Here is a 144,179-nt window from a genome sequence, read left to right on the forward strand (position 1 = left end):
TTCCACGGGTCCTCCTCAGGATTTTTTTATAACGAGATGCAGGTAGATCTTTATATCCACTAGTAATTCCTCAAATAAAAGAGAATTCCCCCATGGTGTAGTATTTTTGATTATACTTGGGGAAGGGGGGAAAAAGCAATCTAATATTCTTCTTAAAAGGCAGGTATCTTTAATTATGTGGGAACAGTAGGAGGCTAGTATCCACTTAAAAAATTCCTTTATTACCAAAAAAACTTTATACAACACTGTATGCAAAACAAGGGTTTTTTTTAAATATTATGCAAGATGCAGTTTAACAAACCTTGCATCAGCATACGCCGTATGTGAATGATTATATACGGCTAATAAAAATGTACCAACCCTTTTCCAGCAAAAAAGAAAAAAACACTATATCTTTAAAATATAAAAATATATAAAAAAACTAAAAAAATATAAACCAAAAAAGTAAATAAATATAAAGCACTAGTTCCGGAGTGCAGAAAAAAATATAAGTATGCCAAAAAAATCCACAAATTGTAAAAATAGGAAAATATACCGATAAAATCCAAAAACACCTACAGCCCTTACAGCAATAACTGTACTTAGTCCCAAAAGAGCCCTATTTCCCCAAAGCGTTTCGTCAGAGACGTCCTCAGCAGCGAGGTCGCTGCTGAGGACGTCTCTGACGAAACGCGTACAGCGTCATTACGCACACACGTCACTTCCGGTGCGCCAGACCCGCTGGAACGCAGCCTGGAGCGCACGCTGAGCGCTCAGGTGAATTGTATAGCGGCGGACCGGATAGTTTGAATATTGGGGCTGAAGAAAGCAAGCCCAAAAACGATTTTTTTCAAAATCTTTTTAACATTTAAGGTTTTTTAGCCTATGCTTACTGTCTTTGCTTACTTAGCCCTATTCTTAAACCACCTAAGCCTGGCTAACGGTCCCCTGGGGAGACCACTACCTAACCCCATTGTAGTAAGGGGACTCTAGCATTGGGGAAATAGGGCTCTTTTGGGACTAAGTACAGTTATTGCTGTAAGGGCTGTAGGTGTTTTTGGATTTTATCGGTATATTTTCCTATTTTTACAATTTGTGGATTTTTTTGGCATACTTATATTTTTTTCTGCACTCCGGAACTAGTGCTTTATATTTATTTACTTTTTTGGTTTATATTTTTTTAGTTTTTTTATATATTTTTATATTTTAAAGATATAGTGTTTTTTTCTTTTTTGCTGGAAAAGGGTTGGTACATTTTTATTAGCCGTATATAATCATTCACATACGGCGTATGCTGATGCAAGGTTTGTTAAACTGCATCTTGCATAATATTTAAAAAAAACCCTCGTTTTGCATACAGTGTTGTATAAAGTTTTTTTGGTAATAAAGGAATTTTTTAAGTGGATACTAGCCTCCTACTGTTCCCACATAATTAAAGATACCTGCCTTTTAAGAAGAATATTAGATTGCTTTTTCCCCCCTTCCCCAAGTATAATCAAAAATACTACACCATGGGGGAATTCTCTTTTATTTGAGGAATTACTAGTGGATATAAAGATCTACCTGCATCTCGTTATAAAAAAATCCTGAGGAGGACCCGTGGAATATACAGCTGGTCGGTGGAATCTCCGGATAAACGGGATACAGATTATGGGCGTATAACCCCTTAGGGGGTGAATGGATCTGGTGAGTGGGGATCCTTGAGGGGGACCAAGCACGAAAGTCACTAATATAAGCGCAGGCACTCTCACGAAAGTCACCTTTCCTGTATTTTGAAGAGCTGTAATGGCACATTGATACGGCTATAGAAGCCTCACTGTGGACTGAATTTTCTGATATATACACTGGTTATTCTGTATACATATTTGTTTTATTGATTTTTACACAATTGTACATGGCTGTGGATCGGTGCATATATCACTGGACTTAATTGGACTTTTCATATTTTTGTGTATACATCACTGGATTTAATTTGGATTTTTTTATATTTTTGTTCACATTTATTTTTGGTCACATTTTTCACATTTACCAGTGCAGGAGGATTTGGGATATTTAGCACAAATCTTTGTATAAAAATTGAAGGTAGCTTTACTTCCCATTAAGGAAGTGACTTTTGCACTATATAACACTTGGAAGCTTATTCTTCCCCCCATTTTTTTGGGTTTTTTTCTAGTGTTTTGCCCTCTTTTCTTGGGCCTTTTGTGAGGTTTGCCCCTGTGTTTTTTTGTTTGGGTTTTTTATAAATATTTTTTATTTTTTTTGTTCTGGGTGCGGTAGAGGTTTTATTAACCATTTATCACTTTTTTTCCCCTTTTTTCACTTCTTACTCACATTTTATTTAAAGCATATAAGTAATAAAACTATATGTAGAATAAGTGGTATCAGCACACCTAGTAGAGGAGATATAAAGTGGTTATAACCACTTGTGACTTGAGTTTGAGGTATTGGATAAGTGGGGTGGTGCTGAGTTAGAATACGGAACACGGGTTCAATTTACGTAGCCCCTGGGGTCAGTTTGAGGTAATAGACATAAAAGTTTGAGGAAATAAGTAGTGATATTGGAAGTTGTTGGTTGGAGGTAGCGCCAGTAACCCATAATTAAGAACCTTCCCGAGTATGGCAATACCACATGTATGGGACTTTTACACAGGCTGGCCACACAGAGAGGCCCAACATGCGGGGAGCACCATAAGGGGTTCTAGGAGCATAAATGACACCTCTAATTTCCTAACGACCTATTACATTTGTGAAGGCCCTGGAGCACCAGGACAGTAGAATTACCCACAAAATGACCCCATTTTGGAAAGCAAACTCCCCAACGTGTGAGGCACAATGAGTCTTTTTAACAGTTAATTTTTTTCCACAAGTCTTCGGAAAACGTGGAAAGAAAATGAAAACATTTTTTTTAAACAAAGTGGTCAGTTTATGAGCTATTTCTAACTCAAAGCATGTACATAGCAAAAATTACACCCCAAAATAGATACTGCTACTCATCCTGAGTATGACGATACCACATGTGTGTGACTTTTACACAGCGTGTCCACATACAGAGGCCCAACATGCAGGGAGCGCCGTCAGGTGTTCTAGGAGCATAAATGACATCTCTACTTTCCTAACGACATTTGTGAAGGCCCTGGAGCACCAGGACAATGGAATTACCCACGAAATGACCCCATTTTGGAAAACAAACATCCCAAAGTATATTCTATGAAGCATTATGAGTCTTTTGAACGGTTAATTTTTTTACACAAGTCTTCAGAAAATGTGGAAAGAAAATTAAAATCTTTTTTTTTTTTTTTACACAAAGTTGTCCATTTATAAGATATTTCTAACACATAGCGTGTACACCCCAAAACACATTCTGCTACTCCTCCTGAGTATTGCAATATCACATGTGTGAGACTTATACACAGCCTGACCATATACAGAGGTCCAACATGGAAGTGGTACCTTCAGGCGTTCTAGGAGCATAAATGACACATCTCATTTCGTTCCTACCTATCACACTTTTGAAGGTCCTGGAGCACCAGGACAATGGAATTACCCACAAAATTACCCCATTTTGGAAAGCAAACCCCCAATGTGTATTCTATGAGGCATGGGCTGCAAATAGGTACTCGGGTACTCTGACGGGCTGATGACAGGTACTCTGTTACACCGACGGGCTGGTGACACCTACTCGGGTACTTCGATGGGCTGGTGACAGGTACTCGGGTACTCCGGGCTGGTGACAGGTACTCGGGTACTCATACAGGCTGGTGACCGGTACTCGGGTACTCCGACGGGCTGGTGACAGGTACTCCGTTACTCCGACGGGCTGGTGACAGGTGCTCGGGTACTCCAACGGGCTGGTGACAAGTACTCGGGTACTCCGACGGGCTGGTGACAGGTACTTGGGTACTCCGACGGGCTGGTGACAGGTACTCGGGTACTCCGACGGGCTGGTGACAGGCATTCGGGTACTCAGATGAACTGTGACAGGTACTCAGATGGGCTGTGACAGGTACTCGGGTACTCAGATGGACTGTGACAGGTACTCGGGTACTCAGATGGACTGTGACAGGTACTCGGGTACTCAGATGGTCTGTGACAGGTACTCAGGTACTTGGGTACTCAGACGGGCTGTGACAGGTACTCAGATGGGCTGTGACAGGTACTCAGGTACTTGGGTACTCAGATGGGCTGTGACAGGTGGGCTGGGACAGGTACTCAGATGGACTGTGACAGGTACTCAGATGGGCTGTGACGGGTACTCAGATGGGTTGTGACAGGTACTTGGGTACTCAGATGGGCTGTGACAGGTACTCAGGTACTCGGGTACTTAGATGGGCTGTGACAGGTACTCGGGTACGCAGATGGGCTGGGACAGGTACTCAGGTACTCAGATGGGCTGGGACAGGTACTTAGGTACTCAGATGGGCTGGGACAGGTACTCGGGTACTCAGATGGGCTGACAGGTGCTCAGAAACTCGGATGGGCTGACAGGTGCTCAGGTACTCGGATACTCAGATGGACTGTGACAGGTACTCAGATGGGCTGTGACAGGTACTCGGTACTCAGATGGGTTGACAAGTACTCAGGTACTCGGATGGGTTGACAGGTACTCAGGTAATCGGGTACTCAGATGGGCTGGGACAGGTACTCGGGTACTCAGATGGGCTGACAGGTACTCGGGTACTCAGATGGGCTGTGATGGGTGATGACAGGTACTTTGATGGGTGGTGACAGGTACTTTGATGGGTGGTGACAGGTCCTCTTTATTGGGGGGGTGATCAGTGTGTGATTTGTGTACACTAGGCGGTAACGAGATGTTACCGCAATCTCCTCCTCCGGAGGAGAACCCGGTAACATCTCGTTACCGCGGTTTGTTTACATTCTGTGACCGGCTGTGATTGGACACAGCTGGTCACGTGGTAAAGAGCCAATTTCATTGGCTCTTTACTGCGATCGGGGTTGGGCTGTGTCAGGATGACAAGCCACATACCCGATCACCGCTCTTCATGCGCCCGAGCGCTGTAACGGCGCAGTACATGTGACTGGCTGTGATTGGACACAGCCGATCACATGTATCGGGGGGTGTGGATGGGGATGGAAACCACACAGATCGGGGATAGGCTGTGTCCAAGGGACACACCTCATCCACAATCGCCACGCTGCGGGCCCCCGGGGGCTTGGAGGAATGGCGAAATACCAATGAAATACTAGTCCACCCAGGATAGGAGATCCCATCTGTGGCCGTCTTATGACTATGGCCGGGGATTGAAGTGGTTAAGGTCACCCATGCAATATAAAAAGATATACATTCTCTAGGCTATATTTATATAGGTGTGGTATGCCTGGCCTGAGTAATTTCCAATACAAAGTGATGCTGAATTATCTCTCATATAACACATATATCTTTCCAGCGGAAAGATATGTTATATGAGAGATAATTCAGCTTCACATTGTATTGGAATTTACTCAGGCCAGGCATACCCACAGTCCATGCCCATATACATATAGCCTGGAGAATGTACATCTTTTTATATAGCAATGTATTGCACTACATCTGTTGTGGCCATATTTTGATCTTGATGAAAACAGCCTATACCAGTGATGGCGAACCTTGGCACCCCAGATGTTTTGGAACTACATTTCCCATGATGCTCTTGCACGCTGAAGTGTAGTGGAGCATCATGGGAAATGTAGTTTCAAAACATCTGGAGTGCCAAGGTTCGCCATCACTGGCCTATACAAATTGAAGAAGATGAATTCCTAACATACACAGATATGTCTTTCCAGTAATAGCTGTCCAACTTTTCAGCAATATATAAATCAAAATGCTCCTCCTAACTGCTGTTACCTGTGGGTCTTCTTTTTTTTATTCTTTATTTATAAAAGTTAAAGAAGCAAATACAACATTATGATTGTACAATAATATTTGTGGAACTGGTTTAAACAGTGTGTACTACGGCAATTATCGTCCTACATGTTGGTAACATGGATACAGGTACTACTCTAAGGTCCTCCCCAAGATAAGAGGACTGGTGAAGGAAACGGCAAACCTGTGGTTCTTCTTGTGTTGCTTGCAACTGTATATGCCACTCACTTCAGGTTAGGATTTCCTGTGATGTGATGATGAGTAGGCACTGGCAGCGTATCGCTCAGCCACTGACTGCACCGAGTGGACGGTGCCGCCCGGATCTACACGACACGTACACAGGCAGGCAGCCAATCGCTGAAGAGGAGCAGCGGAATGGCCGAGCTGCTGAGCCATCTCATCCAATGATGGGGCCGGGGGTGAGGGAGGGACATCAGATGTGTCAGAACAGAGAGCAGCCGGGTGACTCTGAAAAAGTCAGCGGAGGCCACTGCAGCTGGTAACTACAACGCCTTCTTGACGATTCCAGGGGAGGGCAATTTGTTGGTAACCTGGGGAAATTGGTTTGCAAGCATCAGTAAGTGCAGAGTGGAAACACGCAGTGTATCTGCATGCCCACCAGTTCAAACATTTTATCAGTCTGTTTAAGAAAACCTGTCCAAGGAGAAATATGGAGGTTGCCATTGCTGACCACTCCTTCTTAAAAATGCCATACTTTCAAAGTGACTTATCTGAATCGAGTATACTTTTCTTCAGCTCATAAGGACATATAGTAAGGGTCCATGTCTTACAGGTTTTTTATTTCCTCGTACCAGGCAATGTGTAAGCGCTGAACAAACTGTTGGCGCTATATAAATCATGTATAATAATTTGTTTTTTGCTTTTTTAAGTTCAGCATTTCAGTATCTGGTTCTGCGCATTATGAATGCGGTTTTATTGAGCTGTATTTGTAGGTCAGATTCACATGAGTGAATCACTCTGTCAAAAGGAATTTCTGTATGTTAATTTAGTGACCCAACCCCACAATGTAAATGGCAAGAATGTCATAGACTAATTTAATACAAATAAAGTAAGCCAACTAGAGATCAGGCTATTTTTTGTATAACACATTTAATTCACTATGTTCATTAATGTTAACATATTTGAAAATGTAGGATGTATTTACTGTGATTGTAATTATCGGGCTCTTTATGGCCTCTGTGCCAAATGTGCAAGTAGTTCAAAAAGAGCAGGGGTCTACAAACTTTTTAAGCAAAGGTAAATAAGGAAATACTGCGCTAACACACATCAACCTCTAAAAATAAGGCCCCTTTCACACTGGGGCATTGTTCAGGCGCTACAGTGCTAAAAATAGCGCCTGTATAGTGCCTGAAAAAATCTGGCCCCTTTCACTCCAGTCTGAAAGCTGGAGGGCTTTCACACTGGAGCGTTGCGCTGGCAGGACGCTAGATGCATCTTTGGAGCGGTGAAGGAGGTGAAATCAATGGGGCAGCGCGGCCGCTGTAGCGGCGCTTTGTGGGCGGTTTTAACCCTTTTTCGTCCGCTAGCGGGGATTAAAACGTCGGTAAAGCGGCATTAAAAATAGCGCCGCTTTACCGCCGACGCCGCTCCCGCCCCAGTGTGAAAGGGGCCTAAGCTGCAGCTAACAAGTGAGATACACACCAACAAGAAATAAAAATAAATAAAGCTGAGCTATAACAATAACATGAAACTCATATACAGTGATTATATGAGTGGAAGATAAAAATTATAAACAAGTTCATAAGTGAAAATGATTGTATGAATAAGAATGATTGTATGAAAAACACCAAATGAGTAGGATTGCTATAACATTAGCATGAAAATCATATACAGTGATTATGTGAGTGAGAAATAAAAAATAAATAAAAATAAAAATAGAAATTGTAAAAAAGTCCGTGGGTGAGAACAATCGAATGAAAAAACACCATATGAATAGAGTCAGTCCGTAAATCACCAGAAGGTGAACCAGGGCAGTCTAGTATACACCAAGAACTAGTGCACCTCCACCACACAGATTGTAAGCTTATCAGAAAGCAAGCTTTAAAAAGCCTGCGACTATAACCCAGCCAAAGTCCTTTATCCAACGACAGCACCTCCAGGTAGCTCAAATATACATACCACAACAAGCTTCAAGGTGAGCAATCACGAATGCCCAGGCCACAGATGTGACAGTCAGTTACCCAAAATGAAGAGGAACTCACATAGTGTAAAATCGTAACAGTATTCAGTTTAATATAATTTTAATAGATATAGATTGCACTTACAACATTTTAAAAGCATTGAGGTAAAAAAGCCGGCCAGCAAAACAAGTGAACACCCGTCCACTGCAAGGATAGCGCAATGACGTCAGCACATCCAATCTCCCGACGTGTGTTTGGCCATAAGATGATGTTGTCATGGGGCACGGCGACGCGCTGACGCATTGCGTTATATAAGCAAGTAGGGGAACCAAACCTCGATCTGCGTCGTGGGAAACACCACTTCCACAAAGAGGTCCGAAAAATCCGGATCCACCATGTTGGATCCACTGGTAAGAGTTAAAACCCAGTAAAAATAATTGTAATACCTAAATAATTAACTAAGAGGACGAGAACTACCTATAATTGAATGTGCCAACCTAATAGCAAACAAATTCATGGAGAGATGGAGTTCATTTGATTGGATCAACTATAAATATACTCGCAGCCAGGAGGTAACAGATAGACCTCAACAAATTAAATATATTAGGAGGGCTGTCAAGTTCTGTGGATAACCTAGTGATGACAACCCGTTTAAAAGTGTCAGTCAGCTTCCAATAATAGGAAGCAAAGATCAAACTAATAAAAGGAAATTCAAAAAAAAAGAAGAAAGGATTATACAGGATTGTCCAATAGGTCAATAGGGATTGCTCCCAAAAGGCATGCTACATATCTATGTACTAGCGCTAGATACACAGAGATAATACCAAGTCTAAACGACATAGGGAAAAAAAAGGGAGAATATTAAATAATATAAATTGTAATTAACAACTAATTGGAGGGTGAATATGAACACCAAGCAATTAAGGTTAACCTCATATGTGGTAGAATAAACTAACAATCCAATATTGGCCACTGAGAATTGAAGAATCCACAACATTATGGGCAACCTGGATCCAGACTGGACTTTCAAGTCTGAGAAGAGGGGAAATAATCCATATGCCACATGATTTGACTACACCTTTGGTCCCCAAACTTCAGTGGGGAACCAAAAAACATCTAGGAGGAAAAAATATTTAGTTGTTTCACTATTCCTAACCCAATATGGGATGAGAGAAACCCCTCTGGCCCCAACGTGGGGAACCAAAAAGTCCCCATATTAGAAGCATCTCCACCACCGACTCACAACAAGTTCACACCAGTAAATGTAAAACAAATAGATCATAAGGTCAAATAACCAATATTAGAAAGGAAAATTTACTTAGGAGTTATCTATGAATGCATTTACGTCCACGTCCACGTCCACATTCAAACCGAATGGGACGTAGCATTTAATCCTATGTATCTTGAAATACTTCTGATCAGGGGACTACCTCTCCATTGTGGGTGATGTTTATCTATTCCCATAAAAATAATCTTGGAAGGGTATTTATTACGGAGAGGGTGCCTTTTGTCCTACCCACATACTGGAGCCCACAGGGGCACTGGATCAAATAGATGACCCCCAATGTGGAACATGTAATGAACAGTTCTATTTCATGCTCTCTTAAGGTACTGGTTGAAGAGAACCTATGAGTACGTCTCTGTGTGCACCCGTTAAGGGAGCACACACGACACCTCCTACACTGGTAAAATCCAGTGAGGTTCTCAAAAAAGCCTATTTTAATGGCCGGAGGGTTCAGAACATTCTGTGCCACTCTATCACGAAGAGAAGAGGCTCCTTTGTAGACAATTTGTGTTTTTTCAGGAAGAGCTGTTTGCAATATTTAGTCATTATTTATAATGTGCCAATTCTTGATACTCTTGTGTTGAACAGAGTAAGTGGTGACAAATGGAACCTGAGAAACTTTATTTTCACGTGGTGTTTTAACCCTCAAAAGATCCTCTCTGCCTAAAAGTTTAATCTCTTCCAAGGCATTCCTCAAATCTTCCTGTTAATGCAGCTGTCTGTGCTAAAAATTCCTCATTGTTCGTAAAATTGCGCTTCAAGCGCATGCACTGGCTTTTCGGGATGGACCTAAGCCATGGCTCATGATGGCAGCTATCCATGGGGATGTAAGAATTCCTGTCTGTATTTTCGAAATACAGTGCCTTGCAAAAGTATTCACCCCTGTTGGAATGTTTCGTGTTTTGTTGCCTCACAACCTGGAATTAATATGGATTGTTTGAGAATTTGCATCATTTAATTTACAGAACATGCCCACAACTTTGAAGATTTTTTTTTTTTTGTGAAGCAATACATGCCAGTACAGAACCAGTACATGCTCTTGAAGTACAATTGTATGTACAAAGAGGAATTTTTAGCACAGGTAGATTTAAAGAGAAGGGGTTTTCATGCTAATGTTATAGCGATCCTACTCATATGGTGTTTTTCATACTTATCATTCTTACTCATACGATCATTTTTACTTATGAACTTGTTTATAATTTTTATCTTCCACTCATGTAATCAGTGTATATGAGTTTCATGTTATGTTATTGTTATAGTGCAGCTTTATTTATTTTTAAGCAAAGGGCCAGTGTACTGTTCTTTAGGTCTTTGGGGGGGGGGGGGGGTGCCCTGTCATTGGAGGAATAGTGTCCCATTTTGGTGTCCATAGGGGGATGATGCTCCATCAGTGTCAGTGGGTGGTATAGTGCACCAAGGACCAGATAAGGGCAAGCAAAGGGCCAGATCTGCGTTAACTTGTCTTTTATAACATTATGTGATCCACATTGTGGACAGAGAGTTGGCCTTTTCTCAAATATCGCCATGTGTTTATTGTCTGTTATGGCCACCATTGTACTATACCCTCTCTGTACCCCTTTTTAAACATCAATAACTTCAATTGAAAAAAAAAAAAAAAAAGACAAGCTGAAGCCCGCGTGAAACAGGCCTTATTCAACAGAAAGGTTAATTGCCACTCCCAAAATAAGATGCATAAAAATATGATTTTTGTTCATCAATCAATACTCTGACATGTATACACTACAGGTATAGATATTGGCAGAAAAAAGAACATTAAGGCATCCCCCATATGACCGCTGCCTCCAACCATCAAGCTTTAAGCTAGTTTTTTGGGATGTTGGGACATCTTTTCCTCAGCTCTGCTGTGGAAGCCCCTGATTTTTTTTATTTTTATTTTTTTTAGCAATTTTTCTTTTCAGTCAGGATCTATTGATATTTACTAAAACTAGAGCAAACTTAATCTGGTGCAGCTGTGCTTAGTAACCAATTAGCTTGTTCAGTTAAGCTTTGAAAACCAAAGATGAAAACCCAACAGCTGGTAGCAAGAGAGGATCAGATGGCTGGAGGTGACCACTTTTACTACAGGTGGAATGGAAGTATCTGAGTTCCATGTGGTTCTTTGCAATCTAGGAGCAGCAGTGGGGGAGATGCATCTTCAGCACTAAAGGGGGCTTGGGGGGTGATAGGCATGTGACACTTCACTCAGTGGAGTGGTATCAGCACTCCAGCATTAACCACAGTGGCAACGGTCACCCAGCAATCCTAGCAATGAGTTCTCTCCATTCCCAGCCTTATCGGCACATTCACACAGGGTATCTTCAGAGACAGGGCTAGCTCTGAGACAATCACAGAAGCACTGGACCTCAAAAGCATTCCATTGCCAACTTTCTGCCAGAAATGGATCTGAAAAGTACCTTGCGCAGAACTTGGTGCCTAAAGGCCACGTCCTAGTTAGCGGAGGTACAAACGCAGCACTCTTAAAAGCTATGGTGAGGTATGGCTGTGCCAGATAGCTGCATCGAAGAGATCAGCACTAGCAGTGAAGAACTTATAGTGATAAAGCTAGCGAAAAATTTGGTCACTTTTTCTCCCAGCATGCTTGTGCTAGGAGGGGTTAATTCTGGGCTGGCCTACAGTTTGTTTGCCGGTGTCCAATCCTCCTGTAAGCAGCAGTATAGCCCAAAAGGTAAAGACTTCCTGTGTCCCTCAGTGGTTGAGAAACAAAACCATTGCTAGCAGCAGTCACATTCAGCTAGATTTGTTTGGTAATGTTTCAGATGTTTTACAGCTACTCCATGCACTTTCTTTATCTTGACTAAGCAGTAAAAGGTCAACATTATAAATCAAGTGCAGCTGAATGTGACCAACTACTGTTAGCAATGCCATGACCTAAATAAAGGACATTTACAGACATCATCCAACAATTGTGGGATTGTCACTGTAATGTCTCAGCCATGTAAACCCAACGTTTTATATTCCTGATATGTGCCTGCTGTACCATGTACTTGTATGAAAAGGTATCCTGTTCCCTTTCTATTGCTTCCATTGTGTGACATCACTGGTGTTCCTGTAAGACCCTGTGCTTTCTTACTAAGAAACCAACCACGATAAGCAGGAGAGCACACCATGGTCAGTTCTCTAGGTGTGCTGGGAACTCCGTGTGATCTCTGACTTGTCCCCTCCCCCGCACCACCATTCCTTGGGAAGATCAATGTGCTGTTGCTTCTCCTCCTTCCCCCCAGCTCTTATGTAGCTGAGAACAGAGGGAATGTGGTCACTTTAAAAAGAAAAAGGGGAAAAAAAAAGTATTTAGAATGTTTTATTTATCTATATATTTATACACAAATGTTTTTCCTTTCAATTCAATTTTAAACTGAATGGGTTGTTTCACAAGCTAATTGTTTACAATCACTTTAACCCTTTCATGACTAAGCCTATTTTTGGAATTTGGTGTTTACAAGTTAAAATCCATATTTTTTGCTAGAAAATTACTTGGAACCCCCAAACATTATATATATTTTTTTAGCAGAGACTCTAGAGAATAAAACGGCGATTGTTGCAATATTTTATGTCACACGGTATTTGCGCAGCGGTGTTTTAAACGCAACTTTTTGGGAAAAGGGACACTTTCATGAATTAAAAAAAAAAAAAACAGTAAAATTAGCCCAATTTTTTTGCTTAATGTGAAAGATAATGTTACGCCGAGTAAATAGATACCAAACATGTCACACTTTATAATTGCGCGCACTTGTGGATTGACGACAAAGTACGGTACCTAAAAATCTCAATAGGCGACGCTTTAAATTTACCTCACATGTGTGATTTGAACACCGTTTACATACGCGGGCGCGACTTCCGTATGCGTTTCCTTTGCTTCGTGAGCTCGCGGGGATGGTGGGAGCTTTAAAAAAAAAAAATTATTTTTTTATTTATTTTAAAATGACTAAATTGTTTATAAAAAAAAAAATTGATCACTTTTATTGCTGTCACAAGGAATGTAAACATCCCTTGTGACAGTAATAGGTGGTGACAGGTACTCTTTATGGAGGGATCGGGGGTCTAAAAGACCCCCCACCCCTCCTTTACACTTCAATGTATTCAGATCGCCGAAAACGGCGATTCTGAATACCGGATATTTTTTTAAAACCGGCGCCATTGGCAGCCGAGTAAACGGGAAGTGACGTCATGACGTCGCTTCCGTGTTTACGATGAGGAGACTGGAACGAAGCCGATTACGGCTTTGTTCCAGTTCCTCCCCAGCAGCCAGAGGCAGAGGAATTTGAATCGGTGCTCCCGATCGAGCGGGAGCACCGGTAACAGCGGCGGGAGGGGGGGATGTCCCCTCCCGCTCCTCCGGCATAACAGCCGAGCGGCTTTTAGCCGCATCGTTTGTTTTGCCTGGATAGCCAATCGCCTGATGAAAAAAACGGTACCGGGATGGTGCCTGCAGGTGCGGGCATCATCCCGGTATACCCCCCGGAAGCCGAGTACGCATATCTGCGTACGCTCGGCGGGAAGGGGTTAACAACTCTATACTGGCCAATACTGACACTCCTGTTCTGAGATCTGGTTTAAAAAAATAAAATGTGCAGCTCCACCTTTGCTTACACACAGCCTTTTCCTATGGATCACAGAAGTGCAGTTCATTCTGCACTCCTGTGAGCCATTTCAGCCAATAGGCTAAAAAACAAAAAAAAACAAAAACAAAAAAACCTCGGCTGACGTCACTCAGTTACATAGTAGGTGAGGTTGAAAAAAAAGACAATTCCAACCTATGTGTGTGATTATATGTCAGTATTACATTGTATATCCAGGGGTCAAGTCCTGGGGAAAAAAAGTGTGGGAACTCCCACCCAAGATCCACTCCCCCACCATAAAAATAAAAAATAGGACATCAGGGCATATTATGGGGCACATAGCACATAAGGGCACATCAAGGGATCTTACTAGCCAGCATGCAGAGTAGCGCAGGAAGCGTTTGTCTGTAGTAAGTTTTCTCTCATGTCACGCAGCGCTGCTCGCTCCCCCTCCTCTCTTCTCATTTATCCCCATTGGCTTGTGACATCATCTGGGTTAGACGAGAATAGAGGGGCTGCCAGGAGCGAGCAGCGCTGTGTGACATGAGAGAAAACTTACTACAGATGAACGCTTCCTGCGCTACTCTGCATGCATCTCGACGTTTGGCTCAGGTGGCTATAGTCCTGGAAAGGGAACGGCGTTCCTGCTGTGAAAAAAGTGCAGGGACTGTATGTTGCGGTCAGTCAGATGCTTATCTAATAGTTTTTTGAAACCATCGATGCTCCCCACTGATACCACTGCCTGTGGAAGGGAATTTCACATCCTAGCCGCTCTTACAGTAAAGAACCCTCTACGTAGTTTAAGGTTAAACCTCTTTTCTTCTCATTTTAATGAGTGGCCACATGTCTTGTTAAACTCCCTTCCGCAAAAAAACTTTATCCCTATTGTAGGGTCACCAGCACGGTATTTCTAAATTCAAATCATATCCCCTCTCAAGCGTCTCTTCTCCAGAGAAAATAAATTCAGTGCTCGCAACCTTTCCTCATAACTAATATCCTCCAGACCCCTTTATTAGCTTTGTTGCCCTTCTTTGTACTTGTGCCATTTCCAGTACATCCCTCCTGAGGACCGGTGCCCAGAACTGGGCAGCATACTCTAGGTGCGGCTGGACCAGATTCTTGTAGAGCGGGAGAATTGTCGTTTTATCTCTGGAGTTGATCCCCTTTTTAATGCATGCCAAAAAATTTTACTTTGCTTTGTTAGCAGCAGCATGCCATTGCTGAGCCTATCATCTACTAGGACCCCTGGATCCTTTTGCATTCTAGATTCCCCCAGAGGTTCTCCCCCAGTGTATAGATTGCATTCATATTTTTGCCACCCAAATGCATTATTTACATTTTTTCTATGTTAAACCTCATTTGTCATGTAGTTGCCACCCCAATATTTTGTTCAGATCTTTTTGTAAGGTTTTCACATCCTGCCAAGAGGTTATTGCCCTGCTTAGCTTAGTATCATCCGCAAGTACAGAGATTGAACTGTTTACCGCATCTTCCAGGTCGTTTATGAACAAATTAAATATTGATTGGTGCCAGCACAGAACCCTGGGGACCTCACTACCCACACCTGACCATTCCGAGTACTCCCCATTTATCACCACCCTCTGAACTTGTCCTTGCAGCCAGGTTCAATCCATGTACTCACCCTATGGTCCATGCCAACGGACCTTATTTTGTACAGTAAACATTTATGGAGAACTGTGTCAAAGGCTTTTGCAAAAATCCAGTTACACCACGCCTACGGGCCTTCCTTTATCTAGATGGAAACTCACCTCCTCATAGAGGGTTAATAGATTGGTTTGGTAGGAGCGATTCTTCATGAATCCATGCCGATTACAGCCAATCATACCATTCTCATTGCTAAAATCTTGCATATAACCCCTTATGCTCCCCTCCAAGAGCTTGCATGTTATTGACTTTAGACTAATTGGTCTAATTCCCAGGGATGTATTTTGGGCCCTTTTTAAATATTGGTGCTACATTGGCATTTGTATAGCGCTGTCAAATTACACAGCGCTTTACATATATACATTTTACATTCACATCAGTCCCTGCCCTCAAGGAGCATACAACCGAAGGTCCTAAACACACATTCATAAATACTAGAGCCAATTTAGACAGGATCTGATTAACCTACCCAGCATGCCTTTAGAGTACCATTCCAGTCAGTAGACTGTCAGGGAACTCAGTCAAGTAATTGCCAGACCATTGTTCCTAATTTGTACTAAGTACCCTTGGGTGCAAGCCATCTAGATGGTCCTGGTGATTTATTAATTTTAAGTTTCCCAAGTCCAATTTTAATTCTGTCCTCTGTTAACCATGGAGGTGCTTCCTGGGATGTTCCATGAGAATAGACACTGCCGTTTTGGTTACTGACGCGCCGCACCGCCCCACGCCCCCCCCCCCCCCCTGATTCCCTCATGAAGACTGAATGAAGAATAAATTCCATACCTTTGCCATTTCCCCATCCTTTGTAACCAGATGTCCTTCCTCATTCTTCATGGGGCCAATATGGTCTGTCTTCCCTTTTTTAATGTTTACATACTAGACTCCATAAAGAATTTCTTGGGATTTTTTTTTTTTTCCTTCTTTCCTCCACTATGTGTCTTTCATGTTCTAGCTTAATCACCCTAACTGCACTTCCATTTCTTGTTGCATGCTTTATAAAGTCTGAATGGTGATGATGATCCCTCAACATATTATATATATATATATATGTATATATATATTTTTTTTTTTGGAGGCCTTCTCTTTTGCTTTTATATTCATTTTTACATGGAGTTAAGCTGTTCAGTATTTTTACTCACTCTTTTAAAATTTATTACCCAATGGGATGCATTGGCTAATGCCCTTATTTAATATGCTCTTAAAGCAAACCCATCTCTCCTTCATGTTCTTTGTTCCTAAGATTGTATCCCAATTTATGCCTTCTAGCAAGGTTCATAGTTTAGGGAAGCTGGCTCTTTTGAAATTCAGTGTCTGTTTTCCCCGTATGATTCCTATTTGTGCGATTTATACTGAAACCAATTGACTTGCGATCGCTGTTTCCTAAATTGACCTGTATTTCCACATCCGTTACCAGGTTTGTATTGTTGGTAATCAGTAGATCCAGTAACGCTTTATTTGTAGTTTGTGTCTACCATCTGAACCATGAAATTGTCCTGCTAGACATTTAGGAACTGGCGAACCTTAGACAAATGCGTAGTTCCCTCCCTCTAGTTTATGGATAATTAAAAGCCCCCATTATGAGAACACTTCCCATTCTTGCTGCTAATCTAAATTGCTATAGGAGAGCTATCTCCCCCTCCTCTCTCAGGAGAAGGGGCCTATAGCATACTCCCAGTATTTTCCCTTTAGAGCTCTACCCATAAGGATTCCACCTCCTCCCTTAGTGAAGTCATCTTAAATGCACTTGTACATTATTCTTGATCCATAAGCATACCCCCCCCCCTTTTTTTTTACCCTCTCTATCCCTGCGATAAAAGGGTATACCCTTGAATGGTTGCCAGCCAATCATGAGAGCTGTTGAACCAGGTCTCTCAAATTCCAAACTCTCTTTGTACAACAGTATCTCTAGTTCACCCATCAGGCTCCTGGCATTGGTGAACATGCCACGTAGTTTAGACCAGACGCATACTATCCTCTGATTGGGTGTTGCGAGATTGCAACTAGGACTTGTTACTATACTTACCTTGGGTTTATGTGCTTTAGTCAACCTACCACTAATGCCCCCAATACTACCCTCTGGAATATGTTCCACGCTGTCTCTCTCTTCCCCACCCCAATTGCCCAATTTAAAAACCCCTCTAACTTTTTGGCCATCATTACTCCCAGCTGATCTGCACCCTCCTCATTTAGGTATAGTCCATCCCTTCTATAGTACTGGTGACCAACTGAGAAGTCGGCCCAGTCCTCCAAGAACTCAAACTGCTCCTTACTACATCAGCTCCTTGTTTACTTCCCCAATTACCCTCTGCCTTTCTGGTGTGGCTTGATGTACCAGTAGTATTTCTGAGAACGCTACCTTTGGCAGTCCTTTTCCTCAATTTAGCTCCCAAGTCCCTAAAAAAAAAAAAAATCATGCTTTAGGACACTCCATCTGCCTCTGTCATTGGTGCCAACGTGGACCATGACAGCTTGGTCTTCCTCAGCACCTCCCAGTAATCTGTCCACCAGATCCATATGCCGAATCTGAGCACCCGGTAGACAACATACAGTTTGGAGCTTCAGGTCTTTGTTACAGATTGCCCCCTCTGTCCTAAGAATCGAGTCCCCTACCACTAGAATCCATCTCTCCTTTCCCTTCAGCACCCCCTGGAGAGTTCTTCAGCTAGAGGAGCCCCCAGGTCCAGCAGTGCTGAACCCTGACTGGTTTCACTCAATGGAGCGTACTTATTGGGATGCTCCAGCCCTGGATCAGCCTCCCTCACACTTCCCCCCTCTCCTCTTTTCTAGTGCCTTCACCTCTGTCGCCAACCGCCTCAGTGCTGGCCCCTGCCGGGTATGTTCCAGGCTCTCCTTTAGTATGGAGGGTCTTCTCAGTGTTGACAGTTGCTTCCCCAGATTCCGAACCTGGGCTTCCAGGGAAACAATGTGCTTGCATTTTGCACAGCAGTATAAGCCCTCGATCAGATGATCGAGGAACACACACACATGCCAAAAGATGTACACCGAGTTGCATCTCCACACCCGCCGGGCATTGTACCTACTAAGTTAATGAGGATTGGCGACTATACCCTGGCCAAAAATTACCTAACAACTAGCTTCCCAACACGAATACTCAAGACAATACACAGGTACTCTGACTCACATGCACTCCATGCAGATCCACGTGATCCAAGCTTGGGAAAGATCCACTGCTCATAATTATCCCCATCTCCAATTACTGCTACCTTGATGACCATACAGATTTCTGAGAGATTTTTATCTCATGCTTCCTAATAGAAGCGTAATATTGGAACCGCTGAATATATGGAACTTTCAGTCACAGTATCATAGGAAAGCCTGACATGTGTGACAAATAGTGCACTTTAAATACAACTGGATTTGAATATATTCAATTCACTGCCATGGATTGTTACATTTTCAGTATTGTCTGTCATTTATGCCACTGCTTACAAAAGGCTGAAAGTGAAGGCTTCAGGTTTGCTACACTTTGCTATAAGTGATTAAGTAGAAGGAGACTCCGAGTTATAATAAATTGACTGAACTAACTGAGAGATCTTCATGAGACTGTTATAATCACGAACCTGAGATATTCCTATTTTCAACCGAAGAGAATTGCTATGGAGGTACTAATGAGAAATTAGGACCGTTGTCTGGTCATAATTATCCCCATTTCCAATTACTGCTACTTTGATGACCATACATGTGCAGATTTCCGAGAGATTTTTATCTCATGCTTCCAAATAGAAGCGTATCATTGGTACAATTTGATCATACTCGGTATATCCCCCACATGTATGGCCATAGGAGGCGCCTCTATCTGTTTTATTGTTGTATGTATGAGTATGTCTGGTTTTGTTTGTTGAAAGTCAGGGTGTATGAACTGTGCAGATAAGGATGATCTTTGGTTAATGTTGTGTAAACATCTAGGATCGATTGATGCAATTCAATCAAGGTTTATTGTTTTATGTATAGAAAGAAATAAAAAAAAAAAATATTTTTGATATTAATCAAATGTCCTATGTGTTCACCGAAACCTAAGGTAGCTACTTTTCTTTTCTCCTGGTGTTGGTACACAAGTTAAAAGCGGGACACAACAGCAGGGGAAAAGTTTTTTTTCTTTTTTTTTTCTGACTATATGTTAGCTACGGCTTCGGCCTTGTAGACTCTGAGGAGTGACATAAGGACTTATTTCTTTAAGAGGGGTCCACTGCCACTATTTGGATTTATTCGGTAGTGACAGTGGATATGGTCATGTAATGGTATAAATAGTTGGGAAAGATCCAGACTTTAAAGTCAGGATCCATCCAGATGCCTTGACCAGCCTCTCAGCAAGCCACAGAGAGCATAAGCAAGATGAAGGCAGGACAACAAGAGAATTACATGCAAGAACACATAACTAATATCAAAAACAAGTTCAATAAACATAGCATCTCAAGACATTTCAGGGATTATAACAAAGATGCCACATGTATGAAACAAGAAAATTGAAGTTTCCCAGAATGAAACCAAATTGATTTTCCAATTAGATACTCTCCAGCCCACAGTGATAAATAGTTATGGATTTGAACTAACTTTTTTTACTATTCTTTAGTACCATATTTGCCGGCGTATAAGGCGACTGGGCGTATAAGACGACCCCCTATTTTTCAAGTGAAAACATAGATTTTGGGCAATACTCATGGTATAAGACTACCCCCTTCTGAGACAACACCATTTAAAAAAAAACATTAGAACCATTAAAAAACACAAAGCAAGAATGCCAACTACTCACCCACCATGCTGTGATATGTCATAAAGTAAATCAAACAATAACACAAAAGAGATCTATTGAATGCCACAACTCTGGAAAGTAGAATTTTCACTAACCAAACCTATACCACTTTTGGGTTACATTCTACGGGAATTGTCCACCAAAATGCATTTAATAAACCCCCTGTCATATGTCCCAGATTTACCTGTCCCTCTTGGGTGCCTGGGACCTCAAAGGCAAACAGCAGGATGTATAGTAGTAGGAGATCAGTGAATGGATTTACCCAGGGAAGTATGGTGAGCGGTGTATTATTATAATGAATACAACGCCTGCTTGGATTGGCAGAGGCTGTAGCATCATCAGCCCTTTCCTCTCTCTCTCTCTCTCAAAGCCAATCCGAGCAGGCTACTCTAGGTAGCCTGCTCGGATTGACAGAGTTTGTTACTCCAATCCAAGCAGGCTCTGTATTCATTAATAGAATACATCGCTCGCCGGGATTGGCTCAACGGCGTATGCTGTTTGTAGCTGAAGCCACATACAGTATTAGCAGACATTTGGGAGCTGGCATCCATTGGGCAGTATTGTATACCTGGCGTATAAGACGACCCCTGATTTTTGGGCATTTTTTTTAAGTGTAAAAGGTAGTCTTATACGCCAGAAAATACAGTATATATGCATCTTCCGAGTTAATTTCAGATAGTCACTTCTATTGAATTATACTATGAATTCTCATATTTTATCAACAAAGAACACACCCGCGTTCCTCTCTCCCCCTACATCTCTTTATATGCAAGCACATATAAATATTTCCATTCCAGTTAAATTAAAGTTTAAGATATACCAACCTGCCTGATTTAGTGTAACATATGTCCATGCATAGACCTACATTTGTAAATGCCCCATCAAGTGGATTCTATTTTTAGTTAGAATTTGTATATCTAATTTATTTGTACTTTCCACTAGTAATCTATTGAATATGAATTTTTTTTTTTAGGTCTGATATCAGTATAAATGTAATTAAGGGTCAGAATGAATATAATAATGGAGTGGCATTTTTAAATCTGATCATCAAGAATATACACACACACAGCACTATATACCCAATGAAGATATAGTATGTGTGGCCATTGAATGCTAAAGATTTTTTTTTTTGGGTTACATCAGGAACAGTGGATTGACAGTTTTATATATAAATTAATTTATGTCTTAAGTGGTATTTAACCCCTGATTTTTATGAGTTAAACAGGCAATATAAAAAGGGTTAACTTTGGTCTTCAAAATCCTACCAACTATGGCGCTATTAAATACATAGGACAGTATGGACCTTGGTCTAAATCCTACTGAAAATGGCTGCCGTAGTTCTATACAGCTAAGCCACTATGGTCTTCGGTCTGCAAAATCTCATCAAAAATGGTCCCTGTAATCATGTAGGTCACGGTGCACTATAAAATGGAGCTGAAGCAAGCACTGATGTACTCTCGCGATGACATCTTGACAAAACATGTAGGGCAGAGTCAGCACACATTCTTGCATCACTTCCGGTTGTTAGTGTCAGCAATACATGCTTTACTGTGTATGCTAAAATGTGAGTACATTTCCACATCTTTTTAACTGTAATAATAAAAAAATAAAAAAAGTTTTGAATAGTATTATTGGGGTCCTTCTCTCTCTCCTTTATATGGGTAATGAGAGAAATACCAACAAAACATCTGACTGGCCAGCTTTCAGGGTGCTACACCGTGGCAAATACTGTGAATGCCTCATACCCCAGGCGAGGGAAGAAATTTCTTGTGAGTGTAGCTGCAACAGGAGCATGGATAAGTCACGCATGCTGTGAGCACCTTGGGAAGAGGAAATTAGAACAGTGCTGTTATATATTAGATATATTTTTTCACCAGCACCAAGCTAGATTAGGGAGCATGGCTACAAGCCTCACAAGGATGTGCACATCTGCAATGGCAGAGCCAGATTCAGCATCTGACGGGGCAGGGAGGCATTTTGCTACCTCACCACCCAAAGGCCACCTCAGAAAACAAAGGGATCCAGGACCAGTGTCAGGTGCACGTTTCCCCACCTGATCCTCTTAGTGCATCAATGTCAGGCTAGGCCCTTGCGACAAAAAAAAAAAAAAAAAAACACCACCACCAAAAGCGCTGCACTTGTATCACCACAGGGGCAGCTGAAAACAGAGCACCCCACTGGTCTGCACCAGAGATGGACTGTATCCTCGTGTGACATCCAGGGGAAAAACCCAGAAGATAGGACCAGGGGAAAGGAACTCCCCCCACAACAAATAGTCGCCACCCAGGGGCTCCACTGTCATGGCCGCCACTCCTAATACATGCTGGACCAACCAAAACTGGCCACTGGCCATAAAGAAACAGGCCCCAAATCAAGGGTGCCTACCACAGCAAAATTGCTGCCACACAGCATCCATGAGGCTGCCAGACATCCAGAAGGGACCCCAGGCCACATCCACAAGGGGAGGGGGGAACCCAGGCACAGGACCACCATAACAGCCAGTACCCACCCCAGCAGGGAAGATTGTTCCACCAGCAAAAAACTGAAGGCCTATATACCAGCCAGGACTGCCCATAGTGTCCTACTCCTGGGGGGGGGTTCTGAATAAGGAGTGCTGTGGCCGTCAACAAAAAGAAAAAACCCAGCAAGACAGAAATTGGAACTTGCATGTCTGCCCTTTTTACAGAAATCATAACCATTCTACCTTGTTCAGAGTTACAAACTCGTCTAATGCCAGAAAAATTTCCCCACTACTATATGTAAAATTATAAATAAAAACCATGACCACCAGCTGCATGTTCCAGGGCCCAAAACAAACATTACAGGTCAGGCCTGCCACTGCAGTGTACAGTTTTGGTTTCCAAGGTCACATCCAGAAACTAACCTAGAAGGCAGTAAGATGTTGATAGAATTTTCAGTTGGAGGTAAAACTCCCTTGAAATGGAGAAGCAAGCTGTCACTCAAAATGATAATTGGGGGGGGGGGGGACCAGCAGAAGCAGCAATGGTTTTACCAGTCCAATCACCTAAAAAGGTGGCAATTTACAACTCATGGTCTGTGTTTTGTCAAGCAGGACAATGAATCTGTTCCCTGTCAGCACCAAAATCTATATTTCTCAAAAGATTCCCTTGCAGAGTAAAACACTTCTTGAAAGAAAGGGACAGCTTCTCTTGAAAAGGGCATTCATTTGCACTCCCGACAACCCTCCCAAGCACCCCCCCCCCCCCAGCTGTGGGGTTCCGAGAAATGCTATGCATTACAGGGGTAGGGGGAACATCTGACTATTGCCCATTCTTCCCAGGATGCACTGCAAAATCACCAGACTGCAGCTCAGTCACTTGCAGGGCAGTAGAAACCCTTTGCAAACACACAGACGGTTGGAACGAACTTAGAAGACTGAAATATGACCTGGTATTGAAGAGGCTTATCTGACCTTAACCAGTCTTTGTAAATACCACCAAAAAGCTGTTGTCTCAGTGTAATCCATACATAGAGGAAGGATGGCGATGAAGGGATTCATGTACAGAACAGCAGGGCGCCAAGGTCAGTATATATATATATATATATATATATATATATATATATATATATATATATATATATATATATATATATATATAAAAAAGAGTGAAGTCCATGGAAATGTGTCACACCCCCTCCCTTGACATCTAGGCATTTTGACAGCCGTTATCCTTGTGTGCACAACTGAGAAAGCTGCTGCTAATATCCATATCTCGAGCTGGCTCCTTGGTCTGTTTGCCAAGTGATATCTATAGCCCTACACCGATCACAGCTGCTTGGTCTCAGGTGTTCCCTATCCATGCCAACTTGTAACAATGCAAGTGTGCTGCTTATTTTAGCGATTTTTATTTGATACTGACCTCAGTGGCCTGCCGTTTCTTCTACATGTGATCCTACCCAGATCTTCTGCAGGAGCTGCAGGTTTCAACTCTCACTTTTGCCCCAGCCATCCAGTTGCCTAATCCCTTCCTCCACCCTGTTGGTCTACAGATCTAGATGAAAGTTCAGATAGTCCAAGTGACTTTGCATTTCTAGGGGCACTGTACACTCTTTGGAAGGGTTGAATATATACTACAGAGACAGGGTGGAGCTGAGACATTTGAGGAAGGGCAGAATATGGTAAACTATGCAACCACCTAGGTGCACCTCTGCACAAAAAAAATAAAAATAGATAGTGGTTGTGAGAACTGTAGTAGTGAGTAACTGGGAAGTACCTAGAGTACTCACAGCTTTGTCCAGGGCACAAGTAGATTTAAAACACCTGGAATCACAACAATCCATACAACATCTTTATTTCCATTGTACAACTAAAACATTAAACGTGTTTTTTTGTTTTTTAAGTGAATATACAGAAGTCTTACACTTTTAGCAATTACAAGTGATTAAAATTTTGTAGCCTCTACTTTAAATTTAATGGAAAGTTGTTTTCTGGTTGCAAAAATGTGCTATATATCTGGAAAGACAAAAAAAAAGGGTGATTTTCATCAAGTCTTCAAGATATTGCCCCTTCCCTAAAAAGAGTCCCAAGGCAGACCTAGTTAAAGTCAGACAGCTATACAAAAACCCTTGTCAAACAAAACAGTCAACACTGGAGGGTAGGCATAATATAAAACAGGAACCTGCAATAAGGCAAGGTGTTTTGACCCTTAAGGGTAACAAGAACTTGGGCATATTCAGCCTCTTTTGCGAAAAACACATTTTAATAGACAGGTGCCCTTGAGAAGACCATGGTGGAGTCGGCCATTGTGACATCTCTAGATTTCCCAGGATGGATATGCTGTGCTCTCGGCAGTTCGGCACAAAAATGGTCATCTTTGCTGTGCAGGCAATACTACAGGATAGAAATAGGCTGAAAACATGCCACTTAGTTCAACATGTAAAAAAGGAAAAACAGAACAAAAACATAGATAATGAACAGTCAATGCTTTAAGCAAACAAAAAAGGCAGATTAAATGTTACAAAAAAAAAAAAGAAAGGCCAGACTGGTTCTTGTTACCCATGACGGAATCTTTGTAAGCCGATTCAGTATTATAGATTGCTCATCAAGTGCAACAAGTGAATAGAGGGCAAGAGAGTGATTTGATATGCATCACAAGCACTGGAGTATTCAGGAAAATAAACAAATCTCTGCATATATGCAGGTGGGTCATCTTTTCTGGAGAGGTAACATGTTTTCAGAAAAACTGCATGTGCATCTTCACACCCGTTCATCTTCTGAATCATCTGAAGCTGAAAAGAATTAACATTAAAAGCCAAGTTAGTTTCACTATGGAGAAGAAAGCCCAAGACTTAGGAGAGATTCTGCCTCCGAACCACCATTTCTTACTCATTCACTCCCCCCTGTAGTATCCAATCTGGTCTTCCTCAACCCTATACCACCCTCCATGCAAATCCATATCCTGCCTGACACAGCAAATCACAAGGACACCCATCAAGCCATATACCATGCTCCAAAACCCATCTCCCTGCATTCTACCTAGCCAGATCATCCCCAAATACAGAATAATGGGATGGAGAATGTTATAAGAGGTGAGAGTAGAATGACAGACAGCTCCCTGCAGCCTAACAAGCTTGGCTCATCAATGGACTCCCAGCTCTTATACCTGTTGGCCACAGCCCTCTTCCTGCAAACTCATACCTCCTCTCCCCAGCTTTGACCCCCTCTACCAGCCAGCCTTGCCGCAACTGCAGCTTACCAACCAAGCAGCTGACCCAGAACAAGTATATTAAGCCAGATCAGGAGTGGTCAACAATCACATCCAGTAGGTTTTCTACAAATACTGGATTTCTTTTTAAAGGTACCTGTGATGCAGATTGTCACCCTTGGTGGGTAGGGAAAATTAGGACTCTTGCACACTGAATTTTTTTTTTAACCAATCTAAAATGCAGCCCATTGTTTACAATGTGCTTGTAGACACAGGCACATGAGCAAGCGCTGCATATTGAACATACATAGTGTTCCCAGTCAGCATTTTGCGGCAGAACACATATTTATGTATTGCGAATGTGCATAATTACGTACAACGCCTGAAACTACAGCCAAGAAAGCAGATGCTATATCAGTACAGTAATACCTCGGATTGCGGGTAACAGTTAACGAGTGTTTCACAATACAAGCTATTTTTTAAATCCTGACTCGGTTTGCTAGTGTCTCGCAAAACAAACAGGATTCAAGCCTCTGTGGTGTGCAGTACCACATTTGGCCAGAGGTGCTGGGGCCCCAGTGGCATTCAGAGCCACTCGGATGCAGTGTTCTAGTGCACCCGTGCCCCCACACCTCTTGCTACATGCGATACCATAGAAGTGACTGGAACAGATTATCCAAGTTTCCATTAACTTCTATGGAAAATCTTGCTTTGATATACGACTCTTCTGGAACAAATTATGCTCATAATCAAAGGTTCCACTGTCCTGTGTGCAAGAAGCCCAAGTGTTAAAGTGGAAGTAAACCCATCGATTTAACCAGTTAAAAAAAAAAAAAAAAAAAAAAAAAAAGGCATGCCGGGAATGCTAACTGCACATTGGCTGTGCTCTCAGCCAAACTATCAAACCATCCAATGGCTGGTGTCATAACGAATCACATGTGCAGCACCATACCAGTTGAAGATTAAACAGAGGCAAAGATGGCATCTTCCCTGGTTGAAAACGATAGGGGAGTTTACTTCCACTTTAAATGTCACACAAAGTACTGCCAAGGGCTGGTTCACACCAGATGCAGCCTAATGCTTTAACCACTTCAGCCCCGAAAGGATTTAGCCCCTTAATGACCAGACCATTTTTTACAACATCACTGTGTCGCACAGTCATGCAACGCTGTACACAACTTTTCCCCCTACAAATAGAGCTCTCGTGGCATGATCACCCCTGGATTTTTTGCACTATTTAAAAAAAAAAAAAAAAAAAAAAAAAAAAAAACACAAACACCCCACACCCATTAGTTTAGGCCATATGTATTCTACATTTTTCTCAAAAAATATATTGCAATAAGCGTATATTGATTAGTTTGCATAAAAGTTCGTCTACGAAATAGGGGATTTATGGCATTTTTGCCATTAATGGCAGTGATCAGTGATTTTTTGCGGGACTGCAACAGATTGGACACTGGACACTTTTGGGACCAGTGACATTTATGCAGCGAACAGTGTTAAAAATAGCCACCGATTACTGAATGACACTGGCAGGGAAGGGGTTAAGTATCCCCTAGGGAGGCATTTCTAACTGTGGGGGAAGTGTACTGAGGGAGAGGGAGATGTTCCTGATCACTAGGAAAAAAATGATCTCTGTACTCCCCTAACAGAATTGGGGGGGGGGTCTGTTTACATTGACAAACCCCCATTCTGTTTTTGTAGAGCCATTGTGGATGGTGGGCAGACATCACAGCCGGGCACCTACAACTGCTCCTAAAGCAGGCAATGTACACATACAGAGATTGCCGCAGCTGTGCCAACCTGCTGCAGTATGACAGCAGCTGGTCAGCAAGTAGTTAACATGCATCAGAAACTACATGCAGGGTCGTTGCCCACCTCCCCCCCACCCCACACACTATACTCTGTATGGAACACATCTAGACAGAGGCAAATAAAATAAAGCACCGGAATGCATATCCCTTATGCTTTGACAGTCTCAAAATGTACAAGTCAGGGAAAAGCTGCCACTTCCATTGAAATGGCAACCTCCATAGGCTGCATGGTACCAGGACTGGATTACTGTAGTGTACAAATTTCATACACATGGTCCGTATACTTACTGTCAAGATCTTCCATGTGTGCTTGAAGGGTCCGGGCAAGATTGATAAACTAATAGAGGGGAATAAATAAAAAAAATTGTAGAAAACAAAAACAAGCATATGACCCAAAAAAGGACAGACATTTATACAGTTGTAAATAAAATATAGAATAGAATAGTGAATGACGCAAACACACACGACCACCCCCCCTTTTCTGGGTCATAAACCAAAGAATTATAGAGACAAGTATGTCATATTTCATGACAAAATAAAAGTTGACAAAAATTCAGCTATAAAATTGGTCGATGGGATGAAGAAACATAAAAAAAAAAAAAAATAAAAATAAAAAAGAAGACACACCCCACACACACTGTTGCTCAGCTGCTAGCACTCTTATAAAAAAACAGATATACCCTGGGCTTCACATAAACACCCAAAATATACCTCAAACTTTTTTTTTTTAAACAGTTTGAGGTATATTTTGGGCGTTTATGTGAAGCCCAGGGTATATCTGTTTTTATAAGGGTGCTAGCAGCTGATGAGCAACTTTTTTTTTTTTTTTTAAAAGGCATGCTTGAGGACAGACAATTTACGCTTTGCTGTATAGTTTGTTCGCCATAGGTTTTTCCAATATGCTTAACACTGAATGCAAAGCTTGCATGTACACAGGCGCATCTGAGGTCTAGTCTAAACAAAGTATATTAGCTACTAATTTTTGTACATGCTAAAATCTGCATTTGCTATAAATTACAGTATTGCCTCACCCCTTTGCTTTAATATTTACACTTTTTGTATGTAGGTCTTTTGTAAGACCCTGGAGAATAAAATGGTGGCTACTAGTATTGAATTTACCAAATGGAAAACAAGATGGGGTTATGTAAACGTGTAACTAATCATCAAAAAGTTTTACATGCCTGTGGAATTTAGGAATGCAAATAAGCTATGGTACCCAAACGTCTGCATCGGGAGCGCTGTAAGTCATCAGTAAATTATGGTCCTAGAACCACTGCTCACTCCAACATCCATGATAACTTACGTGTTGCACACATGAACTTACATACATGTGCTCACTATGTGTGGGGATGCTTTAAACGTTTTCTTTTTAACTTCTACAATACATCTTGTACTAGTATAGCTGCATCCTTGGCTACACTAACCAATGAATGACAGTTATGACCACAGAAGAATCATGCATGTCATTCATTGCAGGAGGGATTGGGAAATGGATGTTTCCTCATGTTTCTACTGCTTTAACTGTAGAAATGGGAGAGCCCAGGTACCGATGGTGCCAGCAAATTAGATGCATGTTTCCTCCACATCCAATTCAAATGGCAGGCGAGTGACTGTCTGGCTCTCAACGGAGCCAGTTCACACAGCTCTGAGATGGCCATGGTCTGCATTGAAAAAGGGTCCGTTGAGTCTTCTGGTTCGATTCAGGTAAAAATTCAGACCCGATTCGCACCTGAATTAGTGAACAGGGATGCACCGATCCCCCTGCTATGAAACAGTGGCAGAAGACGTGAACGGAGCCTCAAGCTCAAAGCAGTTGAGAGCTTAATTTAATCACTTGTTAACAAAGACCATCACCTTGGGAAGAGGGCATGGTATTAAAACTAGGCCCTGGTTTAACCACTTTTCCCCGAAGGATAAAATATATTTAATCTCACACAACAATACAAGAAAATGCCAAGCAATTGACTCCTGTGGCATAGATTGATAATCCTAGTCGCTTGGATATACCTGGTGTGAAGTGTAACACATTGGTTTGATCGGATTCTTTACAAGTCAGTAACGCTTGTAAACAACTGAACCCAGATCTATTTTATAAGATGCTTTTGAGGGTAGAGGAAAGACCGGGAATCTAATAGACCTCAGATCTCTCAGTAAAGATTACCAGTCATGTTTGGTATCCATTTAGTCTGAATGTAATGAATTTTAGTACACAATATACACATTTTTGATAAATGTTAAAGTAAACTGATATCGGCATAGAAGCAGCTTCTCCAAATTTGAGAACGTGTGGGGTGGCTGACTGCCTGTTTTAGCTCTAGTGGATTTAGTACTGGACAGATTCATTGAAATATGGCATTTTATTTCTGGGAACAGCCACATCAGATGACACAGATATGCAAGGGGCCTGTATGCTTTGCCTTCTGTTCTAGTGCCCCTAGTATGAAGGGAACTTGTTATGGTCCAACAGTTGGCAATACCTTTCATGCAATTTTATAGTCAGTACAGCTATACAGCTGTTCTCGCATTAATATACAACTTAAATGTTTGTTAGATTGTACGATTAAAAAAAAAAAAAAAAAAAAAAAAAAAAAAAAAAGAAAAGTGTATTAGTGCATGAACTCACTCTAACCCGAGTGTTTGCTTCATTAGCTGCCCCCAGCATGTCAGAGAAGCGCTGCTCACACAAGTGCAGTAAGACGACCAGATACAGTCCAGAGCTTATAAATTCATATTCAGCCTGCAAAATTAGAGGGAGAAGCAAAACAGTCAATCTGAATAGCTTTACAGAGACTAAAACGCATTTTTATGCCACTTCAAGCCATTTAGGGCCATGCCACTAGTGATAATGTCACCATTAGAAGCTTCTCAGGTGATCAGATTTCCAAGAGCAGAGGACACCAATCTGCTACTATAGGGCCATGTCCTCTACTGGCTAAACCAGTGTGGCATTGCCCTGTCATGACTTGCTGGCTAGAGAGATTGTTTCAGCCTGGGGAGGTAGAGACTCGCTAGGAGCAGCTGAGTGCTATCTAGCCAATTTGTTTCGTGGAGAGTTCTTGCCAGTGATTGTGTCAAAAGCATTTGATTAGCAGAGGGGAGGTCTACCTTTGAGGACTACAAGACCCCTTTCACACCACACCGCCAATAGCGCGGGTGGTAAAATGCCGCTATTTTTAGCGGCGTTTTACCGCCGGATTTGCAGCGCATTACGGCCGCTAGCGGGGCGCTTTTACCCCCCGCTAGCGGCCGCAAAAGGGTTAAAACCGCCGGCAATAGCAGCGTTTTGCCAGCGGTATATTACAGCACTTGCCCCATTGATTTCAATGGGGAGCAGCGGTGGAGGAGCGGTAAACACACCGCTCCTAAGAAGCTGCTGGCAGGACTTTTTTTCTGACGTCCTGCCAGCGTACCGCTGTAGTGTGAAAGCTCTCGGGGCTTTCACACTACACACAATGGTGCAGCTTCTTTAAGGCGTTTTGCAGGCGCTATTTCTAACGCTATAGCGCCTGCAAAACGCCCTGTGTGAAAGGGGTCTAAAGGAATTTGAGCGTTTGCTCTGGGCACAACTTTAAACTTTTGTAAAGGCCTTCTTCCATCTAAAATGTCCAATTTGGCGATCTCCATGGGCAGCTGTGTGACAAATAGAGTTGGTGTTCATTCTACCACAGCTTGTAGTGGTTCTAAAGGCATTAGATGCATCAAGAAAACACTTCTGCAACAATGTTTATTTGGCAACATTAAGGACAATTTAATTTTATTAGTGATAATTTAACGGCCACAGTGGCTCAAAAGGAAAGTTGTTAACTTTAGGTTTCTTTGTAAATGGCCATGTGCTACTGTGTTGTCTGCATTTGGCTTTTTTATCTACAATTCAGCCATTGAATACCTTAATTTAAGACGCACTGGTTCCAGGCTGCACTGGACAAGAAAAATCAGTAGATCTGAGCCTTAGGTGTTGAGTGGAAGTATGCTTACCCTATCATTTGCATGTGCCTGGTAAAGTTCTTGAATGTCAAAATCTTCCAAGTTCAGATCCAGCTTCTCTTTACACAACTCACATGTAGTTATGGTTTCCAAACTAGAACCTGAAAGCCACAATACACCACAAAAGCCATAAATGACCACTCAAAGCGTGTATCTGTTTAAAACAGACAATTTGCATAGCAACATGGAGAGACAAAGCCGCAAGCTGTACGTACCAGAGTTGATCTTGGCATGCAGCCATTTTTTCATACAGTCCTGGTGAATATACTGCAAGCTACCAGAACACTTGCATGGCTCAATAAAGGGATTACTTGGACTGGATGCTCCAGTCTGACATATTCTGCACAAGTCACCGTCTTCTTCCTCAGAGTCCTCTAGTAGAAGGCTGGAGGGAAAACAAAAAACAAAAACATTTTATACAAATATATCAATGATCTTAAGCACAGTAACAGACAGGAATTCCAATTCTGTTCTATGATCCAAAACTAAATACTGCATCCTTGCTCCTTCCTGGCCCCTCTCTCCTGTTTAGTGCCCCCACAGCAAGAAGCTGGCTATGGGGGCACCCAAGCTGAGCTGCAGCTCCATGTGTGCATTCAGACAAGGAGCTGCGGTTTGGGCCAGCCCCCTCTCCTGATTGGCTCATGCTGCTGTCAGCCAGCCAATCAGGAGGGATAGTGCCAAACAGCCAAGATACATGGACAAATCGAAAAAGACACAGGTGGTACAGCTAGGCATTGGGGGGGGGGGGAAGGGGCCTGCTGCTCACAATGTTTATCTTGATGCATCAAAAAAAAAAAAAAAAATAAATAAATAAAAAACCCCTTCTGCCTTTACAATAACTTTAAAGAGGCAGACTGCAGATTTAGGTTTGTGTTAAGACTACAAAGGAATACTTTTAGGTTATGCACACAGTGCTAAATGAGCCACAGCCCCATCAGACTGTATACCAGGCAGATGTAGGGCAGCCAAGCATGTTAGAGAAGCACACAAAGCATTGCTTTTACTCTGAACACTGCCTCATTTCCGCTATACCCTTCTGCGCAACAAGTCATGCAAGGGTTTCTAAAACACACACTAAAGCAAAAACCATTTACCTCTCTTTAATTTTCTTCAGCTTCTCAGGATCCCTTGAGGAGTCTTGAGTCTTTTCACTTTCTTGTCCATCACTTGTCCTACCTGAGGGAACAATATCTACAGTTATCATGACATTGTCCGATAGGGAACTCCCTAGTGCAGCCGGCACCGAGAAGTGTAGGAGAGAGCTAGGAAGCATGCCTGAAATTCCTGAATTTCTCCTGCTGAAGAGAGTCTCCGCTATAGTGGCAGCAGCTGAACTGCTGCTAGGAGAGTCTGATGATCGGGGAGAACTCCTAGCTGCAGCAGCCCCAGGAGCATTGATTTGTACTTCATCTAATGAAGAATCTTCTTGTGATGCCCTTCTAAAAGGATTGTGTATTCTGCTAGTGTCAGAGGTAGAGGTAGAGGACGCTCTCGCAGTCTCATCTCTTCCTTCCCGTCTCCTTCTAGAGAACAGTGGTGTGCATCTATTCCTGAAAGAAGAAGGCAGCCATGATCCTGAAGTCCTAGTTTCAGAATCTTCTGACCTGTAGCTTTCAGCATCAGAATCTGAACTCTGATTTGGAGACAATGTTGAGATGCCCCATCTTCTCCTCCTAAGAAATGCAAATCCCTGAGATTGTTCAGAAGGCCTATTTTCTAGTGCTTCACTGTTGGCAGGGATGGTAGGACTGGGTTCAGGAGCAACACTATGTAAACTTGAATGTGCTTCTTCTGCATCTTGTGACCTTCCACTTGAAGAATCCTGGCTGGACCTCCTAGAAAAGAAGGTGGAAGACATACTAGATGCCAGGCGAGACAGGAGGTGCCTTGTTGTACGCCTGCCATCACCATCTGTAGTTTGGTCACTTCTTGGTATCTGTGATGAAGGCGAGATTCTTCCTGAGGTACTCCGTGATGTAGCCTCTTTTCGGCTTGCGGAGTGATGAACCTCAGAGGAAACGTCCCTCTGTGGAGAGCGTAGGTCTCTGTAAGTTGTTGTCCTTGAACTCCTGCTTGAATCTCTAGTAAATGAAGGGCTCTGTGAAGGCAACTGGCGGCTGACTGATGTGTTGAGTCGGACTGTGCTTAGAGAGTTGTCTTTTGGTCTAGCGCCTTGTGCATATGAAGAAACTCTGTCCTGCAGATCTGCAAAGATACCAAAAGTTAATTTTCAGTCAGGTTCATATATTATGGAATTTTTTAAGCTCTATACATTCCTTTAATACATGTTCAGTCCCCTTGGTCTAGATAAGGCATCTCCAAACTACGGCCCTCCAGCTGTTGAGGAACTACACATCCCACAAGGCATTGTAAAAACAGACATTCACAGATATGACTAGGCATGATAGGAATTGTAGTTCCTAAACAACTGGAGGGCCGTAGTTTGGAGATCTCTAGTCTAGATGTTGGGTGATCTAAACCAAAGTTTATATCCTGTACAGATATACATTTCCCAGGTAAATTTTCAGCAATTACAGAAAATACCCATTGATCTTGCTAAAGATAGTGTCCTTATTACTTCCGTTAGCTGAACAAAAAATAAAAAATCTATGCAAATTCAGTACTGACAATTATCTTTGCAAGTGCATTAGTGAGTACAAGCCAATACACTCACATGATGAAGTGATATCACCATTTCTATGCCCATAATCACTGAGCTCATGTATAGAGGTGTCTGTTCTTCTGTCACGATCACGCTCCCTTGATAATTCAGTATGAAACATTGATGTCCTAGGAAAGCGTCCATACCTGCTTGAGGATTCTGGACAAGATGAGAGTTTGTCAGTCATGGAGGCACCAAGCAACACATTACAAAATATGCAGTTTAATAGGAGACATGATGTAGGATTTAAAGAGCCAATAACTGTACTAACCACCACAAGATCCTCCGAAATGCCAAAATACACAGCCTTTGAAAAGACCACTTGGTGAAGCATGCACATTTGCAGTTAGTGTTTGGTACAAGTATTCCATCTTATTTAAGTGCATCCAAACCTGTCACCTGGTATGGACTTAAAGGGGAACCCCAACGCCGAAAAAAAAAAAAAGTCCATACCAGGTGACGGGGCCAGCGACGCCTCCTTCGCTGGCCCAGTCTACCTGGAGATGCGCTCAAAATGAGCGGACTTTCCTCCGCGTGTGTGGGAGAATCCGTTCATTTCAAAAGTACGGCGGACTTAGTACGCAGTATTAGTCCGCTGAAAAAAGTGCCGTGTATGGGCAAGTAGCCTGTTCGGAAAGTCCGGTGGGAAGTCCGCCGGATAGTCGGCTATGTGTGTACGCGGCATTAGACTTACCCGTAACTTTTCAGGAGTCTTCCAGGACAGATGAAGCTCCTCCTGCTGGAACAGGAAACCCATTTCTACTAGCTCTTTAAAAAGGTGGTCCCTCAGGCATTGTCAGTTTTATCCAACAGAAGTACGGAGCAGAAAAAAAAAAAAAAAAAAATTAAATACACCACTCTCATAAATGCAAAGGGCGTGAAAATGCAGTCCTGGAAGACTCTTGGAAACAGTGTTACCGGTAAGTTAAACTATGGTTTTAACCCCCCCCCCTTCACTCACAAGGGCTGTCCTTGAAGACAAGAACTCACCCAATTTAAGGTGGGGGGGTTGCTCTCGACCACAGCTTGGAGAACCTTCCTCCCAAAAGCCTGATCTTGGCTACACAAAAAAGTCCAGTAAAACAGTGCCAAATGAATGGATGTAGAGATGCTTGACCACGTAGCGGCCCTACATATTTGCTCCTGGGTAGCAATGGCTCAGCTCAAGTAGCGAATGCTCTTGTGGAACATGCATCTTTCAGAGGTGGCCGCTTTTATCCACCTATCTATAGTCCCTTTAGAGCCTGGGTTTGTCATTTTTGAATTCCTGAGAAAAAAAAAAAAGAAAAAAAAAAAGGATAAACAGGGCTTCTGATGCCTCTTAAGCCATTTAGAAGCCGCAAAAAACTTTGGGGTATCTTCTGGTATCAAGAAAATGTACCTGTTCTTATTAGATTACTACAAGGAAGCATGGCCAAGGCAGAGGCAACCTTGGGGAGTACAAATTGTAATACACAATTATGTACATTTTTATTAGACTCAAAGATATCTATATCACAGCTGCAGCACAGTGGTAGTCTAGAAATATAATTATTGCACATTATCCCGACATGTTTCACAGAAATGCTTCCTCAGGGGATGTGTGAATATTCAAACAGTAAACGCTCTAGATTTGAAAGAAATGTACAAAAATTACAATCACTATAAACATAAGAAAAAGGGGGGGAACATTTACGGGGTAAGCAATGTTCGCCATCTAAATGGTGTACATACATACATACACACACCATTTAGATAGCGAACATTGCTTACCCCGTAAATGTTCCCCCCCTTTTTCTTATGTTTATAGTGATTGTAATTTTTGTACATTTCTTTCAAATCTAGAGTTAACTGTTTGAATATTCGCACATCGCCCGAGGAAGCATAAGGATTCCCTAGCTACTGCTCTCATGATAGACCAATCCCATGTCGGAAACTTGCAACAGGGGACAGGTCTCAACCTTGAGACTGCTTTACAGAATCTGCTCATGAGGGGATGCTGCTGTAAAAAGAAACCGATAAGCACAAATCGCAGCCTTAAAAAGGGAGTTGCTGGCTGAGGAGCACTCAAAAAAAAAGGAGGGAGGGGCCAAGAGCAGCCAAGAGGGACCCGAGAAGAGGATCCAGGCTGCTCTGCAAAACCAACTGCACAGAGAAAGTATAACATAAAACTTTAAAAAAACAAAAAAACAAAACAAAAACAAACACAATCTCACTTTAAAGAGAAGAAATAGCTTAAAGATATATATGGTAGTAGTTGTATAACTATAGATGTGCACCCTCATCCCGCAAGTTTAGATTAGGAGGGAGTGTGGATATCTCCTATCTCCCAATGGAGACATCAGCAAAGGAAGGTGAGCATAGGGACTATTACGGGGCACATAGAGTATTTTTGTACATAGGAAATTAATATCAAAACAATAAGTCATATAAAAAACAATTTATTCAAAAAAAAAAAAAAAAAAAAAAAAAAAAAAAAAACATAAAAATAGATTAAAAAAAACTCGAAATACAGTGGCACCAGCACGCATGAGTGACGTCACTGCTCTGGGAAGTCACAGCGATACCCGGAAGACACGCAGAGTCAACATGTCAGTGACGAAGGTGGTGAACGAGGGTCGCTTCGATCTCAGGTAATATGCATACTAGCTCATATTGCCTTTGTCCTGCAGTGTTTTTTTAAAAGAGTGTTTACTTCCTCTAAGGCATTCGCTCCAGCACCCCTTAAAGAAAAGCAAAAAAAAAAAAAAAAAAAAAAAAAAAAGAAAAAAAAAATAAAAACAACCACACACAAACAAACCAGTCCCTGAGACACCTGAGGGACAGCCTTTTAAAGAGCTAGTAGCAATGAGTTTGCCACTTCAGCGGTTAGAGAAGCTACATCTCTTAACCACTTAAGGACCGCCGTATTGCCATTGAAGGTCATCACAATGGCACAGGCAGGCACAAGCACGTAGATGTACGTGCCTGCCTTCCAGCAGGTGGGGGGGGTCCGATCGGACCCCCTCCCGCTGGATACGGAAGTCCGGTTCGCTCCAGGAGCGATCTGTGATGAGGGGGGATGGCCGTTGGTTTCTGGCCACCCCCTCTGGATCGCTCCTGGCCAATGACAAGCTTCCTCCCACTGTGTATTGTTTACACAGGAAGGAGGAAGTGATGTCATTCTCCTCGGGGCGGTCTTTTTGACCGGACTACGAGGAGAAGACTAAAAGTAAGTGCACCAAAACACTACACTGACACATAGGTACACAAACCCCCCCCCCCCCCCCCAGTCACAGTGTCACTGATTGCATTGATCATTTCTTTACTGATCACTGCATTCAGTGTCAGTTGTAACAGTTAAAACTGTCAGGGCAGTTAGTGTTAGGTCCAGGGTAGCCCCCTATCACCCCCCAACAAAGATTTAACCCCCTGATTGCCCCTAGTTAACCCTTTCACCCCCTTTTGCCACTGTCACTAAGCGATCATTTTTCTGATCGCTGCATTAGTGTCGCTAGGTAGCTAGTTTTTTTTAGGTTCACCGCCAGGTTTTTATAGCGCTAGGTACCCCCATATACTACCCAATAATGGTTTTAACCCCCTGATTGCCCCTAGTTAACCCTTTCACCAGCGATCACAGTATAAGTGTCACTGGTGACGCTGGTTAGCCAGTTAGTTATTTAGGTTCCCCGTCAGGTTTTTATATAGCGCCAGGGACCCCCATATACTACCCAATAAAAATTTGAACCCCCTGATTGCCCCTAGTTAACCCTTTCACCACTGATCACCGTATAAGTGTTACGGGTGACTCTGGTTAGTTTGCCTTTTATAGCAACGGGGCACCCACCATTTATTACCCAATAAAGGTTTAACCCCCTGATCACCCGGCGGGTGATATCAATTAGGTTTTAGGGTCAGGGTCTGCGTCGCCCCAGGCAGCGCTAGGTTAGTGCCAGTACCGCTAACACCCACACGCAAAGCATAAACCACCTGTAGTGGTATAGAATCTGAACAGATCAATATCTGATCTGATCAGATCTATACTAGCGTCCCCAGCAGTTCAGGGTTCCAAAAAAACGCATTGTTAGCGGGATCAGCCCAGATACCTGCTAGCACCTGCATTTTGCCCCTCTGCCCAGCCCACCCAAGTGCAGATTAGATCGATCACTGTCACTTACAAAACACTAAACACATAACTGCAGCGATTGCAGAGTCAGGCCTGATCCCTGCGATCGCTAACAGTTTTTTTGGTAGCATTTTATATTTAAATCCGGAAGGCAGTGCTTGGTTTTCGGGGTCCCATACGTGGCTAGGCTCCCAAAAAGTCCCCCACATGCGGTATCCCCGTACTCGGGAGAAGCAGTAGAATTTATTTTAGGGTGTAATTTGACTTATGCCCATAGCATGTGTGAGCAATATATCATTTAGTGACAACTTTGTGCAAAAAAAAAAAAAAAAAAGTTTGTAATATTCCCGCAACTTGTGGCAAAATATAAAATATTCCATGGACTCAACATGCCTCTCAGTAAATAGCTTGGGGTGTCTACTTTCCAAAATGGGGTCATTTTGGAGGGTTTTGTGCTATTTTGGCATTTTATGGCCTTCGAAACTGTGATAGGTAGTGAGGAGTGAAATCAAAAATTTGCACCCTTAGAAATCCTGAAGGTGGCGATTGGTTTTCAGGGTGCCGTGCGCGACTAGACTCCCAAAAAGTCCCACACATGTGGTATCCCCATACTCGGGAGAAGTAGCGGAATATATTTTGGGGTGCAATTCCACATATAACCATGGCATGTGTGAGCAATATATCATTTAGTGACAAATTTTTGTAAATTTTTTATTTTTTTTTTGTCATTATTCAATCCCTTAGGACAAAAAAAAATAAATAAAAATATTCAATGGGCTCAACATACCCATCAGCAATTTCCTTGGGGTGTCTACTTTCCAAAATGGGGTCATTTGGGGGGGGGGGTTTGTACTGCCCTGCCATTTTAGCACCTCAAGAAATGAGATAGGCAGTCATAAATTAAAAGCTGTGTAAATTCCAGAAAATGTACTCTAGTTTGTAGACGCTATAACTTTTGCGCAAACCAAAAAATATACGCATTGACATTTTTTTTTTTACTAAAGACATGTGGCTGAATACATTTTGCCCTCAATGTATGACTAAAATTTAGTTTATTCGATTTTTCTTATAACAAAAAGATTTTTTTTTTTTTTCAAAAATTTTCGCTCTTTCCATTTATATCGCAAAAAATAAAAATTGCAGAGGCAATCAAATACCATCAAAAGAAAGCTCTATTTGTGGGAAGAAAAGGACGCAAATTTTGTTTGGGTGCAATATTGCATGACCGCGCAATTACCAGTTAAAGCAGCGCAGTGCGAAATTGGAAAAAGACCTCTGGTCCTTAAGGTGTTTATTGGTCCGGGGCTGTAGTGGTTAAGGGCTGTCCTAGAAGACTGGGGGAATTATTTTTTTTAAATACATACTATAGCAAAATGGATTCTGCCACTGCAAGATTCTACCTCACCCAAGTCCCAATACACCATCTTGTGGGCAGGACAAGCTTATTTGTAGTTGTAAAACAGCTAGATATTTTCACTGCAACCATCAAGGGTTAATGTCCATAATATTTTTATTTGCACTAAAACATTTTCAGGACAAGCTTTCAGCCTGTAACTCCTTTGAGGGGGAAATATAATAAAAGTGAATGTACTTAATTGTCCTTTTTGCAATTGCACCAATATGGCTACAATCACCTGAAGCGCTGCAACCAATGCGAGACTGTTCAAAAACACTGAACAAGTTGTTCTCCTGTGACCCATTATAAAGATCCGGTGTGTAACTATAACCCATATCACGTCTCTACCCATCTGTAGGGATGAGTACATAAATCCTGTCCTGAACACTCCAGAAGAGTAAATTTATGTAGAATTCAGGAGCTTAGGGTAGTCTCATACCTGAAGAAGTGGAGGTATAGTTTGAATTAGTAGTCCTTCCACCATTAAGAGGGGTACATCCAGAATAGGATAGTTTGGGTCTCTTAGAATCCCAGTCTTGTTGGCTGCCCAGTCCAGTGCAAGTGCTCTGCGAACGCTCTAAAGGATCATACCAAGATGGCTGTGATGACGCTGTTGACTGAAGAGAACAAAATTAAGAAACATAAGCACCTGAATCTCAGAACATTTTTAAAGCAGGAAAGAAATAGATTATAAAAAAAAAAAAAAAAAAAAAAAAAAAAAAAACTCACCAATAACCAGGTAGTTTAGTCCTTCGCCGAATCAGTACCGTGTCCCATGATCTGTACCACTAAGTTAGCAGCTACAATTACTGTATCTGCTGACTAACACCAGTACAGGGATCCAGCGATATCTTCACCAAGGCCGGTTTGTCAAAGATCTTCAGCACCACCATCTTGTCTGTTGGAAGGTGGTTCCCCAGAAGGCTTTCTGAACAGGCCTGCCGCCTCCTAGGATGCGTACATCCCAAGAGGTTGCAGGCGGGGAAAGGGGGGTCCTGAATTCTAAGCCAAGCAGAAATGGGTACCCAATAGGCGGGGTTTTACATGTCCCAAAAAAGGTGAATTTTAAAGCAGACTATAATCCTACAAAAACCCACACTTTGCAAGTATAATAGACGCTGGTTGGAAGCCAAAAGGATAGTCACACCAAATACCGATTTGATTTCTCTTCCGTTTAAGCACTTTTTTTTTATCATCAAATTACAAAATGCAAAGATTAAAACAGAACACATATACACCACTTATTCGGTACACCTTGCTATTACCAGGTTTGACCCCCTTTTGCCTTCATTCTTCATGGCAAGGTGTTGAAAACATTGAGATTTTGGTCCATAGTGACACGATAGCATCACGCAGTTGCTGCAGATTTGTTGGCTGCACATCCATGATGTGAATCTGTTCCACCACATCCCAAAGGTGCTCTATTGGTTTGAGATCTGGTGACTGGAGGCCATTGGAGTACAGGGACCTCATCGTCATGGCCAAATCATCTCAAAATGGTTTGAGCTTTGTGACATGGTGCATTATCCTGCTGGAAGGAGCCATCAGAAGATGGGTACACTGTAGTCATAAAGGGATGGACATGGTCAACAATAATACTCAGGTAGGCCGTGGTGTTTAAAATGATGCTCAATTGGTACTAAGAAAATATCCCACACCATTACACCACCACCAGCCTGAACTATTATACAAGATAGGATGGATCCATGCTTTCATGTCCATGCCAAATTCTGACCCTACCATCTGAAATAGAGAATCAGACCAGGCAATGTTTCTCCACCCCCCCCCCCCCCCCCAATCTTGATAAGCCTGTGATTTGTAACCTCAGTTCCCTGTTGATAGGAGTGGCACCCATTGTGGTCTCCTGCTGCTGTAGCCCATCTGCTTCAAGGCTTGAAGTGTTGTGCATACCTTGGTTGTAATGAGTGGTTCTCGGAGTTACCATTGCCTTTTTATCATATCAAACCTGTCCTCACATTCTCCTCTGGGATCAAAGCATTTTTAGCCACAAAACTGCTGCTCACTGGATAGTCTTCCAGGCCATCCTCCCTAAATTCTAGAGATAGTGTGAAAAACCCAGTAGATCAGCAGTTTTTGAAATACTCAGGCTAGCCAATCTGGCACCAACAACCATGTCGCGTTCAAAGTCACTTAAATACCCTCTTCCCCAGTCTGATGCTCTGAACTTCAGCAAGTAGTTTTCACCACATCTAGATGAGTTGCTGCCATCTGACTGGCTGATTAGCACTTGAACAGGTGTACCCATATAGAATGTACACTCTAGTCTAGACTAACAGAAATGCATTTTTTTTTTTTTTAACATTAGTTACTTACAACTCTGCTTCTGTTTCCCAAGAAGCTCCCAGATACTGGGCGATCATATGTCCCTGAGCAACGCTGATAGCTGGATGAAGGTGTCTTCCAAGATGGTTCAATGGTCTCCCTCTCTCTGGAAACCCAGTCTCTGCTGGAACGCAATGGGCTAGAGTCCTAAGCAACACAAAAACTACAAGTTAGTTACAGTAATGTGATGGAGAACACTATACATGCGTTTCCTCCACTGCCACAACAACAAGAGGGAACATTCAAGCTGCCCAGCAATGACATGACCTGCCAGGTTTCTTGACAATCATGAAACCAAACCTGATCTACAAAACTATTCATAGCACACAATTTGTAGATCTGACAAATAAAAAATGTTCAAGAAAGGAATTGGAAGTATGAGAGTCAGATCTTGTACCTACATGCACGCTTCAGTTTCATTATGTTACAAGACCTCTTCATTTTTAGTTAAAGCACTATTAAAACTGGAAAAGATATAGATATAGATAGATAATAAAATATACATAATTTCCTAGATGTGATGGCTACATTAGGCTCAGTCTTCCATTGTCATCTGGTGATCCAGGCAGTAAGCGCATGTGACTGAACAGCATCTGGTGTGTACTGGCCCTTATACCAAAAAAGGAAAAGCCAAAAAACGGTTTGCTGTAACTGCCTATAGAGCAGTGATGGCGAACCTTGGCACTCCAGATGTTTTGGCACTACATTTCCCCATGATGCTCAACTACACTGCAGAGTGCATGAGCATCATGGGAAATGTAGTGCCAAAACATCTGGGGTGCCAAGGTTCACCATCACTGCTATAGAGTATTGGCTGGAGTTAATTGTACTGTTCTGCACATGCTCTGTTTGGTGTGTAGTGCTTTTCTTGGTAGGGTACATGTGATCAGCACTAACCAGACAGACAGTCAGGGGTCCTGCAGCCTCATGGGACAGTCAGGCAGTAGAACTAAAAAAACTTCCTCCTACAAGCTTTAACCAGTGCTGGGTCAGACACTGATAGAGGTCACAAGACTGCTATATACTGCTGATGAGAAAAGTTACTTAGCAGTTTAGATTTCCTAAAATAGCATTTCCATGTACTGTGGGAGATCAGATATAGTGAACGGGTCCTGGGTTTAGCAACCATTATTGTATTAGTCCATTTAACACTCACCTGCCCTCAGACACGTTGCTGCTGTCCAAAGATTGCCCCTGTACTACTTTCAGAATGGAGGCACAATTAACCCCTTTTTTGCTTCCAGGTCCATATGGCTCTAAAACACTGCCCACAGGTGGTGGCCAAGTCCATTAAGAACCTCATTTCTCCTTATGCTACAAGTTCATGGTCACTGAAGTGACCATGAGCTTATAGCAAATTGTTCAGCGATAGCTCTTGCTATGCTGGCAGCTAATGTGCCCTTCACACCGACTTATGCTTCCTGCTCCAATTTCTCTTCCCTACTTTCTCTCCTTGCCGCCACCCCCATTGACTCCATACAATGTAAGCTTATATTTAGCTGTGTTTATCTGCCAATAATGGTTTTAGTGTATTTTTAGCAAAAAATATTGTTTTGATAAACATTTGCACAAATATCATGGGACCTTAAAAATCAGTAGCACCTTTTTATTTTACTGGTCATGAAAATATATATGGGAGGTGTGTGCGGTCTTTTACAAACTCTGAAAGCTATAAAGTGAAAAAAATAAAAAATAAAGCAAAGGGAAAAAGCAAAAATGGAGTACAGGGCCTGGCAGCAAATGGGTTAAAAAAAATGAAGTGCATTACTGGCCAGATCACCATGAAGAGCAGAGAAATTTATATATATATATATATATATATATATATATATATATATATATATATATATATAATCTCTCTCCCCACCACATCTAATGATTGGCCAGCTGCAGTAAACTTTTTTGGTATTATTTGGGTTTAATTTTCCTTTTAAAGAGAAGTATGGGTTTCCTTTAGCGTCATCCTATTCCATATGAGCCGCTAATACATAAAAATCTTCAGAGCCCTCCAAGATGTGCACCCTTTGGCAAAGAGGGAAATACCTGTGGGAGGGGCTAGCCTTCCCTGGATTCTTTTGCCGACAATCTTGTCGGGATCCAAGTCTCTTTGACTGAAGTATGCTCTGGGCTGTATTCTTCCTCACTCAATTCAGAACAATTCTTTTATCTGCCCGCTATGCTGCAATCTTAACTTGCGAAGTTCCCAGATACACACCTGTGCAGCATAGCAGTATGCAAATAGAGCCAGTTTGTAAGAATCTATGAGCTGGGGTGGAGAGAAAGGAGCTGTGCTGCCTGTGCTCATAATGCAATGTGGGGGAGGCAAGAAGGAGCCCAACAGGCATGGCATCCATGCACAGGAAAAGCACAGTGCCTGAACTGGTTTACTGTTCACGCGTGTGCCCGTTTAGTAAGTGTGGCCACATCTCCTAGTGGATTTAGATAAAGTTGTAATCACCCCCTCTAAACATTCTAACAGCAAATTGATTGTTACAGGGAGGACCTACACCAGGTCAAGTAAACCCAATGGGCCAGGTTTTCCTTTACACAGCTGCTTTAAAGCCTCAATGATATGGCATTTGTAAGAGCCAATTTCATCTAAGGGAAAACATGGCCTGTTGGGGTATTTGAGGACTGAGATTGAGAACCACTGACCGACACAAGAGGGGATATAAAAAGATATCACCAAAGCCATCATAATTTGGCAAAAAAAAAATTAAAAAAAAAAATCCGGCTTGTGTCAGAAATCAGCCTATTCTGCATTTTTAGGGGAGATTTCTGCAGTCCTGTACTTGGGTGACAACATGGCTTAATATAGTATACAGAGTAAGCACGGTCACCCTAGCACAGGATGTGTTTTACAAGGTGAAAAGAAAACAAATGTAGCTCTCACATCAAAGGACTATTAAGCTGCAATATATATATATATATATATATATATATATATATATATATATATATTACATTTAGTCTGCATGAGTATACAAGCACTGAGCAAACGGAAACTTGGCAAGAGAATGCTTAAACAAAAAAAGGACTTACCTTTAAAAAAGTCTGAAGACATGACGTAGCTCTGGATATTCCCTATATGACATGAATTGGTATCTTTCAGTACAGCAGCGGTTGATATTTTATGATCCACACTGATGGAGAAACCAATTCATCCTCTGGAGCCTGTGAAGGGCCACAAACTTAGCACCAAATTCCTGCACAAAGCTACCAAGCAGTTCCCTGAACCTGCTATTCAAGATTTAAGAAAAGAGCAATACGCGTCATGTTACCCGATTGTCCATAGGACGAGTTTTCAATACAGTAACCAAGCTCCATGGTCACAAGGGGGGGGGGGGGGGGGGGGGGAGCTAAAGACTTTGCATAAGAGTAGGTGCGAGGAAAGTTTTGTTAAGGGAATTTTAGGACCAGTCATTTATTTTGTCGGTATGCAGTCTGAAAATTTCCCTAAACTGCCTGCCCCAAATACAGAAGGAGTAGTGTCACTCAGGATTGATGCACAGATCTGAACCAGCCGCACACCCCTTCTACAGTCAAGCGATCGGAGCATCAGACTGTCGCTGCAGTCAGACTCAAGTTCCATCCCTCCAAACTTCAACACCTTCCTGCAGCATCCTTCTAAAAGGTTCTGCAACCAAGTGTAACAAAATAATTCACTAATCATGTGACCACCAGTGGTCAATGTTAATTTTGATGTCAATTTAATCTTAGACTAAAATGCCATTTTTAGTCAACTGAATTAATTTAGTAAACTTAAATCTAATGGGTGCATTACCACTAGTAAAGCTTTATTCAATAAAAACAAAAATCCCCTATTCTGATCATTGACAAGCCAGGACGTCGAGTGGATCAAACGATACCTCAAGATGGTTGATGCGTTTCAGGGGAGAACCCCTGATTTGCCCATTTAGGCTCTTAAAGTGGTTGTAAACCCTTACAAACCACTTTGACCTACAGGTAAGCCTAGATTAAGGCTTACCTGTAGGTCCAAGCAATATCTCCTAAACCTATATGGTTTAGGAGATATTTGCCCGAAAACAGGCACTGCTGTCTACGGGGCATGCGCCGTAGACAGCGGCACGCAGGCGCACTGAGCGCGGCATTCTCAGCGACGGAGCTGCCGCGCGCATACGCGGGAGTGACGTCATCGCGGCTTCGCCGAATGACAGCGGCGGAGCTGCGAGACCCCACCAACAAGATGGATGCGGCGGACTACAGGGGAGGGACAGCGGCGACTTCGCTGGCTCCTGTGTCAGGTAAGTGACACATAATGGGCTACTATGCGATGCATAGTAGTCCATTATGCTTTGCAGGGAATGAAAGAGGAAGTAAACTCATCAGGGTTTACTTCCTCTTTAAAGAAGGCATTCTCCCCTGAAACGTGCCAGCCACCTTGAGGTATCGTTTGATCCACTCGACGTCAGGTCCTGGCTTGTTGATGTTCAGAATAGTGGATTTTGCTTTATCGATTATGCCTTCTATCAATACTTGTTTATGAGTATATACTTTGCTGTGTTTTATTGAATAAAGCTTTACTAGTGGTCATGCACTAGGTTGGTGAGCCCTCTTGTTTCCATTAGGCCCCTTTCACACATGCCTTTAGTTTGTTTTATCAGTTCAGCCTCCCCCCCCCCATTGCAAAAAAGTTAGTTTACATCCACTCAGGTAAATTTTTGGCTTTACATTAGATCTGCACGATCCTGGATAAAATCAGAATCTAAATTTTTTTGCTTAGAATAAAGATTACGATTCTTGCATTCGAAAGACAGCTGCAAAAATACTGTGCAACATAAAATATTGCAACAACCGCCATTTTATGCGCTAGGGTCTCTGCTTAAAAAAAAAAAAAATATATATTATATAGAATATAAAAGTTTGGGGATTCCAAGTAATTTTCTAGCAAAAAAAATAAAGTTTTAACCTGTAACCAACAAGTGTCAGAAAAGGGTCGTCTTTAAGTGGTTAGACTGCCCTCATCTTCAGACCGAAATTCATTCCTTTGAGCCAAGAGATGCATTGCATCACTTAATTCTGTGCTGAGGAATGCCTGACCGCTGTGGCTCTGCACTTTAAAGAATAAAAAAAAAAACAACACGACGACAACAAAAAGCTGACAGTCAACATCAGCAACTGAGGGAGCCCATCTGTGTGACTGCCGCTGTACATCTCTCCCTCTTTGCACTCACTAAGGCTGCTTTCACACTGGGGCGGTATTCAGGCGTTACAGCGCTAAAAATAGCACTTGTGTAGCGCCTGAAAAAACCGGCCCCTTTCACTCCAGTGTGAAAGCTGGAGGGCTTTCACACTGGAGCGGTGCGCTGGCAGGACAGTGAAAAAAGTCCTGCTAGCCGCATCTTTGGAGCGGTGTATTCACCGCTCCTACCCATTGAAATCAATGGGACAGCGCGGCCACTAGCGGGGGTTAAAACCACCCCGCTAGCGCCCGCAGACCGCCGCTAAAACGACGGTAAAGCGCCGCTAAAAATAGCGGCGCTTTACAGCCGACGCCCGCACCGCCCCAGTGTGAAAGGGGCCTTACACTAGTGGTCACATGATCAGGAGCCAGCTGCCTGTCAGGCATATGGGTGTATCTAATATTAAAGTCGGAACCCTTGCAAAGCCTGGACTAGCGCCGATAGTCAACAGAAGGCTTTTGGATGAATTTAAGTTACAGACTTATGGGATATATAGTTTTAAGTTAGGCTAAGGAAATTCAGTAGAGCAATCAAGTCTCATCAGGAGTAAGAGGCAGCCTACATTAACAGCTTTCAATCATAGGCACAAAAGTCTAAACCCAACTCTCCCCCACACTGCATGTAGCATTCGAGAACTCCCCCAATGTCGTGGTCAAACGATAGTCGATTTAGCCTTCTACAAGCCAAGTACAGATCACAAGGCATGATGGCACCATTAGACAAAGCTGGTGAAAAAGGTGAAACCAGCATGCATCAGCACAACCCACTGCGCATCCTGCAACAAACCTAGAGTCTGCTAGCCACGCACGTTTCAGCTGCAGATCATACATGTCAGTGTGTTTGAACATATAAATGCAATGGTTAAAAAGCTTACACATCCTCACCTGAAAGTCCAAGTCAGGTCTCAAAGAACTATCACTTGTGCGATAGCCGTCACTTTGACCTCCTAACCTGTTCGATCTAAACATCCTGGTTGTTAAAGGTGAAGTATGGGAAGGCTGGACTGTTATCCGTCGGGGCAATCTTGATGGCTTAGGTTCCATGTCAACCTGAAAGAAAAAAATAAATAAAAAGTTCTCTATAAGGACCATCCATTACAGAGGTTAACATTCCATAAGCAGCATACAGGCACCAGTGCTTTATCAAATTACCATAGTCACTATATGCCTGGAATCTTTGTATTCAGCTCTTTCACTGACTAACAGGTCACCACCCATGGAATCACTGGCTTTGCACCGGGTTTTTTTTTTTTATATAAAGGTTTTTAAACTGAGATAGATATGGCAGAGACAGCCATCCTCCCATTGCTCACTTGAATCCTGTACGTAAAAGGAGCTGCTAGATCAGGTGTGTCAAACTCCATTTCACTGTGGGACACAGCAGTATGGTTCCCCTCAAAAGGGCCGGTTGTACCCACAAGACTAGGCATCTACTCTTATTTTTTAGGAGTATGCCATGTACAGAGCACAGGGGTAGAGGTGCACCATGCAGAGCAAAACCAACCACCCCAAAGCTTCCTTGCATCTCTACTCCCATCCCATGTAGGTGGCTCTAGTACCACCTGGTTAGGCAGCTGCTACCTGCGATATTTGATTCTGCAATACCGCCCAGTTTAAAAATGGCACAGCCTCGCAAGGAGAGAATCCTCACTCAGATTCTGGAGAGCCATCCCTGTCATGAGGGATCCGTTACATCCAGAAACTGCTGAAAGCAAAGCCCTCTTGTAAACAGTTACAAGTGACAGCAGGGAGCAGGAGCCAGAGGTGGTGGAATGACAAGGCCTAGCATGCCAGATGCAGCCCATGAGCCTTGTGTGAGACATGTGCTAGATGAAGACCTATATACATTAAACATTTACCCCACTGTCCTATGACGAAAAGTGAGGGAGGATTTAACATTTTAGCGCCATCTTCCAGGGGTGGGATATATATGTATTAAAAACATTGACTTTTTAAATTTTCTTTACCTGTCAAAGCCTCCCTTATGTACACATCCAAAAAACCTGCAGCTGGGCGCCACCATCTTGGGTGTTAGATCATCAGCCCAAGCAGGCTCAGCCGTTCCATCAAGTGACACTATAGTAGTCACTACTCCTCCCTGCCAGCTACAGAAAAAGGTTATGTAGGGAGGAGAGGAGAAGATGCAAGAGAAGGGAGAGGGCTGTGTTAGGGGTCCTGGAATAGTCACATTTTCAAAGAAAGTTTAAAAAAATAAAAATAAATAAAAAAAAGGGGGGGGGGGGGGGAGGAGAAGAGGAGGAGGAGGAGAAGGGAAAAAAAAAAAAAAAAAAAAAAAAAAAAAAAAAAAACGCCCCACACCCCCCAAAACAAACATTTTTTTACAGAAGGTAAAATGACAAGAATTTACTTTCATCTGAATTTCAGGCTGTTGACCGTGTTTAAGACGTTGCCTAGTCCACAGACAATTTTATAAAGGGTCATCCTGTATGAAGAAAGCCCCACTCACTGCAGACACCATCCCTGGTGTAAACAGGTTTTCCAGTGTATCTTCTTCACATCATAATGTTGCATTGCCCTAAAATTCTAAATGGCCATCAATGAACGCCAACACATGTTAAAGAGGAAGTAACCCCTGATGAGTTTACTTCCTCTGATTCCCTGCAAAGGTAAAGCATAATGGACTACTATGCATTGCATAGTAACCCATTATGTGTCACTTACCTGACACCGGAGCCAGCGAAGTCACCGCTGTCCCCTGTAGTTTCCGAGTGTCCATCTTCTTGGTGGGTCTCGCTGCTCCGGTGCTGTGATTCGCCACGATCTGTGGCTTACCCAGTGTGCCGCTTTCTACGGTGCATGCGCCGTAGACAGCGGCGGCTGTCTTCAGGTAAATATCTCCTAAACCGTATAGGTTTAGGAGATATTTCTTGGACCTACAGGCAAGCCTTCCCTGTAGGTAAAAGTGGTTTGTAAGGGTTTATAACCACTTTAACACGACTAAAAACGAATGGTAGTGTACATGCAATTTAGCGCAAGTCTGAATTTTCCCTCAAATTTGGTGCAATACATAAAAAGGGATAAACACCACAAGAGTGGCTCAGTAGCTTTACTGAATTCCCCAAATAGGTGTAAGGCCTGGGGGTATTAAACATGTTCGCAAAACTGCAGGTCTGACATACTTGTGGCACATTTTTTTATTTTTTTTATTTATTTATTTTTATTTAAAAAGTGAAATGTATACACGCGCTATACTTGGACAGATTATATAGGACACCAGTTCAAAAAGGAAGTTAGTGAGAAGGCCTGTGTGAGTTTCAGGTTGCTCTGCAGAGACATTGCATCAGTCTTTTGTAGACTCATGTGAGCCTGACACCAAACAGCACACCTCAAAACTCATTATAAAGTTAATAATAATAATAATATTCTGGCATTTTAGGGATATTTGCTTTTATAGCCAAACAATGGTCCATACTGTGAGCCCGCAACATTTTTCCACTTAAAGAGGAACTGCAGTCTGCTCACACAATTTGTAATAAAAAACATCTTTGCCATTCTGAAGCTTCCCTCCAACATCCAAAAATGTGCTGCAGAAATCTCCCTCCACAAAGTCTGGCTACAACCATTTTATCCATTTGCAGCTGAAGCTGCTGCCTGTTCCCTTCCTGGATTTACACAGACACAGCTGCAGCTCTCATGGGCCCTCTTAGGACTCATCCCCTCTCCTGGCAAACTCACAAGAGAGCTGTGCATTATGTCATAAGTCTAGGCCAGTGAAGGCGAACCTTGGCACCCCAGATGTTCCAACACATCTGGGGTGCCGAGGTTTGCCAATGAGAAGAAACAGGAGGTGGGCTGTATAAGGCATTTACTGGCAAAAAAAAATAAATCAGCCGATTCTACACATGCTATGGGCCTTGTTTACAGTCACCATTACTGGCCTGCTTTGAGCCAATTACCCAACATGCCACCATCCCCGTTCTACAACCTCAGTATGCCCATCACATCTTGTAGAACCTCTAGCCACTGCAAGGGCAACTACAGTGCCCCCCCCCTCCCCATTTACCCTTCCGGCATAAAATAGAAGGCATGTCATTCTGAAGTGGAAATCACCCGTGGTGTTAGACTATTGGAGATCCTTCATAAAGAAAAGAATCATCCCGATATACAAAATCTCAGAGCTGCTGTAAGAAATTCAATAAAGTGTCAGACCCCTGGGTTGATTCAACACTAATGACTCCTATCATAATGTAGTGTTTTTTCCTAGGTTTCCATTTTAGGTCTCGGGTCATAGCATTGTCCAACTGCTGTCTGGACCCGTTGGGATGACCCCGACTTAAGCCATGCCTTTGAGCAATTCCTTGCCATGCAGGGCTTTCTAATATACCCACCTGGTGTACTTTGCCATGCCTACCATGAGTGAGAAGTTGTTTGCTGTTCTTTGAGCAAAAGTTGATTTTACTGTAATGCTTCTGTTACGTGCCCTTTAGCCTGGGAATGGGCCCCGATTTGCGAGTACCTACTTTTTCAGATCTTGAAGGGGGGGGTTCACTGCTCAGTGTACATTTTTCAACACAGTCCCAACATTTCCTAGCACCATAAGCAGTCCTTACACTAGTTTCTTCAAATATCCACAAGTGAAAGAATGTTCCCTGGTGTAAAATATGAACAAAATGTCAGTCCAAGACGCGGTTATTCCTCCTTGTTCCAAGAACAGAGATGTGATCTGCATCAAATGCAGTCGCCCTTCCTGTAACATGCATGTGCCACTGCTGTCTGCACAAGTCAGACAAGGGGAGTGGTTAGAGATGGAGATAAGGGCATAAGTGATTTACATATCACAAAAAGTTTAAAAGTGTAAATTTCAGTAACATGGTCATTTAGCACACCGGACCACCACATTTTGAAAAGTGCATTTAAAGCCCAATAATGTAGCTCATAATGGTAAAAGATTTAGTTAAATCAAAACCCCAAAACACATTCTTCCACTCACTATACACCACTGCAGCCATTGTATTTTGACAGCGGACCCGGTTGACTGTCAAAATATTCAAACCGTAGCTGAATCAGATTTGATGCAATTGCTATTCAACCGACACCAATTTTTAAGAATGAAGGATGTGGGGAAGGAGCCAACAAATAGGGCCACCATCTAAGAAAAGTTCCATCTGGTTCATCAGGGGCTGGCTGAAATTACACAGGATTTATATAGTGCCAACCGTTAATGCAGCTCTTTACAACTTGAGGGTAGACAGTACAAGATACAATACACTAGGAATCAGAGGGCCCTGCTCCTTTAGAGCTTATAATCTAAGGGGTCAGGTCAAGAGATACAAGAGGTAAATAGCTGTGGGGGATGTGCTGGTGAAGATACATGTACAGTTAGGTGGGGGCCAGAGATGAATTTTCAGGGATAGTCTGAAAGTGGACGAAGTAGGAAGTTGAACAGATCGGGGTAGAGCATTCCAGAGGATGGGCGTGGCTCTGGAGAAGTCCTGAAGGCGAGCATGGGGGGAGGTTGCAAGGGAGTTAGAGAGCAGTGAAAATGATTAGGTTGGCATTTTGAGACCATGTTATTGATGTAGGTGGGAGGCCAGGTTGTGTGGCTTTGCAAGTTGCTGATATCTTGAATTGAATTTGTTGGTTGAGCATCAGCGAATGGAGGGATTGGCAAAGGGGTATAGCAGACACTGAGCTGTTTGCAAGGTGGACGAGCCTGGCAGCAGCGTTCATGATTGACTGGAATGGGATAGCCCATTTTAGAGGCAAGCCAGTAAGGGAGTGGCAGTAGTCAAGGCGAGAGAAGACCAGGGTGTGGATTAGAAGCTTTGCGGTGACATTGGTCAAGAAGGAGCTTATCTTGGAGAGGTTGAAGGTTGAGGCAGCAAATTTTGGGTGGCGATAGGATGTGGGGCCAAAAGGTTAGTTCAGAATTACACCTAGGACCTTGGCATGGGGGGAAAGTTGATAGTTGAGGTGTTAATATTGACAGAAATCAGGGAGGTGGCACAAGAGAGGAAATATGAGCTCCGTTTTGGATAGTTTGAGTGAACTTGAGAGATGAGTCAGGAGTGAGCATGCACAAGTGCCCCCATAGAAAGCAGCTTGCCATGAGGACCCCCCCCCCCCCAGAAGGAGAGCATCGGGGCTGCTCTGCTAAACCATTGCACAGAGCAGGCAAGCATAATAATAGGTTTTAGTAAAAAGAAAGCCTCCCACGGGTCTCAAACTGGCAGCCCTCCAGCTGTTCCAAAACTACAAGTCCCATCATGCTTGTAACACTCAACCTTGCAATGCCTCACAAAACTTGTAGTTCTGCAACAGCTTGAAACCCCTGCTTCAAAAACACACTTTAACAAGGATCTCTAAACGACGGCCCTCCAGCTGTTGCAGAACTACACATCCCATGAGGCACTGTGAAACTGACAGACATGATGGGAATTGTATTTCCTGAACTGGAGGGCCATAGTTTGGAATCCCCTGCTTTAAGGACTGGTAAGCTGCACTACGTTTGTTCTGTTTAGTTATATACTTTGAGATGGCGGTGCAGTTGGGTTGCATGAAATAGGGAAGTGAAGGGTTAACGCCCGAGTGACAGGTACCTGCGATGGTCATTATTCATGGAGGATTATCCATAATCAAGAACACTACATATGCTGTTCAAAATCAGCAACAGCTGACACCCCAGGTGCTGACCAAGATGGAAGATTGTGGCAGAGCCAGGCACGCAGTGATCAGAAGAAAACCCTCCCAACTACCATCATCAGTAAGAAACGGAGAAAAAGCAGACCTGACCGGTTGCTGTGGACAAATGCGCTGTCATTTCATTGCCATGGGATACCAGCAGAAGCATATTACTCTTGAAGGCAAGGCTAGTCAGCCAATAAGTGCACTGAAATCAGCAAGTCAGACATACATTAGCAGAACAATTTCTATAAATGGCAGCAGTAAGACACGACTGCTTCTGCTTAAATGCAGAATTTCCTGTTCAGGCACTAAGTGACGAGCAGCCTTTTACACAGCCACGTAACATCGCAACATTAATGTGACAGTTTACTAACCAGTCACTTCGCAATTAGGTCATGAAGCATGAGCAGTACAGCTAGGCAGAGAAAACCACCCTAAAAACTCAAAGGTGATTTAGTTCTTGAAATGCAAATCCTAAAAAAAAAAAAAAAAAAAAAAAAAAACATTCCACCCCATCAGAGGCAGAAAAGTTTAGGAATTACCAGTAGAGAGTCCTAGATCGGCCGTCTTCTGCCGGAGAAGGGTGCAGGATTCCCAGGAATGGGGCGGCGAGTTAAATATAAACAGCCTGACAGAGCGAGCAAGCGCACAGCTTTCCTCTCCAGGCTAGGGAACGGCTTTCTCCCCTTTGGACATTTGATCCCTCGCACCAGAAGGAAAAACAAACAGCTCTCTCTCTAAGCAAGCAGACACAGGCCCGGCAGAGCAGGGGACCCAAATCCTGCTAAGCCCGGAGTGCATTCACAATGCTCAGGAAGCCTCTTCTCACATAATATTAAAGTTTATTAGAAGGGGGAAGGGCAGATATATAGATTTACATACACAAGTTTTTCTACAGAGAAATATGCAATTCTAGGTCTAAACTACAGAAGGATTCAAGAGCACAAAATTAACTCCCATTTGCCAAAATTAGGAATTAAAAAAAAAAAAAAAAAAAAAAAAAAAAAGTCAGCATGAAGTTTAACCACTTCAATACCTTCCCGCCCAAGCCAATTTTCAGCGCGGTCACAGTCTGAATGACAATTGCGCCATCATGCTACACCATACCCAATTTTTTTTGTAATTTTCTTCCCACAAATAGAGCTTTTTGGTATTTGATCACCTCTGTGGTTTGTATTTTTTGCACAACAAATAAAAGACCGAAAATTTTGGAAAAAAATAAATAAAAACACACACACAAAATTGTAAATAAGGTTTTCTTCTTCAATGACAGGCAATAATATGGCTGCACTGATGGGCACCGATAGGTACTGATGGTTATAGTGTTCTATAAAATGGTGCCAGTCAGTGCCCATTTGTGAGCACAGATTGGGCATTATTTGGATGGCCATGGGTTATATACCTGGCTATCCACATGCTGCCCCCTCCCCTGGTGGTCCTGGCAGCTCTCCTGGTGGTCTAGTGTGGGCATCAGGGGGGGGCTGTGTGCCTGTCAGGAGAGCCGGGATCGGCTCGGCTCTCACATCTGTCAGGTGCAAGTGAGGAATAGCCCATCAACGGCTTTTCCTGTTGACATTGTGATCACTCGTGATTGAACACAGCTGATCACATGGTAAAGAACCTCCGTTGGAGGCTCTTTTCCATGATCGATGTGTCAGTCTGACACCGATCGCCACGATGCGCACCCCCCACAGCGCCCAGTCAGGATAACAACCACTGCCTGGCCGTCATTTTGCTATAGGCTGGGCAGGAAGTGGTTAAAGTGTTCCAGCCTGGAAAGAAAACTTTTAATATAAGGACAACTACCTGTCCAGTGAGCCTGCAATGCTGGCACCCCAAGCCGTTCCATCCATTGGCTCTGGGGGCGTCTTCACTAAGGGAAACAGGTCGTTTCCTACTGCTCATGCGCCAGTCATGCTGCGCTTTCTGAATGTTCTCGCTGTCTTCTAGGGGCCCCCCCCGTGTTGCCCAGAAGGTGGGGGGGGGGGGGGTCACAGGTTAGAGGGAGACATACGAATGCTGCAATCTTACCCAGAAGTAGGAGTGGGTACCTAGTTTTAATGGGGGGGGGGGGGAGCAAATAAGCAGAGCTTCCCTTTTGGGAAAAGCTGGTCATATGACTTTTCATTCAGCCCAGTATCCACCAGGATATAGTATTCCGATAGCGGTGGGTCCCACGGTCATGGTACACTGATCAAGAAAAATCCTCCTAGGTTCCAGCGACAGAAGTCAAATGATTGACCACCACACTGATCAAAGTTTGCCTGTCTCTGCTGAACAGCGATCTGTACACTGCCAGCTTTGAGCAATTTATACCAGTACAACATTAAAGTGAACCTGTGGCCAGAATCATTCATTGCCCTCTATAGAGCAGCAAACGTCAGTGGACGTGTCCGTTTACACCCAACATCTGTTTCGATACCCATCTGATGGGGGGGGGGGGGGGCTATAAGATACCCGACAGGTATCCCGTTTCCACTTCAGAGCTGCGACCCCCCCGACATCACCACAGGGCTCCCTCCTCCTGTCACAGGAGAGAGCGGAGTGGGTCCTCGTGCAGTAGGGTTCCCAGCATAAAGCCACACGGCTACACTTCCAGGTTCCCTTACCTGCAATGGTGGCAGCAGCACCTGACAGATGAGGGAAAACATTAGTTGTGGTGCAGACATCGCTGGACTCCAGGACAGCCAAGTGTTCTATTAAAAGCCAGCAGGTACATTATATGCAGCTGCTGGCTTTAAATTTTTTTGGGCGGACCTCCACTTTAAGAGAATAGAAAAGAAGTTCCAGGTGCCGATAACTAGATTGCCCCAATGGTGTGGTGTAACCACAGCTAAACCGTGCTGCTGTCCAGGGGAATGGGATCAAAATGCTAAAGAACGTGAGATAAAAGTAGCCGACAGCGCTCAGAAGATGGGCTGAACAGTGAATGGTGGTTGCAATAAACTAGGATGTACTGTAAAAATTAGCTTGCTGGCAATTTATTCAAAATGAAGGTTGAAAACTACACGATTCATAGATTGTAAGGTTGCAACATTACCATGCTGGCTTGGACACTGATGGCTTGCTGTGACAGACTAAAAATGCTGTGAAGGAAGCGGCCATAGTTGCCGCAATAAGAAGCAGTGGGATCAGTGTCAGACCTGCCGGCATTTATGGAGGAGTCACCAGAGCTGGACACAGAACCACAATGCTCAAAAGAGTGCAGCCGCAGGACTTGACAGTACATGTGTGTGAAACCAGTAGTCACGGCAACAGGGAAGCATGTGTCCAACACCGGCTGCTTCCTAGACACTAGTCCTGCCTTCCTCCACTTTTCCCTTTGGGCACTGTGCACCATCCATGCTGGCACAGATCCCCCTGGAGTCGGTTTTATATTGTGCAAACTATGGTCAGCATCCTTCCTGGGATTTTTACAGTCCATCACAGCAATCCATTAGTGCCCAAGCCAGTGTGGTAATGTTGCAACCTTAAAGTCTATAAATCATGTACCTTTTTAAACCATTTTGATTAAATTGCCAGCAAGCTAATTTTAGAGTATCTGGTTTATTGCAATCACCATTCACGGTTTCTCAGTCCAGCTTCTGAGCACCGTCAGCTACTTTTAACATTTTTCTACTTTCCTACTCTCTGCAATGGTGTTGGTGTGGTCCAGAATCTCTTCTGGGGTCCCTCACTTGCATTCTTGGATCTTCTTCTGTGTGCTATGGGGGGCACACTCCCAAGCTGAGCCCTCTAGTCCATAGATTAACACAGCTTGACTTGGCCCCATCCCCTCACAGGATTTAAAGTGGTTGTAAACCCTACCCCACAACTTTGTCCCACGTAAATCAGCATAAAAAACCCTAATGAGCACTGCTTGTAGATATCTCCTTACAAGCTTAGTATTGTTGTAATCCTTGTTCTGTAGAATGAAGTCACTGAGCATGCCCAGATCTCCTCTGATTTAAGGCACACTATGTCTTATCGATCTGTTATTAGGACTTCCTACGGCACAACACTGAACTCTGCTAATCACTCAGAGCTTCCTCCTACACACCATGTGACCTCACATACAGTCTAAACTTGGCCATTACTGCAGACAAAGGCAAACATTAGACATGGGCACAAGTAAATACTATGAAACAAACAAGTAAGCTACGAACAGGGAAGCAGGGTTGCCATAGAAACATTGGAGAAGGAGGCTTGATTAACAGTAAAGGAAGTGCTCAATGTAAGGGCAGAAATACACTCCAATGTGAACTCAGAAAACAATACTCAAGATGGCGCTGCCTAACCCCTGGAAACAAGTTTTTAAAGTTTCTTTAAACAGTAAGTAATATGCCATTTGGGCTGGATTAGTGGCTATAGTCTGATAATTACTTATTATAATGGACTAAATGAAAAGCATCAAAGCGGGAGAGTGTACTTCCTCTTTAAACCGACAATAACTGAAGCCAATGGCTCCCACCACTGCCTGTATGGGGAGAACACAGATCAGCACTGGGGGTAGGTATATAGAGAGGTGGGGGTGGTGTAGACAGTCAACTAACATTTTCTCACCTTAAGTGGTTGTAAAGGCAGATTTTTTCTAATCTTAATGCATCAAGATTAAAAGCCTTCTGTGTGCAGCAGCCCCCCTAATACTTACCTGAGGGCCATCTAGATCCAGCAATGGTGCACAAGAGACTGAATGGACATGGAAAGCTGCGGCTCAGGTGCCCCATAGCAATCTGTGGGAGCGATGAACAGAGAGGGAGCAGAGAAGAGGATCAAGACTGCCCTGTGCAAATCCACTGCAACAGAGCAGGCAAGTATAACAGGTTTGTTATTTAAACAGGGGAAGAAAAAAAAAAAAAAAATAAAAAATAAAACACTGAGATTTTAAAACAAATGTTCATAACAAAGGCACGTTGCTTCTTTACTTTTGGGCCAAGCAGAAAATTAAAGAGCAAACAGCAGGTGCTTGAAAGTTGCGAGTAACTGGCCAAGGACTTCACACCATATGTGGGGCTGGATTTTTTTCAATGCAGGCCCCAGTTTCAGCTGGATTTTTAAAAAGGAGTCCTATGCGTATTGTTCAGTAGTTCAGGTGTGATTTCAAGTAAAAAATTCACACCTGAACAGAACTAAAAAAAAAAAACAAAAAAAACACACCACCATGGTTGGCATGCAGATATTTGCACCAGCTCCATAGAGAAGGCCAATGTTCTTGTATCGAGTGAATTGGATGGGGTTCAACACTCATCCAATTCACATATGTGAACACAGCCTTAGAGTCACTGTTGTGATACTTGGAAAGCAGCATATTAGCAGCCACCAAATAGGCAGAATCTGCACAAAACCTAAAGTATTTGGAAACCCTCACCTTGTAAAACAACCCAAGGCAAAATAGAAAAAAAGAGGCAAAACATGCTGTTCTCAGCTACATAAAGGAGGTTAAGAGCTAGAGAAGCAGCACACTGGTCTTCCCAGTGAATAGCTCTGCAGAGGGGGCATGTTAGCACCAGCCTGATCATTGGGAGCTAGAAAACTGACCAAGCTGTGCCTAGTGTTGTCAGTTTTTAATAGGAAAGCAGAGCGACTGGTAGAACGTTAGGAATGTCATGCAGAGGAAGCAACAAACATGATACTTTTTCATACAAGGTACAGCAGGCACGTGAGGAATATGAAATGTTGGGTTTTCATGTTCTTTACCTTAACACATTTAGGGCCAATGATTGCTTTTGGCTTTTCCAGGAACCGGTTGCTTCACACCACATGCCATGTGAATGCATGTTTGTGTATTATATGGAATACAGTGTGAAAGGGCCCTCAGATGGTATGTACTCTTGTGACATAAGGGTGGGGGGTAGAAAAACCCTTCTTGTTCACCCAGCACTCCCCCAGTGTCAGGTGAACAGAGGACTCCTTGAGATTCTGATCACTGTCAACAGATCAGATACCATGACAGTGTCAGGTCAACTTAACCCATAAGATCCTGATAAAGAAGCCAAGTATTACATACTGACATTAAAGAAGATTTATTTTAACCAACCAGCCCCCACCCTCCCTCCATGCCAAGATAGACCACCACTCACCAACCCCCCCTACTTTTCCTACATTTTTTCAGCTCAAAAACATTGATTATCGATTTTGTGCCAATTAAATGGCTGAAAAGCAAATGGTCCAATAGATGGAATTTCAGCAGCTTCTCCATATAGTGTATGGCCAGCACAAGTCTAATATTTAGCCCGACAGGTAAACAAACACCAGTGGAAGCCATCCTGTCATGGGGCAGCAAGTAGGCAAAGTGGTGGAGGAGTTGTAAGTCAGGTTAGCAGACTAGGGAGGGGGGGTCCAACGTGCATATATATTATACATTTTTTTTTTTTTTTAACAAACCTGAATGTCCCTAAAAAGGAAAGTTCACTTTTACAGGAAATATGTAAGGCAAACTTACACTGGACCCTACCCCCCTATACCAGAGTCTGGAAACTGCCTGCTAGGAGACATCGGGTCACCGATTTAATCTCCAAAAAATAAAAAGCGTACAGGAGGCATTCTAATTGGATGGCACCAGACAAAACCCACCTAGCCCATCCTGTCAGTGCTGGTGAAGATAGAACATTGCAACCCGTTGCCTCCTGGCAGGTCAGTGCCAGCTTACAGTGCAGTGGGACCGGAGGGGTTCCAGTGGTTGTAAACCCTCCCATATACCCAGTGAAGTGACTGGCCTAGGGCAATAGATAGATGAAAAATCCTTCTACATAAGTTATGCCTGTCCATTTTCAGTCTTTTCTCTACATCTGTTCAAAGTGCTGAATTATAAATCTTGTCCGAGTTCAGAAAGGGGGCAGGGAGCCGACGTTACACTCAGAGAGCTGATTGGAGGGAAGACACAACCCCCATCCCCCTCCACACACCAGAGATGAGAGCTGAGGCTGTCAATCAGCTGAAGATCCCTCTCCTGTCACCATTTTTCTCTTGGAGTCAGGAAAACTTGTCAGGAGCAACTTATGCTGATAGTAAATGGTGTCACTTCTGTCTGCTGCTTCATTCCTCTAAAACTGGTGCACTCAGAATTTGCTGCAGCTGTGCATGGCAGCCAATCAGCTTCTAACGTCAGCTTATTCAATTTTTGCACTCTCCAGTTGGAGTAAATCTCCCCCTTAGTATGAGGGGAGAAGCACCCACAATGCCACATCATTTTCTCCCCCTTAGTACTCACTATAGAGGTATAGGCTTTGTTTATATGTCATGTCTGATGTTTACAGCCATTTTACTACATTGTGACTATTCAGTTTAGGGGGAATAACCCAAAACCAAAAAACAAAGCATCAGCTAAGGGGCAGAACATAAACATAAGATACGAGGGGGAAGGAGTCGGTCAATTTATGAAGCCAGTCAGTCATACATGAGGATTAGGCCATATGACCTGACTCAGTATGAGCAACCTGATCTTTAACACATTTGGTTACAGTCCAGCCATATGCAGCAGGATTGTCAACAGTGATGCAACCAAAACAAGCACTGCTAGAGGTAATCAGGGTGTGAGGCTGACGACTAAAGACAACAGTTATCACTCCCAGTCAGTCATTTTCTAAACACAAAATGGGTCTGAAAAAAAAAAAATAATAAAAAAAAAAAAAGTTGTGCCCATCCATTCCTCCCTTAAAGGGGTTGTAAAGGTAAATGTTCTCACCTTAATGCATTAAGGTGAAAAAAAAAAAAACATCTCACACGGTCGGCGCTCCCCAGTCCCCGTTTTACTTACCTGACCCCTCGAAAATCCCACACTCGCCCCCGCCATCCTCTTCGTTGCTGATTGGCTGGATTGAAAGCAGCGCAGCCATTGGCTGGCGCTGCTGTCAATCACATCCAATGACGCAGCGTGCCGGGGGGCCGTGTGATACAGCCAATCGGCTATATCACGGGAGCGCGCCCGCAGGTGCTTCTCACCAAGTGAGGGAGCTCGCATTAACGTGAGAAGTACCTGCGGGAGGAAGCAGAGACAGCCGCTGAGGGACCCCAGAAGAGCAGGTTCAGGGCCACGCTGCAAAACGAGCTGCACAGGGGAGGCAAGTATAACATGTTTGTTATATAAAAAAAAAAAAAAAAAAAAAAAAAAAAAAAAAAAAAAATTAAAAATAAATTTGCTTTACACACACACACAATTTTTGGTATTTATATCCATATAATATGGAGGCCAAACCTAAACACTATCAATTTGAATGAAATCAGGCCACCCCCTTGCACTACATAGTTGAAGTCAAACAAATCAAACAAAAGTTGTATAGTGTATCCAGCTTTAGTAGATTTTTACTTACCAGGTGAAGTCAATTATACTCAGTTTCCCATACATGTGCCATGCCAATGCTATTGCCTCCTGCAGGGACTGCTAATCCAGGGCCGTTTGTAAACTTTGCCAGCCTCCTTCACCCGCATGGGTCCCACTTCATATCTCTTCAGAATCCTCAGGCCCTTGTCACACAGGCTTGTCAGTGTATGGATTCTGCTTTGCTCAGCAGAGATCGATCCACTGACAGTATTGTGAGAGCCCCACTCTCCTCTATGGAGATCAGAGGAAAAACAGACCACCTGTCAATTTTCAACCGATCCTCCAGGCGGATGGAAAATAGGGTTTCCATCCATCTGGATTTCACAGACAGGCCTGGATACCAGCGGACATGTCACTGCTGACATCCACCACTCCATAGAGGTGCATGGAGTGTCCGATCCGCCTGAAAAACTGACAGGTGGACCTGATCAGAAAGCCCATGTGAAAGGGGCCTTACAGAACTTCTCTGCTGACAGGCTAGTGCAAATTGTCCACATCACAAAGGCAGTGATGTGGACACCTGGAGGGAGGACCCCTTCAGGAAGTAAAGTGAGAAGGACCGGGGGCTGGATGACCAAGGGATCGGGAAAGTTAAAACTAGATTGAGCATTTGCCAACCCAGCAATCAGAGGGGGATGGGCCACATCCATCCTGGAGTTGAGCTTTAAAACAAAGTGTTTGTTATCCCAACATTTCATATTACATGTGCCTGCTGTACTTGTACGAGAACATCTCCTGTTCTTTGTAATGCTTTGTTTGCATGACATCCCTGGTGTTCCTGCCAGTCCCTCTGCTTTCCTATTAAAAATAATCACACCAAGCAGGAGAGCACACCATGGTCAGTTCTTTAGCTCTCCTCCAAATGAGAAGACTCACCCTGACATTCCCCCCCTGCACAGCCAGTCACTGGGAAGCCCAGTGTGCTACTGCTCCTCCCCCAGTTCTTGTGCAGCCAACTGAGGGAAAGCGATCACAAAAAACACCATTAATCCCTTGTTAAGGCCCCTTTCACACATGCTGATGGTATGTCCGTATTTCATCCATCCGTTTGCGGATGAAATACGGACATCCATTCATCCCTATGGGATAGCGGGTGTCTGCGGATGAGCATCTGCAGACACCCGCTATTGTCCGCCTCCGCAAATGTCCGATTCTGCAGACGGAGGAAAATCCTATTTTTATGTCCGTCTGCAGAGCGGATCGGATGAACACGGACACACGGTCCGTGCGCATCCGATCCCCATAGAGGAGAGCGGAGAGCTGACAGGGCGGTCCCCGCACAGTGTGCGGAGACCGCCCTGTCCGCAGCCGGCTCAGCGGGGACAACGGAGCGATCCCCGCTGAGCGAGCGGATCTTCACGGGGCGGATCTTTACTGATCCGCCCCGTGTGAAAGAGGCCTAAAGCATATTACAATATTAGGAGAGAGAGACCCAAAATTAGACCAATACCACCTTTCAATGCAACAGGAAAATTGCCAGCTATACAAGGAGAATACAAAGACACTGAATTTCAAAAAGAGCCAAACTACAAACCTTTTTAGAAGGCATGAATTGGGATAAAATCCAAGGAACAAAAGAACAGAGGAGAGATGAGTTTGCTTTAAGAGCATATTAAATAAGGGCATTAGCCAATGCATCCTATTGGGTAATAAATGTAAAAAAAAAAAAAAAAAAAAAAAAAAAAAAAAGCAAAGTCCTGGATAGCTTAAAGCGGGATTCCACCCTAAAGTGGAACCTCCGTTGATCGGAACCCCCCCCCCCCCCCCCATCCGGTGTCACAATTGGCACCTTTCAGGGGGGAGGGGGGTGGAGATACCTGTCAAAGACCGGTATTTACACCCACTTCCGGGCATAGACTCCCGTGGGAGTCTACGCCATTTCCTGCCCTGCCGCGCTGTCTGCTGGGACACACACGGGTCCCAGTGACAGCGCAGAGATTTCCTATTGCGCGGCTCGCGCATGCGCAGTAGGGAACCGGGAAGTGAAGCCGATTCGCTTCACTTCCTGATTCCCTCACCTAGAATGGCGGCGGCAGCAGCCGAGGCCCGAGCGGTCGTTCGGCCTCGGCATCGCTGGAACCCGGGACAGGTGAGTGTCCATTTATTAAAAGTCAGCAGCTGTAGTATTTATAGCTGCTGGCTTTTAATTTTTTTTTTTTTGCCGGAATCCCTCTAACTCCAATGTATAAATGCATATAAAAGCAAAGAAGTCCTTCAAAAAAAATACAAGGTTGAGGGATCATCATCAGCATTCAGACATTATAAAGAATGCAACAAGAAATGTAAGGGTGCAATTAGGATGGCTAAGATTGCACAGGGAAGACACATAGCAGAGGCATATGTAAACAGAAAAAATAAAATAAACAGAGGACAGACCATATTAGCCCCACAAAGAATGAGGAAGGACACCTGGTTACAAAGGATGGTGAGATGGCAAAGATATTGAATTTATTCTTAGTCTTCACAAGGGAATGGGGGGGGGGGGGGGGCTTCAGTAACCAAAACTGCAGTGTTTACCCTCATGACACATCACAGGTAACACTTCCATGGTTAAAAGAGGACAGAATTAAAATTAGACTTGGGAAACTTAACATTAATAAATCACCAGGACCAGATGGCTTGTACCCAAGTGTACTTTGGGAACTCAAGCCAAGTAATTGCCAGACCATTGTTCCTAATTTTTACTGACAGTCTACTGATTGGAATGGTACCAGCCAATTGGAGAAAAGCCAATGTAGCACCAATATTTAAAAAAAAAAAAAAAAAAAGCCTAAAATACATCCCTGAGAATTATTTACCAGTTAGCCTAACATCAATAGTATGCAAGCTCTTGGCAGGGATAAGGGCCTATACGCAATATTTTAGTAACAAGACTGGTATCATTAGCATTAATCAGCATGGATTTGTGAAGAATTGTTCTTGCCAAACCAATCTCTTAACATTCTATGAGGCGAATTGCCATCTAGATAAAGGAAGGCCCATATATGTGGTTATCTGGATTTTGCAAAAACATTTGACACAGTTCCCCATAAAAGTGTACTGTACAAAATAAGGTCTGTTGGCATGGACCATAGGGCGAGTACATGGATTGAAAAGTTCATGAGTTCAGAGGGTGGTGTTAAAGGGGGAGTACTTAGAATGGTCAGGAGTGGGCAGTGGGGTCCCCCAGGGTTCTGTGCCACAAAAGGCAAAGAACCCTGTTCTGTGGAAACCTTGCAAAAAGATCTGGACAAATGAATGGGGTGGGCAACTACATGGCAAATGAGGTTGAATGTAGAAAACGTTAAAATAATGCATTTGGGTGGCAAAAATATGAATGAAATCTAGGATGGAAAAGGACCTGGTGGCCCTAGTAGATAGGCTAAGCAATGGCATGCAATGCAAGGGGGAAAGGGGGATCAACTCCAGAGATAAAACGATAATTCTCCCGCTCTACAAAACTCTGCTCCGGTCACACCTGGAACATGGTGTCCAGTTCTGGGCACCGGTCCTCAGGAAGGATGTACTGGAAATGGAGCGAGTACAAAGGGCAACTAAGCCAATAAAGGTTCTGGAGGATACTCGTTGTGAGGAAAGGTTGCGAGCACTGAACTTCTTCCCTCTGGAGAAGAGACGCTCAAGAGGGGATACAATATCAATTTATACATTTTTGCACTCATTAAAATAAGAAGAGGTTTAACTTTAAACTACGTAGAGGGTTCTTTACTGTAAGAGTGGCAAAGATGTGGAATCAACTCCAGAGATAAAACGATAATTCTCCCACTCTACAAAACTCCGGTCACACCTGGAACATGGTGGATTCCACATCTTTGCCACTTCCATTTTTCCCTTCCACAGGTGGTGGTCCCAGTGGGGAGCATCGATCGTTTTTTTTTTTTGTTTTGTTTTTTAACACATTAGATAAGCACCTGAACGACCACAACATACAGGGATATACAATGCAATACCGACATAATCACACACATAGGTTGGACTTGTCTTCTTTTCAACCTCACCTACTATTAGGAGCCACGGCCAGCACCCTGCAAAGACCAACTTGTCAATATGCAGCCATTCACAGGAGGAGACAGCCAGTCATAGCAAACAGCGGTGACATGAGCTGCCACCAGTCCTATCACAATGACTCATTCTTTAGGAATTTCAGGGCTTCATTCTTTATACCACACTGTGTAGAAAAGTCAATTTCAATACAAACATCTGATGAATCCTTATAAAAAGGACAGAAATGAAGGCCTTTAACCACTGGTGAATTCAGCAATATACCCTCTCCATCAAGTCAGAGCATGCTGGATCTCTGAAGAGAGACCACTGCTTCCACACACAGAAAAGGGGTCCTCCTATGAAGCATGCCGACAAGGAACCCACTTCGGTTGCTGCCGATGGATACAGAAATATGAAATAAGAACTTTGCATCCTTTTGTTTTGACCCACATAGTTTTTAGCAGATTTAAACTATCTAGTGTATCGCATCAGTATAACTACAGTGTAGTGGATCAGTCTAAATCCTAAAAAAAGGGGAAGGCCAAGAGACCGTAGCAGGCGTTGCCATCATTTGACTGCCAGCTCTAGTCAAGTAGTGCCCATCCACCACACAAAGCCATTATTATCTGGACAATAACAGCCCATCAACGCACTAGGAGCAGCGGCACCAACATGGCAAACACCAAAGCAACACAAAACTAGTCAGCTGCATCCCATGAAAGCCAAGAACCTGCCGTTTACATGCGGATGCCGTGTATGTACTTGTTTACAGTAGTGTTGTCTGAACGCGATTAAAAATGGACATTCAGGCTGGGTTCACACTAGTGAAGTGACAGACATTGCAATTGATTCGCACTGCTTGCAGATCACATGAGACGTCTGTGCGATAGGAAATCAGCCATACAAAATCTAAGGCTGAAATCGCATTCACACCAACATGGTGCGGGACCTTTTTGGTTCTCACTGGAAGTGGATTGCATGTGTTCACACCCAAGCAAAGAGGAGTAGATCTCCCCTCTAGCCCCCCCTCCCGCCCCCCCCCCCAAAGCTGGTGGGGGGGGGGGGAAGAGAGGAGCGGATCCCCCTCCCCCCCAAACTGATGGGGGAAAGAGAGGAGCGGATCCCCCTCCCCCCCAAACTGATGGGGGGGGGGGTGAAGAGAGGAGCAGATCCACCCCCCCCTCCCCCCAAACTGATGGGGGGGGGGAAGGAGCGGATCCACCTCCCCCCAAACTGATGGGGGGGGGGAAGGAGCGGATCCACTTCCCCCCAAACTGATGGGGGGGGGGGGGGGGGAAGGAGCGGATCCACTTCCCCCCAAACTGATGGGGGGGGGGGGGAAGGAGCGGATCCACTTCCCCCCCAAACTGATGGGGGGGGGGGGGGGAAGGAGCGGATCCACTTCCCCCCCAAACTGATGGGGGGGGGGAAAGAGGAGCAGATCCACCTCCCCCCAAACTGATGGGGGGCAAAGAGAGGTGCAGATCCACCTCCCCCTCCCCCCAAACTGATGGGGGGGGGGGAAGAGGAGCAGATCCACCTCCCCCAAAACTGATGGGGGAAAGAAGAGGAGCAGATCCACCTCCCCCAAAACTGATGGGGGAAAGAAGAGGAGCAGATCCACCTCCCCCAAAACTGATGGGGGAAAGAAGAGGAGCAGATCCACCTCCCCCAAAACTGATGGGGGAAAGAAGAGGAGCAGATCCACCTCCCCCAAAACTGATGGGGGAAAGAAGAGGAGCAGATCCACCTCCCCCAAAACTGATGGGGGAAAGAAGAGGAGCAGATCCACCTCCCCCAAAACTGATGGGGGAAAGAAGAGGAGCAGATCCACCTCCCCCAAAACTGATGGGGGAAAGAAGAGGAGCAGATCCACCTCCCCCAAAACTGATGGGGGAAAGAAGAGGAGCAGATCCACCTCCCCCAAAACTGATGGGGGAAAGAAGAGGAGCAGATCCACCTCCCCCAAAACTGATGGGGGAAAGAAGAGGAGCAGATCCACCTCCCCCAAAACTGATGGGGGAAAGAAGAGGAGCAGATCCACCTCCCCCAAAACTGATGGGGGAAAGAAGAGGAGCAGATCCACCTCCCCCAAAACTGATGGGGGAAAGAAGAGGAGCAGATCCACCTCCCCCAAAACTGATGGGGGAAAGAAGAGGAGCAGATCCACCTCCCCCAAAACTGATGGGGGAAAGAAGAGGAGCAGATCCACCTCCCCCAAAACTGATGGGGGAAAGAAGAGGAGCAGATCCACCTCCCCCAAAACTGATGGGGGAAAGAAGAGGAGCAGATCCACCTCCCCCAAAACTGATGGGGGAAAGAAGAGGAGCAGATCCACCTCCCCCAAAACTGATGGGGGAAAGAAGAGGAGCAGATCCACCTCCCCCAAAACTGATGGGGGAAAGAAGAGGAGCAGATCCACCTCCCCCAAAACTGATGGGGGAAAGAAGAGGAGCAGATCCACCTCCCCCAAAACTGATGGGGGAAAGAGAGGAGCAGATCCACCTCCCCCTCCCCCAAAACTGATGGGGGAAAGAGAGGAGCAGGAGCAGATCCACCTCCACCTCCCCCCAAACTGATGGGGGAAAGAGAGGAGCAGGAGCAGATCCACCTCCACCTCCCCCCAAACTGATGGGGGAAAGAGAGGAGCAGGAGCAGATCCACCCCCCCCCACCCCCGCTGGTGGGGGAAGAGAGGAGCAGATCCACCCTCGCCAATCAATAGAAGATGGCACTGCCAGCTCTGTGCCAACCCAACCTCCTAGATCCCATTGCTGAACGGGGTATAAGGTGTCAGTCCAAGCAAAAATAAAGTTAATAAAGACTGGGTCATCCTCTACCAATAAAACATTTTATGGAACATGCAATTATTATTGAGAGCAAATTATTGTCATCATTGGGAGTAGGGGCTGTCCACACTAATATATATCTCTCTATCTCAGAGCAGATAGGGTCACAATCCCCCCCCCCCCATAAAGCTGGTGACCACACCCTCCCCCTCCATGTAGACATGGTCTCAGCACTCCAACAAGGACAAAGCAAAGACAAAAGCTTTCCACTGACAGCCAATAGGAGCCCCCCGTCTTCATATAAAGAGGGCCTGTCACCCCCCAGACCCTGTAACACCCGCACAGCGATGGCCGGGGCCCGCACTGTCCCTTAGAACAGCGATCATAGTAAACATGACACAATGGAGGCGGCGGGGAGCCACTCCCTACCATCCCCCGCTCTGCCACCATGACACCCCGCCCAGACCCAGCCGCCGCTTCTCCCCCTCGTCTCACCGTCCGAACTCAGCTTCTCTCGGCCTGCCACAACCCGTAGGAAAAATGGCGTCGTCTTTTTATGTCATACGGGCCCCAGCACGCCGGTCAGCTGACATGGAAACAGCTCCCTCTCTCAACGCCCTTCACACACACCATGTGACCGGGCCTGGACTGGCGGCGTGGCCGCCCGCCGCCATCTTTGTTATGGGCACATGCGGGCTTGGCGTAACAGAGCGCTAAGTGTAGTTCACACCTGCAGTGTCTGATTTTGGAGATTTGTCCCTAAATATGGCTTTGTTTTCCAATACTGATTGGCTTCCCTATACATGTCTTCTGTTTTTAATAAAACATTATCTGCATGTGTTACATTGGCATGTCCGGAGTGCTTGTTTAATTTAAAGTAAAGCTAAAGGCATGTTTTTCCATTTGGGTAGAATAAGAGAGTGTTAAAGAGGAAGAGGCTGACCGGGCCATTTTTTGCAATACGGCACTGCGTCATTTTAACTGACAATTGCGCGGGGTTGTGTGACACTGTACCCAAACAGAATTGACGTCCCTTTTCTCCCCACAATTAGAGCTTTATTTTGGTGGTATTTAATCACCTCTGCAGTTTTTAATTTTTTGCACTATAAACAAAAAAAGCACAACCATTTTGAAAAAAAACAATATTTTTAACTTTGTACTATAATAAATATCCCCAAAAATGTTTTTAAAAAACACATTTCTTCATCAGTTTAGGCCAATATGTATTCATATTTTTGGTAAAAGAAAACGCAATAAGCGTATATTGATTGGTTTGCGCAAAAGTTATACCGTCTACAAACTATGGGAAAGATTTATGGCATTTTTATTATTTTACTAGTAATAGCGATGAGCTTTTTAGCAGTATTGCGGCAGACAGATTGGACACTTTTGACAAATTTTTGGGACCACTGACACTTATACAATGATCAGGGCTATAAATATGCACTGTTTACGGTGTAAATGTCAATGGCAGGGAATGGGGCAACACTAGGGGGCAATCAAGGGGTTAAATGTGTTCCCTCATGTTTCTTACTGGGGATGGGACTGACTGGGGGAGGAGACATATCGCTGTTCCTACTTACTAGTGTAGCGGCGGGCTCCTGAAGAGCACACGCTATGTTTTCAAAATTAAAGCGTTACCCAAACCACAGTTTGGTTTGAGCCTATTTGACTAAATTTGGCTTTGGTGTCAGTCTGACTAGACTGTGAGATGTTCAGCCTGGCCACAGGGGGCACTGTCTCTGGTGGCAGGCGTGGAACTATGGTTTGGTTAGGCGCTTGGATTATTCCCTCTCGGAGTCAGGTCAGTGGGAGTGGCCCTCCCGCTGTGCCCTCTGGGAGAGGGTATTTAAGACACAGACGTCATGTGGGCCATGGGTTTCCGATCCAGTATGCTGTGCTGAGTGTATGGTCCTGGTCCTCCTGACCAGCCCCCAGGAAGGCTATGGCCTGGGGTGCGGTTCCATCTGATTTTGATGCCTCGGGCTGGCTAGCCCAAGACAGAGGAACTAAGGAAGGATTCCGAGGTGGATGGGTGCTGTCTCCGGTCCGGGAAAGACCCAGTGTACTTCGAGCATTCCAGGGGAGGACTCTTTAGAAGAACACCACGTGTGAGGTTGGTTTTTCATAACAAAAGCCTGGAAGGGCTGAAGTAACCGAGAGAATCCGGTCTTGGGGGATATCGCCAAGTGGGCTGAAAGATCCAGGTATCCTACAAGTGTTCTACAGCTTAGTTTTCCTATGTGTTCTGCAACAACAGTAGTGATAAAAGACTTTGTTCCTGAGTAAGCACCTTGTTGGCTGCTAGGCCTTGTGGGAGAGGGACTGTCCAACCTGAGTGATCATCCAGCTGCGAATGGCTATTCTCTGGATGCAGTCAAAGTAAGAAAGTTCTTTAACGTTTATAGACTTTGACATTGAGAGTACCTGAACTTTCCTTTCCAACCCTCTGATCCCAAGTTAAAAGACAGTTCAATGGTTGACATTTGCAAATAAAAATCCATTCGAATGGATCTATTGTCAGTCTCAAGTTACTGGCCCATCTACTACAGGACATCCCCTAGATGTGTCACAAGGAGAACGAAAGGTAACGGTAAGCCTAAAAATAACCAGCGGCTCCTTCGGGGGTTAGTGCTACACTAGGAACAAACAATCTGTCTCCTCTCCCGTGTCAGAATAAGGATTGGTGTGTTTACACACACTAATCCCCATTCTGGCTCTCGTGCCCGCAATCACGCCTGCTATGGCTCTTACTCTTATATACAGGTACGTCGTTTTGCGGTAACGAACCACTTTGCTGAATTAAATGTGCGTGAGCAGGTCAGCAAGTGGTTAAAGGAGAAGTCCAGCCTGAGCTCATTTGGCTGGGCTTCTCCTAAGGGTCATAGGAGTGCAATTTGTTTTGCACTCCTGTGACCCGTTTTCAGCAGAGAGCGGTCTGAAGTCCGCTGCCGTCACCAAGATCAGTCCAGGCACCGCATCATCCCGATTTCGGAAGTCTGGATCCGCCAGATGCCTGAACTGATGGCAGTCTCAGCCTCTCAGCAAGCCACTGAGACAGCCACTCCCTGCCCCTCCACAGCTGAGCGCTCCGGTGAGCGTGGAGGAGCAGAGCAGGAGAGATGCTGACAGACAGTCAGCAGCTCTCCGCTCAGGAAGGTGAGAGAACCGAGCCATCGGCGGTGTTCGGTGGCTCGGTTCTCAGTGCAGACACACCGGAGGACAGATGCAGCATCAGTTTGATACTGCAACCACCTGGGTAAGTATGAATCTACAAAAAAAACAACCCCTACTTCTCTTTTAAGTTTTACCTATAGGTAGTATAAATATCTCCTAAACATGCACCATTTAGGAGATATTTACTGTACATGCAGGCAGTGAAATCACCGACTCATACACTCTGAAGGAACGGTCACCCGCGCTGTTTCTTCAGAGCCCGGTTATGTGATCGACATCATCGCGGCTCCCAGAAGTCACAGAGCTGAAGGGATGATTGGGTGAAGATAGACGCTGTCTCTAGCAATGATATCGCATCGCTGAAAGACTTCGTTTGTTTTTATAAAATTTTTACACATTTAAAAAAAAACTTACATACTTTGCAAAACAATTTGCAAATCATTCATAAAAATATAGAACATAATTACAAAAAAAATACATTAGGTACATGAATGGATCTGTCCTCTAACATGCACTTAAATACATAGAGCTACATCGAGGCATATTCTCGTGATTCTCCTGGACCATCTGAGTTACCACCAATGAGAAAGGAGAAAAAAGAAAGAAGGAGAAACCTGGAAACAGGCCCGTTCTGCTATCTCCACCCCGGGAAAAAGAAGAAAAAAAAAGAGGGGGGAGGGGATTGTAAAAATAAGTATCCCCACATAGCCCGTGTCCATTTATCTTTACTTTCATGGAAAGAGAGAATCCAATCTATCTATCTATCTATCCCAGTATTATCCACCTTAAAATTGTGCAAGAGAGGGAAAAAAAAGGGGGGGGGGATGGATTTACCCCCCCCCCCCGTACCCTACATTACCCCATTATAAACCATACTATTCTCCTCTCACTCGTGTCTATTTTTCCTACTTTCGAGGGGAAGGGAGGAGAAACTCCCCTCCCTCTATCCCCATTACCATCCTCCTTGAATTTGTGCTAGAGGGAAGAGAAAAAAAAAGTTTTGAGGTAAGTTTGACATAATGTTCTAGTATGGTCACTGTGACGGAACCGATCCCACAGTCCTATTGAGTGCTTCCGTCAGTATACCGCTTCCTAAGTCTGAATATAGAGATCAGATATTCCAACCTCTCACAAGCACAAAGCAAGACGACACTCGCTTAGCTGCTCAACATGGACTCCTTTATTAGAACCAAAAAGCCAAGTATTTATAATACAGTAGAAGACTAAAACCTAACCTAATTAGCATGAGCTAATTATCTAAATCAACACTCAGACTAGTTGACTGAGGTATAAGACTTTTTGGCTCCTAGCTCACTAACAATTCAATAAACATTACCATAAACATAAACACAGGGTTAATTAGCACAAACAGCAATGTGTGAATACTCCTACAAGCCAGACTAGACTCATTTACACAACACACAGGTGGCTGGAGTTCATGACATTAGCATCTGAGGCCGCGTACACACGCGGGGACTGTTCGCCCAACTTTGTCCGCTGAACAGTGTTTCGGCGGACAGTCCGCTCGTGTGTGGGCTTTCAGCGGACAGTTTCAGCGAACAGTCCGCTGAACAAGGTTTTTCGGAAATTCCGAAAAACTGTCCGCTGAAACTTTGTTTCAGCGAACAGTCCCCTCGTGTGTAGGCTTGTTCGTCAAACTAAGTTCCGCGCATGCTCAGAAAGGATTTACACACCGAGGTTTGCATTGCAGTGTATAGGACGTCGTTTTCTAGTCCCGTCGTACGTGCCGTTCACGTCATCGCGCACGGTTTCAGCAAACTGTTCGTTCGTCGTGTGTGGCCATGTCCGTCCATGCTAATTTTGAGCGGACTGTTTGCTGAAACTGTTTGACGGACAAAGTTGGGCGAACAGTCCCCGCGTGTGTACGCGGCCTAACAGTTTGTGTCCCAACAGCATGAGGCAACACACATTATATATACATATATACAGCATTGAATCTGACTAGCACAGATTATAGTGGGGTTCTCATTCACCCTGTGCCCCTAAAAATCCAGGGCCCATAATCAGTCGGCAAGAGGCTCGCATTCAGTCCTCTCAAAAAGCCTGTGTCTCGGCTAGGTCTGTCACAGTCACTTTCACACTGGGGCCACGCCGCGCCAGCATCAAAGCGCCGGTAGTTTTAACTGCGCTTTACCGGCGTGTTAGTGGTGCTTTTCGGCCGCTAGCAGGGAGCTTTTAACCCCCGCTAGAGGCCAAAGAAAGGGTTAAAACCACCCATGCTGCAGCGCTTCTGAAGCACTTTTTAGGAACTGCCCATGCATTCCAATGGGCAGGGGCGGTTTAGGAGCTATACAGCGCTCCCAAACCGCCCAAAGGTGCTGTTTGCAGGACTTTTTGTAACATCCCGAAAGCGCACCACCCCAGTGTGAAAGCACTGAAGCTTTCACACATGGGAAGCGGTTTACAGGCGCTATTTCTAGTGCTAAAACACCTTAACAACACTGCCTTCAGTGTGAAAGGGGTCTATGTCTTTGCCTTGCAGGTACAAAAGTGCAGCAGTTTAAAACTGCTTTAAAACCCCTGTCTGTTTTTTTTTTGTGTGTCATCTGTGTCACATTTGGGGGGGGGGATTTCCCTTCATTTCCTGTCCCATTGCCAAAACCAGAAGTGAGAGGAAATCTCTCCAAAGTTAGGGAATCACAGTGCGTTACCAGGGTCACCAGAACTTCTTTCCCCATTGAAAGATTTTCCACTTGCCGGCCACCCACAGTACATCATTGCTTTGATGTTAATCACTTAAGGACCAAGCCTCTTTTTCAGATTTGGTGTTTACAAGTTTAAAACATTTTTTTTTCCTAGAAAATTACTTAGAACCCCCAAACATTATATTTATTTTTAGAATAAAATGGCGGTCATTGTAATACTTTTTTTCACACTGTATTTGCGCAGCGGTCTTACAGGCGCACTTTTTTTTGGAAAAAATTATCATTTTTGAATAAAAAAATAAGACAACAGTAAAATTAGCCCAATTTTTTTTATTTTGTGAAATATAATGTTACGCCGACTAAAATGATACCCAACATGTCATGCTTCAAAATTGGGCCCGCTCCTGGAATAGCGTCAAACTTTTCCCCTCAAAAATCTCCATAAGCGACATTTAAAAAATTCTACAGGTTGCATGTTTTGCATTACAGAGGAGGTCTAGGGCTATAATTATTGCGCTCACTCTACCGATCGCGGCAATACCTCACATGTGTGGTTTGACCACAGTTTTCATATGCGGGCGCTACTCACGTATGCGTTCACTTGCTTCTGTGCGAGAGCTCGTCGGGACAGGGTGTTTTAAAAAAATTTTTTTACTTATTTATTTTACTTTATTTTATATATTTTTACACTTAAAAAAAAAAAAAGGATCACTTTTATTCCTATTACAAGGAATGTAAACATCCCTTGTAATAGAAAAAAAGCATGATAGGTCTTCTTAAATATGAGATCTGGGGTCAAAAAGTCCTCAGATCTCATATTTGGACTTAAATGCAATAAAAAAAAATAAAAAATTTAATTTGGAAAAATTGCATTGAAAAAAAATGTACCTTTAAGAGGTATGGGCGGAAGTGACATTTTTTACGTCGCTTCTGCCCTCCTATGGTATAGAGACGAGTGGGGGCAATCTTAGCCTCACTCGTCTCCATACCCAGCCATCGATAGGACCCGATCGCCTCCGCCGCTACCGACGGCTCCGGTAAGCGGCGGAGGGGGTGGGAGAACGGCGGGAGGGGGGTGGCACCTCTCCCGCCGCCGATAACAGTGAACCCGCCGCGGAGACCACCGTTATCGCACACAAGACCGCCTCCTGTAAAGAGGGATATCTCGGTTGTGGCAGTAGCTGCTGCTGTTACCGAGAGATCCCTCTTCAAAGTACCAACGTATATGTACACGAGGCGGTCCTTAAGTAGTTAAATATCGTGTTCTGTGGGCAATTTGCTACGGCATTGTTTTTAGAGGCGGCGGGTGAGGTGCACCCCTCCTGCTGCTTTATGGTAGTTTCCGGTTTTACCCGCCCCGTCAGTAAACTCTGAAGTGATCCGATCCCTCTGATGGCTAGGCAGGAAGTCAAGTAAGGGCAAGATGGACCCCACTTGGCTCTATGCCCTTGGAGGACCAGAGCGACCTCCAACATCACTTCCGGTTCTCTGTGAAAATGTAATTTATTTGTTGCTTTGCTTTTAAAGGGAAATAAGAGATCTGGGGTCTTTTTGACTCCAGATCTCTCAATAAAGAGGACCTGTCATGCTTTTTTCTGTTACAAGTGATGCTTACATTCCTTGTAATAGGAATAAAAGTGATAAAAAAAAAAAAAAGAAGAAGTAGTTAAAGGGACAGTGCAAAAATAAAAAGTAAAATAAATGAAAAAATAAATAATCACATTTAAAGCCCCCCCGTGCTCCGTGCTCACACGCAGAAGTAAACGTATACATAAGTCGCATAAATGGTGTTCAAACCACACATGTGAGACATCTCTGTGATTGTTAGGCCCCTTTTACACTGGGGCGCTTTGCAGGCACTACAGCACTAAAAAAAAGCGCCTACAAAGCGCCCCGAAACAGCCACTGCTGTGTCTCCAGTGTGAAAGCCCGAGCGTTTTCACACTGGAGCGGTGTACTTGCAGGACGCTCAAAAAAGCCCTGCAAGCAGCATCTTTGGAGCGCTGTAGGAACGGTGTATTTACTGCTACTAAAGCGCCCCTTCCAATTAAAAACATTGGGGCAGCACTGCAAAGCACCGCTATAGCGGCGTTTTGCGGGTGGTTTTAACCCATTTCCGGCCACTAGCGGGGGTTAAAAATCCCCCTGCTAACGGCTGAATAGTGCCGCTAAAATGGCGGTAAAGCGGCGCTAAATAGCGCCACTTTACCGCCAGCGCCCACAATGCTTCAGTGTGAAAGTAGCCTCAAGCCGCGTACACACGGGCGGACTGTATGGCCTACTTAGTCCGTCGAAACACATTTCAGCGGACAGTCCGCTCGTGTGTGGGCTTCAGCGGACTTTTTCAGCGTGCAGTCTGGCGTACTAAGTATTTCGGATTTTTCGAAATACTGTCCGTCATACTTTGGTTTCAGCGGACAATCCGCTCGTCAGTAGGCTAGTTCGACGGACTAAGAATGGCGCATGCTCAGAAAGGATTTACACGGCGAAAGGTTGCATTGCTGTGTATTGGACTTCCTATTTCTAGTCCCGTCGTACGTGCTGTACACGTCATCGCGCAAGCTTTCAACGGACTGTTTGTGCATCCGTGTGTGGTCAAGTCCGTTCATTCGAAAGTAGGACGGACTGTCCGTCGGATTGTATGACGGACTAAGTAGGCCATACAGTCCGCCCGTGTGTACGCGGCTTTAGAGCAAAAGCAATAAGTCTAGCACTAGGCCTCCTCTGTAACTCTAAACAGGTAACCTGTAAACATTTTTAAAGCTTCGTCTTCGGAGATTTTTAAGTACCATAGAAAAACTTTTGATCTTTTTTTAGTTTGTTTAGCAAAAAAATAAAACCCCAGAGGTGATCAAATACCACCAAAAGAAAGTTCTATTTGTGGGAAGAAAATGATAAAAATGTAGTTTGGGTACAGTGTTACATGACCACACAATTGTCATTCAAAAAGTGACGGCACTGAAAGCTGAAAATTTTCTTGGGCGGGAAGGGGTGAAAAAGTATTGAAGTGGTTAAAGTGGTTGTAAACCCTAAAGCCCCATACACACTATCAGATTTTCTGCAGATTTTTTCCTTCAGATTTACCAAAACCATATAATATGAGGTCAAACCTTAGGAGTTTCAATGTGTATGCAATCAGGCAGGCCCTTCCACTACATGGTTTTGGTAAATCTGAAGACAAAAATCAGCAAAAAATCTGATAGTGTGTATGGGGCTTTACACACCGCTTTTCACTACAGGTAAGCCTATAATAAGGCTTGCCTGCAGGTACCGTGAATATCTCCTAAACCTGCACCGTTTAGGAGATATTCACTATATCCACATGTGCCGTCATCGGCATATGCGCACTGAAGAAATGGCTCACTTGTGCCGTTTCTTCATCTACTGTGCCATGACCGGCGGCTCCTGCAAGAGAGATATATGTTCCATACCAGGTGGTCTTGTCCGAAGGTCCAGTAATTCCAGATTAGAATATTCAATCCTGTCTATTCGTGATGGGACAGAATATACCCAAAAACACCAAAACAGCGATGTTCACTGACCTATCAGAGGAAATCCTCAGACACCTCAGAACTTTCATCTTCTTTATTTTTTTTCTTAGTAGCTAAAATAACTGTAGTGCAAGCATGGAACTCACTTGTGGTTAATGTGACGTTGGTTAAACACCAAATATCCTGGATTATGATTCATTAAAAATTGACAAGTGTCATTAAAAATTGACAAGAGACAAACAAGCCAGGTTTGAAAAAGTGTGGAATCCATGGATTAAATACCCTCAGGCTCCTTAGGCACCAGGACACCTTGTGGTTGGAGGCCTGGATAGAGGGGAACAATTCTCTTTCTTCCTTCTTTCTTTCCTTTACTTTCTCTTTTTTGTTTTTTACGATTTGATCATTGTTATATGGATGCCAATGGGGGATCATAGAGCCTCTCTCACCTTACCATATATTTGGGAGCAAGGCAACGTGCCTCGAGGCACTGGGCATAATATCTGACATTAAGGTCCCCACACCTCTCAATGTAACTGAGTTAAAGGGGTTCTAAAGGGAGAAGGTTTTAAACTTAATACATTCTATGCATTAAGATCAAAAACCTTTCTGCTTGCAGCAGCTCCCCTCAGCAATCCTAATACTTACCTGAGCCCCATCTCGAACCAGCGATGTTGAACGAGCGAACCGGCTGTCTGGGACTCTCCCTTCTGATTGGCTGAGACACACAGCGGGTGCCATTAGTTCCCACTGCTGGCAAAATCGGTGAACCAATGAGGGCAGGGTTGAGCCGCAGCTCTGTATCTGAATGGACACACAGAGCATTGGCTCAGCTTGCGTGCCTCCATAGCAAGCTGCTTGCTGTGGGGCCAGGAGGAAGTGGCCATGAGCGCCACCTAGGGACCCGAGAAGAGGAGGATTTGGTCTACTCTGTGCAAAACCACTACACAGAGCAGGCTAGTATAACATGTTTAAGGAGTCTAGACACAAGTGGTTGACCACTTCCTGCCAGCTTGCGTGCATATATTTGGCCTCTCGCTGGGTGGGCTTTAACATTGAGCAGCCGCATATACTCCACTGTACAAATATCTCCCCCTCACCTTACACTCCTTGTCCACCTGCACAATCAATAGTTCCCTCATCTAACCCAGCTACTATAGAGGAAGTCACCAAACTACCTGCCCCCTGGACCCTGTTCCCTTGCAAATACTACCTTCACCCTCTTGCTCTATGCTACACTCTTTAACTCATATCTTCAATCTCTCCCTTTCTTTTGGCAACTTCCCCAACCCACTAAAACATGCACTAGTCACCCCCATACTTAAAAAGGCCTCACTGGACCCCACCAATCTTAACAACCTAAGTCCCAGCTCCTTACTCCCTTTTGCCTCCAAACTTCTTGAATGCCTAGTCTACAACTGGCTGAGTTGCCACGTTATTGAGAATAGCCTTCTTGATTCCCTTCAAATCCCCCTACTCTTACTCTTGGACTTCTCCGCTGCCTTTTATACAGTTGACCACCTCCTCCTCAAAAAAACCCTCGATTTCCTTGGTCTCTGCCACTGTACTTTCTGTCGGTTCTCATCTTACTATCTCACCACACCTTCAGTGTCTCTTACAACTCTACTTCCTCCTCTCCTATTCCTCTTACCATCAGGGTCCCCCAGGGTTCCAAGGTTCCATCCTTGGACCTCTCCTATTCCCGAACTACACCTCTTCCCTGGGTCAGCTTCCCATGGTTTCCAATACCGTTTCTATGCTGATGACACCCAAATCTATCTCTCTACCCCTCAGCTCACTCATCAGTTTGCTCAGGTATCACAGACATATCAGACCGGATGTCACACCACTTCTTCCAACTCAATTTATCCAAAACTGAGCTCATAATATTTCCTTCCCCACATGCCCCTTCCCCTGACTTCTCTGGCACAACTATCGGTCCATCCCCACATGCCAGGGTGCTAGGGGTAACCCTGGACTCTGAACTGTCCTTTCAGGCCCACATCCAATCCCTGTCCAAATCATGCCGCCTGCAACATCTCAAGAATATACCCCTTTTTAACCAATGACATTACAAAGCTACTAATTCACTCACTGGTTAACGCTTCCCTCGACTACTGCAATTCCCTCCTCATTTATTACCTTTACAAAGGTTATCCCCCTTCAGCCCATCATGAATGCTGCTGCCAGACTAACCCACCTTACCAACTGTTCAGTGTCTAGTACCCCTCTCTGCCAATCCCTCCACTGGCTTCTGCTCACCCAACAAATAAAATTCAAAGTACTAACAACAACTTACAAAGCCATCCACAACTCTGCTTCCAGCTACATTACTAACCTGGTCTCAAAATATCAACCAAACCACTCTCTTCTGTCCTCCCAAGATCTCCTGCTCTCTAGTGTTGGGCGAGTGGTTCTGACCAAGCAAAAGTTTGGCCTGAACATTGCCTGAATTTGAGAAGCACTCAGCAGGATGTTCGCCCACCGAGTACCCCAAATTTCACTGCATGCTGCACAGTGCATTCTAAGCCCTGATTGGCTGAAGCAGTGCACCTGACCACTGTTCAGATGCAAGGCTTTGCCCAATCAGGGCACAGTGAATAGCTGGTCGTTAATGAGTGGGCCGGGAAGAAGGCAGCTGCATTCTTAACAATGGATAAGTCATCAGCTGTCAACGGGCTTCCCAGCTGACAGCTGAATGAAAAAAAAAACATTGCAGACAATAGAAAAATGTGAAAAAAATTGCATTGTCCCCCCCCCCCCCCCCCCCAGGCCCTAAATTAGATATACACTTTAAAAAAGGAATCTCAGCTATATCTATAGTATATAGATGTTACTCAAGTGTGTCAAGAAAAATTGTTTTATTTTATTATTGGTAATATTTCTTTATTAATCACCACCCTGTCTTGAACTAGGACTATTATTCAAATTTATTTTTTGGCTGGATGGTAGTTAGCCCAGACTGATTTGCAAAGTTCTTCACTTGGAATTAAGCTCAGTGGGGGTTGCTATTTATCACTGCTGCCAGTAGGTGTCACTGGTACCAGGTGTGGGGCCTAACATGGACTCTACAAGTAAAGTAGTCCTGGAGCTGTCCAGCCTGTCAATGGGGAAGCTGAACCGAAAAGGAGACCCAGAGGAGAACCCTTGTCACAGGGGCCTGGTGACTTACATGGAGAAGGTCACACTGAAGCCTAAGAAGCAGAGCAGAGGGCAATGGAACCAGCAAGAAAGAGAAAAGTCTTTGGACCAGCTAGGATGTTATTTGCAGTGCAGTGTTGCCAGGTCGATTTAAAGGTTCTGACACTGTGAAACTGTACATGGAAGAAGTCTCCTAACCCGCATCTCCTTGTTTTCTGCAGTAAAACTTACAAATAGACTATAAGTGAATGGCACCCAATGTTCTTTCTCAGTCCCATATCTTAGTCATGGACTAGGACTATGGACTGGGTGAAATGCTGGTCCACCCCTTGCTCTGGAGGTGCCGCCATGACTTTGGGGGTTAGGAGGTGCTACATTTTAAAACTTGGGTCAACCTTTGGTAAATGTTATGTTGTCCTGATCCCCCCTCCCCTCACATATGAATATAAATGTATGTTTATTTTTTGCAACATTTATTTGTACTGCAAAGTAACACTTCATTTCTCGCCTAGGCAAGAATGACATTTGTGTGGCTTTCCCCACTGCACATGCATGGATGAGCCACATGGCTTGCTGTTCCAAGCAAAATCTGTGGCACGTCTGCCCAATCACAGATTTCCCTGACCAGCTTCACACGCTTAAAGATGGCAATTATGAAAGTCCTAAACCTTTGCTGTTTTTGTGCATGCGCGTGATATCTCCTGCACCTAAGCAGATGTGCCAAAGGGCTCTGTCAGGACCTTAAAGTGGGAGTCCTCCGGGACTCCGCGTTTTTTTTTTTTTAAAAAAGCCAGCAGCTACAAATACTGCAGCTGCTGACTTTTAAAATAGTGACACTTACCTGTTCAGCGCGCCCGCAATGTCGGCACCCGAAGCCGATCTGTAGATCGTATCTCGGGTGCTTCCGCCGCCATCTTGGGTATGGGAATCAGGAAATGGAGCCTTTCGGCTTCATTTCCCGGTTCCCTACTGTGCATGCGCGAGCCGCGCTGCGCAACAAGGACGGTCCCCGCTGCCTCTGGGATCTGTGTGTTTTCCCAGCAGGCAGCGGGGCACTTGCGGGAAGGGGCGGGCACTTGCGGAAAGGGGCGTAATATACGCCCCTTTCCGCAGAGAGCTATCCCGGAAGTGGGTACAGATACCTGTACTGTACAGGTATCTGCACCCCCCTCCCCCCTGAAAGGTGCCAATTGTGGCGCCGGAGGGGGGGAGGGTTCTGATGAGCGGAGGTCCACTTTAGGGTGGACCTCCGCTTTAAGGCCACTAGAGGTGGGGGCGGAGCCAATACAAAGGGGACTGAAATTCCTCTTTAAACTATAAACTTCTGGCAATGTTTTTCCTTAAAAGGGACATGGCCTTGGCTTTCGCATTTCACCAAATGTATCATTAAATTTCAAAGAATATATAAACCTAACATTTCATATTCCTGATATCTGCTCGCTTTACCATGTACTTGTATGAAATTATCCTGTCCTCTTTGTATTGCTTCCTTTGTGGGAAATCCCTGGTGTTACTGCCTGTCCCTCTGCTTTCCTTAAAAAATTGACCACACTAGGCATGAGAGCACAATGTAGTCAGTTTTCTAGTTGTGCTGTTAACTCAGCCTGCTCTCATCTAACGATCAGACGTTTGCTAACACTGATACTGATCCCTCCCTCCCTCCCCACCCTCTCACTCTGCCATTTACTGAGAAGATCAGCATCCTGCTGTTTCTCCTCCCCCAGCTCTCTGAGCTCCTTATGCAGCTAAGAACAGAGGGAATGTGATCACTGATAAAGAAGGAGGGAAAAAGTATTTATAATGTTTTTATATGAATACACAAATGTTTGGCCTTTCATTTCTTTTTTTAGGCTAGGTTCATACTGCAGCACAGAGCGGCTAACAGCAGGGGTCCGATGCGTCCTTGTTCACCATTTCAGGTCCAATTTCAGTCCGAATTTTTGGCTGAATTCACACCTGAAACTGACCAGAAGACGCACAGGGCCCCTGTGCAAGTCGCACCGGAGCTGCTCCGGAGATGTGTGAACTGGCTCCATAGAGAGCCGGTCACAATCTCCTGACATGCGAATTGGATGTAGGGAAACCCGCATCCAATTTAGTGTGAACCCAGCTTTAAACTGAATGGGTTGATTTATAAGGTGCTTTAATCTTTCTGTCAAATTTACACCCCATTTTTTTTCTTGATAGTGTGAGGTATGCTAGAACCTTTGCTGGGTTTAATTATTGAATATAGTTATCATTATAACAAATGCTCAACCTCAATGATAAATGGCAGATAAATCAATGTAAATCACAGATACATTTATTGCCCATAGAGGTAGATGTCCAACATGTTTCTGAGCAATTGCAATACTTGTTATACAAAATCATTTTAACACTTTATAATGCTACAGGAACAAAAGTTCCAAGAAAAACAGCCCTAATGAAAGAGACACTGTAATAAGACCGAAATGTGTTGCTGTGATCAATATTGATATGCCTGCCATGTGGATATTGACTTTTATATTCAGCTTTGTTTCACTTGTCATTCAGTGTGTATAGATCAGGGTGCAAAGCAAGTTACACAATTCCTTCCTACTATGTAGTGGATCTTTGTTGCTCCTAATTATATATTAACCTTTACTTGTTCTATTGGTTTTACTGCTGTCTGTTAACCTTTTGGGGAGACATCACATGTATAGTCTAAAGCTGGCCATAGATTGTTTTTTAATTTATATTTTTTTGATCAGCCAGATGGCTGATAAAAAAAAGTTATATACCAACTTCCCCATCTACACATTCAAGGTCGAAGAGGGAATACTCCCCAAATTGCATTCTGACAGTGGGTACAATCCCACCATCAGAATACACTGATCAGGGCTGCAGCCATTTGGTGGCAGAGCTGATCAAGCAGACATTTTCCAACATTCTAGTCCAAGAATAATCGGTCATTAGATCAACTGCTCTCAAAAGGAATGGCAATAGATGGAATGAAATGTGGTCAATTGTTGATGAACCAGCCGAGTTTCAATTCATCTAGCGCCAGCTTAAAGCGGGATTCCACCCTAAAGTGGAACCTCCGCTGATCGGAACCCCCCCCCCCCCTCCGGTGTCACAATTGACACCTTTCAGGGGGGAGGGGGGTGGAGATACCTGTCAAAGACAGGTATTTTCACCCACTTCCGGGCATAGACTCCCACGGGAGTCTACGCCATTTCCTGCCCTGCCGCGCTGTCTGCTGGGACACACACGGGTCCCAGTGACAGCGCGGAGATTTCCGATTGCGCGGCTCGCGCATGCGCAGTAGGGAACCGGGAAGTGAAGCCGATTTGCTTTACTTCCTGATTCCCTCACCTCGAATGGCGGCGGCAGCAGCCGAGGCCCGAGCGGTCGATCGGCCTCGGCTGCCGGCATCGCTGGAACCCGGGACAGGTGAGTGTCCATTTATTAAAAGTCAGCAGCTGTAGTATTTATAGCTGCTGGCTTTTAATATTTTTTTTTTGGGCGGAATCCCTCTTTAAGTCAGCCTTTCTCAGCCAGAGGAATTCTTTCTTAGCCAGAGAAATTCTGTACTTCTGTGACCCGTTTTCAGCTGTCAGCTGACATCACAGAGCTGGTTTTAGGTTCTGAAAAGATCCCGATCATATTGCCCGGATCCGCCCAGAAGCCTGGACCAGCAGATGACTCAGGCTCTCAGCAATCTGCTGAGAGCCTGAGCCAGCCTCTCCCCCCCCCATCCACATCTCAGATCTCCAATGAGTGCTCTAGGAGCAAAGCCCACTGACTGACAGTCACCAGCTCTCTGCTCACAGAACACTGAGACCTGACCTATCAGCATTTTTTGATCACTCGGTTCTCAGTCTTAGGGCTGGCAGGGGGACAGATGCAGTATCAGAACGAGGCTGCATCTACCTAGGTGAGTATCATTTTTATTTTGTTAACCCATACTTCTCTTTTAAGTCATCAGGGATCAGCGGGTAGAATGCTCCTACATTGGTGGTCAGTGGGATGATTGTCCCTCTAAGGCTTCATGTACACGGGACATTTTTACTACCTCTACTGAACGATTTAACGTGACAGTAAACCACATTTAGAACGTTCGTTTTGCCATGTTTACATGCTGCGTTTGCGTTTAGAAGCATTTCTAAAAAAAACAAAAACGTGGGTTACCACATTTAGCCACGTTTATACGTGTTTGGCGTCTGAAACTTCGACGTCTGAACTAATTTTTTTGTCTTAAAAAAAAAAGGCCTATAAAACGCAACTGCCTAAAAACAACAGTAAACGAACCAGTGTACATGTAACATTGAATATGGGTTGCCAGATGTAAATGGACTTCACTGTCTGTTTACATCAGGCTACCTCCGATCCATCACGTTTAGGTCTGCAAAAACTGGTGGACCTGATCTGAAACCTGTGTGAAAGGGCCCTTAAACTCATTATGAAGCCCAAACCATTTTTCAATTTGGATAGAGCAGGGAAGTGTTAGAATTCCTGTTAGGTTTGTATTGCTTTGTGTGCCAACTGGGGAGAATGAAGAATCACTTTGTCTTGATGACTAGGAAAGAAAGCAATGGGAAATCCAAAATGTTACAGTCCCATCAGAATGGGAAGAGAGATGAGAGCGTCCAATGAGAAAACGGTTTAAGAAGGGATTTCCTCTCAGTTTAGAGAGAGATTTCTCTGCTTTCTGTTGTATCTCAGGGGCAGAAAGTCAAGGAAAATCTCCTTAAAGTGGAGGTCCGCCCACGGATGCAAAAATTAAAAGCCAGCACAGCTGCCCATACTGCATCTGCTGACTTTTAATAATCGGACACTTACCTGTCCTGGAGTCCAGCGATGTCGGCACCGCAGTTGATGTTTCCATCAGCTGTCGGGAACATGCTGCCCCCATTGCGAGTAAGGGAGCCCAGCAGTGTAGCTTTTCTGCTTCAAACTGGGAACCCAACTGTGCATGCATGAGGCTCTACTCCCTCTCTCCTACTGGCCTGGTGACAGAGGGGAAGAAAAAGAGGGAGCCCCAGTCGTGACATCAATACCCACGGCTGAGGCCCCTGGAAGTGGGGAAAACATACCTGTGAAAGACAGGCATGCTGTCCCCGCCCGAAAGGTGCCAATTGTGCCACCAGAGGGGGGAGGAGTAAAATGAGCAGAAGTTCCACTTTTGCTCCCACTTCTGGCGATAGGTCAGATTCGGGTGAGGACATCGCGGGCGCCCTGGAGAGGTAAGTGTCCATATTTAAAAAGTCAGCAGCGGCAATATTTGTAGCTGCTGAGTTTAAAAGAAAAGATTTTGGCAGAACTCCACTTTAACAATTGGTAATACAGAATAGTTCTCCTCTCTTACTGTAGACTTCTACTCATTGAGCTCCCAGTCTCTCACTAGACGCATGGACCCAATAGCCACTGGATCACCTGAGCTCTTCCTCTTCCATAACTTGGTATCTTCCTCAAGCGTCACCCCCACTTCCCTGCTGGGTCCCTGGCTTGGCACTGATGCTCCTCAAGCATCACCTTTGCTCTCCCGCTGGGTCCCTGGCTTGGCACTTGCTGAAGTTTTCCCACTTCTTCACCGTCCCAAGCTGGTGAGAAGACTGCTCTGGTACTGGCTCCAGCTTACTCACAGTGATCTCCGGTAACAAGGTGGATGTTCCCTTAGTGGCGACAGCTTCCCCTCTACCTCCGACCAGAACTGGTTCCCCATCTGGCTGAAACTTTACTCTCGATTGAACTCCAATCCTGCAGTCCAACCCCTGTGCTGCTTCTCCTACTTCTGGATAGGCCTTCAGACAGCCTAGTAGCCAGATGTCCCTGGGATTGGCCTCAGGATTCCAGCCTAGCAGCCCAGGGCAGCGTAACACACATCCACTCATACAGCCATTCCAGTGGCACAGAACCCCAATCACCTGACTCCACCCAAATAAATATGATCTCCCAGAAGGCCAAGGGGCTTAAAGAAACCACTGGCCATTGGCTGAGACACCCCATCCATTCGTAACCTGACCTTGCTAAGCCCTTGTCTATCTAATGTCACCAGCATAAACGCCACCTATTGAGAGAAGAGAGAAGGTGCAGCAAGTCCAGAACTAGAAAGAAATCAGTGGATCTACTAACAATTATCTAGGGCAACTACTGCCAGGCAAACTAAATTTACTAGCAACCCTGCCTAAACACCAGGGTGCTACATCACCAAAGTGAAGGGCTCAAAGCAGCAGTAATGTTTGCTTTATGATTTTTACCTACCGGTAAGCCTATAACAGGGCTTAAGTGTAGGTAAAATGAATATTTCCTACACACAAGCACCATTTAGGAGATATTCACATTGGAAGTAACCAGTGACGTCATCGGTGCATGCACTATGAAGGTCCGGCATACCATGCCGGACCTTCAGAGCACCGTGCCGAAACCGAGGTCTCCCGCTAGCATGCGCCAAAGTGACTTAATTGTGGCTCCAGCCACTTACACAGCCAGTGTCCACTAACCCAGAAGGAAGACCTCGGAAAGATGGAAGCCCTGTCATTGGTGACAGCGTGCCTCTGAGGGCTTCGTTCTATGGTAAGCATTTTATAATGTGCTAGTATGCATTGCATAAGGGGACTTTTTTTGTGGTTTACAACTGCTTGGACCTTTCTCAGCTCAGGCCTGTAGGCAGGTGCAGTCTGTTTTCTCCACTGCAGGTGGCGCTCGACAACAGCAGCAGGGCAGAGGAAGATGAAGGCAGGAGGAACATGGTTCCTGTATGGTTTCCTGGGTCACTGGGGCAGTAATTCGGTTGAATGCTGACAGCCCATGTGACCCTGGTGGCAATTTTAGGGCAGGCTGAGTCTATTTAAGACCCTGGTTCCTGCTTTTGGTGTGTATTCAGCGTGTGGATATTATAGGGACAGGTCACCCATCTGTCGGGGACAGTAATAGTGGTAGGAAAAGTTTCCAGATGAGTAGGGAAAGCTTAGGGATCCGCCACTCTTCTTGAAAACCTTCCCACTTGGGCTCGGACTGGCCAGGCCACATTATACCCTTCCAGACAGATGCTGTCAGCTCGGCTAAGACCTGCTCCGCTACACACTGTTGTTATCCGTGAGTGTTCCCGGTATGACTTCCTTCTGCCGGGCTTGTTGTGAACTGGTTTTCATTGACTTCAAGACAAGTTCCATTATCTGCATCTGGACTGAGTGCGTGTTATTTTCACTGAACCACACTGTGCCCACCCATAGACTGCATTCAGAGAACTATTTGCATTTTCTCAATGACTACAAATCTCTGACTAGGCAAGGTGGAGAGGCAGGGCAATCTCCTGTGTTGATTAAGCAACAAGGGACCTGCTCAACACGGGACCCAGAAGCTAACTGCGATCATTAAAGTAGCAGTGTCTACTACGTTGATTTCTAGCTTTCATGAGGATCGGCAAGGTATGGCAAATGCATACCTAGATTAGTCTAAGCTGGACCAATGTAACTATGAGTAGTAGGGTCAACCACTGAGTTATGAATATTTATCGGACCTCAGCCAGTCCTTGGAATGGGGCACCTAGAAGGTGGCTGGGGTAAATGATAAATGTTTGAGAGGCTTGTTCAGAGTGTTCTTGTTCTGAGTGGCTGCTGCCACTGGGATGTAGCCTGTGTACTAGAGTTACTGTTTGTGCCTCAGAATGTGCTTGGCTGAGGGCCTGAAAGGGATCCGATTGAGAGACATTTTCCTTGAGGGTTTAACCTGCATTGATTGGTCTGGAGAGGGACCCGTTTCTTCCTGACTTGAGAGAGTGGCATGGAGACTGGGTGGCAGATAGATGTCCTTGGACTTTGTGAGCAAGACTATGATTATAGATCCCAAACGTGCATGTGCTTGGAGGTGTAGGTGCCAGAGGTTGTTGTAAGGACTGGGACTGCTTGCATAGAGTTCCAGAAAAGTTGGCCATTTCCTCTTACCTCAAGCAAAGGTTATTACAAAGGGTTTTGGCCAAAGTTTGTCCTGTAATTTCTCCTGATATTTTGGAGTATCCTGCACTCTATCTCCCTCTCACTGTTGTTTTTCTGCGATAAATTTAAAGACATCCCCTAGACTAAGCCTGTGTTGTCAGTGTGCATGGAGCGGTGTCTGACACTGACAGCCTCTGAACTAGCAAGGAAGACCTGGCCATTCTGGTAGTGCTACATGAGCCATACATGAATTTTAGCTTTAAATAATATCTAAAGATTCTAGAAGGGTGTGAACCTCTATCAGGTTCTGATAAGAAATATGCAAAGAATTACAGGTGATATCGATGTTTGCCTTGTTCCTTATATGTACTTTGTGTAGCTAAAGAGCCTGACCAAGGCCTGGGGCAATACTTGAGAAACTAGCAGATATTACCAAATATTACTAAAAGCTTGTAAAAGGCACTCTGGCTTTGGCAATAAAGTTGACAATGCACCATGAGTCACCAGTGTGCCTTAGCCAATGGCAGGTTGCCAAATACTACTATAAAATGACTGTGTACATATTTCCTGGTATGACTTTGCTGTGGACCTTCTGCTAGAAGGGTCCTTCATCCGTTTGTACTGGTACATCTGTAATAAATCTGTCTTCTAATCAACATGACCGGAGTTGACTGATCAGTAAGAGGATTGAATTTTACTGACATCATGGTCCTTTCGAGCCGGAAGCAAGGATTAGGTGGTGGATCGAACGGTTCCGTCCAAAATATCGGTGAGTATCAGACTCCCTCTCGCCGAGACCTAGGTCCTCCCACTCAAGTTAAGTGGTAAAAAGAGGCTGGTCGGTTCCGGAACCACACCTAAGCTCTGCTACTGGACTTATTTGATCCAGTCCTCCGTCTGTGAAAGGTAAGACAGATCTTTTCTTTTCTCTTCTACTCAAGGTGATTTGGTTTTTTTTTATTTTTATTTATTGAGTATGCCGGCACTGTGGCTAGGTGACACAGTGGCCAAAGACAGAGCCACTTGGGGACGTTGCCTATGGTAAATAGACGTAGCCCGCTGTCCGAGACAGATTACAAAAAATATAAGGTCCCGGAAGATGATTGATAATTGTTGTGAATAGTGACTACAAGTATTCTGGATAGATTACAGAGAGTCACGGTGGCCATTTCAGGTTTTTGATGGTTGGGGCAAAAGAGGAAGTGAATGTGCGAGTAACTTTCTCAGCAACACTCCCCCCCCCCCCCCCCCCCCATAGATCGATTCTTTTTTCTCTTTTTCTCTCGAGAGTAATATTTCTAGCACTGTTCCTTTTGCTGCATTTGTTAACACATGAGACTAACTCTCTTGGTCTTTCTTCCTCATGTTTAACCTTACTGCAGCGATTTTTTTGGGATTCTCTACTGAGTGTGGAGTGTCTTGATATTTTTTCTTTTCTTGTATTCTTATTGTTCATGATCCAAGGGTTGCTAGTCTGGTGGTTTACAAATTGATAAAAGGCCCGCTTAAATGCTAATGGTAGGGAATTTGTTTGCTAAGGCAGAAATATATATTATATATATATATATATAATGGACTCACACCCCCCCCCCCCCCCACGGACTTACAGTGCACTTCCCTTTGTGTGTGTGTGTGTGTGTGTGTGTGTGTGTGTGTGTGTGTGTGTGTGTGTGTGTGTGTGTGTGTGTGTGTGTGTGTGTGTGTGTGTGTGTGTGTGTGTGTGTGTGTGTGTGTGTGTGTGTGTGTGTGTGTGTGTGTGTGTGTGTAAAAAAAAAAAAAAGAGACAGACATGGGGAATAGACTCTGCAAAGGTATTTCTTGCGCTTGTTTGTGTTGTTGCTGTGTACCAAATGTACCATTAGAAGGTTATAAGAAATGTATGCATGGTAAAAGTCCAAAGAATGTTAAATATTGCCGTAAGTGGGAAAAGGACTGTGGGTTTAATGGGAAACTAACAGTGAGGGGTTGTCAAGCTTTAGTAGATAGAATTCAAATGTTTTGACCAAAGGATCAGAAGCGATATGGACTTCAAGTAGCAGAGGAATGGTTGCAACAAGCGCAGAGTAGAGCAGAAAGTAAAGCTAAATCAAACCAAAGGAATAAATCCCAAATGCAGTTGCCTTTGGTTGATGGAGAAGATGATACAATGTGTATAGTGCAACAACCACCGCCCTATCATGCCCCGCCCCTTCCACAGCCAACATATCCCACCCTGCCGCAGGGGGCTGCAACTAACCCCTTCATCCTGCAGTCACACCCTCTTCCCCTTCAAGCCTCCACCCCCAAGAAGGGACCCAACCAGCCCCCACAGGAAGGCTTGGGCGTCTCCCCTATTGCACAAGCAGCCCATGACAGCCCTAGGTTAAACAGATCCATGATAGAGACATTAATGGAAGCCATTGCTAAGGGGTGGGCACAGGGGGGGGGGGGGGAACAGCCCGAAATCAAAGAGCTCCCACAAGATACCCTGGGGAGGACGAGGAGGAGAATATGTGCCCTCTGATTGAGGTCCCTAATCCAATGGCAGGTCAAAACATAAATGGACAAGTCCAGCCTCTTACTATGACCGTATATCGGCCCTGGACTGAAAGTAATGTGCAAAAAGCCACCAAACATATTAAGCACCCCAAATTAGGTCCAGCAGAATTTGTTGAAAATATTCAAGGGCTACGAGATAGCTATAAATTAAATGGGGTGGAGGTAGAGCGGGCAATCAGACATGTATTGGGGCCAGATTGGGCCTCAGTAAAAGGAGACTGGGAACCATGTGCAGTGGACCACCAAGGGAATAGGGGACTCCCTCTTGCTCCAAATCACACAGATTTAAATGCGAGAGTAAATAATCTTCTCCAACAAATAACTAATAGATTCATCCAGCGCACAGATTGGCAAAAGATCAATATGACTGCACAAGAGGATAAGGAAAACGTTAACGATTATTTAAATAGATTAAGGGAAATTTTCAAATCATACTCTGGGTTACCGGAATCAGTGGACGTTAATAGTGCATATCAGCAACAGCTGAAGATTACTTTTGTTAATGGATTAAAACCAGAACACAAAGAGTATATCACAAAAAGTATGGTCACATAGAACGGCTGGAGTGTTAGACACATTACAATGGGCAAAACATAATGAAAGGTGGCTTAAGGAGAAAGGAAAGAAGAATGTGAAAGTGAAAGTTTTCTTGCAAGGTGACAATAATGAGGATGATGGGGAGGAATATACTGTTGACGCATCTGCGCACCGATCTCTTGTCCTGGACACGAATCTCGGCACCTTCTGATTGAGATGGGAGGCCAGAAGATCCACGTCTGGTGTGCCCCACCCCAGGCACAGTAGCCTGAACACCTCCGGACGCAACGCCCATTCTACTGGGTCCAGCATCTGACGACTTAGATAATCCGCAAGCCAGCTCTCCATTCCCAGAATGTAAATGGCCGACAGGGTCGGTACGTGTCACTCTGCCCACCGAAGTATGTGAGCGACCTCCCATGCGGCAGCCGAGCTTATTGTTCCTCCTTGGTGATTGATGTATTCCACAGCCGTGGCATTGTCTGACTGGATCCTGATCAGACGCCCTCGCAGTCTCATCAACCATGTGGAGAGACATAGCCTGATCGCTCTCAGTTCGAGCAGATTGATCAGAAACTTGGATTCCTCTGTCGACCAGAGACCCTGATTCGAGTGAACTCCCATTACTCCACCCCAGATAGGCTGGCGTCCATTGTGATCACCGTCCATTTCAGATGTAGGAACGACTTCCCGGTCTGAAGTACCAGGGACCTCAGCCACCAGTTCGGGGAATCCCAGATTAACTGGCTCACCTGAATCTGTCGATCCAGGGACAACAGAGATTTGTCCCACTTTGTCAAAATCTCCTTCTGTAGAACTCTGGTGTGGAACTTGGCATACGGTACTGCCTTGAAGGAGGCCACCATGAGTCCCAGGACTGGCATGCAGAAGTGCAGCGACGACCACTTGTGGTTCATCAGCAGTTTTACAGTAGCTCTGAGAGTCTGCAGCTTGTCTGAAAACTCTCGCTTCCATGGAGTCCAGCAGCTAGCCTAGGTACTCCAAACATTGAGTTGGTACGATCACCGACTTCTTTAGGTTCAACAGCCACCCAAATTCCTGCAGGGTCTGCATGGTGATCGCCACATCCTCCTCTAACTCTGAAGTGGAAGATGCTTTCAGGAGGAGATTGTCTAGGTAACCCACGATCGTGATCCCACGTTGCCGCAGCAACGCCAAAACAGGAGCCAATACCTTGGTAAAGACTCGGGGGGGGGGGGGGGGGGGCTGATGCCAAACCAAAAGGGAGAGCCACAAACTAGTAGTGGGCCTCCCCGACAGCAAACTGAATAAACTTTTGATGCCGGAGGCATATAGGTATGTGCAGGTACGCATCCTGGGTGTCTAAGGACACCAGGGAGTCCCCTTGATGGAGTGCAGTGACTACTGAGCGAACTGATTCCATTCTGAACCTCTGTACTTTTACAAAGTAATTGAGGGCTTTTAGATCAAAGATTGTAGTCCCCAAGAAGGAAGGGGTACGTCCAAACAGATTTGAGTAGAACCCCTGGAAACGTTCTGATTCCGGAACAGGTACTATCACCCCCCAATTCAGCAGGTCCCTTACCACCCCCAAAAGGGCCTCCCGGAGAGCCGGGAGTACGGGTATGCTGGAGGGGAAGAATCTGTTGTATGACCAAGAGAGGAACTCTATCTTGTAGCCGGAGGAAATCAGATCGCAGACCCATTGGTCAGAAAGCCGAGAGGTCCACCGAGCTGCAAACTCCCGAAGGTGACCCCCCACCCGAGTTGCGGGTGGGGGCAAACATTCATGCGGTAGAACTTTTGCTCACAGGCTTGCGGTACCAGGGGCACTTTTGTCCTTCAGAAGTCCTCCTGTTGGGCTGGGTACGTTTGGCCGAAGCTCCAGGCGGACGAAAAAGCTGTTTGAGCGCAAAATAAGGACCCTTGCCTACGGCGTGGCACCTTAGCCTTCCTGGCCTGTGGAAGTAGCGTACTCTTACCACCTGTGGCATTTCTAATAATGTCATCCAAAGAGGTGGTCGCCAAGGAAGGGTAGATCCGTCAGGGCTTTTTTAGATGCCTGGTCAGCTGACCAGCATTTTAACCAAATCAAGCGCCTCAGCACCACTGCTGACACTGAAGCCCTGGATAACAGAGGGAGGGTATCCAGGGCCATTTCACAAACGTACTTCAGGCCTTGCACTAGTTGCTCGGCTAGTTCCACGTGGAAAGGAGAAGCCTGTTGTTCTCCCAATTCGCGGTGCAACAGTTTTTCCCACTCAGTTAGTGTCTGCGACACAAGTGCGGATGCCAGTACTGGTCGCATGGTTGACCCTACAACCATAAACAAGGAACAAGCCACTGCCTCGGCCTTCCTGTCCATGGGATCCTTAAATGCAGGAGTCTCCTCTACCGGGATTGTGGTTACTTTGTTTAACATGGATACTGGGGAGTCCACGACCGAAGTAGCAGACCACTTCTTGAGAAGGCTCTCCTCAAAGGCGTAACACACCGCCATGTGTTTGGGGACCGAAAAGGTCCGTTGCGGTCGACCCCATTCCTTGTAAATGAATTTGTCAAAATAAGTCAGATACGGGCTGGCTTACGGAACGCAAAAGGGACCACTACATCAGCAGAGGAATCTGCTGGCTCCTGAATCTTCAGGGTATCACGCACAGCTGTGATAAGTGCTCCAACAAATGCTTTATTGCGCACGGACCTGGAAGAGGACTCATCCTCACTGTCCAAACGGTCCTGGTCAGCGTCATCTGAAACTATAGAACAGGGGTCACCAGCCTCAGCAGGGCCTGAGTCTGCGTCAGAGCTCTCCCCAGAGGTCGGGGCAGGGGCGCTTTATAGCACCTTTGCGCCCACGCACCTCCTGCATTTTGGCAACGAACGAATTGAGGGCCGCCGACAAGGTGTCCAGGGGCACTGCGCATTCCTCAGGCGAACCGGTTGCAATTGCCTGGATTTCAGGGGAAGAAACACCAGTTTCTGAAGCCATTCTGACCAACCCTGTCTGCCACCTGAAGGGGACTTAGGACAGTCCCACCCTCCTAACTGCTGCTGGCTGAGGGGCTCTTTCCCGCAGGACTCACCACCCTGACTGGTGCTGCGCTATCCAGCAAGTAGTGCATGTGTTCTCTGTCAGCTCCCAGGTGCAGAGGAATTGCCACTGTGTCATCCAAAGCTGCTGCTTATGGCGCTGAAACGGATCTGCAATGTGCCCAGGCTCAAAGAAAATGGCCGCCAAGCATCCAGCATAAGGACATAAAGCACTGAGAAAATGGCCACCGGACTACAGGAAAGCATGCTGCTCCTAGAGCCTAATGAAAAACGTGCTCAGGCTTCAAGAAAATGGCCGCCGGCGCCCAGTATAAAGTACAAAATCACAGGGAAAATGGCCACCAGATACAGAGAGCAAGCTGTTCCTTGCCCTCACCTAAGATGGCCGCTGAACACTGAAAACCATGAGGATCAGTGACAGAAAATGGCAGTGATCAGCACTGCAGGGATTATAGACACAACCTCAAAAGATAACCCCAGGGAGAAAAAAAACACACCGCAGGGCACAGCCAGCCAGCGCAGCCCCCCCCCCTCCAGGTGAGAGCCCCCCCCCCGGAGAGCCTCTACACATGACACACACACCGCTCAGCAGCCACATGCAGCATCCCCCATAGGAAGGGGGAGTGGGAAGATAGGGACAGGCAGAGAAGAGAGGGAGGTGAGGGACCCTCAAATCGACCTCCCAGGGAATACCCAGCTGCTCAGCCCCACCGAGGCAGGGAGAGCTGTACTTACCAGTCCTGAAGAGCTGGGAGACATTCCATCACAGACCCACTCTCCGATCAGTATGGGGTGGCTGCTGGCTTCGGCACACTGACGCAGACATCAGTAGCCCATCATATGTGCGCCCCGGAGCATAAAAGCTTACCGACCCCTCTGGAGCCAAGGTATGTTGTGGCCAGCCTAGTGTGTAGATCCGACCTGCACACGCTCGCTGGCCAGGCTGGGGAGACTACAAGGATAAGGGTATCCAGCCTGTCACCCAGCCGGCTGTTGATAGCAGATCACAGGATCTTTCATCTTGTGCAAAAAGCAAAGCTTATGCAGAAAAAACACGAACCGATGGGCCCATCAGGGTTCCTAGGTCCTTCTCCTTCACTGGGCAAAATAAAACTGATGGCTGCATGGCAGGCTGGGGGGCTGTTACCTAAGGGACCGCCCCTTGGGTGGAACTAAAAGTTCTGTGTTTTTCATAACATGTAATGCCTAGTCTTCTCCTAAAAGGTGGCGTAACAACCCAATGGCTAAGGGAGGAGCTGTGTCAGTCAGTGAATATAAGAGAAAGCTTTTCTTTTTGTGGCTTGTAGCACTTCTAGCATCTTCCTGCTGGCCCATCACCCATCAGACAGGTTTATAGCCACTTTAGTATCTCCCTGCCTGCCACCTTCACATATTCTAAACCCACTCAGGTGTCATTCTGTCTGCCCACCACCCACAGTAGGTCAAACAGAGGGTGTCTTGCTGATCCAATCTGCTGTCCTGTATTGCACTGCAGACTCTATACATATACAAGTCGCCAGGATTGCCCCCCAGGTGATAGCGTTCTGGACTGGTGACTCTCTCATGATAACAAGCAATACATTGTGGGAAGGCAAGGAAACATGCATCTGTTTCTATCCCTGGAAGCACTGGAGTTTTCATTGGCATGGATATGGGAGGTAGACAGGATCAGGGAAAGTAATTAAAATCACCTTCCGGGATTTTTTTCTGTTATCTAAACTTGGAAAAAGTGTTATTCCTGCCAAACCTTTTTTCTAGTTTTGAATAAAGTGGGAAGTGATTAGGATCTCGGTCTGTGCCCACTGCTGGGGAGATTCTTCCTCCCAGTGTGGTCAGAGGAATAGGAAGCGAGTGTAATCTCTCTAGAGGAGCACCAGAAAATAAAACCACATTATATATAGAAGAAAAGGTGTTAGAAGCCCTGCAAGATTTTTAAAAAATGTTATTGTCCATATAATGGAAAGTTACCCTCCTCACTTCCTATGTGGTTATGAGAACAGGATGTGAAATGTCCTCAACAAATATCAATAGAAACTCAACAGATGTCTTAAAGCGGAACTAAACCCATCTTTTTAATAGTTTTTAAAAACAGTTACATTCCTGGCATGTGATGGGAAAGTGACTGTCACATTGAGAGCACAACCAAACTGTCATGTCATCAAATAGCTGGTGTCATAACTGATCACATGTGCAGCACCATGGATGGCAGTTGAAGATCAAACAAAGGACAAGATGGCCGCTTCCTTGGCTGAAAACAATAGGAGGGTTTAACCAAAAAAGACAATTTGTCCAAGGGACCTTGGAAGCTGATGCCAAGTAAAATAGTACAGCGAACGTATAAAAATACAAAATTGATTTCAGTTTACATTAAAAAAAAAAAAAAAACATATACAGTACATGTTCACAGTAAAAGTAAGGTCACCGTTACACCAATATATGAAGTATAATATATGGAGAACATCCTGAAGAAATGTTTCACTTTCTCAGCAACCTGAAATGATAAGGACAGAGACAACAATGTCATTTGAAGTAGGAAAGGAGGAGGGCTGGAAGGAGCACCGGGTATTTCACACAAAGGAAGCAATGCAACAAGATTGTTTTTAGCACAAATACATGGTTACACAGACACATCAGGAATATGAAATGTTGGGGTAACATACACTCACTAATATGAGGCCGCTGGATGTGCGGTATAAACTGTATATAGCTGAGGCTACATACAGCTCTGTGTTCCGGGATTGGAGCCGAGACCTTCCTATCTCATACCTGTAACACAGCAGAGCCTATCTGATCAGCACTCAACAAGAAAGCAATGTATTCTAGCAATAAATACAAAGATTCCTCTGATTGGCCCGAGTCAGAGGTTGTGACATCATCAGGTTGCCTCTCTTTAGAATACACCACTTTCTATGAATGGCTGTGCACCAATCAGATAGACTCTACAGTGTTACGGGTATGAGACAGGAAGGTCTCTTCTCCAACCCGGAACACAGAGCTGTATGTAGTATGTAGCCTCAGCTATATAGAGCTTTTACTGCACATCCAGTGGCCTCACATGTTGGCCCTAACAAACTATGTAAAGTATATTAAAAGCTGGAATTCTGCTTTAAGGATCAGTCCACCCAAAACTTATATTTTAGTGTTAGAGCACCTGATAGATTCTTTATATTCCATATGGCCAAAAGTCTGTGGACACCTGGTCATCACACCTATATATGTGCTTCTTGGTCATCCCATTCCAAACCCATGACCATAGATTTCACCTACAGCCATTACATCCTACACTCTTCTGGAAAGGTTGTCCAGCGGAGGGATCCTGTGGAAATGTGTGCCCATTCAGCCAACAAACGACAGTTAGTGATGATGACACACAGGAAGGGGGGTTACAGAGAGAAGACACATAGGGGGGGGGGGGGGGGGGGGAAGTACAGGAAGAAGGCACACAGGAGAGGGGATGGGACAGAGATCAGACACACAGGGGGGGAGAGGAGACACACAGGAGAGGGGGGGACAGGGAGGAGACACACAGGAGGGGGAAGAGGCAGAGAGGAGATACATGAGGGAGAGGGGACAGAGAAACACAGGGGTGGATAGGGATCAGACACACGGGGGGGACAGAGATCAGACACACGGGGACGACGACAGAGATCAGACACACGGGGACGACGACAGAGATCAGACACACGGGGGGGGGGGGGGGAACAGAGATCAGACACACGGGAGGGGACAGAGATCAGACACACGGGGGGGGGGGAACAGAGATCAGACACACGGGGGGGGGGGGGGGAACAGAGATCAGACACACGGGGGGGGGGGGAACAGAGATCAGACACACGGGGGGGGAACAGAGATCAGACACACGGGGGGGGAACAGAGATCAGACACACGGGGGGGGGGGACAGAGATCAGACACACGGGGGGGGGAACAGAGATCAGACACACGGGGGGGGGGGGGAACAGAGATCAGACACACGGGGGGGGGGGGAACAGAGATCAGACACACGGGGGGGGGGGGAACAGAGATCAGACACACGGGGGGGGGGGGAACAGAGATCAGACACACGGGGGGGGGAACAGAGATCAGACACACGGGGGGGGAACAGAGATCAGACACACGGGGGGGGAACAGAGATCAGACACACGGGGGGGGAACAGAGATCAGACACACGGGGGGGGGGAACAGAGATCAGACACACGGGGGGGGAACAGAGATCAGACACACGGGGGGGGGAACAGAGATCAGACACACGGGGGGGGGAACAGAGATCAGACACACGGGGGGGGGGAACAGAGATCAGACACACGGGGGGGGAACAGAGATCAGACACACGGGGGGGGGGAACAGAGATCAGACACACGGGGGGGGGGAACAGAGATCAGACACACGGGGGGGGGGAACAGAGATCAGACACACGGGGGGGGGGGAACAGAGATCAGACACACGGGGGGGAACAGAGATCAGACACACGGGGGGGAACAGAGATCAGACACACGGGGGGGGGAACAGAGATCAGACACACGGGGGGGGGGAACAGAGATCAGACACACGGGAGGGGGAACAGAGATCAGACACACGGGGGGGGGAACAGATATCAGACACACGGGGGGGGGGGAACAGATATCAGACACACGGGGGGGGGGGGGGAACAGATATCAGACACACGGGGGGGGGGGAACAGAGATCAGACACACGGGGGGGGGGGGACAGAGATCAGACACACGGGGGGGGGGGGACAGAGATCAGACACACGGGGGGGGACAGAGATCAGACACACGGGGGGGGAACAGAGATCAGACACACGGGGGGGGGGGGAACAGAGATCAGACACACGGGGGGGGACAGAGGAGACACACGGGGGGGCAGAGGAGACACACGGGGGGGACAGAGGAGACACACGGGGGGGACAGAGGAGACACACGGGGGGGACAGAGGAGACACACGGGGGGGACAGAGGAGACACACGGGGGGGGACAGAGGAGACACACGGGGGGGACAGAGGAGACACACGGGGGGGACAGAGGAGACACACGGGGGGGACAGAGGAGACACACGGGGGGGACAGAGGAGACACACGGGGGGGACAGAGGAGACACACGGGGGGGACAGAGGAGACACACGGGGGGGACAGAGGAGACACACGGGGGGGACAGAGGAGACACACGGGGGGGACAGAGGAGACACACGGGGGGGACAGAGGAGACACACAGGGGGGACAGAGGAGACACAGGAGAGGGGGGGGGGACAGAGATCATCAGACACACGGAGGGGCACAGAGATGAGACTTTTTCGTTATGACCCCAGTGGCAGCTGGTAAAGTTTTAGGATGAGGGGGTGCCTTCCTTTTTGCCCCCACCCACTTGGCAAAAACGGGCGTGGTTTCAGCGAAATAGTGGGCGTAGTTTAAAGGGTGTAAATCAAAAGGAGGTGTAGTTAGTGTCTGAGATGAACAAGGGATGGAGGGACAGCAGGCCCAGATCCTGCACAATATAAATATGTGTATTCTAGAAGGTTTAACAATCAGCAGATAAAGATACTCCAAACACCTGGTGTTAGCACTTCAATCATCCCGGCACCATGGTTGTTATGGGTTGTCAGGATGATTGAAGCGCATTATTTATATTATTACATTGTAATATAAAATTAAATCATTCAACTCACCATAATACAGAATCAGTGGGAGCCCTGAGCGTGTCACCTGCCACCAGATGCCATCAGGTGCCCCCATCGGAGTCAGTCCTTACATAAGGTGCACCCAGCGGAGTCCCTGCTTACATCAGGTGCCCCCAGCGGAACCCCTGCTTACATCAGTGTCCCCACCAGCGGAGCCCCTCCTTACATCAGTGTCCCCACCAGCGGAGCCCCTCCTTACATCAGTGTACATTCTCAAACATAATTCTGGTGGGGCCAGCTTGGAGCTGCTGTGACATTTAGCGGTTTGGGATGCGGTGTGAAATCGCACTGTGTTTTTTTTTGAAAACTGACAATTTTATTAATTGCAAAAAGAAAAACGAGAGGGGAACAGAAACAAGAGGGGATCAACAAAAAGATGGGGGAAAAAAGAATAAAAAAAGAGAACAAAGCATTTCCAATAAAGAGCACAGGATGATGCATAGTACAATAATAATCACAACATCAGATTGTCAGTTAATCCAGCTCGCACTGTGTTTTTGTGCCGCACACAAAGGGGACGCACTCTTCAGTGACAGAAATGTGACAAAGCCGCTCATACGCCTCTCTGAGAATGGAGCTTTGTGTGAATGACGCGGAGTTGGTCGCCATCAAACTGGCAAAACGCACCAAAGAACTACTTTAAGGCATTTGTCGCCTGTAGGGCAGCCCATGGAAATGAGTGAATGGATAGTGAGGAGTCACTGGCCTGGAACCAGCACACAGCCAGTGAAGTGTACACATCCTACCTTACTCCCCCGGATCAGAGAGGTAAGTACACAGCCCTGGCTGACCTTCTACAGAGGAACACAGTGGAGCCGTCACCACTCACCGCCTGCTTGTCTCCCATTCACTGCCCTGGAACCAGCATGTCCATAACAAGGTGACATATGTGACCCTCCCCCACTACTTCCATATGACTATCACAGATCTGCCTGCTACACACAGCCCAGCGACCAATCACCGGGGCTCAACACTCCTCAGGGGAGGGGCTTAGCTGGGGGCATTGAAACCAACATGACATGTTTAGAGCATAGCACAGAACAGATCAGATGGGTATATATACACACACATGACAGGTATACAGGATAGCACAGATCAGAGGGGTATATATACACACACATGACAGGTATACAGCATAGCACAGATCAGAGGGGTATATATACACACACACACACGACAGGTATACAGGATAGCACAAATCAGAGGTGTATATACACACACACACGACAGGTATACAGGATAGCACAGATCAGAGGGGTATATATACACACACACATGACAGGTATACAGGATAGCACAGATCAGAGGGGGTATATATACACACACACGACAGGTATACAGGATAGCACAAATCAGAGGGGTATATATACACACACACGACAGGTATACAGGATAGCACAGATCAGAGGGGTATATATACACACACACATGACAGGTATACAGGATAGCACAGATCAGAGGGGGTATATATACACACACACGACAGGTATACAGGATAGCACAAATCAGAGGGGTATATACACACACACATGACAGGTATACAGGATAGCACAAATCAGAGGGGTATATACACACACACACGACAGGTATACAGGATAGCACAGATCAGAGGGGTATATATACACACACACGACAGGTATACAGGATAGCACAGATCAGAGGGGTATATATACACACACACACGACAGGTATACAGGATAGCACAGATCAGAGGGGTATATATACACACACACACGACAGGTATACAGGATAGCACAGATCAGAGGGGTATATATACACACACACACGACAGGTATACAGGATAGCACAGATCAGAGGGGTATATATACACACACACACGACAGGTATACAGGATAGCACAGATCAGAGGGGTATATATACACACACACACGACAGGTATACAGGATAGCACAGATCAGAGGGGTATATATACACACACACACGACAGGTATACAGGATAGCACAAATCAGAGGGGTATATACACACACACACGACAGGTATACAGGATAGCACAGATCAGAGGGGTATATATACACACACACGACAGGTATACAGGATAGCACAGATCAGAGGGGTATATATACACACACACACGACAGGTATACAGGATAGCACAGATCAGAGGGGTATATATACACACACACACGACAGGTATACAGGATAGCACAGATCAGAGGGGTATATATACACACACACACGACAGGTATACAGGATAGCACAAATCAGAGGGGTATATATACACACACACGACAGGTATACAGGATAGCACAGATCAGAGGGGTATATATACACACACACACGACAGGTATACAGGATAGCACAGATCAGAGGGGTATATATACACACACACATGACAGGTATACAGGATAGCACAGATCAGAGGGGGTATATATACACACACACGACAGGTATACAGGATAGCACAAATCAGAGGGGTATATACACACACACATGACAGGTATACAGGATAGCACAGATCAGAGGGGTATATATACACACATGACAGGTATACAGGATAGCACAGGGCAGAGGGGTATATATACACACATGACAGGTATACAGGATAGCACAAATCAGAGGTGTATATACACACACACACACGACAGGTATACAGGATAGCACAGATCAGAGGGGTATATATACACACACATGACAGGTATACAGGATAGCACAGATCAGAGGGGTATATATACACACACACACGACAGGTATACAGGATAGCACAGATCAGAGGGGTATATATACACACACACACATGACAGGTATACAGGATAGCACAGATCAGAGGGGTATATATACACACACACGACAGGTATACAGGATAGCACAGATCAGAGGGGTATATATACACACATGACAGGTATACAGGATAGCACAGGGCAGAGGGGTATATATACACACATGACAGGTATACAGGATAGCACAGAGCAGATCAGAGGGGTATATATACATGTATTAGAGTGTAAGCTCTTTTGATCAGTACCCTCTTAACTCTCCCTTTATAGTGTAAAGTCACACACACTGCTGGAGAGATATGAATGGTGTATGATAGTAATAATGACACACACAAAGGAGGGGAGGGGGAGGGGAATTTCTCACACACACAGACACTCCCCTGCCTCTACACTGCACCACCTACCGGTAAGACTTGGTACTACTCTGTTCCTCCTCCGGGGATGTCACCCCTCTGTCTGTCTTGTACGCTCTCGGTGACACAAAGCACTGCAGCTTCTTCCATGACACACACAGGCTCCCTGCACAGCTGCGCTCTCTAGTGCCACCTGCAGGCTGGAGGAGGAAGCCTAATGCTACTCCTGTCAGTGTACATTGTAGATGGTCGGCCTCACAGCCAGCACGCCCCACGTGACAGAGGGCTCGCGCTTCCTCTGATTGGCGGAGGGGGCTGGCGGATTAGTCACACCAAGTGCGCTCAGGTTGAGCCAGCGCCATTCCGACTGTATCTGTCAGAACACTGGCAGCCAGGGAGAGGGAGTGTCTTTGCACGACTTCCTTGACAGAACAGGACAGCGCCCTATAGAGGAATCATCTGAGGTTACAGCTACTTCATCACAAATCTATCAGAGAGACAGTAGGTATCATTACTTTCCATGTAGAGTTGCCAGTGAGGTCTGGCAGTGGCGTTCAGGGGGAAGGACATTGGGGGTTGTGGAATGATCGCAGCTGTCATAATGAGCGGTGCCCCCTACACTTACCCAGCTTTGTAAGTTTATTGCGCCCTTCAAAAATTACACTCGCCTGCTCACATTTTGTGGGCGGCCTTTGGCGGGGGGGAGCACCGCGGAGCCGTTCTCCCAGCGATTGTAGTGGAAGAGAGATGAGAGCCGCCGCCTGGTTTATCGTAGCGCCAGGGAACATAACAGCTTTCATTTCAATAGCCGTGTGTTCCCCGCCACGCATCATCATATACAGCCCCTCCTCTTTGTCCAGGGACTTTGATAGGCAGATCACCCGCCCAATCCTGGGATATGACTGCGCGCGGCAGGGAACACACAGCTATTGAGATGAAAGCAGTTATTTTCCTGGTGCTCTGATAAACCAGGCGGCGGCTCTCCTCTCTCTTCCCCTGCACAGGTAGGCTGCATTGGGGACACAGGCTGCACTGGAAGACACAGGCTGCACTGGAAGACACAGGCTGCATTGAGGACACAGGCTGCACTGGGGCCACAGGCATAAACAAGGCCAAGGATAAATCCAAGGAATAAAAACAAGCTAAACTTGCCGACCAGCCCACAGATAACCAAATAACTTGTCTAACAGTATGGGTTAAATGCAGGGGTTTAGTCAGCACAGATTTGCTAATGCATGCGTAAGCCACAGAGCCTCGTCAAGGCACCCTGGTATCTTTGGCCTGGGGACATAGGCTGCACTGACAGGCACTGGCAGACACAGGCTGCATTGGGGACACAGGCTGCATTTATGGGCACGGATAAAGCTGCACTGGCAGACCCAGGCTGCATTGGTATGCACAGGCTGCATTTATGGGCATGGATAAAGTTGCACTGGCAAACACAGGCTGCATTGGTAGGCACAGGCTGCACTGGCAGACACAGGCTGCATTGGGGACCCAGGCTGCACTGGTGACATAGGTATAAACAAGGCCAAGGATAAATCCAAGGAAAAAAACCAAGCTAAACTTACTGACCAGCACGCAGACAACCAAATAACCTGTCTAACAGTATGCGTTAAAAGCAGGGGTTTAGTCTGCACACATTTGCAAATGCATGTGTAAGCCACAGATCCTTGTCAAGGCACCCTGGTATCTTTGGCCTGGGGACACAGGCTGCACTGGCGGACATGGGCAAGCTATATTTATGGACACGGATAAAGCTGCACTGGCGGGCACAACCCCCCCCCCCCAATCTGTCCTCCTAGCACAAATCCCCCCCCCAATCAGTCCTCAAATCTCCTATCCCTCTTAGCAGAAATTCCCACCCCCTCCTAGCATAAACATTCCCCCCCATTACCCCTCCTGGCTCAAATCCCCCCCCCCCCCAAACTCTCCTCCTAGCAAATACCCCCCCAATTCCTCCATCTAACAGTCCAATCCTGATTACACTTCTCAGCACAGACATACCTCCCAACTTTCTGAGATGGGAATGAGGGACACCTATCAGCAAAAGTATGCAGGCATAGGACACACCCCTTGTCACGCCCCCTTAAAGGAGAATTGTACAAAACATTCAAGACGGGTTAAACCCACAAGTGCTTTTTTTTTTTTTTACCACTACTATTCATTTATATTGGCTTTTGGAATTTACAAATGTAGAAATTTAGAAATCAGATGAAAGGTTTAGCACTGGAAAACACCTTTTGATGTATATAAAATGTACTTTTTATCTATCTATACAGATCAGACCAAAATGAGGGACAAATTAAGAGGAATGAGGGACAGAGGGACATTGCTCCAAATCAGGGATAGTCCCTCAAAATCAGGAAAAGTTGGGAGCTAAGGTACAGATAGCTACCCATCCCCCCCTTCTCCACAAACATCCAAAGCACAAACTATTTTTCCCCCCTCGTTGTGTACTATTTCCCTGTAACCTTCCCCCTTCACCCTCCTGTCACTACAGCACTCCTCCAGCACATGAGGGAGGATCGCTCTTAGACTCTTAGATGGCATTGGACTGCACACACAGTTTGATTACTGCCCCCTATCCACACTTCCTGCTGCTGGGAGATGAGCAGCCCTTGGAGGAGATGGGGTGGTAATTAAACTGTGTGTGTACAGTCCAATGCCATCTCTTCACTCTACCACTTCTCCTCTCACTGCTCCAGGATGCCATTCCCCTTTCCCCGGCTCTGAGTGTGGGGGATGGTGGGGGATCAGCGGCCACTCAGGCATCACATCGAAGGCTGGCCTGGGGAGGGCACAACTGAAATCTGGGTGGAAATTAGCCCCCCCCCTCTGGATCCAGCCTTGTCTGTCTCTTCATCCAGCAGCTGAAAGCCATCAAGAGGGAGGGGGGAAAATCTGTCTTTAAGTTGCTGCAGAGAGCAGCACAGAGCATTTTTCTGCAATTGCTCTTACCCCATCTTCTTATCCGGCTGCTGTCTGGGCCCTCTACAGGAGAACCGTGGTACAACCCTGATGGTGGCCCTGCTCGGATCATTCAGTGACACAGTATGAAGTCACATACAATAATAATTTACTATGAATTTCACACAGCATACGGGACAAGAGAAGTGGTACTGTGCTGGGTCCATATGTGCAAAATAAAAACAGATACTGAGAATTATACCCAGCATACAGGACAAGAGAAGTGGCACTTAGCAGATTCCATACATACAGAATAAGAACAGATACTGAGCATTATGCCAAGCATACACAGCCATTAAAATTACCATAGTACAGTTTAATTATATGTAAAATCTATAAAATTTATTTGGCCATAGAGTTACATGACCAAAGTATTCCCAGTCAAAGTTTCCAGGCCTGAAAAGTGTCAGTTGGTATGAGGTGTGTGATGTCACAGTGGGCTGTAAACCAGTACAAACTGAGCTGCAATTGTTTCTGCACTGGGAGCTGACCGAGTCACATTGTCAGATTGTGTCTCCTGTGATTGATTATTAATGTCTTTATTTAAATATATTGCTATTATCATATTATTATTGTATATATTATTATTATTCTTAATATTAAACATTTTTAATATTTTTTTTTTTTTTTCAGGTACATCAGTATTATGATGCCTGTCCCGTGTAAGGTGTTCACGCCAGGAGGGAGGAGAGGGTCCAATCACCCACAGGACAAGAGGACAACTTGGGAGGAGGCGAGAGGAAACAGCCAACAACAGGCACCATCCTCCTGGAGACCACAACGAGGATCACCACCCAGCGCCACACAGACCACTGGGAGTAGAGCAGCCTACCTGTTCCATCTGCCTCAGTGAGTGTATTGCAGAGGACTCCAGTGCATTACAATGTACTCACAGATTCCATTCTGCTTGTGTCTGCAGATGGTTTCAGCAACAGACGACTTGTCCCTTGTGCCGGTTATTTATTCCATATATATATATATATATATATATATATATATATATATATATATATATATATATATATAAAAAAAAAATTTTTTTATATATATATATTTTCTGCTTCAAGTAGATGATGCCTAGAAAAAAAATATATAGTTCAGACCATTACCACAGAAAAGGAGTCACTTCATTATGATAGAACTACTACCTCTCAGGTGAACACTCCAGACTTTTACCACAGAAAAGGACTTGCTTCATCATGATCGACCTACGACCTCTCACGGGAACACTCCAGACTATTACCACAGAAAAGGAGTTGTTTCATCCTGACCGACCCACTATTTTTCAAGTGAACACTCCAGGCTATTACCACAGGAAATGAGTTGCTTCATCCTGATAGAACCACTACCCCTCAGGTGAACGTTCCTGGCTTTTACCACAGAAAAGGACTTGCTTCATCCTGATCAAACTACTACCTCTCAGATGAACACTCTATTCTATTACCACAGAAAAGGAGTTGCTTCATCTTGATAGAACCACTACCTCTTAGGTGAACACTCCAGACCAGACTACAAAATGTAGCAATAAACTCAATATATTAAAACCAGAGTTTAGTGTCACTTCAATAAGATCTTACAAAAAAGGATGGTGATTGGCTGGCTGTAAGGGGAGAGGAGGAGGCCGGATTTATTTTAATTTTTTATCAAATCTTTTATTTTTTATTTAACCAATAGATGACCAGCCGCCATCATTATACTGCGGCAGGTTGGTACTGCTGTGAAAATCACCATAGTTGTACGTCAGGCGCGTGGCTGCCTAGGGGATACAGGTGCGTGCGATCACCTTGCATCTCCGCGGCAATCGCATTCGTTCCAGAGCCGATCAGTCTCCAGGCCCAGGCCAATGATTTCTGGCCTGGAACTGGTGACTGGTTTTGGCAAATGAAAGACTGTCCTCTGCCTGTGAATGTAAACACAGTCAGAGGAAATGATGTAATCTACCCTCGTGGAGCCCTTTTTGGTTCCAGTGAGAGGAGAGAGGACATTTAACCGTGAGTTGCACCAACACTACACTGACACCAATACACGTAGGTACACTTTTCACCCCACAGTTAACCCTTTCACTCCCTATCACCAAGTGCAGTTTTCAAATTTTTCACTGATCACTGTACTGTTGTCACTTGTGACACTAAGCAGCCTTAGGGCAGTTAGTAGTAGGCCCAGGTGGGTCTAGGGTACCCCCCATTAACCCCCTAATAAAGGTTTAACCCCTTAATCACCCCAGTTAACCCTTTCACCCCGTCACTAGTATAGTGTACAAATCCATATTCTGATCGCCATATTAGTGTCATTGGTGACGCTAGTTTAGTTGGTTAGTTTCACCGTCAGTCATTTATAGCGTCAGGGTACCCCCATATAATACCTAATAAGAGTTTTAACCTCTTGATCACCCCCTTTTAACCCTTTCACCCCCTATCACCAGTGTCACTAGTATAGTGTACAGATATATATTTTTTCTGATCTGTATTAGTGTTGCGGCTGAAGCTAATTAGTTTGTTTTTTATAGAATCAGGTTACCTGCCATATATTACCTAATAAAGGTTTAACCCCCTAATCGCGCCCCTCCCCCCCCCCCCAATACAGGTTTTAGTGTCAGTTAGGGTCAGCGTCAATCCCAGGCAGCATCAGATTAGTGGCAGTAGCGCTAACACCCACGCACGCACCATACACCTCCCTTACTATTATAGTGTCTGAACGGATCAATATCTTTAATCTTATCAGATCTATACTAGCGTTCCCAGTAGTTTAGTGCTCCCAAAAATGCGCCATTAGCAGGATCAGCCCAGACACCTGCTAGCACCTGCATTTAGCCCCTTCGCCCAGCCAAGCCCACCCAAGTGCAGTATCAATCGATCACTGTCACTTACAAAACACAACACACTGTTTACTGTGTTTTATTGTTAACCATTATTTTCGTTGTAGGTACGGCATTCAGCTGCAGGACTGATTTATCCAGCTTGAAAGTAACAGTGTTTGCTCTCACGATACGTAAATCAGCTACTCCAGCGTTGTAGGAGGTGATTTTACCACCATAGTTAAAAAAAGAGCATATATGCAGAAGCATGGGGGCAGGGGTGGAGGGGCGATTTGCCCCGAACATTAGGGGCGGATTGCCCCCATGCTTCGGCATATATTTTTTACTCTTTTTGGCACAGGTTGCAATAAAAAAGTTGTTTTATTGTTACCATTATTTTCTTTGTAGGCTTTTTTTTTACACTAAACAATATCCTTTTTTTCAGTAAAAATTCATACACATCCACTAGTAATGACCCTCCTACACTCCTCCTTTTTTCCCTTACGTCTGTTTGGAACAAGAAAGGCACGTTGGTTTCAGTCGTGTACACTGCAAAGCCCAGAGCCCATAGCCTAAAGTCCATAGTCCACAGCACAAAAAAATCACTTTTTTTGGTTAAGAACACATACTTGAATAGGATATTTTTTTAAACCAGAGTTTAGTTTCACTTTTTTAACATCTAACAAAAAAGGAGCGTGATTGGCTGGCTATTAGGGGAGGAGGAGGCTGGATTTTTTGTGACACTACATAATATATAATATATTTTAAATAATCTATACACATCCATTACCTAATAACTCTGTAATTTATTTTTCATGAAATTATATCTTATTGTGTTTTCTGCCTTCTCATAACATCCTCTTTGAGCTCCCACACCTTTCCTTTTCTCCCTCCCTTCTATTTGGAATGAGCAGTGCATGTTGGTTGCAGTTATGTACATTGCTCCATGTACACTGCGAATCTCATAGTCCACAGTCCATCTCAGGAGTGAGAAAGAGAGTGAGGCTATGCTCTTGGGTACAGTGGGGGCCATGGAGAATGAACATTTGGAGATTTAAGTGGCTGAGAGTAACAGGAGGGACTTTTTGAGTTAAAGTGATTTGTAAACGATTACCTTGTAAGATAACCCATTTTGTTTAAAATAGAAATGAAAGGCAATTTTGTATCCACATTTTGTATAGATATAAAAACACATTATTAATACCTTTTTTTTTTTTTTATAAGTGATCACATTCCCTCTGTTCTCAGCTGCATAATATTTGGAGGGGAAAAGGAGCAGCCCACTGATCTCCCCAGTGAATGGCTGTGCAGCATGGATTGGGGGGGGGCAGAGTGTTGGGACAAGTCTGATCATTGTAGGAGAGCAGGCTGAGTTCCCATCATAGCTGGAGAACTTACCATGATGTGCTTTCGTTCTTAGTGTGGTCAGTTTTAATAGGAAAGCAGAGGGACTGGCAGAAACACCAGGAATTTCACACAAAGGAAGCAATACAGAGAGAAAAGGATACTTTCTCATACAAGTACATGGTACAGCAGACACATATCAGAAATATGATCTGTTGGGTAGGGCTGGGGAAAAAACTGATTTGAATCTTGAAACGAGTTGAGGTCAAATCGATTTTTATTTTTTTTTCATCAGGAGCAGCGCTGACACCGTGCCGGTCCTGAGGAGCTGCGGGCAAGATTTTTTAGGCGAGGTCGTGGCTTTGGCGTAGTCCGCGAGACCAGATTCCACGGACTAGGCCGAAGCCGCGACCTCGCCAAAAAACTTCTGCCCGCAGCTCCTCAGGACCGGCGCGGTGTCCATCAAAAAAAAAGAAAACTAGAATCGTGAATCTAGTTTTTTTTTTTTTTTTTTTTTTTTTAATCGCAGATTTTTTGGGGGGAGAAAATCGCCCAGCTCTAATGTTGGGGTAACAAATGCTTTAAGAACAAATACCTGAACAGAACAGAACATTTTATTTATTTTTTGGTTAAACCAGATTTTAGTGTCACTTTAACATTTTGCAAGAAAGGAGCGTGATTGGCCGTCTATAAGGGGAGGAGGCTGTTTTATTTATTTTTTAACAGCTTGCAAAAAAGAGTGTGATTGGATTTTATGTGATAGAGATAGACCAACACAAAGTGGCACATAATTGTGAAGTGGAAGGAAAATTATAAATGTTTTTCAAATATTTTTTACAAATATCTGAAAAGTGTGGCGTGCACTTGTGTTCAGCCCCCCTAAATCAATACTTTGTAGAACCACCTTTCACTGCAATTACAGCTGCGAGTCTTTTTGGGGATGTCTCTACCAGCTTGGTACATCTAGAGACGGACATTTTTTCCCATTCTTATTTGCAAAATAGCTCAAGCTCTGTCAGATTGGATGGAGAGCGTCTGTGAACAGCAATTTTCAAGTGTTGTCACAGATTCTCAATTGGATTTAGGTCTAGGCTTTGACTGAGCCATTCTAAGCCCTTGTACACACGGTCAGAGAATCTGTCGGAATGAGTCTTATCGGACCGTGTCGTCAGATAATCCGACTGTGTGGTATGCATCGGACTGATTCCGTCCGAATCTCCGTCCGATCCAAATTTCCAACATGTTGGAAATATTTCCCGACCAACTGGGCCGGACGGACCTAATCCGATCATGTTTAGAGCATTTTCATCGGACCAAGTGCCACGCACGCTCAGATCAAATTCCTACATCAAAGCTATTGGCTACTAGCCTGAATGTAGTCCCATCGTAACGAAATTACATCATCACGTTCTGAAAGATCGGATTTTTCGCCAACTTGGCCCGACCGTGTGTATGCAACAGTTTCAGACACAATCCGTCGGACTAAATCCGACGGGCAAAATCCGACGGATTTGGTTGGCAAAATCTCCGACCGTGTGTACGTGGGCTAACACATGAATATGCTTTGATCTAAACCATTCCATTGTTGCTCTGGCTGTATGTTTAGGATCGTTGTCCTGCTGGAAAGTGAACCTCCGTCCCAGTCACCAGCCTTTTGCAGACTCTAAGCCCCTGTACACACGGTCGGAGATTTCGACAACCAAATCCGTCGGATTTTGTCCGTCGGATCTTGTCCGAAACTGTTGCATACACACGGTCGGACTAAGTTGTCGAAAAATCCGATCATTCAGAGCGTGATGCCGTAATTTCATTACGATGGGACTACGTTCAGGCTAGTAGCCAATAGCTTTGATGTAGGAATTTGATCTGAGCATGCGTGGCACTTGGTCCGATCAAAATTCTCTACACATGATCGGAGTATGTCCAATCGAACCAGTTGGTCGGGAAGTATTTCCAACATGTTGGAAAATTGGGTCCGACAGATATTCCGACGGAATCAGTCCGATGCATACCACACACAGTCTTATTATCCGTCGACTCGGTCCGATAGGACACATTCCGATGTATTCTCCGACCGTGTGTACAAGGGCTTACAGGTTTTCTTCTAAGATTGCCTTGTCTTTGGCTCCATACACCTTCCCATCAACTCTGACCAGCTTCCCTGCTGAAGAAAAGCATCCCCACAAAATGATGCTGCCACCACCATGTTTCACGGTGGGGATGGTGTGTTCAGGGTGATGTGCAGTGTTGGTTTCCCACCACACATAGCATTTTGTTTTTAGGCCATAAAGTTACAATTTGGTCTCATCTGACCAGAGCACCTTCTTCCACATGTTTGCTGTGTCCCCCACATGTCTTTTCGCAAACTGCAAACATGATTTCTTATGGCTTTCTTCTTGCCACTCTTTCAGGGCAGTGTGATGAGCTTCTGTACAGTGACATGCAGCGCCTTCCAATGATCTACGATATAGTGCAGCATGTCTGTATTTTCCCACGGCTTCCACAACTGTGTGACTGGCGTTCTTCCAGTGCAGAAAAATGACAGTCACCATCATAGGTGTGTGCAGCCTATTGCATTAGGTTGTGCACGGCAATTTTCAAACACACACGCCTTTCTCTGCAGCCTCAGCTGTACCGAAATCAATGGGAAGTACTCTCTGCTGAACGGCTTCCTGTTCATTCACAAACGGAAGCATCGTAAATACATTTTACTATGGTTCAGTTATGCGTGAACTCCAATCTGCGACATTCCCCACAGGAGCTGGAGGGGTGGGGGGGGGGGGGGGAGCCACCAGCAATGCTGGGAAAAAGTGCAACACTGGGGGGAAGCCTAGGCAGTAGGGGCAATCCGCATGTAGTGATTAGGGTGTTCCCAGGCAGACCTGGCACACCCACTGCGCACACCTATGGTCACCGTACTATGTGTGAACCGACACTTACAGCTTTTTCACACCTTGTCCATTTGCTGCACAGCAACACACATGCATAGTGTGAACAGGACACATAGAAAACAATTGTTTCTTATGGGTCCTGCTCATACTATACATGTGTGGAGGTGTGCAGCATGATGTGAATAAGCCCTTCTTTAGTATTACAGCAATGGACAGTGCTCATGTGAAACCCCTTCAGTATAATGACGACTGCTGTAAGAATGAGGATTTGCAAATTTTTTTTTTTTTCTATTATAGGCTCTTGTCAGTGGATTCATTTGTCCTATTAGGAACTATTTAAAGTGATACTAAAGTCTAATTTTTTTAATTTAAAAATAACAAACATGTTATACTTGCCTACTTTTGTGTAATGGTTTTGCACAAAGCAGCCCAGATCCTCCTCTTCTCAGGTCCCTCGCCGGCTCTCCTGGCCCCTCCCGCCTGCCGAGTGTCCCCACAGCAAGCAGCTTGCTATGGGGGCTCCCCAGCCGAGCCAATGGCGCTGCACTGCTATATAAGCCAATCAGGAGGGAGAGTCCAAGATTGGGCCCGGGTAAGTATTAGGGGGGGGGCTGGGGAGGCTGCTGCACACAGAAGCTTTTTTATCTTAATGCGTAGAATGCATTAAGATAAAAAAAAACTTCTGACTTTACAACCACTTTAAGACTGCTTTGTTTATATGCGATTGCCGGCAGTGATAGATTCCTCCATCTGGACTGCTAGCAAGGAGATTTATAGAACACGTAAAGTGGTTGTAAACCTCAGACATGAAATATGATTAAAGACAAGTCCCATAGTGTGTACTTGTCTCAGTTAATCAATCATTGATTATTTTAAATCCTCATGCTGCTAGTCTTAGTAAATAGATAGGAAAGTATATAATATTTACTTTTTTTATTTATTCAGTTACTTCCTGGTTTCTTGCCTAGGCATGATGTCATGCATCCCCAGGAGTCTTCAGGAAGGGAGGAGGAGAGGTTTTCTCAACTTAAGCATGCATGCAGGAGAGTGTGCTTAGTTAAGGGCAGATGGAATCCAGGAAGTAAATGTTACATGAATCATTTGCCCTTACTCAGGATTGGGTGTTTGTCAAAGTGATTTCTGAACAAAATAAACCATGGAGACATGGATAGAGGGGGGTGTTTGGTTTGAATATTAAAAATGAATTCAATGGTGTTTTGGCTTGTTGTGCTCGGATGTAGTGACGATCCGCTTTAACCACCTCGCACCCGCACTATAGCCAAAAAATGGCTACAACATGGGCCCTAATTGCCTTGGGTGTTTCCATGTAAGTTTTCTCATAAACACGCTCCCCGTGGACACGCGTCAGGGAAAATCTGTGATGGCCATGTCCCTTAGACACAGCCAATCACAGATTGTGGTAAATGGCCAATCACAGAGGCCGTTTACCATGTGATTGGCGTGTCCAATGAGAGATGATCTCAAATGTAAACATATTAGATCATTCTCATCGACGGCTCTCCCTCCTCTCACAGAGACCCCGGGTGAGGAGGGAGAGCGATCTGTGCTGCAGTGAGTGATTTTCCAGCTTGTTACTTGCCAAAACAGTGGCCATCCATGTCAGAGTGCCCATCAATGTCATTGTGCCTATCAGTGTCAGAGTGCCATCAGTGCCAACGTGCCTATCGGTGTAATAGGTAGTCAAAAAGTTAGATGTGTAATTTATGCTCCTAGAACACCTAACGGTGTTCTCTGCATCTTGGGCCTCTCTATGTGGCTAGGCTGTGAAAACGTTCCACACGCGTGGTATCGCCATACTCAGGAGGAGTAGCAGGATGTATTTTGGGGTGTAATTTGTAGTATGTAGATGCCATGTGTGAGAAATAACCTGTTAATATGACAATTTTGTGGGAAAAAAAAAATCTTAATTTTGCTAAGAATTGTGGGGAAAAAATGACAACGTCAAAAAACTCGCCATGCCTCTTCCTAAATACCTTGGACTGTCTACTTTCCAAAAATTGGTAATTTGGGGGGTATTTATACTGTTCTGGCTTGTTAAAGCAGGAATACATGCTTAGAGAATTGACCGATCGCTCGTCACCAACATTAACCAATCAAAACTCTTTAAAAGAGCAATCGATTTCATACGTCTCACATACAAGTGGGGTTGTCTACTAGTTCCACTCATGCGTGATAATGTTCAAGAGATGTTTTACGGACGACCTTCACACCAACGAATAGAATATCGTTCATTTGACACAATTTTTCAATTTTTTTCCAGTTGGTCTTTTTAATTCACTATATCGATATCGGGTATTACTTGCTGGGCATCAACGAGTAGAAAATCGGCCGATTGTTTGCAGAACCCAAATTTTCACTCGATTTTTTTATTTTTTTTTATTTCTTATCGTGTATTCCTGCCATTAGTGTCTCAAGAAATGAGATCCGTCCGTACATCAGGTGTGATCAATTTTCAATGATTAGCACCATAGCTTGTAGACTCTATAACGTTCACACAGACCTATATGCACTTATTTGGGTTATTTTTACCAAAACAATGCAGCAATATAACTTCTGGCCAAAATTTATGAAGAAAAATTACTATTTTGCTAAATTTTATGAAGAAATTTATTTTTTTGTTTTTTTCCCAAATTTTCGTTCTTTTTTCATTTATAGCGCAAAGAATAAAAAACCCAGTGGGGGGTAAATACCACCAAAAGAAAGCTCTATTTGTATAAGGAAAAAGGACAAAAACTTCATATGGGTGCAATAATGGAGGCGTTTGAGGAAGGGATTTTAACGGTGCAAAAAATAACAGAATTAAAGAAAATGTATTTATACATAAAGTTTTATTACAATCAAGGTTAAAAATTTGTATGAATAGTACAAGTGAAATATTACAGGTAACTTTATGGTGGTTTGCAAAGACGATCTTTGGATGGATGTAAGGAGCTGACTATTGCACACTAGCCCAACATGTTTCGCTATTTGCTTCTTCAGGGGATGTGCAATACAACAATACAAACACAAATATACAAAAAAAGAATTATACATAGAGTAAATAATTATTGGAATAATGAAGTATATTCTGTCACACCGACACCCCCAAGGCCAAGCTTACCCCCTGCTGTGTCCACCCAGAATCAGCCACCACCTAAAGTTTCACACCTGCCCGCAAACCCATAGTGAGCACTCTCTGCAGTCATAGAGGGCAGGACAAGACCAGAAAAAAAGACATACAAAAAAGGATATGTGTAAGTGGGGGAGAGTTTGACTGCCAGCTCAAGGCAGTAAGGAATGGGTATAGGTGCAGTGTCGCATGAGTAATTGTCATTCAAAGTGTGAGAGCACTGATAGCTGAAAATTAGTCAGGGCAGGAGGGGGTTTAAGTGCCCAGTAGGCAAGTGGTTAAGAGCACTAAGTGTCATTTCTGTCTGTTGCTTCCTTCCTTTACTATCAGCATGAGTCACTTCTGACAAGTTTTCCTGACACCAAGATAAAAATGGTGACAGGGGAGGGGAGTTTGGTGACCCCTGGTATAGAGAAATCTTCTTTTTTTCAATCTGTTGGATAACTAAAAGCAAAATAACAGTTTATGGCCAATGTAAATCTCTGTGACGGAATTTCAACCTATGACCTGCATGCCTTTTGTACTTTATCTAGCATTGTTTTTCTATCTTCTGAATAAATATCAGAGACTGTACGGCAGACAATAGGGAAAGTGGTATGAAAGCCCTGTGTTTCCTCTGGAATGTACAGATAGTTGGGCTGACAGCTCAGCATAGCAGGTTACAAATAACAGATGGGAGCTGCATTGTATTCAAGTGAATCATGCCTTCCTTAGCAAGACCATATGTGTATTAAAGTGTGTTGTTTGGGCTTTTGGAGAATATCCTTCCCACTGGGTACTGCCCATGTAGGTTTTTTTTTTTTTTTTGACGATTATTTTTATTGTATGTTTTTTAAAGTGATCCAGAACCTCCTTTATTCGGTTTGTTGCTTTGGATGCGCATGAAGAGCCAGCATCTGCATGTTGTTACATTCATGCACCATAGGAAGGCTGGGTCAATTCCCAGATAAACTAAAGCTGGCCGTACACTGGTAGATTTTCAAACAAATGTTCGTAAAACATTCGTACCAAAATTCTCAGTGTATTCGATGAAATGACAAATATTGAAAGTACTTCAACTCTTTGTTTACTTTTCACATTTGATTTCAGACTGAATGGACTTTCTGGAATGAAAACCAAATACACTGTTAACCACTAGGCCTCCGTAAGATTTACCCCCCCCCCCCCCCTTCCGGACCAGGCTGTTTTTTTTTTGCCGCTATACGTCGGCAGAAGGGCTCGTACAGGCAGAAATACATACCTGTACGTTGCCTTTTAAGAGGCGACTCGATCGCTGTGGGGATACCCGCAAACGCCTCATGGGGAGGAAGAACGGGGAGATGCTAATGTAAACAAGCATCTCCCCATTCTGCCTAGTGGCAGTGTCACTGATCTCTGCTCCCTGTGATCAGAAGCAGATATCAGTGACGTGTCACACACAGCCACGCACCCCACAGTTAGAAACATGCCCCAGGACACACTTAACCCCTACACTGCCACCTAGTGGTTAACCCCTTCACTGCCAGTGTCATTTACACAGGAAGCAGTGCATTTGTTTAGCACCGATTGCTGCATAAATGACTGGTCCCAAAAATGTGTCAAAAATGTCCAATGCGTCCGCCATAATGTCGCAGTCATGATAAAAATCGCTGATTGCCACCGTTTAAAAAAAAATTATTAATAAAAATGCCATAAAACTATCCCCTATTTTGTAAACGCTATAACTTTTGCGCAAACCAATCAATAATCGCTTATTGCCATTTTTTTTACCAAAAATATCTAGAAGAATACGTATCGGCCTAAACTGAGGGAAAAAAAAAATGTTTATATATATTTTTGGGGATATTTATTATAGCAAAATGTAAAAAATGTTTTTTTTTCAAAATTGTTGCTCTTTTTTTGTTTATAGCGCAAAAAATAAAAACCGCAGAGGTGATCAAATACCACCAAAAGAAAGCTCTATTTGTGGGGAAAAAAGGATGCCAATTTTGTTTGGGTGCCACGCGCAATTGTCAGTTAAAAAGATGATGCAGGGAGGGCAAGGATCCTCTGTGTTGTGGAAACTACCGCCCAATCGCACTGTTGAATTCTGACCTGAAGCTCTTTGCCAGAATTTTGGCGAACAGGTTGCTCCCGCACGTCCCTAGCCTCATCCACAGGGACCAGGCAGGGTTTGTCCCGGGCGCGAACCCCGGGACAACACCATTAGAGTCCTCAACCTGATCCACGCGGCCAGAACTTCTAAGCGAGCTCTTCTCTTGCTGTCAACTGACGCGGAGAAGGCCTTTGACCGTGTGGACTGGTCGTTTATCCGAGCTACTCTGGAGCATATAGGACTACGTCACTCCATGCTCCATTGGGTTTTGTCCCTTTATTCGAGCCCTACTGCGGCGGTTAAGGTGAACGAAACAAGGTCTCCATACTTCTCTATCAAGAACGGTACCCGGCAGGGTTGTCCCCTGTCCCCACTGATTTTTATTTTGTCTCTTGAGCCCCTTCTGTGCCATATTCGGTCAAATACAGACATTGTTGGCTATGCGAAGGCGTCGGGTATCCATAAAGTGGCCGCATTTGCAGATGACCTAATTTTCTTTTTTAACGGATCCCCTTACGTCACTGCCTACTCTGCTGTCCTCTTTGGCGGAGTATGGCTCTCTCTCCCTTTTCCAAATTAATTTAGCTAAATCCTCCATCCTTAACATCACTATGGGGGGAGATGTGGTTCGACGTTTACGGGGGGCATACCCGCTGAGGTGGGCTACGAGTCATATTCGCTACCTCGGTGTTGATGTTACCCCTGACACGGCGTCCCTATATACAGCTAATTTTGTGCCATTGGTGGGCCGCTTAAGGGCAGATCTCCTGCACTGGCATTCACTAACGCTGACGTGGTTTGGCCGGTGCAGTGCACTTAAGATGACTCTGTTGCCAAAAATTTTGTACCTGTTGCAGGCATTGCCCATTTACCTCCCTCCCACCTTTTTCAAACGGATAGATTCCCTGTTCCGTGCTTTTATCTGGTTGCACTGGAGACCATGTCTTAGATTACAGCTTCTGCACCTGCCTAAGCACAGGGGTGGAGTTGGTCTTCCAGACGTGAGGGCATATTACAGGGCGGTTCATCTGACCAGGTTGGTGGACTGCCATTGTCATGAGGGGGCGAAGCATTGGGTGGCCATGGAGGGGGAGGACTCTGGGGGCACGATTGGAAGCAGGCCCTGCCTATCAGCGCCCCTGCCAAGGGCTATTTTGGATCACCCCACACTGGGGGGTACCCTGCGGGTGATAAGGGAGGCCTTTCGGAACTCGTCGGTGTCCCCGGTGCCCTCCCCTATGGTGCCGGTTCTGGGTAACCCGGACTTTGTACCGGGCCTCCAGAATCCCTGCTTTCGTCGTCTGCAGATGGGGGCGACAGGCGGCGGTTGTGTGACTTTATAGGCCCGGATGGTCGACTCGCCTCGGAGGCGGGGCCACGAGCGGTGGACCCTCCACTGGACTTTTGGAGCGGCCTGCAATTGCGGAATTTCTTACGTAACTGTTTACGGACGCCGGGTATCTCTCGCCCCCTCACGGAATTAGAGCGGATTTGTCATGGGGGGAACCGGTGCGGCACTGCCTCTCGCTCCTCTACTCTGCCCTGATTCGTCCGGCTGAGGGGTATGCCCCCCCATTCGTGGCCAAGTGGGAGGCGGAGCTCTGCACCCACTTTGCTCCAGATCAACGGCAGAAGATCCTTCATTTTGCGCAGAAATCCTCTATGGCTACACGGGTTCAAGAGACGTGCTACAAAATCACCTCTAGATGGTATAGGGTCCCATCCGTTCTCCACCGCATCTTCCCCCAGTTGCCTGCCTGTTGCTGGCGCTGTGGGGAGGCGGAGGGAACCATGTTGCATGTCAAGCTGGTCCCCTTCAGGCGCGGGGTGATCGACACGATTGGTCATCTGACGGGTGTCTCCCTGGAGGGGAACCCTGCGACCTGCTTGTTGCACCTGTCGGAGCGATCCATCAAAAAGTATAGGAATTCTTTGACTATTCAACTGCTGAATGCGGCTAAAGCCTGTATCCCTTTGTGCTGGAGATCGGAGAACCCGCCGGCCTTGGCTTTATGGTTCTCTAAAGTGAACGAATTAAGAGATATGGCAGACCTCACAGCGACGCTTCACAATAAGGAGGAGGCCTTTCGTGAGACTTGGAGACCTTGGCAACATTTCACCTACACTGAGGCCTACCTCCGGGTGGCCGCGTTAGCTGCCCGTTGAGAGAGGATCGCTGTATGCTGGCTTCTGGCGCCCCCCCCCCGCGGCTTGGTGTCGCCCACGGTCATTATTCTGCTCTTCCGTGTTTGGCTCTTTTGCTTCATCCTGCCTGGAGTCTCTTCTTTGCCTCTTCTATCTGGTCTGACTCTCTGTCTTGCTCTCTTTTCCCTTCTCTCGGGCCCCCCCTCCCCCCTCTGTCTCCCCCCCTGTAGTCCCTTTCTTCCGTAACCCCTTTTCCCTTCATCCCTTCACTTCCTCAGTCCTTTTTCTTTCATGGTTAGATTTTGCCGACTAGCCCATGCAGGATGTGGTGGGTTGCGGGCTCCCCCTGGAATGACCAGTCTTTAACAATGTATGCGCTGCCCGCTAGGGGCCCGGCCCATCACCCATCTCCCTCCTTTTCCCTTTCTTTATAAAATTACAAAATCCGTGCTTCTCACTGTAATGCATGGCCATGTGATGATTACCGCTCACCTGGGTGGGGTCAGATTGCTCATTTGGTCTCAGAGGTCTTAGAGGGGAATTATAGCCCCCTGTTCGGGTATGCTTCTATGTTTAGTTTCAGCTTAATGTTGGGGGTGGTCCCTATATCTCCCACCCGGGTGCTACCGAAAGGTTTATGTTTTGGAATTCTGTATGTTTTATTGAAGTTGTCCATGCGCCTGTTATTTTTTCTGGCATTAAATAAAGGAATTACAAAAAAAAAAAGATGATGCAGTACCGAATCGCAAAAAGTGCTCTGGTCAGGAAGGCGGTAAATTCTTCCGGGGCTGAAGTGGTTATCTGACGGTTGCGAGGTCATGTGAAACTGTACCTGAATAAAATGTATGTCCTTTTTTTCCCACAAATAAAGCTATAAAAAAGGACCGTAAATTTCGGAAAAAAAAAAAACGCACCCAATAAAAAAAAATAGAAAACATCTAATTTCTTCATAAATTTAGGCCTGTCCCCTTATAGCAGAATAAACAGCACAGTGCTTGTGCTGTCTAATCTGTCCCTCTCTAAGCTGTAAAATACCTGGCTGATCCTGCCTGGTGCTGCCCTCCCCTCTGTAAAATGACCACACTTATCATGGCTGCTGATCCATGGTTACAGTGGTCAGTTTACATGCCCCCATCATCCCGCTACTCTCCCACTATTAGTAGATGGCAGTAAAGGCAAAGAAATATTAGTGCTAGCCCCTCTGTTCTATCATTCTATCCTGCACTGTGTAAATGTTTTTATAAAACGATGACTGTAAATGGCTTATCTCTGATCTTTTATGGAAGGTCACGTGACCTCCGACCACTCTCCTCCACACATCTAATAAAAGTGGACTTTTATTTTTGCACAAGATTGTTTATATTGGCCCCTTAATAGAGCCCCAAACATTCCTTTAATATAATAAGGCCTAAATTACGGCTTGGCCCCATGACTACGTCAAATCTGTGACAAAACGCGTCTAGAGGAGCGACGTACCAACGTCACCTCACGATACGTCCCGTTGTTTTAGCACGAGCGTGTGTACTGCAGCTGGCCGGCTGCAATTTTTTACCCATTGAAGTTCTTACTTGTTTTTATGGGCGTTTTGTTTTACAATAAATACCCAGCGGATTTTACCTATGGCCATTTTGTTAGTTCTTTTCTCTCTGAGACACATTTATATCAGCATTTTGTGCAACACTAATGGTTGGTAGTAGAAGATCCATGGGATCACAGTCCTGACCAGGAGAGCCTCCATAGACGGGACGATCGGATTGATTCTGAAAATCCTTAAGGAAAAGGCCCTGGCTGGGCAATATCTACAGGCACTAAATATCTGGGAGTTGGTAAGCGCACAATTCATACGGTGGTGGGACCTACCAAGCAAAGTCCCTTCTATTGTGGATGTCACCATATTCCGAATTGTCACTAAATACTACACTGTTTACTGGACATTTTCTTTATTACTTTTTATGGATAATTTTCTTTGGACATTATCACACTATTAATTATCAATAATTTCTATTTATTTATCTCAAGAAAGTTTTTGTCACTTTTGGAATTGATATTTGTTTATACACGAGATCACAATATCAATTTATGATCTTAATATTTATATTTTTAGAAATATTTCGTTTAAAGCGCAACCTTTTGTTTTTTCTATATTTTTTGTGTGTTGTCTCACTTTGTGTTGCGGCTATTTTTGGTTTAGTTCACAGTCCAGCGCAATTTTTTTTCTTGGTAATCTATATTACGGCTTGCCTGTAAGTACAAGTCAAAAAGCTGAATTTACTAACGCTTTAAAGTCTTTTAGCTTTTTCTCATTCTATTTTAATTTTTCTTTCCTTCCTTTCTCCTGTTTGATTTATTATGCTTTTTTTGCTCCCAAGCTATTATCTCTGAAATGAGGAAAGTATTCAATAACAATTTCTATGTTGTTTTTGAATTATATTAATATAATGTTGCAGAGCCTTCTATGCATTCCTATATTTGTTTGATGAACACTTCAAAAACTGCTGTTACACAGCACACACAAGTTATTTTACTTTGATATATTTTGAAGTGACTTATTGTATGCTCTATTTTTATAATTGAAATAAAGAGATTGAACAACAAAAAACACAAAAGTTATGTTCCATACAAACCTTACGTATACATGGGTACGGACAAGTAAACATCTGTATACATATACTGTACATGTGGAAAAATCATCTTCATCTCCTTCCCGCTGCCAGTGTTGCAATTAACACTTGGCGTTCATGCACCCTGCAGTGCAAAAAAAAAAAACTGCTTTTATACAGGCATTTGACATTTTATTACAGCTTGAAGAAGCTTGTAATTGTAGCACCCTTGTCCTAAACAGGGCTGCTAGTAAATTTAGTATTTCTAGGTGGTAACTAGCCTGGTTAATTTGTAGTCTTTGATCAAGTAGGTTTTTCCTAAGCTTGGGTTTAACTGAGGTTTCTCACTTTTGTCAACAGGTGGCACTGTTACCTTTTTGGCATTACAGTGAATTCAGGTTATGAGTGAGTATACTTTTCTCAGCCAATCAGCAGGAGTTTCTTTAGCCGCTGGTAAAGGTATTTATTCAGAGAGAGTCAGGTGATCGGGGTTCTTTCCACCCGGGCTGCGGTCTGGGTGGGTGTGTGTGGAGCAGCAGTCAAAGGTAGGTGTCACGTACAAGGTGTAAGGCCAAAGTCCTGAGAGGGCTTCCCCTGCAGCTAAGTGCAGTGCTTCCCTGGAAATGGGACAGGGAGAGCAGTGCCTAGAGAAGCACGGTTTGTCAGTTGCTGTGGTTAGAAGAGCTGGCCACTGGAAGGTAGCTGGAACAAGCTGGGTGCACTGTAGAGCAGGTGTGCTTGAAGGATGCCAGGCAGACTTGGTAGCTCAGCAAGCCAGGAGCAGAACCAGGAGCCAGGCCAAGAGTCTTACACAGTGAATCAGTCAGTGGAAAGTTTAGGTAGCAAGACTGGAACAAGCCAGGGTCATACACGGGGAGACTCATTGCAGCGAAGTCGCTGAGCAAAGCCAAGATCAAACACAGTGGAGCAGACAGGAACAGAGTCAGTAGTACAAACCAGAGGTCAAACCAGGTGATCAGGATAACAGGTCAGGCAAGCCTGGTCAGTAACAGGAAATCTAGGATCAAGTTACTCAGGAGCACAAGATCACGGGGAGCTGAAGATCATCCAGCAATGCACAGGTCTAGGCAGCAGGTTTATATAGGTCAGGGAACACCGGCATCTGTCACATTGTGCACACGCCATTGCACTTGCGTGTTCCCACCATCGCGTATTTCCGTGCACCCGTTTGCGCTGTCACGAATCTGCGTTAACCAATGCGCATGGAAGTGCGCCTGATGCGACCATGATGGCCATTGGCATGATTGACAGTTTTTTGGCTATTTCCCTGACAGTAGGCCTGAAGCCTGAGGCCTAACCATGTGTAAGGAGATTCGGCCTGAGGGGAGCCTGATCATTGCCAGGAGGCATGGGAGAAGAAGTTGCCAGAGGGTCAACCACTCCTGTTGACTGAGGCAGGTGAAAAGGGATGGAGTTCTTAAGGTGTACCAGAGGAGACTCTTCATCAGCCATAGACTGTGAAGTGGCTGGGAAAGCACCAGGCGAGAACTCATCCAAGAGGTACATCGGGTAGCTGGGAGTAAAGCTTGAAGGAGTACAGCGGTAGCTATAATTAAAGCTTAAAAAAGTACAGCAGGTAGCTGTGAGCAAAGCTTGAGGAATCCAGCAGGTACAGTAGCTGTGAGTTAAGCTTGAGGATCTACAGTGGGATACTGTGAGTATAGTTTTTGCTATAAGAGACAGCAGTTGCTATGAAATACAGATCGCTGCATTCAGGCCCTTTTTCTGTATTGCTGTCTGCCTAGTTCTTTTTTTGTCTGCGGACTCTGCCAAGTTGCTATTGCATTTAACTAAGGGTGTCCTGTGCCCTAACCCTCTCTCCACTTTTCCTGTTAAGAGAAATAAAACTTTGTTCATTTTTAAAAGTGACTGGCACCCATCTTTCCACCTTGCATTACACTCACCATGACTAGCAACCTGAGAAGAAATGTCAGCCCGATCTGACTCTGGTGGTCACCACCTGACTCGGGAGTCGGGGAGAGTGCTACATACTTTTTGGGCTCTTTTGCACGTTTTTATTGAGCTTCTTTGAGTTCCTTTGAACTTTTTTGAGCATAAGTGCTTTTTTTCACAAACTGTCCCCTTTCCTATTTTTTTTGTGTGTCTTTGAGTTTCGAGCTTTTTAATGCTCCTTTACACTTTTTTGCGTGTTTTCGCACGTTTTTGGGCACTTAGGTGTCTTTTTTGCTCAAAAGCTCCTATCAAAAACCTGAGTTTGGTGGGGGTTTTTTTCTGCCTGTTAGGGCTCATGCATACTGCAGCTCAAAAAAGCGACTCCTACAGGCTTTTGAGCTTTTTTGAGCTCTCATTTTTTCTGCCTGGAAACCCCCCTCCATGTTAGCCAATGTGTCCATGTGCACTGTGGCTTTTTCAGGAGTTTACAGGCATATGCTCTTATACAGACACAAATATACGTATGCAGGGCTTTTTTTCAGCAGGAACTAGGGGAACCAGCCTCCACCTCTGGCTCAGGTCATCTGCTCCCTGCTCGCCACTATCGCTTGGTAACACTGAAGTCCAGCTTCTGAGTTTACAAGTGATAGCTTATCTCCCAGTAGTTCCCACAGATCAGATCTCCTGCGCAGATCCCACTGAGTGCCGGACAGGGACAAGTGATATACAGAACAGGTGCCCAGGGTTCAGTTCAGTCATGGGCAGGAGAGGGCGCATGGTAGGCTGCACCCTAGGTGGTCTCCATTTTTTCCCTGGTGACCAATTGTTGATGCTCCTACTGCATGAACTCCCTTACAAGTGACTCTAGTATAGTATGCTGGGAGGTACTACAACCGGATAGGTGCTTCAGCTTAATCTTGCAACAAAGGTAAGACATATGACAGATGGTGGAACTTTTCAGGAGGGGGAGAAGAGGAGGGCAGTGGGGGGAAGGGTTGTATGCAGCGGGAAGAGCTACTAGTTGATGCCATTTGGCAGGTATGTGTGTGTGCCGGGCATGGTTGAGTTCCTGCACCTTGTCTCTGAGAGAAAAAAAGCCCTGTACGCATGAATACATGTAAATGGCTGGCTCAAATATTCATTTTTTTTACATCTCTAAGCAGTGGCACCGCCCCCCTATCCATGCGTCCAGCCCCCTTATTTACATGCAGGAACCCCGGAGCATGGATTTCAATGGGCCCGGGGCGCAGATGTGTGCGGCGGTGGTTGACGCAGAGGAGGAGGTGGGGAGTGCTGGCGGCAGCCAATAGCTGTGCAGTCTCCGGCAGTGATGTGCAGAGCAGCCTGAGTAGGGAGACGGAAGATGGCATGCCGCAGCTTGGCTCTGTCCACCTGGCTGCTCTCAGTAGTCTGCCGAGAAGGAGGGGAAGCAATCGTGGATGGGGTAAGTGCAGACCGGCTGTCACCCATCACCCCGCCACTTTTCTGCTGGCCTGAGAGTGGGCTGCAGAGATGGAAGCCAGGTCTCCTCTCGTCTGTATGGCTGTGGGCTGCCCCCCCTTTACCCTCGCTGCAGTTCAGTGACAAGAGCAGGATCTGTGTAAATCCCGCTCACTCTCTGCTCTCCCCACCCTCCTGGCAGAGCCGCCTGTGACCCGGATGGGGGGAGGGAGCGGCGATTTGGACGATTGTTTGCGTCCCCCCCCAAAAAAACCCCACCTGCTGCCACTGCCTCTAAGTGCATTACTGCATTACAGATCTTTGCGCAGCTGTGTGCATTGTCCCGTTGACAAAAATGCACCCGTGCTCAGGTCCATAAAAAAATATATTTTCTATGTGACTGAAAACACAGGATACATTTTTTTTCATTCGTGTGCAAGAGGCCCAATGTATAAAATCCACAATTTTTTTTTACAAAATCCTGTAGCTGCTGACTTTTAAAATCAGGAAACGTACCTGTCCACAGAGCCTGTGATGTCGGCACCCAAAGCCGACCCATCCATTGGCTCCAGGTGCAGGCGTCGGCATCCTTACTAAGGGAAACAGGAAGTGAAGCCTGTTTCCTACTGTGCATGCACAAGTTGCAGGGCCCTTTGGCGTCCCAGTAGGCATAGCTACCAACGTGAGGAGAAAAAATAGCCGATTACCGGCTCTGTTTATATCACATGATCAGCTGTCATTGGCTGACAGCTGATCATGTTGTAAGGGGTCGGGGTCTCATAGACGCGCTGATCAAAGAGCGCGACCCTCGTGCCCTGCAGGGGGCGCGCAGGCCGCTCGAGCACGGGAGGACGTCTATGGACATCCTCCTGGCAAAGTAGGTCTGCGCTGCAGCCGTCTTTTGGCTATAGCGCGGATGGGAAGAGGTTAAACAAGTGTGATTTAACTGTACTTCTGTCTCTGTCTGATACATGGTTTCTGACAGTAGGCGAAGGCCATGAATTCAGAAGATGCAATCAATCCACTTGTTGGTAATATTTTTTCCAGATTGGATGAGCAGGATCACCATATGGATCAGTTTACCATGGCGTTACAAACGCTCCTGAGTCACACGGCTCATCTGGAATCTCCCACCGTGGCTGCTCCAGTACAACCTGTGTTGCAGGCCATTCCTGCTGCTCCAGTCTCTGTACAGGCACCCGTCTCGAGTATTACCTCTATAAGAGGTATGTCTGGTTCCGCTCTGCTTCCCCAGCGATTTGGGGTTGACCCAGTCCAATGCAGAGGGTTTCTCAACCAGGTCGAGATATACTTTGAGATGCTGCCCCAGGCATTTCCCACAGACAGAAGCAAAGTAGGTTTCATGATAGCTTTGCTTTCTGGGAGAGCCTTGGCCCGGGCAAACCCTCTATGGGAGGCACAAAAACTTGTTGTCTTGAGTTACTCAGAGTTTGTGGATTTTTTAAAAGGGTATTTGACATTCCCGCACGCTGCGCTTCTGCTGCGCTTCTGCTGCCAAGTGCCTCATGTCCATCAAACAGAGTAAGAGAACTGTTGCCGATTACGCCATTGAATTCCATACTCTGGCAGCAGAGGTTGCTTGGAACAATGAGGCCCTCGTGGCTGCTTTTTATCATGGTCTCTCGGATACCATCAAGGATGAGATCTCAGCCCAAGATATACCCACTGAGCTTTAGAAGTTGATCACGTTTACCATTCTCATTGACTCCAGACTCAGAGAAAGACTTCCTTTTCAGGAGCGCTTGCGGAAGCCTCCTGTACATTTTGTCTCTGAAATTTGCAGTTCCACCCTTGCCTCCCTCACCTCCCATGCCTCCTGGTACCGAGTCGGTCTGTGAAGATGAACCTATGCACTTAGGCTTCACATGTCTCTGCAGATGAGAGAACCCTTAGGAGGAGGGAGAGATTGTGCCTTTATTGTGGCCAGGCAGGTCATTTTTTGAAGTCTTGTCCTACCCGTCTATGGAGCGGCCGAACCTTGAGGTCCTGTAATGGACAGACCTTAGGTGGCATTGTTTCATGCCCAGTTATCCAGAAAGATAAGCCCCTGGTTTTGGTTACCCTTTCTTGGACTGAGTCGTCTGTCGAGATACAGGCTCTAATCAACTCTGGGGCTGCAGGCCTGTTCATTGATGTTGTCTTTGTATCAAAGCACTCTATTCCGTTGCAGCTGCATGACACTCCACTTGCCATTGATGCTCTTGACAGGAGACCTCTACAGCCTGCCCATGGGACTCGTGTTCCTTTGTCCATGGCCGTAGGGGCTCTTCACCATGAGATAATCCAATTCCAAGTTATTTCCCGAGTTTCAGCTGGTTATTGGTTATCCTTGGTTACAGAGGCACAACCCCTCTTTTGATTGGCTCTGTGCTTGGGTTCTTTCCTGGTCGCCACAATGCAGTAAGACATGCCTCCAGAAGGTAGCCAAGGTCCTGTGCCCCTCTTCACTCTCCTCCTTGCTGGAGGAGTACTACGATTTTAGCAACGTCTTTGACAAAGGTCAAGCCGGTAGTTTGCCTCCACAATGGTTTTATGATTGCGCAATTGACCTTCAACCTGGTGCCATACCCCCTTGTGGCCGTGTTTACCCTTTGTCAGTCTTGGAGGATACGGCCATGGAAGAGTATGTTGCAGACACACTGTCTCTAGGTTTCATCCGCAAATCTTCTCCTGCTGGTGCTGGATTCTTCTTTGTGAAGAAGAGTGGTGAACTGAGACCTTGTATTGATTATAGGGGTCTCAATCGTTTCACGATTAATCTGATTTTGTTGATTATGGAGTTATTTGACCACCTCAAGGGAGAAACGGTTTTCACAAAGCTTGATTTGAGAAGGGCATACAATCTTGTGAGGATTATGGAGGGCAATGACTGGAAAACTGTGTTTAATTCCAGAACAGGCCATTATGAGTACCACGTAATGCCTTTTGGCCTTTGTAACGCCCCGGGAGTTTTCCAGGAATCTATAACGATGTCCTCCAAGATTTGTTGCAGTTATGTGTGGTGGTTTATCTCGACGATATCCTCATATTTTCCAAGTCCTTGGAGAGCCACCAGACAGATGAACAATCTCTACTGTCAATTGGAGAAGTGCGAATTCCATCGTGAACAGGTTTAATTCCTGGGTTATGTAATTTCCACTGCTGTTTTTTTTCGATGGACACAGAGAAAATTTCAGCAGTCCTACAGGGGCCCCGACCCGTGGGTTTACGTCCTCTGCAGTGTTTTCTTGGCTTTGCCAACTATTATCGGAAGTTTATTCCTAACTCTAACTCCTAACTGGTCAAGTCCCTGACTGATATGACCAGAAAGGACGGTAACCCACAGAGTTGATCTCCGGAGTCCATTAAGGCCTTTGAGAGTCTCAAGGCTGCCTTTGTTTCTGCTCCTGTGTTGGCACATCCTGATCCTACAAACAATGAAGACAAAACAGCGCCAACCTAAGTGCAGTATTGAAGTCCACAAGTATTTATTTAAAATGTAGTACACTCACTCTGTATTGGAGTAAATCAGGCAGATCATGTGTATGAGGAAAAGAGTTCCAGGGTTCATAACAGGGCTCCCAGGGGAAAGGTGATCCTCTTATGCTGTAGAGCAGGGGTCTCCAACCCCCGGGCCGTAGCCCGTTTGCACCCGGGCCGCGAAGTTTGCACTGATATGCGGCGGCGGCGGTGAGCAGAGCGATCACCGCACTTCCGCCCACACAGCCCTGCCGCTACACTGCTGGGGGTGAAGCAGACGAGCAGAGAGATGACATCATCTCCCACCGCCCGCCCACATCACCGCTGTTCCGCCCACACAGCCCGGCCAGTATACTGTTGGAGGTGAAGCGGGGGAGCAGAGAGATTACATCATCTCTCACAGCCCGCCCCGCATCACCTCTGTTCTCTCTCACGTGGAACCCTCCACTCCACTCCACTGCACTGCACTGCACTTAGTGACAATTTGCATTTAAGATGCTGTAAATAGTGGCATGTGTCTGTGGCAATCTGAATCTGGTGGCATGTGGCAAGTGACTGTGGCAATCTGCATCTGGTGGCATGTGTCTGTGGCAATCTGCATCTGGTGGCATGTGTCTGTGGCAATCTGCATCTGGTGGCATGTGTCTGTGGCAATTGCATCTGGTGGCATGTGTCTGTGGCAATACGCATCTGGTGGCATGTGGCAAGTGACTGTGGCAATCTGCATCTGGTGACATGTGGCAATCTGCATCTGGTGGCATGTGTCTGTGGCAATGCGCATCTGGTGGCATGTGGCAAGTGACTGTGGCAATCTGCATCTGGTGGCATGTGACTGTGGCAATCTGCATCTGTTGGCATGTGTCTGTGGCAATCTGCATCTGGTGGCATGTGTCTGTGGCAATACGCATCTGGTGGCATGTGTCTGTGGCAATCTGCATCTGGTGGCACGTGGCAAGTGACTGTGGCAATCTGCATCTGGTGGCATGTGGCAAGTGACTGTGGCAATCTGCATCTGGTGGCATGTGTCTGTGGCAATCTGCATATGGTGACGTGGCAATCTGGTGGCATTGAACCGTGGCAATCTGCATCTGGTGACATGTGACTGTAGCATGTGTCAATCTGCATCTGAGGGCATGTGGCAGTCTGCATCTGGTGGCAGGCGATGTGGCATATGGAAATCTGGTGATAGGCAACGTGGCAAGCTGGTAGCAAGTGACAAGCTGCATCTAGTGACAGATTCTGCATTATGGTGAGTTGAACTATTTCATTTTATATTACAATATAATAATAAAAATGATGCACTTCAATCATCCTGACACCACATTAACCATGGTGTTGTGATGACGTGCTAACACCAGCCATTTCCTGACAAATTGGCTGCGAAAAGCCGCATCGTCCCCCATGTGCCCACCCCCCGGGCCTTGCCACAATTTTCATCCACAATGCCGGTCCCCGGTGCCAAAAAGGTTGGGGACCACTGCTGTAGAATCTCGTCCGGTGGCGCCGGTGGTTCCCAGCGTCTCTGGCTTGATGTCGCACAGCGTCACGGAGGTCAGCTGATGAGTTGTTTGGGGTCGCGCTGTGATGATGTCAGTGCCCACGTGTTCGGAGCATGCGTGCTCCTTCATCAGGCATACTGACCACCATATTGGAAGTGGTCAAATAGGGGGAAGGCGGTGCTGATTGGCCAGTGTAATTGAGGTACCTCCCCGCTGTAGGGCAGGGTTATTGCGGCTATAGCCTGGCATTTATCTTTATAATACAAGCTGGCTAAAATGTAGGAGGAAGAGAGTATGTTTGTGTGCAAATAAGAGTGGAAATAAGTTTAAGAGATTAATTGAAAAAAGGTTTTTTGTGTAAAGAGTAGAGTTTGAAAATGGAATAAAAAAAAAAAAAAATAATAATAAAAATAAATAAATAAATAAATAAAAATACATAGAAATAAAAAATTGAAAATTGATAATTAATTTTTTTTTTAATTATTAATATTAAAAATAAAAAATATATATAGAAAAATATGCATATATATATATATATATATATATATATATATATATATATATATATATATATATATATATATATAAGAATAAAAACATTTTTAGTAGAAAAATATATATGATGAATTGTAAGTAAGACAAAGGGATATGTATATAAAAGAAAATGTACAAAACACATGCACAAGACACACACTGTGTGTATGAGTGCCCGCACCCATCAACAAAAAGTGCATGCACATATACAAAAGTCTCCGCACATGTACATGTGCGCACACACGTATAAAGTCAAACACGCACAGGAGGTTCTAAAAGGCGCGTCACTCCTGAGTATGTTTTGCCCAATAGATATGCGACTCTGCATACACATGCAGGGAGTACGCAAGGGAAGACACATATATAGAGAAGATGCGTATAAAATCTATAAAAAAAAATTGTGTAGAAGGTATGCATGGATACTAACACATAGCAATGGGGATTTGTCAAGGATTAGTATATATAGGTACTTAGTTAAGAAACTTTCGCTATACAGAGAGATAAGCCCTGTGAAGTTAATGATGAAAATGAATAATAGTCAAATATTTTTATAGTATTATAATGTTGGGATGGGAAATGGGGGGGGAGAAGGGGAAAAAAGGGGGGGGGAAAGGGAAACAAAGAGAGGGACAATGGGGCGGGGGGGAAACAGGAGGGGACAAAGAAAGGGACGGGGGATATAATGAGAAAGGATAGTAAACCAAGATTATGCATCTCTCATAGTAACAACCCTAGTTATACAAATGAATTTATTTCTATTTCCTCGTTGAGGCCCCCAGGTGCAAGGGTGTCAAGCGTATATATCCAGAAGGTTTCCCTCTCGCAGAGACGCTTGAAGCGCTCTGTGAGGGGGAAAGATCCAGGTACCTGTTCGATCACCCATACTTGCATGCCTTCAGTGGAACCTTGATGATGTTCTTTAAAATGTCGTGGGATGGTTAGATTAGAGTCTCCTTCTACCGATCTGTGATGTTCACCGAACCTCCTGATCCTACATTACCTTTTATCCTTGAGGTTGATGCTTCTGAGACTGGAGTTGGCGCCCTTCTGTCTCAACGTCCTACCTCTGAGAGCGCTATGCAACCTTGTGGCTACTTTTCCAAGAAATTGTCACCTGCGGAGTGCAATTACGAGATTGGTGACAGAGAGCTGTTAGCGATCATTTTATTCCTGAAAGAATGGAGACACCTCCTCGAAGGTACCACTGTGCCAGTTCTCATTCTTACTGACCATAAGGATCTCACATTCTGGTCTGAGGCTAAACGCCTCTCTCCCAGAAGGGCGCGATGGGCTCTTTTCTTGTTTAGTTTCAATTACATTGTCTCATTCTTACCCGGTACTAATGTAGCGGATGACATTTGGGATCAAATGTCATACACATTGTAAATTTAGTTTTTGGCCTCAGGACAATAAAGGTTCTGAGAGTTAATTATTGTAGGTAGGCCTAACATCAGTCTGGCCAGGCTATGTTTAAAAGTTCTGCCTGGTCATGTGAACGGTGAGGTGCACATGACAGGCCAGAACCAAGTCTGGTTGGATGTTTTGGTTATCGGCCCTCTTGGAGCCAATCGGCGGGAGTGTCGGGGCCCGCTGAGGAGTCTGGGAGGGGGTGCTTAAACAGGTGTGGGTCACGTGTTCAGGGTTCCGGAGTTGTTTGTGAGACCTGTGTGGTCTGTTCTAGTTCCTGCAACATGTTCCTGTTAGTGGCCCCTGATAGACCTATGTGGTCTGGGGTAGGGATCCGTCTGTTCCCGAGTCTCGGAGTCTGCTGGTCCTAGGCGCAGTAACTGAGGGAGGATTCAAAGTGTCCAGGTGTGCTCTCGGACACCACAGCTCGTGAAAGTGACCGGGGGAGGACTCTTCGGAGGAGGGCCGCCGAGTGGCACACTGAGAAGTGCCTGGTTACTGAGTTGGGAAGGACATTAACGAATTCACATTTTTCCAGTACCATAAAGGAAGCAGGAAATGTTCCAGGTACGGTTGGAGAAAGGTTCCTGTATACCCTCAGTTGATTGTTCAAGTTTTGAGTCAACGTGTTGACTGCCATGATCTCTGGCTAGAGATCTGTTCAGCCTTGAAGCACCCAGCTGCGAGTGGCTACTCTCTGGGTGGAAATAGAGACTTTGCTAAACCTACAGTTCGAGGTGCCTGAGTTCTTCACCTGTGCCCTTTGTTCCCTAAGAGACTGTGTTTGTGAAAGTTCTACTGCAACAAACCTTTTTGAAAGGACTTGAATGAATGAATAAATGAAATACTTGTATAGTGCACAATGCGAACTGAATCACCTCTAGGCGCTGTGGCGAGCCTTGATCATCTGCTAAAAGAGGAAGGTCTTGAGTTTTTTCCTAAAAGCCAGGTGATTTTCTTCCAGGCGGATGTTGATTGGTCTTCATCTGTGTCAGTGTACAAGTCGTTGGGTATCAACCCTGGGAACCCCTAGACGCGGAGGAGCAGGCCGAGAGAAGGTAACCGGTAAGCCCATTAAGTCAAGGCCGCCCTGCAACTAAGAATGTAAGGGTTGACACTTTATCACAACAATTTTCCTTCACTTCCAAGATGGAGTCAGTTCCAGTTCCTGTGATTCCTCCTGATCGTATTCTGGCTACGATTCGCACCAGTCTCACTTCTTCTTTGGGTGAAAAATTTGTGCTCTTCAGGACCATGCCCCTCTTGAAAAACCTTGTGAGCGCTGCTTTGTTCCAGAGAGTCTTCGTACTGCCGTGCTCCAGACTTGCCATTCTCCCAAGGCTGCTGGCCACCCTGTGAAGAATCAACTCTTTTGGCTATTTCCCAACAATTCTGGTGGCCTAGTCTATGTGCTGATGTAACCACCTTTTGTAGCTGCCTGTTCCGTGTGTGCTCACTCCATGGCACCCTCCTACAACCCATACCCAATTGAGATAGGCCCTGGACCCACCTCCCAGGGCAACAGTTATTCTTATGGTGGTTGACCAGTTCTCCAAAATGTTCCATTGTATTCCACTGAAGAAGTTGCCCACTTCTAAGGAACTGGCTTCCATTTTTGCTTGGGAGATCTTTCGCTTACATGGGCTACCCAAGGTGATTGTCTCGGACAGGGTTAGTCAGTTTGTGTCCCGGTTCTGGCGAGCCTTCTGTGCACAGTTGGGAATTCAGCTTGCTTTCTCCTCTGCATATCACCCGCAGTCTAATGGGGCTGCTGAACTAGCCAATCAGTCCTTGGAGAAATTCCTACGTTGCTATATTTCTAACCAATATTTCTAACCATCATAACAACTGCTCAGATCGCTTACCGTGGGTGGAGTTTGCTCACAATAGTGCCTTGAGTTCTGCCTCCCGATTGTCCCCATTTATGGCGAACTATGGTTTCCAACCTTCGATGTTGTATAACTCGTTTGTTCTGCAGAGTATTCCTGCTTTAGAGGAGCATCTCCATGGTCTTCGTTCCACTTGGGCACAAGTCCAGGAGGCTTTGCAACATACTAATGATGGGTATAGACTCCATGCTGACCGCAGACGCCTGCCTGTGGCTTCCTACCAGGTTGGAGACAGGGTTCAGCTGTCATCTTGCAACCTCCGACTTTGTGTTCTCTCTCTGAAGTTCGCACGTCAGTTTATTGGGCCTTTCCGTATTCTTCGAAGGATTAACCCAGTGGCTTATGCATTAGACCTTCCTTATAATATGCGTATCTCGAATGTATTTCATGTCTCCTTATTAAAACCTTTGGTCTGTAACCGCTTTACCACCTCAGTGCCTCATCCTCACCCTGTACAGGTTGAGAATCATGAGGAGTATAAAGTACAGTCCATTGTTGCCCCCTGTAGGTTCCGTGTGCGCATACAGTACCTGGTGCATTGGAACGGGTATGGTCCAGAGGAATGCTCTTGGGTCTTATCCTCAGATGTACATGCCCCTGTTCTCCTCTGTGATTTATATAGGCGTTTTCCCCTCAAGCCTGGTGGTCCTCCGAGGGGGAGGGGTCATTGAGGAGGGGGTACTGTCAAGGCTGGGCTCAGCCCTTCCTTCTCTGAGCTGGCCGCTCAACTGTTGCCTAATTGCCAGCTCCTATCTCTCCACAGTGACTCACCTGTTGATATCCTGCTTGTCAGTCCTGCCTACTTAAGCCGTCCAGCCCAGATGATCTCTGCCTTCCCCTTGGTCACATCTCTAGAGACGCTCTCCTGTGTTCCTGTTAAAGACTTGCTTGGCCGACAGTCCATCTAGATCCAGATCCTGATTGCTGTTCTACTATGCTCATCTATGGCTCCCTGACGTTTCGGCTTGTCTGACTATCCATTCCGGTACCTGAACTCTGGCTATGTTTTGACTTTGTTTACTTTGTTTACCTTTTTATTATTATTATTAAACAAGTGTGATTTAACTGTACTTCTGTCTCAGTCTGATTCATGGTTTCTGACACGCATTTTAAGGACAGTGCCATCTTCATCACTAGCTCTGATGAAGAGGGCACTGCCTTTGAGATGTGTAGGCTATGTCTCTGCGGACGGGCACCAATCAAGCATTGGGATTGGATTAATTATATGCTTACAGCTGTGTATCTTTGTGAGTACATTAGAGTTTATTTATTTTACCATAAAATGTCTTAGGATAATCCACTAGGCTCTCTCCTTCTTTCAGTTTTTGGTCTATGGATGTCCCTGATCTGAAGTGAGCAGCAAGGCCTGTTTGGTGCTGAGTTCCTCATGGTTGGTTTCTTCCCTGCCCTAGTCTGGTGAGACAAAACAGGACCATATTCCGGGACCATCTATTTTGATTCACAGTTTTGAGGGCCTCTTTCTTCTCTAGTGCTGACGAGTTTTTTTTATATATATATTTGTAACCAGCCTGCGTTCTGTTTTACGTTTTTCTGGACTCTTCTGGTTTCCCTAAGTTGATTTATTATCTGTGGGAGTTTATGCACTTTTTATTATGCATGTTTTATGTGAATGTTCAGTGTCACATTGGATGTGTATTCATGTATATGATATATTTCAGATAGCGCTGCACTAAATCAGGGTCGATAAAAATCGATGATTAAAAAAAAATATATTTTTTTTTAAATCAGATTTTTTGGATTTAAATCAGATTTTTTTTAATTTTAGACCAGATTTATTTTTGTATTTATCCAATTTATTTTTATAAAATGCTTTTGGAGTGAAATGTAGCATGAGGCTGTATATTCTGCAATATTTACATTTTTGATAAACTCATTCAATGAGATAACATGCATTGCATTGATACATTCACACAGTTTTAGAGTAATCATGAGATAAACCAAAGTTCAGGAATATTCCTTTATCCCATGGCAAATCTATGTACACTACAAACTGTATGATTGAATCGGTTCTAATATCACTGTTTTACTAACCTGACAGCTAATTATTCTAAATAGGAAACCTTAATTTTCTTTGGAAATATTAAAGATTCTAACTACCAGCAAGAAGAAATCGTTACATTTAAAGAGCACCTGTCATTTCAGATCCATGATGGCAGCGCCTGTTAGCGGGCATCCACTCACCTGCTGCCGCCACGTCCCTCACCTTGTTTAGTCACTGCCGCATCACCAGCTGTCCTATTAAAGTGAATGAGATTTGTTGGTGAGTCAACACCGGGCTAGAGGAGGAGCCGCTGCTGGACAGAGCCTTTTTAATAGTGATTTAAATCAAATCTACTCTTCACTATTTTATGCCTTGATTCCTCTTACATGGTTACAAAATTGTCTGGTTGCTCTCTGAGCATCTACCAAGAGGCACCCATTAATGGGCCTGCTACTTTTATTTTTTACTCTTACTTGTCTTATTTTTGTGTACTTTTTGGGTATCCTTCTCCAAACTTTCTAGGCCAAGGGCTAGCTTACTGTCTTTCAGGCTTTAGGGTGGCCGGACTGTGGCTAGAGGTGTTGAAAATGCCCCGGTATGAATTCACCATCATTAGTGTTAATGGAAGAAATAGTGCCCCATTGATGGTGTCAGCAAGGGGAATGGTGCCCCATCATTGGTGTCAGTTGGTGAAATAGTGTCCCAAGGGCCAGATAAAGGCAACCAAAGGGCCACATCCGGCCCCCAGGCCACAGTTTGGAGACCACTGTTCATATCTAAACTCAAGTTCAGTAATAACAGGTAAAATTGACTGGTGCCCAACCTTCAACCCACCATACATTAAGAGGTGGGGAATACTGCACCTACAAATCACTACGATTTGGGGTTATTCCTAGAAAGACAACTCATAACAACCATTCAAATTCAAGCACACATGGCAAAATAAAAATTTTCCTTTCTGTATTTCTACAGCACTGGCATATTGGGAAGTGCTTAACAGAATATATAAAACCAATTACTCCTTGACCCCAAAAGAAACTAGCAATCCAATGCATTTAGATATTTACAAGTCGATTATACTCTCTCTATATTCAGGACCTGCCTTCAGTATCTATAGCCACATTTCCACAGTATAATATATTTGAGCACTAGATGGCGCTATAGATTATGTAATAGGCAGCTTGATGATCCTGCGTTGAACTTGCATAGAAATAAGCAGAAATGTGTTTTGAGAAAGGAAAAAATATTGTGACAAAATTGCTGTCACATCACCATAACCTAAATAAACCTCTACAGAGATCTCCACTTTTACAGTGACTCTTCTTTATGGTCCTTTGTGTTCATATGAAACTTTAACACCTGGCTCTGTATAGAGAACAGTTTATCATATAAATATTTTACTTGGTATGGATGAAAACATCTACTCATTTTTATACTTAAAGCTGAACTCCAGGCTGGAACAAAAAATAGTGCCGACCTCCTGTGTTCAAGCCCTTCAGCGCGGGTCCCAGAAGCAAATGAAGATCTGTTGAGTAGTGGTGTCTGCTACAGGCATTTTCTGACTTCCAGGGGCATCAGCCATGTATGCATAGGCGTGCTCACAGGGTGTTGCAGGTGTGTCTGGGCACACCCTAATCACCCTATGCAGTGCTGAATTCCCCTGCTGTCTGGGCCCCAGTGCCCCCCCCCCCCTTCACCATCTGCAGTGCTGCTGGCTTCCTTCCTGTTGGCTGCTGTGAGGAATGTTTCAGGATGGAGAGCTGGAAAGGGGCTGGTAAATGTCACTTACCGGACACTTTTCTGAATGAACATAGTGAATGATCGCTCCTGTGTCCATTCAGAATGGAAGCATAGTAAACTGTGTTTGCTATGCTTCAGTCTGTGAATGAACAGGAAGCAGCTCGGGAATAGAACACTTCACATTCATTCATTCCCAGTGCAGCTGAGGCTGCAGAGAAAAGGACTAGGTAATCTCTGTTTTATTCATTTTATAAGAGAATGTGTGTCTGTAGGTGTGTGTGTGTGTGTATATATATATATATATATATATATATATATATAGAGATAGAGAGAGAGAGAGAGAGAGAGAGAGAGAGAGAGAGAGAGAGAGAGAGACCCAAAAACGCATATGTGTTTGAGCTCTGGGATGCACACTCTAATGCAATAGGCAGTGCACACATATGCATGTATGACATATACATAGTTACATCCAAGCTGGACCAATGTAACTATGTAAGCATATACCATTCCGGAAATTCCTCTTTAAAGCTGAACTCCGGATTATAAAAAAAAAAAAAAAAACCTTGGCAGTTAAACCCCCACATGAACCCTCCTCCCCGCATCTACACTACAAGAGTTAAAGAGGAAGTAAACCCTGGTGGGTTTTACATCCTCTTTATTTCCCTGCAAAGGTAAAGCATAATGGGCTACTATGCATCGCATATTAGCCCATTATGTGTCACTTACCTGAAAACAAAGCCTGCACTGTCCCCACTGGCTGGAAGCATCCATCTTCAGCCCTCTTTCTTCCGGGGCCGCATACTCCGACTCTGTGTCTGGCCAGAGTGTCATGATGTCACTCCCGTGCATGCACACTGGAGCTGCCAGTCATGGCACGCTCGTGCCCTTTCTAAAGAGCGCATGCACTGATGACGTTGGCGCAAGCGTTTATTGTAAATATCTCCTAAACTGTGGAGGTTTAGGAGATATTTCCAGCACCTGCAGGTAAACCTTAATATAGGCTTACCTGTAGGTAAGAGTGATTGTATAGAGTTTACAGGCACTTTAAATGACTGTAATGCCCATGCTCCAGCAGACTCCCTCCATCGATGTGCCTGGGTCACTGCAGCCTTCCATAAAAACTGCTCACAGCCACGGTCACACATTCGCCCTCCACACATACAATTCAGGGTTAATAGCTCTGCGTTGTATGTGATGACGCGGAGGGACCACCCACAGTCCAGAGCTTCACTGGAGCCTGCTGGAACAGGGAAAAAGGGAAGTAATACAGCCTGTTCCTCTACCCACCAGAAATAACAAGCATTTAACCATTGCAGTGTGTGGGGGAGGGGGGACTCCACTGCAAGGATATTTATGTGCTCCAGCTCAGGCATGGATTTTTTATTTTTTTTCTCTCAGAAAGGAGTGATCTTTTAATTAGTGTTTTCCAATCATCAGCAGGCATCTGGCTTCAGCAAGCTCTGGGAGACGACAGAAATTATCCCCGCAGATGCTCACTAAATGCTTAGTATATGTCTGATAAATACAGTAAAACCTTGGTTTGAGAGCGTTTTGCAAGACAAGCAAAATTTTTTTAAATAAATTTTGACTTGATATACAAGCGATGTCTTGATATACAAGTAGTGTCATGTCACAACTGAGTATAAAAGAGAAGAGAGGCGCCTCTAAGTGTAGTAATATGGTTACATTTAACCACTTGACCACTGGGCACTTAAACCCCCTTCTTAACCAGACCAATTTTCAGCTTTTGGTGCTTTCATACTTTGAATGACAATTACTCAGTCATGCAACACTGTACCCAAATTAAATGTTTGTCCTTTTATTCACACAAATAGAGTTTTCTTTTGGTGGTATTTAATCACCACTGGGTTTCTTATTTTTTGCGCTATTAATCAAAAAAGACTGAAAATTCGGTAAAAAAAATAAAAATAAATTATTTTAAAATGTATTGCAGAGTATTGCACAGTGTTAGAGAGTATTGGCAGATTATTGGAAAGTACTGCAGATTATTGGCACTGAGCAGCGCTGTGGGCACTTCACATCCAGCCCGCAGCGCTGCTGCCATCTCTCCCCTCTCACTGTACCGATCGGTACAGAGAGGGGAGGGAGGAACCAGCATGACATGACGCCGGTTTGTTTACAAGTGAAGGCTCCGTCATATGACGGAGCAATCACGTGGTAAACGACCGATAACGGTGGCCACTTACTGTGATCCGTGATGTGCTCGGTCCTTCAGACCCAGTGGTCATGGATGTTCCCGGGTGCGCGCCCCAAGGGGTGCACGGGAGAAAGATACTGGGAGGATGTCCCACTGACGTCCACCCAGAATTAGCCGACCGCGCTGTAGCAGTCTTTCGGCTATGGCCTGGTCGGCATATGGTTAATGAAGGTACAACATTTAGCAACTCACATGGTTGATGATTAAAACAGGCACATCTAAGTATGCAGGCATCCGGGGTAAAGCTGTCCACATGGACCATCCTCCGCACCACAATTGACATCATCCCTTCCATGCTGCACAAGCGTTTTCAAGTTTTGCTTTCAGATCGCTGTACTGCAGGGTAGTCTTCCCGGTCCTGATTGCAGACTGACAGCGGCGAGAGCCGGCAGTGCAGGGGATGGTCTATGTGGACAGCTTTACCCCCAGATGCCTGCATACTTGGATGTGCCTCTTTTAATCATCAACCATGTGAGTTGCTAAATGTTGTACCTTCATTAAATGTAACCATATTGCTACACTTAGAGGGGCCTCTCTTCTCTTTTATACTCTGTAGCTTCTGCTGGATTTTTCTTCTAATCCCCTTGTGGAAGCTGCCATTTGTGGATGGACAGTTTACGGTTACACAACTTATTACATTGCTATATTCTTTTTATATGGACTATAAACTGAAGGACCTATGAAAAAATGAAAAAAATATTTTTTATGGGGAAATTTGCATTAATATATGAGTGCTTTGGATTACAAGCATGTTTCCGGAACGAATTATGCTCGCAATCCAAGGTTTTACTGTATATTGCTTTCCAGACTTGTATTAAGAAGATATAAAAATGTCCATGTGTACTTAACCAAAGGGCCAACACACACGACTGGGTTGTAGTAAGACGTTGTGCACATTGATGTGCTGATTGTGAATGGCGTCCCAACCTAACTTCACAACACACCTGCTTTGCAGCACCATGTAATGTACCAAAATGTACTACCTTGCATTATGCTGCACTAGCAAAAACGTGGTCCATTGCAGTGCGCTAGGCAGCCCATTCAAATGAATATGTTTTCCTTACAACCAAAGTAACTACTTGGTGTGAATGGGCCTTATTTTCCCAATACCTTGCAATTAAATATTTTAAAAGCTGGCATTAACCACTTAACAATCGCCCCACGCAGATATACTGCGATAGGGTGACCCTCCTGCGTGAATTTATGTACAGGTACATTATTTTATGCAGTGGGTCTGGGGCAACCCGCTGTTGCTGTGATTGGACATAGGGGAGGCCAATCAGTCGAGTCCAGCGGTCGCAATGTTCGCTGGGACCCGCTGATCGTTCACAGGAGAGGCAGAATTGCGACCTGCCTATGTAAACAAGGCAGACTGCCGTTCTGTGAGGGAGGAAGATGGAGATCTTGTGTTTCTGCTAAGCAGAAACACGGATCTCTCTTTTCCTCCAGTCACAACATTCCCCCCATACTTAGCACGCCCTAGGAGCACACTTAACCCTTCGATCACCCCTGATGTTAACTTCTTCCTGCCAGTGTCATTAGTGTCATCAATGTCATTAGTACAGTGACGGTGCATATTATTTAGCACCTATCAATGTATTAGTGTCACTGTTCCCCAAAAAGTGTCAGGTGTCCTATTTGTCCGCCGCAATATGGCAGTTCTGCTAAAAAATCACTGATCGCAGCCATTACTAGTAAAAAAAACAAATAAATAAATAATTCCATAA

The 144,179-nt window shown here is 45.0% G+C and overlaps 1 protein-coding gene across 6 annotated transcripts; it reads right to left on the reverse strand.

Annotated features, from left to right (window-relative positions):
* Nucleotides 1–24,574: 24,574 nt before the first annotated feature.
* On the reverse strand, nt 24,575–69,802 carry MARCHF7 (membrane associated ring-CH-type finger 7). 6 transcript variants are annotated; one of them, XM_077447610.1, is made up of 11 exons: nt 69,642–69,802; nt 48,319–48,483; nt 42,222–42,377; nt 40,327–40,504; nt 34,420–34,566; nt 32,840–33,950; nt 31,958–32,127; nt 31,734–31,843; nt 30,388–30,495; nt 28,047–28,095; nt 24,575–25,528 (listed from the first exon to the last, which is right to left on the reverse strand). In XM_077447610.1, the coding sequence occupies exons 2-11, from the start codon at nt 48,475–48,477 to the stop codon at nt 25,497–25,499; spliced, it is 2,220 nt and encodes a 739-aa protein (XP_077303736.1). In that variant the 5' UTR covers nt 48,478–48,483; nt 69,642–69,802; the 3' UTR covers nt 24,575–25,496. The 6 variants fall into 6 exon arrangements, with proteins under 6 accessions (XP_077303736.1, XP_077303733.1, XP_077303734.1 ...); XM_077447607.1 differs by having other exon boundaries at nt 30,382–30,495; XM_077447608.1 differs by lacking the exon at nt 69,642–69,802 and adding an exon at nt 54,621–54,773 and having other exon boundaries at nt 30,382–30,495.
* Nucleotides 69,803–144,179: the final 74,377 nt, after the last annotated feature.

The sequence above is a fragment of the Lithobates pipiens genome, unplaced genomic scaffold (genome assembly GCF_037356315.1).
Source record: "Lithobates pipiens isolate NorthernLeopardFrog02 unplaced genomic scaffold, aLitPip1_a1.2 Scaffold_22, whole genome shotgun sequence".
In the NCBI taxonomy this organism is placed as follows: domain Eukaryota; kingdom Metazoa; phylum Chordata; class Amphibia; order Anura; family Ranidae; genus Lithobates; species Lithobates pipiens.

Bases quoted from the DNA above. Each gene is read 5' to 3' on its own strand.
- MARCHF7 (XM_077447607.1), bottom strand. From the start codon at position 48,477: ATGGAACCTAAGCCATCAAGATTGCCCCGACGGATAACAGTCCAGCCT. The intron at 34,567-40,326 runs GTATGAGACTAC...CATCTTGTCCAG, and splicing joins CTATACCTCCACTTCTTCAG to AATCCTCAAGCAGGTATGGA. The intron at 32,128-32,839 runs GTAAATGGTTTT...TTTTCCCTCCAG, and splicing joins CTGAAGAAAATTAAAGAGAG to CCTTCTACTAGAGGACTCTG.